The sequence below is a fragment of the Podarcis gaigeae genome (genome assembly GCF_964106915.1).
Source record: "Podarcis gaigeae genome assembly, chromosome: 5".
Lineage (NCBI taxonomy): Eukaryota > Metazoa > Chordata > Lepidosauria > Squamata > Lacertidae > Podarcis > Podarcis gaigeae.
The window spans coordinates 16,923,880-17,066,323 of NC_139681.1; the positions used below are offsets into that span (position 1 = coordinate 16,923,880).

The 142,444-nt window shown below is 43.8% G+C and overlaps 4 protein-coding genes and 1 pseudogene across 12 annotated transcripts; 1 reads left to right on the forward strand and 4 right to left on the reverse strand.

Annotated features, from left to right (window-relative positions):
- Positions 1 to 229: 229 nt before the first annotated feature.
- On the reverse strand, positions 230 to 12,645 carry LOC310844370 (dual specificity protein phosphatase 13B-like). 4 transcript variants are annotated; one of them, XM_083738555.1, is made up of 6 exons: positions 12,198 to 12,645; positions 10,378 to 10,638; positions 8,955 to 9,112; positions 8,637 to 8,842; positions 5,412 to 5,632; positions 230 to 2,787 (listed from the first exon to the last, which is right to left on the reverse strand). In XM_083738555.1, the coding sequence occupies exons 4-6, from the start codon at positions 8,795 to 8,797 to the stop codon at positions 2,576 to 2,578; spliced, it is 594 nt and encodes a 197-aa protein (XP_083594681.1). In that variant the 5' UTR covers positions 8,798 to 8,842; positions 8,955 to 9,112; positions 10,378 to 10,638; positions 12,198 to 12,645; the 3' UTR covers positions 230 to 2,575. The 4 variants fall into 4 exon arrangements, with proteins under 4 accessions (XP_083594681.1, XP_083594682.1, XP_083594679.1 ...); XM_083738556.1 differs by lacking the exons at positions 8,955 to 9,112; positions 10,378 to 10,638 and adding an exon at positions 10,671 to 10,826; XM_083738553.1 differs by lacking the exon at positions 8,955 to 9,112 and having other exon boundaries at positions 12,198 to 12,631.
- A 4,575-nt stretch (positions 12,646 to 17,220) lies between these two features.
- Positions 17,221 to 26,155, reverse strand: LOC310844385 (dual specificity protein phosphatase 13A-like; annotated as a pseudogene). The gene is made up of 3 exons (XR_014568695.1): positions 25,971 to 26,155; positions 18,987 to 19,206; positions 17,221 to 18,222 (listed from the first exon to the last, which is right to left on the reverse strand). The product of XR_014568695.1 is annotated as a dual specificity protein phosphatase 13A-like (transcript).
- Positions 26,124 to 65,766, forward strand: SAMD8 (sterile alpha motif domain containing 8). Of its 5 annotated transcripts, none has more exons than XM_083738440.1 (7): positions 26,124 to 26,209; positions 27,541 to 27,787; positions 52,563 to 53,149; positions 57,040 to 57,135; positions 57,888 to 58,005; positions 59,947 to 60,097; positions 61,136 to 65,766. In XM_083738440.1, the coding sequence occupies exons 3-7, from the start codon at positions 52,572 to 52,574 to the stop codon at positions 61,438 to 61,440; spliced, it is 1,248 nt and encodes a 415-aa protein (XP_083594566.1). In that variant the 5' UTR covers positions 26,124 to 26,209; positions 27,541 to 27,787; positions 52,563 to 52,571; the 3' UTR covers positions 61,441 to 65,766. The 5 variants fall into 5 exon arrangements, with proteins under 5 accessions (XP_083594566.1, XP_083594565.1, XP_083594564.1 ...); XM_083738439.1 differs by lacking the exon at positions 26,124 to 26,209 and adding an exon at positions 31,062 to 31,210 and having other exon boundaries at positions 27,645 to 27,787; XM_083738438.1 differs by lacking the exons at positions 26,124 to 26,209; positions 27,541 to 27,787 and adding an exon at positions 42,606 to 42,724.
- Positions 27,469 to 32,651, reverse strand: LOC310844376 (dual specificity protein phosphatase 13A-like). The gene is made up of 4 exons (XM_083738563.1): positions 32,242 to 32,651; positions 30,133 to 30,230; positions 29,694 to 29,911; positions 27,469 to 27,695 (listed from the first exon to the last, which is right to left on the reverse strand). The coding sequence occupies exons 2-4, from the start codon at positions 30,186 to 30,188 to the stop codon at positions 27,508 to 27,510; spliced, it is 462 nt and encodes a 153-aa protein (XP_083594689.1). The 5' UTR covers positions 30,189 to 30,230; positions 32,242 to 32,651; the 3' UTR covers positions 27,469 to 27,507.
- LOC310844372 (dual specificity protein phosphatase 13A-like) lies at positions 36,339 to 41,810 on the reverse strand. The gene is made up of 3 exons (XM_083738558.1): positions 41,381 to 41,810; positions 39,460 to 39,677; positions 36,339 to 37,327 (listed from the first exon to the last, which is right to left on the reverse strand). The coding sequence occupies exons 1-3, from the start codon at positions 41,539 to 41,541 to the stop codon at positions 37,140 to 37,142; spliced, it is 567 nt and encodes a 188-aa protein (XP_083594684.1). The 5' UTR covers positions 41,542 to 41,810; the 3' UTR covers positions 36,339 to 37,139.
- Positions 65,767 to 142,444: the final 76,678 nt, after the last annotated feature.

Below are 142,444 nucleotides of genomic sequence, written 5' to 3' on the forward strand. Positions count from 1 at the left end.
GTTTTATACAAAAGCATGTACAAAAACCCTTTAAAAGCAAATTCCATTCTCATCTCATCCATAATATGCCTTCACTTGCCTGGCTTTGGCTCATTTGATTTTGTTTTAATGTTTAAATGGTGTGTTTTCTTAATGGCCACTTCTCCATTACAGGAAACTTCTTTAGAGGATAGAATAGTTTGTGATCCCTTTATAAACTGCATATTGGCAATCAAAAACAAACAGAAAATTTCCTATCTGTCCAGCTTTCTATTTTTATTGAAATAAAAGTACCCACCCCCCTACTTGAACATTTTTCAAACAAAATGAGCATGGATGAAAACCAGATATCTAGCATGTGAATCTGTTGAATGAGTTGGATCTGGACCTTTGCTTGACCAGTGCAGTTTGCAAAACACAATCTGAGCCCCTTCAGAGAGCAGGTAAACAAGCAGTAAACAGTGAGGAGGAGGAAAGCAGAGCCGGGGAGCTCCAGGGCTTGTCATGCTGGAGTTTGGGCCTTGGGAGATGCTCCTTGTGTGCTTCTGTCGAAAAAGTTTCTTCTCCCTCTCTGATAATCTTCTTTGACGATCACACGTAGCCAAGTAAGTTTGTCTTCCATGAACACGGTTTTACCAGTGAGTCCGTAAGTTACCGTCGAGGCCTGTTCTGGATCCACACGTCCTTCCACAGTGGGGACACAGGTTTCCGGGTGGGAGTTGATCACGGTGAGGGTGTGCCAAGCATGCCTTCCTCTTAGCACATTTCTCCCTTTTGTGCTGAGTTCAAGCTTCTTCAAAGTCCATGACACCTTTGGTAAAGGCTGTTCTCCCATTGGAGCGCTCACAGGCCAGTGTTTCCCAGTTGTCAGTGTTTATACTAATTTTTAAAGATTTCCCTTGAGAGTCTGTAAACCTCCTTTGTTGACCACCAGCATTACGCTTTCCATTTTTAAGTTTGGAATAGAGCAGTTGCTTTGGAAGACAATCAGGCATCCGCACAACATGATTGGTCCAACGAAGTTGATGTTGAAGAATCACTGCTTCAACACTGGTGATCTTTGCTTGTTCCAGTACACTGGCATTAGTTCGCCTGTCTTCCTAAGTGATGTGTAAAATTTTTCAGAGACACCATTGATGGAATCTTTCGAGGAGATGGCATTTATAAGTGGTCCACATTTCACAAGCATACAGTAAGGTTGGTAGTACAATAGCTTTGTAAACAAACATTTTGGTTTCCCTGCGAATGTCCTCTGCACTTCGGTCAGGAGAAAGCTGCACTCACAGAGCCCAGGCGACGCTAGATTTATCTGTGATAATACTGGGGTCGGTGCTTATCCAATGATGCCGAATGCCAGGAGAGTCAGGACAGATGTGCAGGAGTGCTTCACACAGCACATAGCTGAGATCCTTAGCTGCGGGTCATGCAGAATATTGGCACCAAGTTGGACATGGGTAGATGCCAGGGCAATGAAGCCACAGCACAGGTGACCACAATTGTGGGCAAAGTTGTATCATGCTTGCAGGATGCAGCATCAACTTGCAAATTTGGTGGGAGACAAAATGTGGGCAGGACCTGCAGCACATCGATGCCTGTGCATATTTGACCACATGTTTGGATGGAGGCTAAGGAATTAGCCTCATTCAGGGAGCAAATATGCTGGAAACAGTCTGGGTAGACCTAGGTTAAAATTCCTTTTTCAGCCACAAGGCTCGGTGGGTCATCACCAACCCCCCAGAGTAGTTGCAAAAACAGAACAGCAAAATCACCTTGTGCTCCCCTGAAGAAGGCTAAGATATTTATGTAATAAATCCTGGAGTTCTCCATTCTGCAGCCTATATTTAACTGCAACACATGACCTGTTTTTATTGCCTTTCTCCCTCTTTTTCTGCTTCTACCTCTATCAAAAAGACAATGATGATGGCATAACCATTCTATGGCCTTTTAAAGGTGTGTGGGACGGGGACAGTTATTGGTTTGCTTTTGCTTGGATTATGTATCTTATGATCTCATTTTGTATTTTTCTGTTGTGAACCACCCAGTGATCTTCGGATGAAGGGTGGTATACAAATTAGGGTTGCCGCATGTCCTTTTTCCCCAGGACGTCTTCTTTTTCAGAGGTAAAATTTCTGTCCGGATGGATTTTTTGAGTTTACCAAAATGTCCAGGGGTGGGGTGGGAACAGACTACTTTTTGTGTTGCATATGCAGTAATAGACAGCCAAATGCAAAACATAGACATACTGTGTGAATTTTGCGTGATGCAGGAAAGGACCATGCCCTTGTTTTTGTATTTTTTGAAGGGACATTGTAGAATGCACCTGTTCCCTCACTCCCTCACTCCTTGCCCCTTGCCCCAGGTGCCGGCAAATGTGTCCTCTTTTTCGCTCTTCAGATTATGGCATCCCTAAATAACCAGTGTGATCCCACTCAAGTCCAGCAAACCAATGTTGTACTCTATCATTTATCATGCAAAGCTAGAAGTGGAGGACACTGGCCATCTAGCGTGTTGTGTGGGATTGAAGTAAAAGCTTCCAAATTATTCCAAATTGAGCACTGGTGCTGCAGCATTGCCTGTCTTTATCACTATGTTTTCCTCAGAGTGCCAAGGCACCTCTCTTCTCATTATTTAATCTGATGTCCAGGGCTCGTAGCTGGATGAGGAACCCTGTGTTTGGGCAGATCCCTCGGTTTGAATCCACCGATTTTAAGGCCTCCACGAGTGTCATGTTTTCATGGATCATCAAATAAGCCAGCACTAAAGTGGCTGAGCGGCTTAACCCCATGGCACAATGGACAAATACCTTGCCTGCAGAGAAATAACAAAAGAACAGCATTTAACTGATGTGGAACATAGAAGGTTAAGACCAGCGCTTCCCTCCCCACCCCACCCCAGCCGGAACTCATTGCAACTCAGTTCCGGCTCCTCTCAGGTGAGTGCCATTGCCATTATAAGAGAACAAGGAAGGTGTTCATTTTGAGTTCTAGCACCTCTTTTTCTAGAAAAACAGCACTGTTTAAGACATTCAAGCTTCAGGGCTCCCAAAATTTGGTCCAATACTGCGGACAGGCCACGTGGCCTCCACACACAGCAGAGGTTGGGCTAGGCCCCTGTCTCATCAGGAAGGCCCTGGCCGCATCACGACCCCCGGCCGGCCAATCCGGTCAGCTGGGGGGCGTGGCTTACCCCTTTTTAAGCAGCTGCGCAGCCAGGGTGTAGGAATAATGGAGGATGACAGGAGGTTGGCTGCAGGTGAGCGGTGCAGGAGCAAGCTGGCAAGCATGCTCCAAGCAAGCTGCCGCCTAGCTGTGCAGAGGCTCCTTTTATTAACAGAAGTCAACAATTGGAAACAGCAGTGAAACCACTCTGAACATGACGTAGTTCCATCTAAGCACATTTCCAGCGTTATCAAATAGACGTGTTAGCAGGTGTTTCCCTAAAATGTTCCCCAGTACTTGATTTCATCTGTGTCCCTGGTCATGCTCCAGCTAAGCGTTATGTCTAGTAACCAAATCTGTGAGAGGACAAATGGTCAGGGGGAAAACCCTGTTTGCTAGCCAAGAGGCCACAAGTTTGTGGAGCATGGGTGCAAGGCTCCTTGGCACGCTGTGGCATGCCGGGTGCGAGGTGTGCCTCAGCACAAGCAGAACCTTACTCCCACAAAGGGGATCTCCCTTCTGGTTCGCCCTCTTTTCATGTGTTCATCACATTGGCCTTGCTATGGATTTCAGTTGGTCGCCATTAAGGGGCCTGGTAGGAATTTTTCCACTTGGCAAATTGGCACGGGCCATTTGGTTTTCGCCTACCTTGTAGCAATCGTCACAACTTTTGTAAGGTTTGTCGGTTAGGCATTGGTAAAGCCTGGTTTGGGGGAAGGGAGCTGTGCCCATCACCTGCCCCTCCATTTTAAAGAGTATTCTGTTAAAGGAATCTGGGGGTCGTGGTTCCTGTCCAAAGCTCGGGTGGAAGCTAGGGCCATGGCACGACCTTCCAGTGACCCTGGGGGAGCTCCGAGTTGGTGTGCATCAGCAGGGCTCCCCCTACTGGTGGTTTAACCCTTGTGAGACTTCCTGTATGGTGGGCGGGAGTCAGATATAGTCGGTTCAATTCCGATGCCTAAGCCAATACCACTCACATTCTGTAACCAATAAAGTTGTGGTCTAAATTTTGCCCATTAACCTCATACAGTATACGGTGTCCATATGCAATTATTCAACATAAAGGGGGAGGCCTCGGGGCCTTGACATGCAGTAGTAACTGTGGGGAGGATTTCTCTCCCTGAAGGTACACCCGTCTGAAGATACCCTGGAAAACCATTGAAGAGTCCATGACGGAGGCAGAACGAGACTCTATACAACACCCAGGGCCAATGATGAGATGCAGCTCCTTCTGCTAATTCTATGTACTGGTGGTGAGCTTAAAAGCCCTGTATTGGGCTATCATAAAAAGACATCTACAATGAGACACGAGTTACACATGTTTATGTAAAGTCAGCATTGGCCAATGAGAAGGTAAAGATCAAGGTAAAGGATGCCTGGACGGTTAAGTCCAGTCAAAGTCCAGTCAAAGGTGACTATGGGTTGCGGTGCTCATCTTGCTTCAGGCCGAGGGAGCTGGCATTTGTCAACAGTTAGTTTTCTCGGTCATGTGGCCAGCATGACTAAACTGCTTCTGGTGCAACGGAACACTGTGATGGAAACCAGAGCGCACAGAAACGCTGTTTACCTTCTCGCCACAGCGGTACGTATTTATCTACTTGCACTGGCGTGCTTTCGAACTGCTGGGACAGAGCAATGGGAGCTCACCCCATCCTGTGGATTTGAACTGCCAACCTTCTGATCGGCAAGCCCAAGAGGCTCAGTGGTTTAGACCACAGCGCCACCCGCATCCCTACAACGAGATGCTTGAGTTATGCATGTTTATGTACAACTTTGGCCAATGAGAAGATAGGTGGTTAATCAACTTTAAAAGTTATCAGACTGATTGATATAGCCCAATAACTTTTTATATAGGATTTGGGAGATGGGAATAACTTCCTGCTTTTTTCCAAACTAGCCCTGCTTCTGCACCTTCAACTTCGGCCAGACACGGAGAAATTAATCAAGCAACGCTTTCCATGCCGCTATCACTACCCTAGGAAAAGTTTCACCTGCTCCAGTGCTAAGCTGCCATCAAACACATAGGAAGAGGTTCCTCAAAGAGTGACAACCCCACATGTGCCACTCCTCCTCCTTTCCTGGAGATCTAGTATGGGGAAGCCCATCCCTGAGCAAGAAAGACCAATTAAGCAAAGCATCCTTAAGTAGCTTTAAGCCCTTTGCTAAATGCGGCAAGATTAAAGGGAACAGCAGCAGCTTTGGGCCCACGCAGCTGGCAACCGAGTGCCTCTCGCATCTCAAAGGCCGTTTCTCCTCCCTCTATCTCCCTCTTACCTCCTGTAGCCTTCAAGGCATTGTGGATGAAATTCGCAGCATCCTGGAAGAAGACGCTGATATCAAACGAGGTGTCGTCAAACGCCTGCACCCCGTAGTACTCGATTGGCAGGTCTCTGTAATATTGAGCGCCTGTGTTGATGTTGTATGGCCCGTCTGCTGCGTTGAGGATGTGGGTGATGCCGAGGCTCTGCAGAATGGCTTTGCTTCGAGCTGCCCATCTGTCAAAAGATGATAAAGGGTTGCTGCGGCTGTGGCTGCTCCTGTTCCGTGTTGACATGGGCTTATTTAAGAGGCCTCTTGAGCCTCAAGGAAGCAAGAAGCAATGAGCACCTGCGTCTCATCTCTAATTCATAGCACAGTCCCTGTTTACCGGACCATGGCTCCTCACAACCTGCTCCGTCAGGCAGAATCAGTTTTAGGGCTTCCCTCCCTTGCCAATAATTTCTGTTCTCCCTCTTTCTTTTGGACTACAGGTCTCTCTGTGTTATGTTCACAATTCAAAGTGTTGGTGATGACTTTTAAACCCCTAAACGGCCTCGGTCCAGTATACCTGAAGGAGCGTCTCCACCCCTATCGTTCAGCCCAGACACTGAGGTCCAGCTCTGAGGGCCTTCTGGCAGTTCCCTCACTGCAAGAAGTATAATTCCAGATTTGGGAGACCAAAGCCACCTTCCTTAGTTGGAAGTTGCATTTTAGGTAGTGATATTTTTGGTGGCCCATAGGCACGATCTAAATAGTTGATTTATTTTTTAGAAGTAAGATTTGGGAATATGTATTGGTAATCCTCTAAGAATGTATAAAAGCTTTGGAACAATATTCATTTTGAGGACATTAACCTTTCCCCAAAAGGGAAAGGTTTAGAGGTCCCCACCTTTCAATAGCAAAAGAAATCTCATTTATAATTTGATTCAAATTTAATTTTACAATTTGGTCTATATCTGATGAAATCATTATACCCAAGTATTTAATAGAGTCTTTGCACATCTGAAATTGATGGTTTCTATACAATGTAGCCCTTGGCCCAATTGGTAAAATTGGGCCAAATTGACTGGGGAAACTGAGTGGGGTATAAATATATTATTATTACTACTATTACTATTACTATTACTATTACTATTACTATTACTATTACTATTACTATTACATTGCCCTTACTCGTCTCCTACCCTCCAACATTTATCCATTGAAAATAGGGACGTCCTAAGGAAAAGTGAAACATTCCAGGGTCAAATCAGAAACCGGGGTGGCTTCTGTAAATCCGGGACTGTCCCTGGAAAATAGGGACACTTGGGAGGGCTACTTTCCCTTTTCACCCATGAGGCAAGGCATAGGCACCAACTCTGAGGCACCCAGGTCCCTACAGCCCCCCTAATACAGTAAAATATTTGAGGCCAACGGGGGCAGATTTAGGGGTGCACAAAGGGTGCTCAGGCACTGAGTTTGCTGGATTTGGGGAAGGAGGCATGAGGGTTCAGACAGGGTCCTAAAGTCCTCTCACCTGCTTCCCAAAGGACATGTATGTGTCTGCGACAGAGAGCAAAAGAGGTTTTCCTTGGCAGTGGAGGGACTATGTATGTGTGTGCAAACAAATTGGGATCTGAACATTTAAATTCCACAAAATGTAATAGTTTTATGTAAAGTAACTTTACAGTGGTACCTCGGGTTGCAAACACCTTGGGTTACAAACACTTTGGGTTACAGACTCCGCTAACCTGGAAGTAGGACTGAAGCCTTATTTACCTAGGGATCCATCAGCCTCGCCATCCCCGGACCTTGGAGGGAACAAAAGTACCAGGAAAGCAAAATCTTCTTTGGAGAAAAAGTTTATTAAAATCTATGCACAGAGACAATCTGTACATAGAGACAACCAGCAGGATACCTCCTGAAAGCTGGCTGTAAAGAAATACATTTCAGCAAGCCTTCTTATACCTTTTGAGCATTTCCCCCCTCCCATTCCTTCCTCAAATTTTCCCAATCAGCTGGCAAATGTTCAACTTATTCCCTTATATGGCACATCTATCTGCTGGCTAAGCACTTCCTCATACATGTCTTTCTGCTAGCTAAGCACTTCCCCATACGTGTCTTTCTGCTAGCTAAGCACTTCCCCATACATGTCTTTTCTTATCTTTGCATTACTTAAGACAGGAAGCGTATGGCAGGAAACATGGTGATGATTTGCCGTGGAAGAAACTAAAAAGTTTTAAAAATTAGTTTCTTCCATTAGATTCACAAAATGTTTAGGGGTATGCATCCCCCTAGAAACCACCTTTTTGCCAAGGCACCCAAACATGGTTTGTAGTTTTGAAATATGAAAACAAATGCATGTTATAAAAGACAGAGTGAGACCTCTTTGGCAGGCTGGTTAAATTTGCAAACAGCTGCAATTTTCTGGCTAGCTGGTAAGGCAGGAAGCTGGACTCTTGACCTGCCTGAGTTTAGCAAACACCCATTGTTTGGTAATGCCGCAACTGCAAAAACAGGATTAGTAGAGGAATTTACTGCAGGAAATATTTGAGAGCAACCCTTACAAGGTACAATGGTACAGAGAAGGTAGAGAGAAATCCTTCTCATGCCCTGCATGTATGTCTTGCATTTCTAAAAATATTTCTAAAAATATTTCTAAAAATATTTCTAAAACAGGTAGCACAAAAACAGGAAACAGCTCCCAGTCTGCAGAGCTGAAAACAGGAAGCAGCTTCTGGCCTACAGAGTTGACGCATTTGCGGTTTTCTGCCTAACCAGAGCTTTTAGCTTCTTTGCCTTATTAACCCTTCCTTCTCCCTTCAGGACCTTGAGTTAAGAACTTTACCTCAGGATGAGAACAGAAATCGTGCAGCGGCAGCGGGAGGCCCCATTAGCTAAAGTGGTACCTCAGGTTAAGAACCGTTTCAGGTTAAGAACGGACCTCCGGAACGGATTAAGTTCATAACCAGAGGTACCACTGTATATTTTAATTGTATTTGATTGTAATATTATATTTTAGTTGTACTTAGGTTGATCTGTGTTTTTCCCTTTTCAAATGAGCATTTAAAGGTTATATCGGTTTTAATTTGTCCGTATTTCTGATAGAAAGTTGGTTTATAGAACCAGTTTATACTAGTCTATTTTGTGGGATTTGGATGTTGAGATCCCAATTTGTTTGCTGCTATTTTATAGGATTTTTAATCTTCTGCTCTCCTTATGACTGGTAAGTAACAAGATGCAATCCTTCCGTTTCCTTACGCGTCTCCAAGGTAGAGGTTTGGCCACACTTGATCCACATGGTTGTCAGATCCTCCTCTGCTCCAAACTAGCCTCTGCAATTCAGAAAGTGCTGGTGTCTCATAACGGCTTCGACTTTCTGAGTTTTGATTCTTGGAGGAGCCGTTTCCAGCATGGCTCATACCTGCTTTTGTGTTTTCATGAGCTTCAGATGTAACTAAAATGGCCTTTGGGAAATGAGAGAGAGACGGGGGGTTAAAAACTTTGTTTAAAACCAAGGTTCCCACGGGGGGGGGTGCGTTTATTTTTAAGGGGGGCAATTTGGAAGCTTGTTTATACCAAGTTAATGGCCTTTTAGGCTTCCTCCACATGAATAGGAGCCTGTCTTCAAGGGCAGCCCCCGGTAGAGTGTATTCCAGTAGTCCAAGCAGGAAAAGAGCATGGACACCTGAGGTCAGGCAACCTGGTTCAGAAATGGCTGTGGTTGGTCAACTAGCCTATTTTTTAATAATAATAATACAGTGGTACCTCGGGTTAAGTACTTAATTTGTTCCGGAGGTCCGTTCTTAACCTGAAACTGTTCTTAACCTGAAGCACCACTTTAGCTAATGGAGCCTCCTGCTGCTGCCGCGCCGCCAAAGCCCAATTTCTGTTCTCATCCTGAAGCAAAGTTCTTAACCTGAGGTAATATTTCTGGGTTAGCGGAGTCTGTAACCTGAAGCCTATGTAACCTGAAGCGTATGTAACCCGAGGTACCACTGTAATAATAATAATAATAATAATAATAATATATTCAAAAGTTACAATACAGCTTTGTCCACTGCCATAATTATCACAGAATGATCACTCCAATCCTCAATCCCATTTCACTGCTGGCTTGCTGAATATCCTCAATAGGAACGCAACTGGCGTAAGTTGGCCATGAAGCACTCCTATTACAGAAAAGTGAAAAGTTTGAATCCAGGTGTGCTCCCAGATTATGAACTGGATTCTTTGAGGGGAGCATAACCTCTCTCAGAGTAGGATGTGCACCTAAATTCTCAGACACATGAACCACCCACTCACAGCACTTCTGCCCTATCTGGGTTCAGCCTCTGTTTATTGAGCCCTCCGGTCATCCCATCACTGCCCAAGGCACCTGTGCAACACCTTCACGGCCTCTTCTGTTTCCAGTGGAATGGAGAGATAGACCTGTGTATCGACAGCATGCTGATGACACCATGCTTCAAATCCCCAGATGGCAGCTCCCAACACTTTGATACAGACATTAAAGAGCATAGGAAACAGAGTGGACCTTTGTGGGACCCCACAGCCCAAAAGCCATGAGCCAAGCAATGACCCCCTGAGAGTGACGATGCAGGTAGGAGCAGAACCGTTTTAATAAGCGCCATTGATAATAAGCGCCGTTTTAATAAGCTACCAGTTCCTCCAGTCGCTCCAGTGGAACACCATGGTCAATGGTGTGTCTTCTTGAGAGGGCAAGAAGAATCAACAAGATCACACACACCCCTGTCTCTCTCCCTATAGAGATTATCAATCCGGGAGACCCAGGCCATTACTGGGCCTGATACCAGGGCTGGAAGAGACCTAGATTCTCTCCAAGCATACCTGCAGCTGATTTTCTACAACCATGAAAGCAATATTAGAGACTGGATGGTAGTTTCCCAAAACCTCTGGATCCAGAGAGGACCTCTTTGAGAGGGAGTATACCACTGCCTCTTTCAAGGTGGTGGGCATAATTCCCTTCTTGTTACCATTGTACCTCTTTGTGACGACTTATTCTGTCTTCTTTTTGCAAGTTCCTTGGACTCTCTTCTGGGCTTCCTTGTGTTCACTGTGAGTGATGTGTTCCCAGCCTTCCTCCTCCTCCTCGCTCTGTTTCTTTTTTTAGTTGCCTACATCCAACACGGGGATAAACAGCGCGCCTTCTCTGCGAGCTTGTGGATTAAGTTGCTGATACTCTGTTATTTTAAGTGCTTGCGGTTTTAAGCTTCGCTTCAAGCAGCGTGGGCCGCTTTGCATCCTGTAATTGGAGGAGAAAGAGGGAAAGAATACCTTCTGGGTAACTGCAGGAGTTTCAGGGTGAGATTACACCAGCTGCAGGAGACTGAAGATTATGAAAATTCAAGCCGGGATGAGGCTTGTGGCAGAGGTGCTCCCCAGGGCTTCCTATCCATAGACGGAGCAGGATTGGGCCAGCCTCTCAGCATCCTGTCGTTGAGTTAGCAAAATAATTTCAGCAAGTATTTCGTGGCATTGCAGAAGGTTAAAAGAGAGCTCCTTGCAAGATGGCCTTCTGCACTGCTACTAAAATACAAAGGCTATTAACAGAAAAAGTGGATCGCTGACGCCAGGTTACCTTTTGCAGTATGGTTTTTGTGCATGCATTTGTGCTTCTTGTCTCAAGCGCGCATACCTACCAAATGTTGTGATCCACCCATAACATGTAGGATGCTGGTGGCGCTGTGGTCTAAACCACTGAGCCTCTTGGGCTTGCCGATTGGAAGGTTGGCGGTTCGAATCCCCATGACGGGGTGAGCTCCCGTTGTTCTGTCCCAGCTCCTGCCAACCTAGCAGTTTAAAAGCACGCCAGTGCAAGTAGATAAATAGGTACTGCTGCGGCAGGAAGGTAAACAGCATTTCTGTGCACTCTGCTGTCCGTCACGGTGTCCCGTTGTGTCAGAAGCAGTTTAGTCAAGCTGGCCACATGACCCGGAAAGCTGTCTGTGGACAAACGCCGGCTCCCTTGGCCTGAAAGTGAGATGAACGCCGCACCCCATAGTCGCCTTGGACTGGACTTAACCATCCAGGGGTCCTTTACCTTTTTTTATAAAAAAAAACTTAACTAGTAAAAGTAAAGGTAAAGGGACTCCTGACCATTAGGTACAGTCGTGACTGACTCTGGGGTTGCAGCGCTCATCTCGCTTTATTGGCCGAGGGAGCCGGTGTACAGCTTCCGGTCATGTGGCCAGCATGACTAAGCTGCTTCCGAAATGCCGTTTACCTTCCCGCCCAAGGGGTACCTATTTATCTACTTGCACTTTGACGTGCTTTTGAACTGCTAGGTTGGCAGGAGCAGGGACCGAGCAACGGGAGCTCACCCCCTCGTGGGGATTTGATCTGCCAACCTTCTGATCACCAAGTCCTAGGCTCTGTGGTTTAACCCACAGCGCCACCCGCGTCCATTGAGGAAAGTTGTCACTCGAGTGAGCTTCAAGGAAGCAGCTTGCCAGTCTAGTCTTCCTAAGCATCACCCAATGTCTGAAGAGTGTGAATCCTTAACAAGCCAACCCCTGGTCTTCAGTGATGAATTTTTCCTCCTGCATGCGGCCATCTCGACCCGTGTTCTCCTAGCAAGTCACATATGGTCGAGCACAGTGAAGTCAAACTACTTGGCCTGGACTGATCGAAAGCATATGGTAAGAGTACTTATCAGAATGGTAAATTAGGCCAATACGAATATCCCCATGCTGCCGAAGAGGGGCTGAGGCAGGGAGAGAGTGGCTTGCCTAAATATTGCCTAATTGACTAGAGATTTAAACCAGGTCCCCCAGTCCACACTCTTAAAGGAGACAGACTTACTGCGTCATGCGCTGAGCTGTTCAAGACCATCTCAAATTTGATGGCCTCTTCTCTCTGCCCCCTCCCCCCATCCCATAAGTCTTTGCCAGTGCCTTGTCATTGCCTAAAAATATTTCATTTTACAAGGCAGCCGTGGAGAACAGATGCTAGAGATTGCATTTTGGCCACTAGATGTTGCTCTGCAACCGCATAAGAAATGAGAGGAAGCAATAACTGAAATGGCTGCTCTCGCATACATCAATAATTCCCCAATTTCAACACTGATAGCATGGCCTCCCTTGTTGAGTGTCCCTGTTCATTGTTAATATGTAGGTAAGATCAACAGAGCTCTGAAAATTAGAATTACAGTACCCGACGAAAGATAGAATTCTGTGGGTCCTGGTCATTCTTGAACTTTCATTTGCTGTGAAGCCCATTCTGTGGATTCGTAGATTTAATTGGACCACTATAAAACTTCTGCATTTACTGTTTAAACTAAAAGAAATATGACTTCAGTTTATTTTTCTGTATCTCTCTGTGTTTCCTATCCTTAACACTGTAATGTCATGAATTTAGATTAAGATGGGTGCCAGATCCACCCTAATCCCCCTGCTATTTCCTAGACTTTACTCTTTCTTTTGCTGCACCCTATGTGTGCTGAATGACTACATCCCCGCCCATGTCTATCTAAAGGTGACTAATGGCAGGCACTGCAAATGACTCAGATGGCCGAACTGGAAACTGGCGTATCGTGTTTGCTTGGAGGCCACCACAGAGCTGGCAAATACATGGGTGTGGTGGAGGGAGAGCATGGCTTGGGTGGTGTGGCAGGGAAATTGTGAACAGTTCATGGGCAGAGAAAGCATGACTCAGACACAGAATTGGCAGGCAGCTTTAAAAGCCATAGGTTCTCATCATACTCTTTGTTCATTCGCTTTTCTCTCTTTTTGGGTGCAATGCTATTTTGAGCAAATGGCTTGATTTTAAAACTTTTTAATCAGCGAGAAGGCTGTGGCGTTTGCCCGTTCATGTGAAAATGTTTGAACAGGGGAGAGAGAAAGGGTTAAAAACGTAGACCAATAGGAAAGCCGAAGGCGGAGCCTACTTGTTTATAAAAGGGCGTAGCCTGAGGTTTGTTAGTGTTGTTGGTTGGTTTTACTGGGTTGGTTGGTTGGGACAGGCAGTTGGAAATGCAGTTGGCAGGCAGTTGGAAATAGAGAGACAGGGCAGTGGGTTCTTGTGTGAGGGGAGGTAGAAGAGATAGAGAAAGGATAAACTAAGACTAAGAAGGTAAAGAGTAACAATGTTTGGAAAGCAGTTAAAGTTTGTTTGTGTCTGAAATAAACTACAGTGGTACCTCAGGTTAAGTAAGTAATTCGTTCCGGAGGTCCGTACTTAACCTGAAACTGTTCTTAACCTGAGGCACCACTTTAGCTAATGGGGCCTCTTGCTGCTGCTGCACCGCTGGAGCACGATTTTTGTTCTCATCCTGAAGCAAAGTTCTTAACCTGAAGCATATGCAACCCGAGGTACTCTTCTTTGTTAATGTGAGAACCTGACTGAGACTAAGTGATTTACCGGGGAAGACCTGGTTGGTGGTAGGGGATTAGTGGTCAATACAGTGGTACCTCGAGTTACATACGCTTCAGGTTACATACGCTTCAGGTTACAGACTCCGCTAACCCAGAAATAGTGCTTCAGGTTAAGAAGTTTGCTTCAGGATGAGAACAGAGATTGTGCTCTGGCAGCGCGGCAGCAGCAGGAGGCCCCATTAGCTAAAGTGGTGCTTCAGGTTAACAGTTTCAGGTTAAGTACTGACCTCTGGAACGAATTAAGTACTTAACCCGAGGTACCACTGTAGTCCGTGAGAGGACCGGGGCCTCCGTACAAACCTTATCAAGAAAGCAGGTCTTTAACATTGTGGGTTTTTTTAATACAAGTATTTTCAAAAGAACAGGCAAGAAATGTCACTGCAGCAAAGTCATTTGCCCTTATCTTCTTGCAAATCTTTTAAGAGTTCTCTAGTGCTTGTAAAAGAAAAATAAACAGGGTGTTGTCGTTGCTTTTTAAAGAGTTCTTCGAGTAGTGCCAGCTAGGTTGTAGGGCAGGGGTGATCTGGCAGACATTGTCAAAATCCTTTTGGGATTATAAAGTCTCCCAAAGCTGGAAAGGTCCAATTTATAAAAACAACAATAGACTCAAATATACCATATTTTTCAGTGTCTAAGACTAGGTTTTTTCCTAATAAATTATGTCAAATTAGGGGGCGTGTTATACACAGGTAGTGCCGAGGCCATTTCCTTAAATCTGAGTCCCCCAAAATAGGGGGTGTCTTATAGACGGAAAAATATGGTATATGTCTATTTGCTGTTTTGCTCATGATGGGACTTGTTTATTGCTTTTATTGTTCTGCGATTATTATTATACAATATCTTAATGTTTCATCGGTGTTAGCCAGCTGGAGAACACTGTTTCTGGGTGCCATATAAACGCTGCTTACTAAATATTAAAGTTGTTAATAAAGTTTCCCAGCCTGAAAAAATCCAGGCAGGGAAAAGTCTCTGACAGACAAGACGAAGCATCTCACAATAGCGTCTGGGGTTTTGATGAATGTTAAACGATCCTTTAGCCTTGAAAGTAAAGAGGATAACTTCTCCCTAGGCAATGGCTATTCGCGCCAGTAGTAAAAGGAGGATGCCGGGGTACTACTAATTCTGTAGTGGTTTTGAAATGTTCTAGCTGCTCTGGGCCACAGTGATACAGAGCAGAGATATTTACAATGCCAACCATCAGTTGTGGTGTGCATCTGACTGCACTGTGCAACGGGTGCAGGGCACCTATATGCCTACTGATATTTCAAAAAATCCAAAGACTTACGGCCAAATCCAGTGGGAAGTTCTCTAGAGCAAAGCCTACAGGAATGAATTGGAGCTGTGTTTGATCAATAGGGCGAAGAACTTTCTGCCACTGCGCTTTAGGCTCCTTTCTCCTGCAAACCAGAAGTCCCTATCCAAAATTTGCCATCACATATTCCCTGTCAGGCTTCAGGGAATCAGCTTCCTCCCTCCCGTGGCAGTAGATAAGCAGAACAAAGGAAAAGGAGTCTTCTTACCAGTTAGAAACTTTAATAATCACAGCGAGAGAACAAAGAACCCATCTCCTAGTGTGGCGGTGCTCCGAGTTAAGGATCACACCCCCTTAAGTCCCTATTAATCCACGTCACTTCTACATGTTGAAATCTGAGCTTGTACCCTCTGTGCTTTCTGTTCTGCCACTTTCTCAGCTCTTCTTGACCTTGGGGAGAGCGGAGGAATGCTGTTCAGAGACAGTGAATCTGTTAACCCTCTCTCTCCCAGTGTTTCTTCTCCTAGCTGTTTCCCATCCAGTATTTCCCAGCTTCTGCCTTCTGAACTATGCCCCTCTGCAAACCACTGTTCCAAAGCTATACTGTCCTTTTGCTCCTGGGAAGATCCAGGAGCAGGAGCAGGGGGAGGTTCCCACCATTCCTCCTCAGTGCAGCCCTCCTCAGCACGGTCCCCGACATTCCCTTATCTTGATCCAGAAGGAGTTCCCTTTTGATGCGCCAGAAAAGGAAGGCATCCAAAGCAGCCATTTCTTCCCAGGAGATATGTTCCTGGAGCAACTGGGACAGGGGACAGTGCCAGGCACAGCAAAACCAGGCAGGTAATGTGCCTTGGATGAAGACTTTCCTGTCCGCTCTTTTGTGTGTTTGCAGCAAGTGCAAATGCAACTTGATATGCACTAGGGGGAAATGAACTCGCTGCCTTTTAAGCCACGAATGTGTGCCTAGCCTTTGGTGGCACAACGCAGGCTGCCCAACACCCACAGCTCTGTCATCTTAGTGATGCCACCTGAGGTGTCCACCTCACTACCTCATGGAAAGACCAGCCCTGTATTTCCCCGGTATTTAACACCAGTCAGATTAAATCAAATAAACAAGGAATATTCAGTGTTATGATGGAGGGGATGCCAGGAAACCAGGAATTATGTTCACGTGTGGTGGGGGTGTAAATATGTACATTTTTTTATTTTATTTTTTGCAAAAAGTGTTTAAGGAGATAACAGAAATCACTGGGTGAAAGCTGGGCGAAAGTCCAGAGGTAGCATTATTATCAATTTACGATGGGGTGGAAGGTTCACAGGCTGTGAAGAACTTGCTCACAAATTTATTGACCGCTGCACGAATTGCTTTAGCTAGGAAGTGGAAGGGGCAAGGAAAATGTTGAATAGTGGGTAGACATGGCAGACGACACAGCGATTTCTCCAAAGCAGCTCTTTATTTTGTAAGCTGGAATAGAAACTGAACAGCAAACAGCTCAGCCGGCCTGCTTTTATAGGCAGCCAGCTGTCAACATTGTAGTAACAACAACCCAGGGTTTCCCCTAAAATAACTGACGTGGACCTGAGTGAAAACTACCTACAGTATCCCCCTGCTGGCCTAGGGTGAGAACTTCAGTACATAACAGAAAATATAAAATGGAAGAATGGTATAAAGAGGTGTGGGATATTGCTGTTAATGATAACATGTGCCATTAAGGTAAGATGGGGAATCCTCAAATGATTTTGAGGAGGTATGGAAGGTGTTTGTAGAATTTGTACTGTTAAAACGGAAAGGCGGTAAAACCACCGCAAGAGGTGTTGAATTTTTGGGAGGTTGGATAGTTACAATGGAATGGTCTCAGTGGTGGGGTGCACATTTTTACTGTTATTTATTTATGATTATAATTTTGTGCATTAAAAAAAAATCCATCCCCAGTAACACATTACAATTTGAGATCTAAATGCATTCCCATTTTTAAGATAACTATTAATTCAGCTCAAAGGGGTTTCCAGTAGTAATGGTTAGGGTTCAAAAAGCTCCTTACAATCTTATACATAAAAAAAATTGTCCAGTAGCAACATGAAAGCTTATACCAAGAACAAACTTAGTTGGTCTCTAAGGTGCTACTGGACAATATATATATATATATTTGTCCAGTAGCACCTTAGAGACCAACTAAGTTTGTCAAAACACACACACACATATATATATATATGTTTTGACTGCTTCAGACCAACACGACCACCACCTGAATCTTATACATTTCTATCTAAATATAATGACTTATCTTTGCAAAGTTGTAAGCCGGGATTAGGTAAAGGTAAAGGTACCCCTGCCCGTATGGGCCAGTCGTGTTCGACTCTAGGATTGTGTGCTCATTTCACTTAAGAGGCTGGGAGCCAGCGCTGTCCGGAGACACTTCCGGGTCACGTGGCCAGGCTGACGAAGCTGCTCTGGCGAACCGGCACCAGAGCAGCACACGGAAACACCGTTTACCTTCCCGCTAGAAAGCGGTACCTATTTATCTACTTGCACTTAAGGGTGCTTTCGAACTGCTAGGTGGGCAGGAGCTGGGACCGAAAGACGGGAGCTCACCCCGCCGCGGGGATTCGAATCGCCGACCATGTGATCGGCAAGTCCTAGGCGCTGAGGTTTTACCCACAGAGCCACCCGCGTCCCTTATAAGCCGGGATTAGTGAGATGCTATATGTGAGCACTCTGAAAAATCTGAAAGCTGCATGTGAGATGCTCTATGGGGGCACTGTGGGCCCTTCTCAATCTTATAAGCTTCAAATTCAATCTCCCTTAAAGAAAATTCAAGCGCCTAACCAGCATCTAAATGTTCTACATGTCAAGGTCCGCTCCAAACTAAGCATTCGAAATTCCTGTCAAGATAAATAACACGGCCTCAGGCTTAATTGCTGAGATTGGCAGCGGAAACCAAGTCCTCTGTCAGATGTTGTCACTTTGTCGTTTTGCTTTCTTCTTCACGTTACACAAGCTGACATAGCCTGATCTTGTACCGTAGCTCCAGATCTAAGTCTTGCAGCTGTTTCAGGAACCCTCGGTTCGGGGAGATGGCTCGATTCTGCAGGACCTTTCCAACGGCATCAGCCAGGGAGAAATTCTGACAGATCATGAGGTAAGCCAGAACCAGGGCTGCTGATCTGCTTCTGCCTAGAATGCAGTGGACCAAGATCTTTCCTGGAATGGAGATGAAATGATTTAAGAAGAGAGCAACTGGGAACTCCTTTGAGCTCCTCCAGTAGGGGATTTTTGGGGTTCCTAATTTGTATTAAAGCAATCCAAATTGTCAAGAGGCTCTGAAGCTCACTGGGTGACCTTGGGCCACTCATTCACTCTGTCTCTCAGTCTGACCTATCTCAAAATGGTTGCTTGTCTGCCCTGGACACCAGCATCCCATGCTATGTTGCTGCTAATACCTAAAACCTCAGTGCAGCAGTTCCACCAGGGCAGGCACTCACCGTTTGATAATAATTTTTTTATTAGTTTTCAATTACAGTCCAATAATAGCTTAATTATAACAATGCCAATTTATAATACAATTACGAATACCAATCGTTCAAATGCCAAATTATATAATTTAGGTGGCCCCCTGCATGCTAGAATTGATGGTTTGATGATTACTTCTGCGTTCCAAAGTCTTATTAATTTCAATTACATTCTGGTCAAAATAATAATCCCTTATACAACAACGGCAATATTAATAACTTCTATTTGTGTTGACACATTAAATGATTTATAAAACTACAAGGGAGGCGCTCAAACTATATCCTTGTTCTTCCTGTGTGTGGCAGTTATTCTGACCATGGTGTTTCTTCCTGTCCTTGTAAAATGTTTTGTCTATCTTTTCCTGGTTGTTGCTGTTCTCCATCATGCCTTGGGCGGAGCTAATATCCCATTGTTGTTTCAGAAACTTCTCCATTGCTCCATCCCAAGGCACTCACCGTTTGGTACACTTAGGGCTTTGGTGATGAATTCGGAGGCAGGGCGGAAATGTACGCTGAGGTCAAAGTCTGGGGAGTCTTCTGCTGCTATTCCATAGTAATGGAACTCTGGTCCGTAGAACGTTTGGTTTCCTTTGCTTCCCCAGGCAGCGTGTGCCGCATTCAGTATGTGAGTGATACCCCGTTTCCTTAGCTCTTCCTTGTTGTGTGCCACTGTGTGCTGCCGGGAAACAGATATGAAAGTGGGCAGGTGAGCAGAAATGAATCCCATGTCCTTATTTATTTATTACATTTATATACCATCTTTGGGACGCGGGTGGTGCTGTGGGTTAAACCACAGAGCCTGGGACCTGCTGATCAGAAGGTCGGTGGTTTGAATCCCTGTGACGGGATGAGCTCCCGTTGTTCGGTCCCTGCTCCTGCCAGCCTAGTAGTTCGGAAGCATGTCAAAGTGCAAGTAGATAAATAGGTACCAGTCCAGCGGGAAGGTAAATGGCGTTTCCGTGCGCTGCTGTGGTTCGCCAGAAGCAGCTCAGTCATGCTGGCCACATGACCCGGAAGCGGTACGCCGGCTCCCTCAGCCAATAAAGCGAGATGAGCGCCGCAACCCCCGAGTCGGTCACAACTGGACCGAATGGTCAGGGGTCCCTTTACCTTTATACCATCTTTATCGTCCAAGCATCTCAAGGTGACTTACAGGGTTCTCCTACTCCCCAATTCACCCTCACAACAACCCTGTGAGGTTAAGCTAAGAGATGGTGACTGGCCCAAGGTCGCCCAGTGGGCTACATAGCTGAGTGGGGATTTGAACCCTGATCTCCCAGGTCCAACACTCTCACCATTACAAGAAGAAGGCAACTTAAACTGATGGAATTTGCACAGCTTGCAGATCTAACATATAGAATAAGAAAGCAAGAAGAACATACGTTTAGAGAAGATTGGGAAATGTTTATTGAATATATGGGGGAAAATTGTGTCTATTTGAAAACGCTAGCAGCATTAAGATAAATTCAACAGTGTAAATAAGTTTTGGTGGATGCAATAATGGAATACTGAATGGTTTATGTAAAATATGCAAGGATTTATGTTGTGCAAAATGAACCACGGAAAGAGAGGAAGGGAAGTCATTGATATTTTAAGGTTGTTTAAGTGAATATTCTAAAATGTAAAACAGAAATTTAACAAAAATTATAAAAACAAAACCAAAAACACTCTATCCATTATGCCATGCTGGCTCATCTTATCATAGTGCAAACAGTAATACAGGGCTTAGTTTCCGACGAATGAGAAAGTGTTGGATATTGATTATTGATTTATTTATTTAAACAAAATGTAAGAAGAGCATAGTGAGTGCATATGCATTTCTTTCAGCAGGCAACGCAGCTGCTAATCCCACTTCAAATTCCTAGAAAAATATCATTATCATTATCATTATTGCCACAGCTCCCAGACCCAAAGCTACATCTTCATTTTTTCTGAGGTCTGGTGGGCTAAGTCTTTCCTGTGGCAGGCCCTGTCCCGTGGAACTGCCTGCCAGCAGAGGCTTGGTAAGAATCATCCCTGCCTACTTTCAGATACCTGTTTAGAAAACTGCTATTTAGATACGCCTCTGAAACATGAATTCCTTGCCCCCAACCAATATTTTTTCTAAGTGCTTCTCCTGATGTTTTGGTCCCACATTCTAAGTGTGGCGTATGTGGTTCTTCCATACATGTTATCCTCACATGGGACGTGGGTGGTGCTGTGGTCTAAGCCACTGAGCCTCTTGGGCTTGCCGATCAGGAAGGTCAGCGGTTTGAATCCCTGCGATGGGGTGAGCTCCCGTTGCTCTCTCCCAGCTCCTGCCAACCTAGCAGTTAGAAAGCACACTAGTGTGAGTAGATAAATAGGTACCACTGTGGCAGGAAGGTAAACAGCATTTCCGTGCGCTCTGGTTTCCATCATAGTGTCCCGTTGCACCAGAAGTGGTTTAGTCATTCTGGCCACATGAGCCGGAAAGCTGTCTTTGGACAAACACCGGCTCCCTCAGCCTGAAGCGAGATGAGCGCCGCACCCCATAGTCGCCTTTGACTCCTCACAACAACCCTGTGAGGTAGGTTAGGCTGAGAAACTGTGACTGGACTTTCCCCCTCTGAAATCATAAAGGGCAAGAAAACCATGTTAAGATATCTGGGCTTCAACTTCTTCGGAAGCCTGTGACTGATCTTTTGTATATAGCACAATGGTCTCTTAATCGAGATTTGCAGGATTTTCCTGTAAAGGCTGATGCAATAGAGGGCACACTTTGAACCGCTTATCTGGATAAACCTCCTCCAGTATGGACAATCACATTCGAAGGGCACAGATATCACCATGTGGCATCATTTGCACAGGGCATTCTCTGTGTCCTGCCGTGAACTGCTGCTGAGCTGCACTTGGCACAGATGAACGGTTTTCTGAGCCGAGGGCTGTGGATAATGTTTTCATATAGATGTAATCATAATTTCATCTGGACAGGAAGGGCACACACACAGAAAGTCGCCATCCTTCCTTTTGAAACAGATGTTGCATGTGAAATGTGCCGATTTTATACTAGGTTTACGTCTTCAGAATGAAGACAGGCTGCACTAACAGAATCGCTGTTTGGATTTGTTATTTTATTTCCATAACAGGGAAGGCTTCCTTTCATTTGTGGCTCCTTGAACATATGGACAGGGTACGGTCCTGATGTTATGACAATCCAGTGGATTGCGTAAGCTTCCCCTGGCAGGATCTCATCCGATACTTATTTCAAAATGATTGCCACTGATCCGAAAGGGTTGTGCTTTCAGCATCTCTTTCCGTCCTATTGATAATGTCAGGGAAAGTTTAAATAGAGTGTAGGGTAGGATCAAATTCCAATAAGGCAGATCTGCCTAGAGTAGTATGAATCACTGAATCAGAAATCTACATTTCATAAATTAATACTGACGTATTCCAGTGAGGCAGTTTTGCTGCAACTTATGAGAGTCCTGCAGCTTCGTAAACACTAATAAGATTTATTGAGACAGAAGCATTTGTAGTTAGAGGTTCTTTTTTCAGATGCTGAAAACGGTTGGTCTTAGATAGCAGTTTCCCCTTTGTCCCATCCTTTCTAGACGTGGGCTGAGCAGTTTTGCAATTGTTCTGCTGATTTCCCCTGGAAAACACACTTTTTACCGCTGAATTGGAATGAACAGAAATTCATGGAAAACACAATTGCTGTTTACATACCCTCCAGCATTTCTCTGATGAAAATAGGGAGGTCCTAAGGAAAAGCAGGACATTCCGGGATCAAATCAACTGATGATTTCCTTCTATTGGTCCACAATAGAAAGTGTTCTCTCATACTGTATTATGGTGTGGTACGCTCGTTTGACAGAAGGTCCCTACAGAGGGTGGTGAAGACAGCACACGATATCATGGGCTGTCCCCTGAGTCCGCTAGTTGTTATCACAGGAGAGCGAGGAACATTCTCAGGGATGATTCACGCCCTGGCCAGCACCTTTTTAATCTCCTGCCCTCGGGCAGGAGATATAGACGCATGATAAGCCATACCAACAGGTTAAAGAACAGTTTCTTTCTGTGGGCCGTGAGGCTGCTGAATGGAAGACAGCAACATTGCAGCTGATGTTTGGAGTTGGTGGTCATATGACAGCACACAGAGTGTAACAAGGACTGAGAGATTGGGGGGTGGGCTCATTTAATCTCACTGTAAACAAGTGGTACAGTGACAATAAAGTATTTCTATATTCTATATTTCTATAAATCAGAAACTGGGACAGATTTTGTAAATCTGCGACTGTCCCTGGAAAATAGGGACACTTGGAGGGTCTGTGTTTGGTCCAAGTCAGTTGTAAACTACAGGGAAGCAGCGAGGCAAACGGAAGTTACACAAATTAGATTAAGATATACAAGTAGAAAATGCAGCAAGAAAAACCCTTTACAATGACAAAAGGCCAAGGAAAGATACAGATAGTAGCAGATGCAAAATACATATGAATACGAGATCCAAAGAGAATGGGTGTGATTCTTCTGCAACTGGCCGCACCTGATTGTAAATGAGTATAGGAAAAATAATACACACTCCCTAAAATGGGACAATTACTCCAGATCTCTACCAAGTCTGAGTTCCTTTAGTTGCTAAACTAATGGAGTCTAGCTCAGTAGCTTCTTGCTGGAAACTTCTCCCCCCCCCCCCTTTCTTAAAGTAATATTTTCTATTCCATAGGGTAGACTTCAGTGTGGTCAGATCTACTTAATTCTATTAACAGTGGATTTGTCTGAATGCTGGCCAACACTAGCTTTTAAATGGTCAGATGAATTAAATAGTCTAGGAGCTTGCAGAGGGAAAGGTTCGGTGACAGGGTATAACTCTTCTTTCCGATAAGAGGCTGAGGCGGCAAAAATCGGAGGAACCTGGATGATTTATTTAGCAAGCTTGGAACATGTGGTCCTAATGAATTATTGCTGCTCACTCATGAGACGTTTTGAACAATAGCAGGCGCTGCATTGACATCTTAAATAGCACAGCTTTATACAAAATAAGCTGTTAGCACCTAGTTACAGGAAGTGACTGACAATTGAGCCAAATGATGTGGGCAGGATTCCTGCGGGTTGGACTAGATGACCCTCGGGTGCCTTCCAACTTCCAACGTTTGTGAATCTATGGGACTGGGGCATAGGGAACTAATGCGCCATGGCCATGTGTGTTTGTTGCTGCGGTTGAGTGATAAGGGAGCTCCTCTGTGGAGTCTGCAGCAGAGGTTTGAGTGCCAGGTGCTCCACCTTTTGAGGCCCTAACAGTTCTCCCTTCCACTGTTGGAGCTTGAAATATTGTCTCCAGCTTCCCAGCTCCATGTCCTGTCGAGTACTATAATAGCTGATGGAGTGGGGGCCTGGTAGTATCATTGAGTACCGTATTTTTTGCTCTATAGGACGCACATATCCCCCTCCAAAAATTAAGGGGAAATGTGTGTGCATCCTATGGAGTGAATGCAGGCTCCTTGGCTTCAGCGATAGCAACACGAAGTCTCCGAAGCGCAGAGGGAGCACTCCCTCCACGCTCCGGAGGCTTCGCGTTGCTTTCGCTGAAGCCTGGAGAGCGAGAGGGGTCGGTGCGCACCAACCCCTCTCGCTCTCCAGGCTTCAAAGATAGCCGCCTGAAGCCTCTGGAGCGCAGCGCGAGTTCCCGCTGTGCTCTGGAGGCTTCAGGTTCCTTTTGCTGAAGCCGAGAGAGCAAGACTCTCCTGACTTAGGCAGAGAGGGAAAGCTGTGCAGCGCCCCTTTAGCCAAGCGGGAGGAGAAATGGAAGGGGCTCTGTTTCTCCTGCCGCTTTGCTGAAGGGGCGCTGAGCAGATAAGGGGAGATTTTTTTCCCTTGTTCTCCCCTTCTAAAACAAGGTGCGTCCTATGGTCGGGTGCGTCCTATAGAGCAAAAAATCCGGTATGTTTTGCAGTGTTGGACGGGGCTGTTGGGGAAGTGCTCTGATCATCCCAAAGTCATTTGCTGCTTGCATTTTGGCTTACCATGTGGCTGCCTCTGCCCCTGATTGGTGACTCTGCTTCCCATCCTGGGTTGAGTGGGCGTCAGAGAAGACGGGCATGCAGCAGTGGCATTTCTGTGATAACGGCGTGTATAGGATTGCTCAACCCAGACAATTTGATAGGGGATAATGTAACTTGGAGAACTTACGGTCACATGACACCGTATCCAATTTGCAAGAACATGGAATGTTATTTTTTTAGTTACCCTTTAGTTTCTGTAGGCTTCAGGTCAACTGAAATATTAGTGCGAAATCCATCTGCACCGGAATTTAGAATGATACATTATGACATGTGTCAGTTGCCACGACGGGACTGGACTCTAGTGTGTTTGCTTCTCAGAACGTCTGCGTTCAGCCATGTGACTTCTTGCAGATATCTAAATCATTTAACTCTCTATCATCTTTCCTTGAAAACAGAGGCTCAGTCTAGTGGTTGCGTATCCCTTTCAAGAGCAGAGGTTGGGATCAGTTGAGCACAGTATACTCTATGCCATTTTCTACCTCAGGGTTCAGATCTGATTTTTTTATGCATCAGAGGTTGACAAGCGCATGCTAACTGTATAATTAATCCACCGTATATTTGCCAATATAAAATGCAGATAATCACTCCAGAGGATTATACTTTCTAAATACAGAGGAGGATAAAACAATATGGGTTGTATTTGTAAATTGCATATGGATAGAGCAGCGAATTCTCGGTGCGTAAACACATAACTAATCAATAGAATATTCAGACATATAATCTGTAACCAGGCCCACAGCTAGGGTTCCTGAGAAACTCAACCTTCAATTTAGAAAGTCCATCACCGCTCATGTTTCTTGAAGCCGTGCATTTTAAATTCGCCAGTATAAGGTTTCAGTAGCCACTGGAATTTCTGTACTCTGCTAGGCTACCTCACTCGTTCGCAGATTTCTCAGTTTGAATACCTTGTCTACATTCCTTGCATCTTTCTCCACCTGTCTAGATATCACACCTTGTTCTCATCCAACTGTAAATTCTTTTTTTAAAAAAATTGTATCTAACATAGGACATACTGGGCACCCCAAATGCAGAGGGTGGTTTGCATCACTTGGGTGTAGATAGGACAGGTATTCTGGGCAAAGAAAGTGGGTTCCTTTGCTAGAATTTAGATTTTTAGTTTTAGCACATAATAAAATATATTATCTTGTGTCTCTGTGAGAGGACTATCTGTGCTGTTCCTGCCCCAGTAATATACAGATTTTTGTAATGTGCTTTCTGTTAGGAAGGTTGTCCAGGAATCCCCACCCCTGTTGAACGACAGAGAAAAACAAGGGAAACTCTTTTCAGACTTTAACTTCAGCCTGCACAGATCTGTCCTCCGTTAGCAATGTGAATTAATTGGTTATAACATTACACTGCTGTACAGTACCTTCCTTTTACCCCATGCTCAAGCCGCGGCTTCGTTCCGGGTCACACTTACATGTTGCCTATATAAAGATTGGGCCACACTTCATCTATCTCATTTAATTCCATCCTGCAGCTGTCCATCACATGCTCCAACTCTTGGACGGAGGGTGAGGCGGATCTGCGGCTGTTCATTTTGCAGAAGGAGGCGGTCGTCTTTGGAAATGGATCATCCGCTGTCATGCAATGATACATGGTCATTGCAGAGCCCCAATTAGCTCCAGTTACCTCTTGACGTTTGACAGGGAGAAGCAGGTGCGCCTCTTGAGAGATGTCCCCTTTTCGTCCCCTGCCCACCCCCATGCCCAATGTGGGAACAGCCTTTGCTGACACGGCAGCCCAAAATGCAATAAGCACGAGTGGAGATCAACATCCTATTTTTCCTCTAAAAGGGAAAAAATAGTTGTTTTGAGTTGAATTATATTATTATGTACTCCTCTGAAGATCGTTATGGAAGATCGTAGAAGTCTGAAGGGTCCTGGAAAGTGATTGAAAGTGGTACCTTGGTTCTTAAACTTACTCAGTTACAGAAGTCCGTTCCAAAACCAAAGCGTTCCAAAACCAAGGCATGTTTTCCCATAGAAAGTAATGCAAAACGGATTAATCTGTTCCAGACTTTTAAAAACTCCCAAAACAGCAATTTAACATGGATTTCACTACCTAGCGAGACCATTGATCCATACATAAAATGAAAGTAATAATCAATGTACTGTACTATAAAATAAATAACAGTATTGTAGATGATGAAAATTAAAATTACATTTTCCCCCTTACCTGCACTGATGATAGTCATTGTTTGGATGGGGGGTTATTATTCATTTCTGCAGTCACACAATCAGTCAGTAGCTGAACTGGGTTTTCCACATAGTCACAAAAACAAATCAACCAAAAAAAGCCACAAAAACGCAAAATAAATAGCAAAAACAAAAGCCCAAACTTAATCTGTTCCAGAACTCCGTTTGACTTCCAAAATGTTCGAAAACCATGGGGCAGCTTCTGATTGGTGCAGGTGCCCCGGAAACAATAGATGACAGCTGCATCGGACGTTTGGCTTCCGAAAAACATTTGAAAACCGGAACTCTTGCTTCCAGATTTTCAGCATTTGAGAACCAAGGCGTTTGAGCACCAAGGCGTTTGAGAACCAAGGTATCACTGTAGTTCAATCCCATGCTAACGTAGGAAACCCATTGCTGCAGCATTTCTGATAAGTGGCAATCCAGCCTCTGCTTAAAAACCTCTAAAGAAGGGGCGTCCATTTCTTTCCAAGACAAGATTCCCCACTATTGAACTGCTTATTTGTAAGAAAGTCCTTCCTAATGGAGGAGAGGGGTTCATTGGTTTGCTGAGAGGTCGCTGTAGAAGTTGCTTTTGGTGGGTGTTGGGGGCTCGCCTTGCCTCTTGGGTGGACCCTGCTAACACCCCTTGAAATAGCCATTATTTCTAGTAGCGTGGCTACTATTAGAAAAATACTACAATGAACACATTTTAATGAAAACATTCCAGGACAGGGAGGCTTGAAAATAACTTGCGTTCCAGGGTGCTTGCTTAGTGCTTTATTTGCTGAGCTGAAGGTCCAAATTTCTCAGTTGCTTCAGGAACCCTCGGTTGGGGAAAATCCACCGACGTTCTTTCACTGCCTGAATGGCTTTAACCAAAGAGAAGCGATGGTAGATCATGAGATATGCCAGCACCAACGAAGACGACCGGCTTATCCCCACTGCGCAGTGCACTAAGATTTTGCCTGAAAATGAAGTAAACCACATTTTTTTATCATCTTAAAAGATGGCATTTTTAAACTACAGAGAAGACAGAATTTAACCATTTCTGAAACAGGTACGTTTAACTTTCTGCAGTTACATTAATACTGGATAAATTTAGTCCCCAATTCTGATATTATCTTCATTTATGCCTAAATATGGGGCCCTATAGTACATCGTTTGTGTCAAGTTAATGAAAATCTTCTTGGGCTTACTTCACAGTTTAGCTAAAATCAATGTTTGGCAGAAATTAATAATTGTTCAGATTTTCAGTATATATGTGTGTGTCTGGTGATCTTTTTCTTTTGACTCAAGAAGATCACCATTTTATAGTTCAAATTGGGAAAAATAAATATACAGTAAATGGACAAAAGTACAAAGAACATGCATTACTCATGTTGAAATACAGCCCCTCAATGAGGCCAAACTTTCATCAGTAAAACACCACACATCCACATTTCACACATTAAATGCTTGCTTCCATCTGAGACTCAGGAAACACCGGGAAAGCAAATTTAGCCGCCATCAGGGGTAGCAACAGAACTGACGATTCACCATGCTAGAGAAGCAACCCATTTTTTAAAATTTTTTAGTTTCTTCTCCCGTTAGATTCATAAAATATTTAGGGGTATGTTTACCCCTGCATCCCCCCCCCCCCGAAAAAAGCAATGTATGTATGTATTTGTGTGCGCGCACATTTAACAGTTTTCTTTGTTGGATTCTGATGAATTTTCAGTGCTGGGATAAACTGCAGTTTCAAAATGTACTTAGGACAAGATTGAAAGAACAGTGAATCTAGTTGTTTTTGGCAACAGGGATTCTTATATTGTTTTTTTCTCAAGCAGTGATAAAAACTCGCAGCTCTTTTGCCACCTGGGCATAAAAGAACAGTAAATGGTAAAGGTAAAGGACCCCTGGATGGTTAAGTCCAGTCAAAGGCAACTATGGGGTTGCGGCACTCATCTTGCTTTCAGGCCGAGGGAGCTAGCGTTTGTCCACAGACAGATTTCCAGGTTGTGTGGCCAGCATGGCTAAACCACTTCTGGCACAACAGGACACCATGATGGAAACCAGAGCACACAGAAACACCATTTACCTTCCTGCTGCAGCAGTACCTATTTATCTACTTGCACTGGTGTGTTTTCGAACTGCTAGATTGGCAGGAGCTGGGACAGAGCAATGGGAGCTCACCCTGTCGCGCAGATTAGAACTGCCAACCTTCTGATTGGTGAGTCCAGGAGGCTCTGCGGTTTAGACCACAATGCCACCCATGTCCAGAAAAAGAAATGTGACAAAGGACAGAAGATTTAAACATGGTTTCCAATGTGTCATGGCAAAGTGACATCAAGGTGATCAGGAACTCCAGTGTTGATATATAATGTGAGAGGAGGGTAGATAATGAAACACGGGCATTGGAGACACCTGGAACCTCAATATGTTATAGCTATGTACAAATAATAAGGAAATGGGAACCAGATGAGCATACTGTGGTACCTTGGGTTAATTACTTAATTCATTCCAGAGGTCCGTACTTAACCTGAAACTGTTCTTAACCTGAAGCACCACTTTAGCTAATGGGGCCTCCTGCTGCTGCCGCGCTGCCGGAGCACAATTTCTGTTCTTAACCTGAAGCACTATTTCTGGGTTAACGGAGTCTGTAACCTGAAGCGTATGTAACCTGAAGCGTATGTAACCCGAGGTACCACTGTACATATGAGTAGAGAAATGGAAGCAGGAGGTAGGCAGAGAATTTAAGAAGCCAAGAATCTCTGCCTGGAAACAAAGAGAAGGTCGGGGAAGAGGCAAAGGGCAAAAGCTGCTCAGCAATCCCCACAGGGCGGCCATCAAGTAAACCCAAAAGCAATGAGAGCTGAAAATCTTCCCCCATTCTCCAGCTCTCCAAAAGAAATGGCAGTGAAGTGCCAAATTGCCAGCACAGCACAACATAATATGAACATTTGTGACGCACGTTGCTTCCCTACCTCCTGGTGTGTTCAAGGCTTTGTGTATGAATTCTGCCGCGGGGTAAAAATATGGAGTCATATCAAAATCAGGAAGGTCAAAGGCTGGTACACCATAGTATTCGATCGTTGTGCCATAAAACTCGTGGGATCCTTGGCAAAATATTTTGCCGTGTGCAGCATTTAAAACATGGCTGATGCCCATTTTCCACAAACCAAATCTGTTGTGGGCCATAACACTGGAGAGAGAAAAATGAAACAGAAAGTGAGAGACAGACTTAACAGGTAGGAGAAGAATCCTGTTTTGCTTTCAGGCTTCTCCCTCTCATTTGTGGCTCAGATCCACTTATGGTATGGAGAAAATCTCCCATGTTAAGGAACAGAAAATTCAGTTATGATGTAATGAATGAACATTCTGGAATAAGCCAATGGTCCATCTGGTCCAACATGCTGTTCTCACACTGGCCACTTAGATGTCTCTGGGAAGCACGAAGCAGGATCTGAGCTCAACTTCATTCTCCCTTCTGTGGTTTCCAGCAACTGGTATTCAGAATTATACTGCCTCAGACAGGGATGGCAGAACATAGCCATTAGGGTTAGCAGCCATTGATAGCCTTGTCTTCCATGAATTTGCCCAATTCCCTTTTAAAGCCATCCAAGGGTGTGCCTATCACTGCTATTTGTGGGAGCAGATCACATAATTTAATGTCTTATTATGTGAAGAAGTACTTTGTTAATACTGAATCTTCCATCATCTGGCATCCTTGGATGTCCCTGAATTTTAGGGTTAGGCACTAAATCTGTTAAGCACATCAATGGACTTGGGAGCCAGTGTGGTCTAGTGGTTAGGGGGTCAGGCTAGGACCTGAGAGACCATAGTTCAAATCCCCACTTAGCCACGTAGCCCACTGGGTGACTTTGGCCATTCACCAATTCTCAACCTTAACCTGCCCCACTGGGTTATTGGGAGGATAAAATGGGGAGTGGGAAGAATCTTGTAGGCCATCTTGAGCCCCTTGGAAGAGAAGCAGGGTATAAATGTGATATTTAAATAAGACCCTAGTACAGAATCCCCTGAGCCACTTTCCCTTGAGATGGTAGCCCAAATAACCCTCAGGGCACCACTGCCACCACCACCAAGGGCCTCCTACTCTCCAATACCCGATCACAACAACGGACAATGCACCGAGCCAGAAAATAGAAGCGAGATGGCAGCATGCTAGATTCCAAGCTGTAGGACAGTCCCTTTAAACTGCTATGGTCCTTGGGAAGCGGGCGGAGCCAGGGGGATGTAGGCAGGTCCATGGACTAAAAAAGGACCAAGGAATCCATTGGAATACCTGGTTTGCTCCCAGTGATCTCTCCATGTCTTTTGCCCTTGTTTGCCAGTTCATGGTTCCTGACCTTTGACAGAAACACTGTCATCCCTGCCTGGATACCATCAGCATGAGAATGTTCGCTGGCCAAAACATCTGTGGGCTCAGCCTCATCAGAACTGGACAGATCTATAAAGACATGGCTTTACGCTGGAGTTAAAGGTAAAGGTAAAGGGACCCCTGACCATTAGGTCCAGTTGTGACCGACTCTGGGGTTGTGGCGCTCATCTCGCTTTACTGGCCGAGGGAGCCAGCGTACAGCTTCCGGGTCATGTGGCCAGCATGACTAAGCCGCTTCTGGCGAACCAGAGCAGCGCACAGAAACGCCATTTACCTTCCCGCCAGAGCGGTACCTATTTATCTACTTGCACTTGACGTGCTTTCAAACTGCTAGGTTGGCAGGAGCAGGGACTGAGCAACGGGAGCTCACCCCGTTGCAGGGATTCGAACTGCCGACCTTCTGATCAGCAAGTCCTAGGCTCTGTGTTTAACCCACAGCGCCACCAGAGCGAGGCAATTGAAATGACCCAAAGAGCCAGAGAAAGGCAATGAGAAGCTACAAGGGAGGACTAGGTCTCTCTGAAGCAGTGCTTTATTTTTTTCTAAAAAAAATATATTTAGGGGTACTCTCATTTTCCTACTCATATTGAAATACTGCCCCTCAATGAGGCCAAACTTAGATTCACAAAATATTTAGGGGTTTACGTCCCCCTGCATCCCCCCAGAAAAAAGCGCTGCTCTAAAGGGTATGGTAACCACTCTGATGGAACTCTTTAGCCTCTTTAGCCTTCAGCCATGTGTCTTCGCAACTTGTGGGGGCTAGAAATGGCTTTTTGGGATAAAAAATAAGATGATATATCCAAGAATCCAACATTTTGTTCCAGATTCTGTGTGGCATTCTGAATGCACAAAATAAAAAATAAAAACTGCTTCAGGCTCCTTAACAATTAATTGCAAGACAGTATTGCAAAAATCAGATAACGTGTTAAGGTGCAATTTCCTCCAGTCATGTGTCAGAAAGCCCCATTGCTTTAAATGAGGTACAGTCATGCATAGCAAGGTGCTGGACCCAACCAGATCACAGAATGATGCATTCCTTGGAAGGAGCATTGACTTGGCTGCAGTAGTTACGTTGGGGGAGCTCTTGAGGGCTGCCCAAAAAATGCTGAGCCGTTCCACGGACATATACTTACAGATCTCCTAAGAAAAGGTTAGGCCATACTTCATCGACATGGTTGCAGGAAGGCCTCCCAGTATTCAGGAGCTGTTCTAGATCTTTAAGAGTGGGGGTCTCAGCTGTGGATGTTCCAGAACACTCAGGGTCTTTGGGCAGTGAGACACGCTCTTCAGCCATCCTTATTAAAGTAGCAACTGTTCCCTCTGAAACCTGAGAAAGTGGTCCAGGCTTGCTTGTTTAATGCGCTCTCTCAGGCTGTGTGCTTGTCATTTTGAATTTATTGGACAGGTGCTGGGCAGTAGCAAAGCATGCAACGTGTTAAATCAAAGCTTGGATAGGAGGTGCCATTTTTGCACACCCTGAAAGCAAACAGTCATTCAGCAATGGCCACTGTCGCACACACAGGAGCATGATTTCAGCCAGAGATGATATAGCCTCTCCTCATCCAAGAGGGGAGGTGTTGTGGGCGGGACGCGATTTCTGCATCACGCAGGGGGTGTTACGCCCCCTGCCCCACTCACCTGGCTGGCGCACCACGCCCACAGGTAAGCACCCAACCAGGCAGCTTGGAGGGGGCGTGGTTTGCAGTTTAACTTACTGCTGTGCCAGCCATTCCGCCTCATTTTCTGTCTTCTCGTCGGGCTCGGGTGGCGGTTAGGCATTGGAATGTGTTGATGGTGTGTGGAAGGGCTAGGTGTGGCCATCGCTTGCCCCTTCAAATTTGGGTATTCCGTTAAAGGAATCCGGCAGTCGTGGATCCTGTCTGATGCCTGTGTGGCGGGGGGCCATGGCACGACCCTCGGTGACATCAGGGGGGAGCTTATAGTTGTATTAGCATCAACAGGTTCCACCTTCTGGTGAATAAACCCCCTTTGGGCTCACCCCTCTCTGAGTGGGTGGAGTCAATCTGTCGTGGTCTAATGCCTAAGCCAATACCTTCTCACTTGCTGTAATCAATAAAGTTGTGGCCTTTTCTTGCCCATTAACCTTATACTCTGGGTCTGTGTGTCTTCTTTCCACAAAGCGGGGATCGGGTCCTCGAACCACAACTCCAGTCTTGGGAAACAAAAGATGAGTTTGTTGAAGCCTTAATGACACAATGGGCAATAGATACAGGGCACAATATAGATTTTAACTTCTGGGCAAAATTCTGGAAAAGCGACTTTTAAGTTTACAGCATGTTATTCTTCGGAGGAGAACTACTTGAAAATGATTTACAGCTAGTCCTTGCCTCTGAGTAGGTTTGCTTAGATGTATAAGACTGAATCAGATAAGTGCTGGAGATGCAAAGAAGGGGAGGGAACGTTCTTTCATATGTGGTGGACTTAAAAAAGGGTAAAAGAATATTTGGAAATGATCCATAATGAATTGGGGGGAAATGTTCAGATGTACTTTCCCAAAAAAGCAGAGTCCATTTTGTTGGGGATAATTCAGACTGAAATTCCCAGGTGTCAAAAAAGGTTATTTATGTATGCTGCTACTACGGCCCGTGTTTTGTTAGCCCCAAAATGGAAAACGAGTGAGGTCCCAACCAAAGAAGAATGGCAACTTAAGTTGACAGAAGATGCGCAACTTGCAAACTTAACATATAGAATAAGAGAACAAGAGGAACATACATTTAAAGAAGATTGGAAAACGTTTATTGAATATATGGGGAATAATTGCATTAAGCTGAAAACGCTGGCAGCGTTTGAGATAAATTCAACAGTGTAAGAAAGTTTTGATGGATGCAATAATGGAATACTGACTGGTATATTTTTTGTAAAATACAGTGGTACCTCGGGTTAAGAACTTAATTCGTTCTGGAGGTCCGTTCTTAACCTGAAACTGTTCTTAACCTGAGGTACCACTTTAGTTAACGGGCCTCCCGCTGCCACCACGTGATTTCTGTTCTCAGCCTGAAGCAAAGTTCTTAACCCAAGGTAGTATTTCTGGGTTAGTGGAGTCTGTAACCTGAAGGGTCTGTAACCTGAAGCGTCTGTAACCCAAGGTACCACTGTATGCAGGGATTTATGATATGTAAAATGAACCGTGGAAAGAGAAGAAGGGAAGTCATTGATATCTTAAGGATGTAAAATGAGTATTTTAAATTGTAAAACAGACTACACACACACACACACACACACACACACACACACACACACACGGTGGTATCTCCAGTCTCATGCATTCTCTTGCACAGGAACTCTTAACTGCCTCTCAATCAAGCACTCGTCATTCAGACATTATTGCCATAGACTGGTAAAAGGTAAAGGTAAAGGTACCCCTGCCCATACGGGCCAGTCTTGACAGACTCTGGGGTTGTGCGCCCATCTCACTCAAGAGGCCAGGGGCCAGCGCTGTCCGGAGACATTTCCGGGTCACGTGGCCAGCGTGACATCGCTGCTCTGGCGAGCCAGAGCCGCACACGGAAACGCCGTTTACCTTCCCGCTGGTAAGCGGTCCCTATTTATCTACTTGCACCCGGAGGTGCTTTCGAACTGCTAGGTTGGCAGGCGCTGGGACCGAGCAGCGGGAGCGCACCCCGCCGCAGGGATTCGAACCGCCGACCTTTCGATCGGCAAGTCCTAGGTGCTGAGGCTTTAACCCACAGCGCCACCTGTGTCCCTTGCCATAGACTGGACAGGCATTTTTTTGAGGGGGTTTTTCTCTGGCCCCTTGGCTGCCAAGCTGAGCAACACAAGGATCGTGGATTAGGAAGAACGCCCAGGGTGCAATGAGTTTTATATGTCTTATGCATAAAGACAAACCTGTTAATCACAAAAAGTAAATCTGATTCCAGATTGGAGAGCTAAGTCTTGACATATGGACCAGGAGATTCTGAAAGACATGGCAAGGCAGAAAAGTAAGAAAATTATGATGCTTCCGAAGATCACTTCTTCTCCTAGCCGGCTTATGGATTTTGAGCAACACAAGCAGCAAAACTGTTATTTATTAAGGGTTCTACACTCCTGCTGTGCTTGCCGATATTATATTGCTCATCAGTGAATCCACCTGAGCCGACAATTTAAAACGCTGATGCACTATTTCATATTTTAGAGCAGGTTGGGGGAATTTGATTTCAGAAGAGAGCAAGATTTCAACAAGGTCCAAATGTGTGGTTGACACTTGGAAACATTCAAGGTTAAGTTGCAGAAAAGCAAAATGTTTTAAGAGCATTTGCTGCTGTTGTTTTTTAAAAAACCCCAAATAGCTCAGTACAGCAACACTTTCAATACAATTGTCTCCCTCAGATACTGTATATTTCTTTGCGTGGACAGGCGGAGTCCCCAGATCCCGAGCGGTCCCCCCCGTCATGTGGAATAATGACTCAAGACAATGTGCTATGGGATTAAATTGGCCACAACTTTATTAAATTTCAAATGTGGGTAGACCTTGGCTCAGGCATTGGGCGTTCTCCCTCCCCAGTCCCCAGCCGGGGACCTAGGGAGCATCAGGGTTATCCAGTGTTTGTGTGGGGGATGGGCCGGCTCTGGAGAACATATGTCCAAGCAGAGATAGCCGCCCCCGTTACGCTGCCACCGCAGGGGAAAGCAATGACGATCTTTCGGCGTACGGCCAAAGCCTCCCTTCAGAAACCCCTTTAACGGGGAACCCTGGTATCGCCGCTGCGAAGAGGAAGATGGAGAAAAGGATTCCGCCCAAGGCCTGATACCGCCAAAGTTGTGACGTTTTGCTACGGGAAAGGCGAAACCTGCCAATGCAGGGAAATTCTTTTCCGGCCCTTTGACAGCGACCTTAACGTTGCAGCGCCTGCATACCTGTGAAGAAAAGTTAACCTGCAAAACCTAAGAAGAAAAGTTAAACTGCAAAATAATGCATTAACTGAGGGTGGGTAGGGTGGGAGAAGCTCTGGAGCCAAGTGAGGATTCCCCAGGTAAGATCCTCCCTCTATTGTGTGGGCAGGTAATCCCTCCCCTACCTGGCCTGATCTCCTTGGCAACGCTTCCCCCAGGTGGGATTGGACAGCTGACTGGGGTAGGCGGAGACCTCCAGGTATCCCACCTGAGGGAAGGTGAAGCCAAGCCTATGCTGATGGAGCCGCTCCAGATCCAGGGGCTGCGCGCGTCCACGCAAAGGTCGCCCCCCGTTTTATGTGGGGAGCGGTCATTATTTTTAAACTGATGAACTTGTGGCTTCAGCACGATGGCTGATCAAGTTGAAGAACCAAGGATGTAATGTCACATTCTCTGAGATAAAAGGGGTAATAACCCATTCCCATGCTGCCTAAATATGCGACAGCTCGCACAGGTCTATCAATACCTCTAAGCCGTGATAGCTTAGTGGAATCCCCACAGATAAAGTTTACTTCTGAAGACTAGTTGTTGGATACCGCAAGTGGGAGAAGGCTGTTCCCTTCAGGGCCCAGTTCTGTACTTCCCAGAAGCATTAGGCCGACCACTGTTCAAAACAGGATGCTGACTTAGAACCACTGATAAGGTGCATTTGAAGGTAAGCTCCCAGCGCTAGTCAGCTGATTGGACTACTGCAATGCGCTCTACGTGGGGCTACCTTTGAAGGTGACCCAGAAACGACAATTAATCCAGAATGCGGCAGGTAGACGGGTAACTGGGAGTGGATGCTGAGACCATTTAATACCAGTCCTGAAAGACCTACATTGTCTCCCAGCAACCCCATAGTCGCCTTTGACTGGACATAACTGTCCAGAGATCCTTTACCCATCCTTCTCTATGCGCATATTTTTATTTCATCATACCATAGAAAATCTGATTTATTTATTTTTTTAAAAAGAACGAAGCCGAAAGGAGAGAGCACAGACTGATATTTTGATGATGATAGAAAAAGACAACGAAGAACACACTTTAATGAAAACATTCCTTGACACTGAGGCTTGAAAATAACCTGCTTTCCTGATCAACAGGCATTTGTTTCCTTGCTTTCTTGCTTAGTGCTTTATTTGTTTAGCTGAAGGTCCAAATTTCTCAGTTGCTTCAGAAACCCTTGATTGGGGAAAATCCACCGATGTTCTTTCACTGCCTGAATGGCTTTAACCAAAGAGAAGCGATGGTAGATCATGAGGTATGCCAACACCAACGAAGACGACCTGCTTATCCCCACAGCGCAGTGCACGAAGATTTTAGCTGCAAATGAAGAAAGCGTGTTGTTGTTTTTTAAAGCACCTTTAAAGGTGGCATTTTAAACTACAAAAAGAAGAGAATTCAAATGTTTCCTAAATACAGTGGTACCTCAGGTTAAGTAATTAATTCGTTCTGGAGGTCCGTTCTTAACCTGAAACTGTTCTTAACCTGAAGCACCACTTTAGCTAATGGGGCCTCCCGCTGCCGCCGCGCCACCAAAGCCCGATTTCTGTTCTCATCTTGAAGCAAAGTTCTTAACCTGAAGCACTATTTCTGGGTTAGCAGAGTCTGTAACCTGAAGCATATGTAACCTGAAGTGTATGTAACCTGAGGTACCACTGTAAGTACTTTTAACAATTGTTGCCTCTAATCCCAACAGCTATGGTAATACTGAATAAGTTTAGTCTCCAATTGGGGAGCTTATTCTCATTTATACCTAAATTGTGGGGCTCTACTCTACACAGCTTGTGTGAAGTTTTGGTTAATTGAGATCTGCTTGGGCTTAATCTACACTTGCAAAACAAACACACAAGGTAAAACACGGGTGAATTCCTTCAAAATATGGTTTTGTTTGGTGGTGTCTATAAATAGGCAAAACCTCCTTCTTTTCTCTCTCTTTTATTGCACAATCAAACTGTGTTTTATACCCCATTTATAATTTTATCATTGTACCCATTTCATTCACTCCCTGATTTGTTATGTTTCTTTTGACTTTATTATCCAAAGCTCCTTGTGTCAAACTTTTATTAGCCTGTTACTGTTTGTTTGTTTTCTCTGTGTGTATTGTTTGTTTTTCTTGTTCAATATTTTTTTATTAAAAAAAACCAAAACTGGCATGGGGTAAAGGTTCCAATCATTACCCCACTTACCTGGGCATAACCAGAATTGAATTCACTTAGTTACTACTGGGTAAAATCGGTTAGGATTGGAGCCCAGGCTGCCTCCTCCCAGCACTGTAGCCATAATCTCATTTGGGAGTCCTAGTTGGATAGTACTGTTGCTATTGATGAAATGAAGAAACAGGAGAGGGGTGCTATCTGTTGCAGCTTAGTAAGAACTGCCAAAGTCAGGCACAAATACATTGAGTTTGAATCCTGTCAAGACAGAAGTACTGTTTTGGGGAGACGGGGCGGGTGGGTATGGGGGACTCCTTGGTCTTGAATGGGGTAACTGTGCCCCTGAAGGACCAGGTGCACAGCTTGGGAGTCATTTTGGACTCACAGCTGTCCATGGAGGTGCAGGTCAATTCTGTGACCAGGGCAGCTGTCTACCAGCTCCATCTGGTACGCAAACTGAGACCCTACCTGCCTGTGGACTGTCTCGCCAGAGTGGTGCATGCTCTGGTTATCTCCCGCTTGGACTACTGCAATGTGCTCTACGTGGGACTACCTTTGAAGGTGACTCAGAAACTACATCTAATCCAGAACGTGGCAGCTAGACTGGTGACTGGGAGTGGCCGTCGAGACCACATAACACTGGTGCTGAAAGACCTACATTGGCTCCCAGTATGTTTCTGAGCACAATTCAAAGTGTTGCTGCTGACCTTTAAAGCCCTAAATGGCCTTGGTCCAGTTTACCTGAAGGAGTATCTCCACCCCCATTGTTCAGCCCAGACACTGAGGTCCAGCTCCGAGGGCCTTCTGGCAGTTCCCTCACTGCGAGAAGCGAAGTTATGGGGAACCAGGCAGAGGGCCTTCTCAGTAGTGGTGACTGCCCTGTGGAATGCCCTCCCATCAGATGTCAAGGAAATAAACAACTATCTGACTTTTGGAAGACATCTGAAGGCAGCCCTCTTTAGGGAAGTTTTTAATGTCTGATGTTTTATTGTATTTTTAATATTTTGTTGGAAGTCACCCAGAGTGGCTGGGGAAACCCAACCAGATGGGCAGGATATAAATATTATTATTGTTATTATTATTATTGTATTCTATTTATTGCTCCGGGAGAGTTAAACATGACCTTATATATCTGCTATTTAAGTCCATGAGACTATAAAGTACAAACCCAACAGCAACACCAGAGCTGCCAATCCTCCCCTAACTTCCAGCTCTCCAGAAAGAAATATCAGAGAAGTACCAAATTGCCAACACAACACAACATAATATTAACATTTGTGATGAATGTTGCTTCCCTACCTCCTGGTGTGGTCAAGGCTTTGTGTATAAATTCTGCCGCGGGATAAAAATATGGAGTCATATCAAAATCAGGAAGGTCATCGGCCGGTACACCATAGTATTCAATCGTTGTGCCGTAAAAATCATGGGGTTCGTGGCAAAATATTTTGCCATGTGCAGCATTTAAAACATGGCTAATGCCCATTTTCCATAAACCAAATCTGCTGTGCGCTGTAACACTGAAGAAAAGACAAAACAGAAAGTGAGAGGCAGACAGATACAAGAAGAGTCCTGTTTTCTTTTCAGAGAGCCAGTGTGGTGTAGTGGTTAAGAGTGGTAGACTCGTAATCTGGTGAACCGGGTTTGATTCCCCGCTCCTCCACATGCAGCTGCTGGGTGACCTTGGGCTAGTCACACTTCTCTGAAGTCTCTCAGCCCCACTCACCTCACAGAGTGTTTATTATGGGGGAGGAAGGGAAAGGAGAATGTTAGCCGCTTTGAGACTCCTTCAGGTAGTGATAAAGCGGGATATCAAATCCAAACTCCTCCTCCTTTCCCCTCTAACTTGTGGTCTGGGTCCTCTCACATTCTATGAAGAAAATAGCCCACGTTAAGGAACAAAGATTTCAGTAAGATTTAATGAATGAATATTCAGAACATAAGAAGAGCCTGCTGGAATAAGCCTTTGGCCCATCTAGTCCAACATGCTGTTCTCACAATGGCCTCTTAGATGTCTATAGAAAGCATGAAGCAGGATCTGAGCTCAACTTCATTCTCCCCTCCTGTGGCTTTCCAGCAATTAGTATTCAGAATCATGCTTTCTCAGACTGATGGCACAACACAGTAGCCATTGATAGCCTTCTCCTCCATGAATTTGTCTGATCATCTTCTAAAGCCATTCGAGTTGGATGCCGTCACTGCCTCTATTAGCGCAGATTCCAAAATTTAACTTTGTACTGTGTGGCAAAGGGCTTTATTTTGCCTGTCCTCGATATTTGAACATTCAGCTTTGTTGGAAACCCCCATGTTGTGGTGTTAGGAACTGCATCTTTTTTTTTCCAGATTAAAATTGTGCAGTCCAACATACAACATAAAAACAAGATTCCAAGGAATCTCTTGGACATCCGCCCTCTGCTTTGTGGGCCCTGTTATTAATCATTTCCTCCAGCATCTTTTATGATAGTCCAAATTTGTTTGCCTCTCCATTGTGTCCAAAATTCACCATTAAACTACAAGTGATATTCCAATCCTACGTTAGGCACTGAATGATGGCACATCCATGAACTTGGAAGCAACTGTGGTGTCAGGTTTAGGGTTCCGGTAGCCTCACCGGAAATGTGACAGAAAATTGGTTACTGGGAATGAATAAACAAGTCTAGATGTGTGTTTACACTGGAATCAGAGCTAGACAATTGAAGCAACCGAAACAGTCAGGCAAAGGTAATGAGAAGTCACAAGGGAGGACTAGGTCACTCTGAAGGGGACGGAAGCCACACTGACTGAACTCTTTCACCTTTTTCATATACCAACTGCATGGCCTTCAGCCATGTGTCACTGCAACTGTGAGGGCTAGAAATTGCTTTTTTTTAAAAAAAAGGAATAGGTGGTGGGAAGAAAGGTGATGCACTGAAGAATCCAACGTTTTGTTCCAGATTCTGTGTGGCATTCTGAATGCACATGAAATAAAATACATAAATTGCTTACGGCTACGTAACAATTAATTGCAAGACTGTCTTCTTGCAATCCTACCACCGCTTATGTGTCAGAATGCCCCATTGGTTTAAATGAGGTACAGTCATGCATAACAAGGTTCCGGACCCAACCAGATCACAGAACGATGCATTCCTTGGAAGGAGCATTGACGTGGCTGCAGTAGTTGCATTGGAGGAGCTCTTAAGCACTGCCAAAAAAATGCTGAGGTGTTCCACAGAGATATACTTACTGGTCTCCTAAGAAAAGGTTAGGCCATACTTCATCGACATGGTTGCAGGAAGACCTCCCAGTATTCAGGAGCTGTTCTAGATCTTTAAGAGTGGGGGTCTCAGCTGTGGATGTTCCAGAACACTCAGGGTCTTTGGGCAGTGAGACACACTCTTCAGCCATCCTTATTAAAGTAGCAACTGTTCCCTCTGAAACCTGAGAAAGTGGTCCAGGCTTGCTTGTTTAATGCGCTCTCTCAGGCTGTGTGCTTGTCATTTTGAATTTATTGGACAGGTGCTGGGCAGTAGCAAAGCATGCAACGTGTTAAATCAAAGCTTGGATAGGAGGTGCCATTTTTGCACACCCTGAAGGCAAACAGGCATTCAGCAATGGTCATTGTAACTGAAAGGCAAAGTCTGCTGAACAGAAGAGGAAATACACAGGAGCATGATTTCTGCCAGAGATGATCTCTCCAGTCTCATGCGTTCTCTTGCACAGGAGCTATTAATTCCCTCTCAAGCAAGCACTCTACATTCAGACATTATTGCCATGTACTCGACAGGCATTTTTATTTTTAGGGTTTTTTTCTGGACCCCTGGCTGCCAAGTTGAGCAGCAGCGTGAGAAAAGATGTTGCAAATCTTAGGTGGGCTTTACAGAGGATAAGATGGAGCTTTTTTTTTTTTGCAAAGGGCGATATCCAGAAGAAGAGGAGGAGGAGGAGGAGGAGGAGGTGGAGGAGGAGGAAGGAATATTCAGAACCTAAGAAGAGCTTGCTGGAATAAGCCAGGGGCCCATCTAATCCAATACCCTGTCCTGAGATTGTTATTTTTTTGATACTAATTTTTATTAGTTTTCAATTATATTCCACTAATAGCCTCATTATAACAATACCAACTTATAATAAAATTACTAAAACCAATCATTCAAATACTAAATTATATCATTTAGGTGGCCACCCACATGCGAGAATTGATGGTTGATTTTATTTTCTGCATTCCAAAATCTTACTAATTTCCATTACATTCTGGTCATCATCATAATACCCTTAAACAACTGCAATAGTAATAACTTCCGTTTATCTTGACACATTAAATGATTTATAGAACTACAAGCGAGGCATTCAAACTATATCCTCGGTCTTCCTGGGTGGGGCAATTAATTCTGTCCAAGGTGTTTTTTCCTGTCCTTGTAAAATGCCATCTCTACCTTTCCCTGGTTGTTGCTGTTCTCCATCATGCCTTGGGTATCCCCTGCTGAGATTTAATGCTAAGATCTTCAGAAATATGCATTGCATCACACAAATTATGACAGCTGGGGAGTGGAAGGAGCAAGCAGAATATAAAATGGAAGAATGGGATAAAGAGGTGCAGGATATACAGTAGCTATTAATGATAAATTAACACGTGCTGTTAAGGTAAGCTGGGGAATATGCAGGAGAAATGATTTTGAGGCAATCTGGAAGGTGTTTATAGAATTTGTACTGTTAAAACAGAAAGGGGGTAAAACCACCACAAGAGGTGTTGAAATTTTGGGAGGCTGGATAGTTACAACGGAATGGTCTCGGGGGCGGGGTGCACATTTTTATTCTCAATTATTTATGATTATTACTTTGTCAAAATAAAATAATAATAAAAAGAAAACAAATAAAAAGGGGCAAGCAGAATATAAAATGGAAAAATTCTATAAAGAGGTGTGGGATATAGCTATTAATGATAAATTGACATGCAGCGCTGGAAAAGGTACTATGATACATATATGGTGGAATTGTTTAAACACCCAGCAATTTTGGGAAACAATATATAATGAAATGAAAAAAATGTTTAGATATTCTTTTAGGAAAACACCAGAAGGTTTTCTATTGGGAATAGTACCAGAAAGTCTGAAGGAAGAAGACAAGACATTATATTTGTATGCAACAGTAGCCGCAAGGCTATTGATTGCGAAAAATTGGAAAAGTGGTAGTATACCGACAAAAATAGAGTGGCTTGCCAAATTATTGGAGTACCACAATATATCCAAAACAACGGGAGAAACTGGAAGGATCTTGAAAGAAAAGATAGACAGGGACTGGAAGGTGTTTAAAGGATACTTGCAAAACAATATTGAAAAATCAGAACTTCTATTAGAATAAACAAGTTCCGTTTAAAATACTGAAATACTAAATAAGATGGATAACAATTTGTAATAGAAAAAGAAGCATGAAATTAGGTTAAAGGTGTGTGAGAGAAAGTAATAGAAGTGGAAAGAAATTGCAATTGAGTAGATTGGAAGTCTAACACAAAGGTGGGGTGAGGGGTGGTGGATGGTGATGGGAAAAGGAATTAAAAATAATAATAATACATGTGCCCTTAAGGTAAGACGGGGAATATGCAGGAGAAATGATATGGAGGAGATATGGAGGGTGTTTGTCGAATTTGTACTGTTAAAACGGAAAGCAGGTAAAACCATCCCGAGGTGTTGAAATTTTGGGAGGTTGGATAGTTACAATGGAATGGTCACATTTTTATTCTTATGTATTTATAATTATTACTTTGTCAATAAGTAAAACAAATACCAAAATAGATGTACTGCACCAGACTGCTGTTTATTTGCTTTAAGCCAAGCATATTTATTACTGTATTATTACAGGCTGCACGCGAATGCTCCGCGGGTGGGTGACGTGGGCGTGGCTCCCGCCGGCCCCGCCCACTTCCTCTTGCCGTCTCGTCCCCTTGTTTGTTTGTTTTTTCTTGCGGAAGCTGCGTCAGTGCCTGGCCCCGCCTTTTCCGCTACGTGGCCGCGCCCGGTTGGTGAGTGGGTGGGCCGGTTGCCTGGCAGGGTTGAGCTGCTCCGCCGTCGCTGCTGCCGCAGCCTCCAAGCCGCCTCAGTCCCAGCGGCGACCCCTCCGTGCGATGGCGAAGGCGCACCGGCGGCGGCAGAAGAAGCAGCAGCGAAGCCCTCGGCCTCTGCCTGCCGACACGTAGCGGGGCCGCGTCGCCCGGCGAAGAGGGAGTTGGTAGGTTCCGGCTGGTTCGGCCTCGCCGCCGCCAAGGCGCTTGCGAGGGGAGTTTCGGCTTCTGAGGGGTGTGTGAAGGGGAGGCGGCGGAGGCGGGTTTCGTTCGCTGGCCGGCTCTGCCTTTAGCCACGGCTGCTGTGTGGAGCCGAAGGGAGCTTCCACAGCCGGGAGCAGTCTACCCTTCGCAGGCTCAGCTGCCTCTTCTCTAGAGGGAGCCGAAGAAAAGGGGTGGCGGGTTCTAGCTATCGGGGCGCGGGCTTTCCCGTTTCGAAGGATTTTATATTTTGAAGGTTGCTGTCGTTCCTGCAAGATATCTGATTTTGAAAAATGAAGTTAGAAATTTATTTATTGGGGGGGGGTACAAATAGGTAGCCTTGCCTAAGGGTGCAAAGTAGCCTGCTAGCTTATTTTTTTAGTTGTTTTGTTAATATTGTTAACATAGATGGTAATTGTTTTCTTTGGGGTTTGGGGTTGTTTTACCAATGATTTGTCAAGTATTCTGTACCATTTATGCTGTACAGTATTTGTGAAATTCCATTGTTATTTTTATCTTTTGTTTGTAAGCTGCTCTGGGGTTGATTTGAATAAAAAGTGGCATGGAAGTAGAATCAATCAAAATAACATTGTCTAAGGGTGCAAAATAGGCTAGTCTAGGGGTGCAAAACAGCCCTGCTCCAGCACTTGGTGGGGGTGGCATCTCTGCCTTGCTTCTGAGCTTCCTGGGTTATTCCGGACTCAAGACGGGTAGGCTGGATGACACTTTGTTTATTATTTTTATTTATTTATTTTCATTTGTTGAATTTATATACCACCCTATACTCTGAGGTCTCGGGGCGGCTCACACAATAAAATCAGAATATAAAACCACAAAATGCATAATCAGAAGAATATGCATAACACCCCCCCCAAAAAAAACCCCCACCATCCCAAGCTTTAAAAGTCTAATCCAGCAGGGTTGTTTTTCATATATATATATATATATTTTTTACAGAATGCGTAGCTTTAAATTGCTCGCTGAAGAGCACCGTCCTCTCTGGGAAGCAGCCTTTCCAGGGCTGCAAGGATGATGTGATCTTCTACCCAAACTTAAATGTTCAACATGCTGTTTCACAACATGTGCTCTGGCTGTTGCATTTTGTACTCTACAACAGCCTGTACTGTATTGGCATTGGAAGTTCAGTAGGTTTGGGACAAACTTCATGTTGCATGAAGCTGTTAAACAAGTGTTGCAGGAATCGTTTAAACTGCTGTTTGCGGTTGCAGAGGCAATCAGAATTGGGGTGGCAGAGAATATGAAGGAGTTTTACCCTTTTGCTTTAAACCAGGCTCTAAAGGAAAATTGCCTTCCAGCTACTATTTGGCATGGGAGGAGAGCTGCTAGTAGTGCCAGCAATCAATATTGTATCTTATTGGAGTATTTTCATAAGCTGTAAAAGCTTTTGTTCTGTGTTCTCAGGCTGCTGTAAAGGGAGGTGGTGAAAGGGCTTTAAAATAATTAGAATAACAGGGCTGCAGCCTGCAGGTGAGTCCAGCCATCTTCTCTGTAAGGAAGTCTTGCTGTGTCCTGGGACAACTCCTAACTAATGTGAGGGTTTATGGAACAATATGTGCATTATACTTCACTGCACAAGTTGATCTTGCAAGTATTCCACTTTTCATTAAGAGAGATACAGTATTGTGTAAAAGTGTTTCCACTTTTCCTCAATGTAATTTTTCCCCATTGAAAAAAATAGGGAGAAACCATTTCCCCCTCATTCTTCATATCTTATTCCTGCAGGAGAGATCAAATTGCAAGATCATATCCATACTGCTTTAGTTGTTGTCACATCTGTTTTTTTGTTTTTATTGATGCCTAGTAATTTTTTTAGTAGCAATACTAGTAAATGCCTTTCCAATAACTTTGTTAGCTTTCTGTGTTTGTATACTTTTATGTGCTGGGGAACACTCTAGAATTACTTGAAAAGTAAGCATGTATTTTCCCAAGTAACGTTGTTGTGTGTCTACCAAACAGGTGACAGAAGCTTTAAAGGTAAAGGGACCCCTGACCATTAGGTCCAGTCGTGGCCGACTCTGGGGTTGCAGCACTCATCTCACTTTATTAGCCGAGGGACCCGGCGTACAGCTTCCGGGTCATGTGGCCAGCATGACTAAGCCGCTTCTGGTGAACCAGAGCAGCGCACGGAAACGCCGTTTACCTTCCTGCCAGAGCGGTACCTGTTTATCTACTTGCACTTTGACGTGCTTTCAAACTGCTAGGTTGGCAGGAGCAGGGACCGAGCAACAGGAGCTCACCCCGTCACAGGATTCGAACTGCTGACCTTCTGATCGGCAAGTCCTAGGCTCTGTGGTTTAACCCACAGCGCCACCTGCGTCCCTGACAGAAGCTTTGGGTTACTATAAATTTCCTTTAGATGCCTTTTGCATTACTTGGAACTGTTGTCGGTGTTTGTTCTTCAGGTTTGCTGAGTTAAGCTTTATTCCTCTCTTCAGATTTCCTGCAACCGTGGTGCCAATGTAAGGAAAACGTCTGGCAGCTTTCTTAGCAGAGAATCGAGGAGGCATTCCCAGCTTTTTCCTGTTGTGTGAAATGAGGAAAGACCATGCAGTTCTGCTTGCTCTAGTCTAGTGTATATCTGCCTTGCTGTTGAGCTGATTCAGCCTGCGAATCATTGCCATATATTATTCAGTAGACCTATAGGACGCTGATGATTAAAGCACAGGTATTACATAAAAGTTGGGTTTTTGTTTTTTTCCCTTTGTAGAGTAGGGGAATGTATTGAGGATGTTGCTGCTTATCAATATCAAATTCTTTGGTAATGTATTGATTGCATTATGCCACTCATTCACACTCGTAAAGCATTTAACATTTAGAATGTAAACTTAGATTGTCATTACAACAGTCTGCGCTAGTGTTTCTTCCTGGAGTAAGTAAACACATTGGCACTTGTCATGAGGGCCAGGAAGGCAAAGAAGTGTGGAAGCTTCCACATACTTAGGCCTTGGAGTAGCATTGGTTAGTGAGCTACATAAAAATGACATACTCTATGAAAAGCACAAACATTTATGTAGATTTGGACAAGTGGCTTTTCATATACTGTATACCCAAGTAGACATTTATTGTGGACATTAACTTGTCGTGTCTTTTGTTTGACCTGTCCCTTAATGTTTCTTAATCCTTCAACTTGCTTGCAGTTATTTTGCTTGTTAAATGGTGGTCCTCTGTTAATATAAGGTCATGGGAGTAATTCAGCTATCTAGAGTTGGCATATTATTGCTTCAAACAGGTGTGAGAAATCAAATAGTATCATTAACTTTGAGAAATTGGAGGGATCGAGCTTTGTTTCCCTGCCAAGGATTTCTGTGTATTGTGCAGCATTCCCCCTTTTTTATCAGCTGGATGCGAAAAGTTTCGAAACGTTCGGGTGTGAACGTGCTCTCTTTCTACAGTATATTGGCAAGCTCTCCCTCTGCAGGAGGCTCAATATCTTCTTTCTCTTGAAAGCCATGTCGGATTGGATATCTTGGTAACTAAATATAAAAGAATGATCAGTGTAACCAACCAGTGAAGACACACAATCCAGTTTTATAGCACAGAATGTACCTTTTAACTGACCTGAAAATTCAGGTAGAACTTGTGTTATTTATATCTATTTTATTAGCTTGCCTTGTAACATCACTGTTAATAAAAGCAATTTAAATATTAGACAAGCAAAACACCCAAAGCAGCAGTCATGTACCCATTGCAAATGGCCTGGACCCTGCTGAATAAGGTTAAAAGCCATAGGTTGCTACCGACATATATCAGTGCAGTTATTACAGCATTCTGGAAGGAAATATCCATGCAGGTCTCTAATTTTTTATTGGAGGGAGGTGAGGTGGATTTGATGGCTTTAATATTTTAATATTGCTAATATCTTGAATTCTTACTATTGCTCTGCTCAGAATGGCAGCCTAGAAATAGTTTTAAAATGAAATAGTTGGGCATATGGAATCTCCATCAAAGAAAATCCCTAAATAGAGGATGTTTAGCCTAAACCCTCCACAGATCTCATAGGAATTCAGATAAATTCAAAATCTGGATGTTTTGGCTGCCATAAAATAAAATTCGGAACCTTTCCCAGGTTGTAGCTGTTACATGTCTACTGTATATTTGAAATGATTATAATTGGTAGCCTTACTGCTAGATGTGACTAGTCCCAAATGATGACTAAGCTTGATAGATACTGTCTCTGATACTGTAATCCAGTTTTAATTATTAGAAACCAAAACTAGATAGAAATTCTTTGGAACTGTTTGCAGTTTCTTCTATCTGAGAGCTGGGGGATCACAAATCTTTATGGGAGCTAAAACTCACAATACATGATAAGTAGAAAACGTTTGTGCCTGTCCTCCTTTGGCTTTTTTTCTTTTGATTTGTCTCTTTGCTCCTGTGCCTTTGTTTCAAGTGTAGTTATGAAGATCATCTTGGGAAAGGTGGGCCATGTATTGCTTGAAATAGCAGGGCAGGATGCCTGCTCCCCATAAAATTTATTTGAAAGAGCAAGCCGTGGTATTTACCTAAGTAGCCAACATGAATACCACAGTGTATCTTCTGATGTCTGTCTAGATGTAGTTGGTTCTACTTTGAGGTACTGACTTAACCCTTTGTAGAACCCAGCAGGTAAAACTTGTTTGCAGGTGTCACCAACATGGTTTCACCAGGTCCACACCTACTTCCAGAGTGCTTCCCTGGCATCCACAGAGTCCTTTTCCCTCACTGAAATTAGGCTTAGAAGAAGCATTCTGTTGCAGTCAGTAGAGCAGGCTATGGTGTAGGCTTGGTCACATGTATTTCCCACGTTTCTCTGGTTTGCAACCTGTGTTCAAAGCTCCCCTTGTTTTGGCACATTTTGTGACGGGGAATTTCACTAGCGTGAGCAGTTTCTGAGCTCTGGGTTCAGTACTGTACTGCACCTATGATTTCTAATTAAAACTGCAGAGTGAAAGGAAAGGAGGACCTTTTTTCCTGCCTCCCCACTTCCAGCTACACTCTGAAGACTGGAGAAGAGACCCTCTTAAGAATATTAGGGGGGTGGGCAGGGGAAGGACTAGACCATGTGAAAAATGAACATAATATTTTAGCTGCTGTTCATTCATTTTCAGCTTTGTATTCTTATTTAAAAAGCGTGCCTAGACATTCTATTTCTGCGCCCATAACCTAGATTTAAGGTGCCATTTAGCTCCTAGCTTTCATATCTCAGTTTCTAACACTGTTTGCAACTGCTCATGGGCCTAAGTGCAGGAGTTTCCCTTGTTTATTGTAATGTCTCTGGTTTACAGTACAGATTGACATCAACTATTTTTCTACTGTTGTGTTTGTTTCCTCTGGAACAGTAGGAAATATTTGTTAACCGTTCCTTAAACAAGATTTGTAATATGCTTTGAGTGCATGTTCTTGTAGAAATGTAGGGTAAAAATTAAACAGCAAAGCCCTGGTATAGAGCTACTGACAAAAAATTATCTGGGAAGTCCATTGAGAGAGCATGATTTCTTCAGTCATTTGACCCTCCCACCTTTCCAATGTTTGGAATTCACTGTGGACTTACTCCCAAGTACAAGACTTATCACATGTGACCTTTGATGTATGAGCATATGTATGCTTGATCAGCATTGTGAGTGACTCTTACTGTGTGAAAATTGAAGGATGGTGCTCCTTTTCCTGCTTTGCCAAGCAAAGAATCTGTTGTCTGACATCTCTTCTAAAGGAGTCCTAATTGAAGCATTTGTGCATCGAGAGCATTTGTTTGGTCAACCCTTTAGGTATCTGTCTTCTGATTTTTTCTGAAAAATCTTGAGAATAATCTTCTGGTGAGTCTGTATTTTATTTTTCTCCAAATGTTTGTCTGCTTTGGTTGACTTAAGGATTAGGATACAGTGGTACCTCAGGTTACAAACGTAATTGGTTCTGGAGGTGTGTTCTTAACCTGAAACCATTCTTAACCTGAAGTGTGCTTTCACTAACAGGGCCTCCCGCTGCCGCCACCATGCAATTTCTGTTCTCATCCCGGGGAAAAGTTCGTAACCCAAGGTACTACTTCTGGGTTAGCCGAGTTTGTAACCCAAAGTGTTTGTAACCTGAGGTACCACTGTATTTTTATAATCAGTTTTCTCTGTGTTCAGGCAAGAAAATGTTGAAACTCAGTTTGCAATGTCAGTAGAAAATGACAAATTGGTTAAGTGAAACATGAATGTATCGAATCCGCTGGATGGAGTGAGCTCCTGTTGCTGTGTCCCAGCTCCTGCCAACCTAGTATTTAGAAAGCATACCAGCGTGAGTAGATAAATAGTTACAGCTGCGGTGGGAATGTGAACAGTGTTTCCGTGAGCTCTGGCACTCGTCACGGTGTCCTGTTGCGCCAGAAGCAGTTTAGTCATGCTGGCCGCATGACCCGGAAAGCTGTCTGCGGACAAACGCCAGCTACCTCGGCCTGAAGCAAGATGAGTGCCGCAAACCCATAGTCACATTTGACTGGACTTAACTGTCCAGGGGTCCTTTGGCTTTTTTTTTTTTTTTTTTTTTTTTTTTTTTTTTTTTTTTACCTTTACATGAATGTGCAAGTGATCTTCTGAAGGCTTGAGATTGTGGAGTTTTTGTTTTGTTGTAATTGTTATTTTAAGTAAGTAAGTAAGTTTCTTAAGTAAGAATCTACAGATTTCTGTCCTGCCCTTAGCACCATCTAAGTTTTCATGGCAGTTTCATGGCGGTTTATTGTCACCGCAGGGACAAGTTTCCACATGCAGATCATCCACACTAAAAAAGAAACAGACCTTACTCTGGTGCTACCCATGAAAGTTCATTCTCTTGAACTTAGAGCAGTGTTCAAAACTCCCATTGTTCTAGGCGCATTTTGCAACAGTGAATTTCATTAGAGTGAGCAGTTTCTAAGCTCTGGGCACAGTACTGCGCCTATGATTTCAGATTAAAACTGCAGAGTGGAAGGAAAGGAGGACCCTTTTTTCTGCCTCCCCACTTCCAGCTACTTTCTGAAGACTGGAGAAGAGACCCTCTTAAGAATATTAGGGGGGTGGGCAGGGGTAGGACTAGACCTTGTGAAAAATGAACATAATATTTTTGATGCAGTTCATTCATTTTCAGCTTTTTCATTTTATTCTTGTTATTAAAAAAAAGTGCGCCTGCACATTCCGTTGTTGCTCCCATAACCTAGGTTCAAGGTGCCATTTAGCTCCTAGCTTTCATATCTAAATTTCTAACACTGACTTGGAGACATTATTGTAAAAATGGCATGTATTTTTCTAAAAGTTAACAGACACTGAAACCAGAATCGGGGTATACACATTCTTACGCTATCTCAGAAATGCGCTTAGTTTTCTGTCCTACCACCATGGCTTTCCAATTCTTTTGACGCTTTTTCTTGATTTTGCTTTTTTCTTATGTATTTTGTGTTCTCATTTTCTATTTTTCTGTTGTGACCCATCCTGTGACCTTCAGATGAAGCGTGGTATACAAATTTTCTAATTACTAATAATAGCAATAGTAATACTACAGAACTATTAGAGATGGGGTGGGTAGAAAAGAAAGAAGGAGATGCTGTCTGGAAAGGCAAAACACGGCACAGCAGAGGACGTCCTAGTTGGAGATGTGCCGTTCCTCCATACTGAGGAAAGGGCACATCTCTTTTTAATGGCCTGCATTGCCTCACATGGTCAACTTCCTCAGTGAAGTCAGGGATCAGAATGAGTTGGGTTTGACACTTTTGCGTAATATATCTGGTTCAGAAATAACTACTTGCTCAAGATGAGTAACAATTGCCCTGTGACTAATTGGCCGGGAAAGTTCCTTTCAAGTGGGGGTCAGGGGAGTACAGTTCTTCCACGTCATCAGTATGCCACCCATTGTTTAAGAAAGGTGTGGGTGGCTGGACAGGCCAGAAAAAATGCTTTTGTAGGCGAGTAAATTGATTTGGAATACAGCTTGTCCTTCCCAAGCAGACAGTCTGGTCACCAGTTGGGAAGCACTAGGACTCTGGGCTGTAAAAATTAAATCTGAAAAGGGTATTCAGGCGCAGCTGAATACAATGCAATTGTTACTTCATAGGAAAGTCTGTCGGAAGTACATTTTAAAGCTATATCCCAGAACATTGAGAACTTGGTGCTATAATGATGTGGGCACTGTCTTTTCGGTCTTTAAAACATCTGATTTTTGGCAGGTAGAGAAGATGGAAGACAACAGCCAGCTTTGCATTCAGCGTTGGTCTACCAGGCATGTAGCCAAATGGCTGAAGGAAGAAGGCTTCTGTGAGTATGTGGACATTTTGTGTGACAAGCACAGATTAGATGGAATTACATTACTGACGCTGACTGAATACGACTTGAGGTCTCCTCCTCTGGAAATCAAGGTTCTAGGTGATATCAAACGGCTCATGTTGTCAATTCGCAAGTTACAGAAGCACCACATTGAAGTTTTGGAAGAGCTTGGTTATAACAGTGATAGCCCCATTGGTTCCCTGTCGCCTGTGATTGGCTCCCTTCAAGGAACAGACTGGTTTTGCAATGGCGAGGTTCAACGGGATTGTGATGACTGTGAGCCTGTTGCCGATTTGAACGCTGATCAGTATGCAAATGGAAAAAACAAACATCCTACGCGAAGACTGAACCCAGAGTATTGGAAGACAGCTTTGAGTTGTATATATGTTTTTATTGTGTTTGGCTTCACATCATTTGTCATGGTTATTGTGCACGAGAGAGTTCCTGACATGCAGACGTACCCACCACTACCAGACATATTCCTAGACAGGTAAGTGCTTTAACCTGCTTAGGAAAAAGTGCTAAAAATCATAATTGCTAAACTGTTGAGGCCAAACTAGGTGTTTTGCAGAATTTTGCGTTGCTTCTCCCATTCATATTTTTTTAAAAAATATATTTTTATTTCACAAAATAAGAATTTATAAAATTATTCCCCTAGTCCCCCCCTTTTCATGAAAGTATGTGCTGTAAGCACCTTTACCGACAACCCCCACTACCTTTGGGGAATTCATTGACCAGCTCTTACCCACTTTTTTGTGAAAATACCTCAAGGTCTACGCAAATCCATGAAATATGGGAAATGGCTAGATCGCAACATCTGCACTGCTTTTCCTCTCCCTGGATTCAGAGGCTCATAGTGCACTTGTCCCCAGTTCTTTGGCTAGCCATGATGCATGACATAACTGTCTGTGGCCTGATTTGCACGTCATGATAAGCCACAGTTCGTCTTAAAAGAATGGTTTAATTAAATGAGAACTTGCACCCACAACACCCTCCAGACTCAGACCCAGTCACTGAAGCTGTACTATGGTTTATTGTTTCACCTGAACCCATAGCATGGTTTGTTGGCTTGTTTCAGAGAAGCCATGAAAGGTAAGCAACAAATAAACCAAAGTTTGCCCTTGCTTTATTTCTGTCTTATCATGCGTGGCGTGGCTTGTCTGAAACAAATAAACCACCGTCCATTTTAAGATTACACCGCAAGAAGAAGAAAGTGGAGTTTTCCAAAACAATTTTATAAATGCCTCCAAAACACTGAGCTGCCCTACAGCAGTGATCTCAAGAGCTGCTGGGAAATCTTATGCATTTTCCTGCTGGGAGGGAAGAATGCAATCTGTCAGCAACAGCCCTTGATCCTCTTAACTGGTGGCTGGGGTGAAATTGTCCTTTCTGTAGACACGGCACATTATTATTAACTTTCGGTCAAGAAATGTAACATTTACAAAATTTGATACTAAATGCAGGCATTATTTGTTTTAAGAACTGCTTTTAAAAAAATCCCTGCAGGGAGCAAAAAGAGAAACTATTGAATGCTAGATATTGTTTTAGAATAGAATTACTGTCATCAAGGCACTAAGGAAGGATTCAGAGTAGAGACAGTAATCAGGAAAACAAGGTCAGAAGATTACAATAGTCGTCTCAGTGACTGGCCTTTGTTATTACCCTTTTAGCAGCAAAGGCATGTGACTGCAGAATAGCTTCGACTGGAGCAATTGCATATTGTTGTGGTGTTAGAGTGCACATATTCTGCCTCCAAGAAGTATGGGTTGTGGGCAGTGATTGCAAAAGCACTTGAAAACAAGGCTAGAAGGTTAATACATAGACTTCATGGGCCAGCAAAAAAGCCTAAACTTTCCCATGATTACCATTTGCTGAATAGTAGATGAGATAACAAGAGGGCAAGTGGCTGAATAGAAGAGGAGCTATTATTGCAGATTAGGTCATCAATAGCTCAGATTTTAGCTGTTAAACTTATCTCTTGGCTCTCATTCCTTTGCAATGTTCCTTTTTGTGATTAGAGGATGTTTTGAGTGATATATTGGTATCTGTTCCATTCTGTGCTTTTTAAAAACAATCTTTACGGAAAGAGCATTTTGAAATGTTTACGGCTGTTTACCGGCAGTGTTTGAAAAATTAAGTGTTATTTTACAGCCCACAGTCACCACATTGCTTGGGTTTTATCTTAAAGCTTTTCTAGAATGCACAGTCCCTATCTGGGTGTTGTCTTAAAAAAACCTTTTCGTTGTCAATTTACCAGTATTGAAAGGCTGTAGATTTTATCTAGGTAAGTAGTTGTACCTGCTCTCCCTAAGTCCTATGTGGCTGAAGCACAATAAGCTTCACTTTTTATTTGATTTCATCCTGCTAGCAGAAGCCAGAAAGCTTGAGAGGAAGGAACTGGGAGAAGTGGGGGGAGCACCCCACTGCCGAAAGTGATAAGTGAGCCCACTTTGTGTCACACACACTTCTCCAGAGCCTGGCCAAAGTTATCCATGCTCTGGTGACCTCCAGAGTAAGCTGCCATAACACATTACATGCAGGGCTGCCTTTGAAGGCTGATTGGAAACTGCTAATTGGAATTGGCTGCTTAAAGTGGAACAGTGGTGCTTCACTGGCTCCTGTTCTGTTTCTGCACACAATTCAGAGTGCTCGTGCTTATCTTTGACATGGCTTGGGATCCGGATATTTGAAGGGTTACTTGTTTCTGTGTGTGTCTGCCCATGCAGATGTCAAGTTTGGCTGCTCTTGTCTGGATGCCCAAGCCGTGGGTGGTGAGGTGGTATCTGAGGGCAGAGCCTCCTCAGTTTTGGCATCCCGCTTGTGGAGTGTTCTCCCCGGGTGCTATTTACCTCCTTCTGATACCAGGCAAAGACTTCCTTGTCTTCTCAGAGTTCAGAACTTGATTCTAGTTTTGTGCTGCCGGTGACTTTCTGTTCTTAGTGGTCCTGTTAGTTGGTCCTAGTGATGTTCCGTTTAGTAATTATATTCATAAAAATGAATGAATGTCAATGACAAAGACAATATTGAACAAGCTTAGCTGTTTCAAAGCTTAGCTTTTTTCTGAATGGAAGTAAAATACTGTATGTTGGATTGGATCACTTTCTAGGGCATCAAAAGATTTCTGGTGTGAATGGAACATTTTCCAATGTAAATTACCTTGTTCACATCAGCATAATATTCATCTTCCTTGGAAAATCCACATTACTATTCAGCTCTTTTTAGGTACTTGTCCTCTTGATTTTCTTATTTGTTGTATGCATTCTTAGCCTCCCTGCAAGTATGTGCATTGAAAGGGAAGGTTATCAATTTGTAAAATAAGAGGATGATTGAGTGATAGAATGAGCTGGTGATGGTACAGCGTTGAACTGCTGTTAAATGAAGTAACAGGCATGAAATACATTCATTAAATGGTGGACAAAATGTGAAGGACAAGAAGGGAGCGTGTAGAGAAGTAAATGTGCAGACGAAATGGGCCATAATAGTAAAAGGAAAATGTATACTCAGCTTAGAGAAGAAAAGATCTTGCAGGAAAGCACTGAAGTTCAGAAAAGACAGCTGATTTGATTGTGTGATAAAGCATCTTTAGCCCTAGTAAACAGTGTTCAGATATAACTGTGGAAAACATAGCTTTGAGGAGCAGGCAAGCTTAGGTAGCTGCTCCATTAAAATGTATGGAAATTTTGATTTTGTAATTTGGCAAAAGAGCATTGAATCGAATTACCTGGCATTTACTGTTACTCTCCTGTTGAAGAGAGTGATTATGCTTAGGATGCAGACATGGAAATTGGAACTGTCAGATATTACTTGCAGACTTTCTCTTTTTGTAGATACGTGGTGTGAATCTATGGTGTCAGGCGAGGTTTCTCCCTCCCTTTCTTCCCCTTCCCCAGCGCTGCGGAGGCCGGCTGTCTCCCAAGGCGGGGGCCCCTCTTGGGTAGGACAGAACAAGGGTGCCTTTGCACTTTTAAGATTACTAGAACAAGCCTCTGCTTTGTCTTGTGATCAAATTCCAAAAAATTGTTTGTTTCAACAGAGCCAATTTAACCCATTGATTTTAAGGCTGCAGAAATTTCAGTAAATGGTTCTGCTGTTTTACTTCTTGCTGCTTCACTTTCCCCAGTTTTAGAGCAGTAAAGCAAAGCAAAGTAAGATACTAAACTGCAGAAAAACGTGAGCTTTCCGGCAAATGCCAAGTTGGTTTGAAACCAATCAGCTAGAAATTATGCTGAGTGTTTAGGTACATAAACAATAGTTTCAGTTTTAAATCAAATGGGTTTGGTGTTTTTTTTTTTGGTAAGGTCATCTGCATTTATTTTGCCCAGAAATTGCACATGTCAAAGTGGCACATAGCATCTTGATTTTTCTTTCCTCCATTTTTAGTGTTCCTAGGATACCGTGGGCTTTTGCCATGACTGAAGTATGTGGTGTGGTTCTCTGCTACATCTGGCTGCTCGTTCTTCTACTTCACAGACACAGGTATAGTTCAGTTGCCTTTATTTTGGAAATTGCAGACAACCTTGTTTGAAGATCATGTGTGTATCTGTCGTGTGCTACAGTTCCGGAGAAAAATAGAAAGAGACTTGATTTGATTCCTCATTAAGAGGGAATACTAAATTCCACACCATGCAAACAAGTAGCAGGTTGAATCCATGGCTGCTACTCCACATGTTAAGAGGTTGATGTTCAACAATTGGGACGGTGGTTCCATCACTTGAGCAAGTGGTTTGGTGGTATGAGGAAATGTTCCCACTATTTTGGTAGTGCTTAGCATTGCTGTGCAGAGAGATGGCAGAGCGAGACCTCCCCCCCCCCCCAACCTGTGTTTGCTAGCACCCTGCTCATTCAAGTTAAATCACAGCTTGTTTTTAAGTGGACTGAGAACTTTTCAGTAGCATGAACCAGCACATTTCAATTAAATTTTATGTTTTAAAGCCATGTTTTAATGTAACGTGAGCCATGTCAATACAAAAGCTTGAATCCTAAGAAAAGCTAAGGAAGCTTCCCAAAGTAAAGGTTACTGTTTTATCCTCCTCATTGCAGCCATTTGTATCTCTGAAAAATCTCTCTAGAGGGTCATTGCAGGGGAGGGGATTCCTGAGCATGTTTTGGGTGGGCTGCTGAGACAGAGGAAGGACCTGAAAACTTTCCATCCCAGAACTTCCTTAAGTTAGCATCTTTGCATCCAAGCCCTCCATTAAACAACTCAGACTTTTTCTGCTTTTTTCTAGGTCGATCCTTCTGCGACGGTTATGCAGTCTTATGGGGACAGTGTTCTTGTTGCGTTGCATTACAATGTTTGTGACCTCATTATCTGTGCCAGGCCAACATCTGCAGTGTTCTGGGAAGGTAAGCAACCACTTGCCCATCCCAAATTCTGAGGTTTACTTCTGCATTGGCCACAGCATTGAGACAGAAGTAAACTTAGGACAAACAAATTAGAAATGCTAAATGGTAGCTACTTGTCCATCTAACCTGATACTGTCCACTCTGACAGGCAGAGGGTCTTGAGCAAAGGTCTTTCACATTGCCTGCTATGTGACACCTTTAACTGGAGTTGGCATGGATTGAATGTGGGGTCTCGTGCAGGCAAGACATGTGCTCTACCACTAAACTAGGGTCCTTCCCCAAAATTCAGCCCTGCTATGTTGAAATAGAAGGGGAAGAAATGGAGGCAGTGAGAGATTTTACTTACTTGGGCTCCATGATCACTGTAGATGGTGACAGCAGCTACGAAATTAAAAGACGCCTGCTTCTTGGGAGAAAAGCAATGACAAACCTAGACAGCACCTTAAAAAGTAGAGACATCACCTTGGCAACAAAGGTCCGTATAGTTAAAGCTATGGTTTTCCCAGTAGTGATGTATGGAAGTGAGAGCTGGACCATAAAGAAGGCTGATCGCCGAAGAATTGATGCTTTTGAATTATGGTGCTGGAGGAGACTCTTGGGAGTCCCATGGACTGCAAGAAGATCAAACCTGTCCATTCTTAAGGAAATCAGCCCTGAGTGCTCACTGGAAGGACAGATCCTGAAGCTGAGACTCCAATACTTTGGCCACCTCATGAGAAGAGAAGACTCCCTGGAAAAGACCCTGATGTTGGGAAAGATGGAGGGCACAAGGAGAAGGGGACGACAGAGGACGAGATGGTTGGATAGTGTTCTCGAAGCTACCAGCATGAGTTTGACCAAACTGCGGGAGACAGTGGAAGACAGAAGTGCCTGGCGTGCTCTGGTCTATGGGGTCACGAAGAGTTGTACACGACTAAACAACATGTTGAAAGCAGGTTGTTGAACTTGCTGCAGTAGCCTGATAAAGTTCCAGAATGTGCCTTTCTCTTTAGCCAATTTAGACAACACGAGTTCTCTGGAATACTCTCAATATTTACATGTTAAGGTAACAAATTCTAGTGCAGCCTCGGCCTTGTACCATCTACATAGTGTTGGACTGCAACTCCTGTCATTCTTGTCAATGGGCCATCCTAGCAGGGGTTTATGGGAGTTGCAGTCTTGAAGACACCAGGTTTGGGAAGTCTGAAATACTGTGTAGCATAAGTTGAGTGGGATGACTACATCATAAAGACACAGAGTAAGCTAGATAGCTCATCCTGCCTCCTGGACTAAAGGAAGTAGAGAAATGAACTGATCCCACGCTATCTACTCCAGCCTTGAATCAATTCTGTTTTGTGGTATTCTGCAAAGGTCTCACACAATCATAAATCTCTTCTCAGCCACAAACTCACTCAGTGCTCTTAGCAAGCTAAGGAGAGGGTGAGAGATAATACTGACCTACCCTACAGAGTGTTGCACAGAATACTGAGAGAATGTATATGGAGCACTTTGAACATTTTAAAATGCTAGGTAAATGCTAAGTTGTTCAATATTGATAAAGCTGTATGCATTTTGAAAATAGTTTGAAAGAGCAAGGTCTTTGAAAGTACATCCTTGAAGATACATTATATATGTGTGTGTTTAGAGCATGATGCATTCAGGGGCAAAATGTGAACATGTATTTTTAGGCTGACTATCTCTAAGGAGGTCAAAGCTTGGTGCTTTCCTTGTGGGAAGTAGGGAAAATCCTGGAGACTTGATCCTTGGTGTGTATTTTTAAGTGTAGATGTAAATAGACCAAATGTACAAACAAACAAAATGAACTGTGTTTCAGTTACCTATGGAAACCATGCTATGTGAACTAGGGGCAAATTCAGTGCTGTTCTAAAGTTGGTAGACCGTTTCAAGTATTCTTGATGTGTTCCTTATTCATTTATTTGTTTTGCACGCTTCTGTTTCTAGTTGTATGGCAACGTGTGGGCAAAACTTCAGCGAGCCTTTGCAATCTGGAGTGGCTTTGGCATGACGCTAACAGGAGTACATACCTGTGGAGACTACATGTTCAGCGGCCATACGGTTGTCCTAACCATGCTCAACTTCTTTGTCACTGAATGTAAGTACAGCGTTGAAATGGCATCATGAATCTGGTATGTCACTCCTTTTTTTGCATCTTGATGTTGTGAAATATTTTCCAACATAGCAGGTGAAGGCTTCAGTGAAGGGAAGACAGGCATTTGTGGGGGACAAAAGCTGCCTAACTGGCAGTGGGCTTTGTGATTGACTGGGTTATTGTGGCTATGAATGCTCAGAGATCTGTCATTCCTGTTTAGAAAGTGAAAGCAAAGCAAATTTCAGTTTCACCAAATTTTATGATTCGTGTACTGATTTTACATTAAAATAATGTTTTATCATTACAAAGGATGATGGAGATTTTTTACTTACTGCGTTCAGTGCTTAGTTGGCGTCTAGCAAATAAGTACGCTAGTCAAAGAAAAGACACAAAGCCATATTAGAATCTAAAAGACACCAGGAAAGAGGAGTGGAGGAAGAAAGTGTTGCGGGGCAGATGTCTTAAAGAATGCAAAGTAACAAGAAGGCAAGTTATTAAATGGCCTTTTCAGCTCAGTGAAGGCTAGGGCTGGGCAATAAATTGTCCAAAACCGGTTTGAAATCCATATTGTGATATTGGTTTCATAATTTTTGACCTGTCTATATATTGTGAATTGTGTGTGTTTGTGTTTGCTATGCAAAAATCCCAATGTGGGGGAAACCAGGAAGCCAGCCAATGCCTCTGCATAGCTCCATCCTTATTTCAGACGTTGTGATACATCAGTATATCGTGATGTTTCACTGGGGATGTATCACAATGTTGAAAACCAGATAATGCCCATCCCTAGCGAGTGCCATGCTGTCGTTCCCTTTATGGAAGGAAATAGGAAGAACCTCGAAGCAGTCCTTGGTCCTCTGGCTGGTGACTGGCATTTCTCTTCCCTTACCCTCTGCAGCCATGTGGAAGCTGACAGTTGCAGAAGACGATAGTTAACCTTCCTGATTGCTCCTAGTTGGTGGTCAATCCAGGGCACCTCTTTGTCATTTGATAACAAAACCTGATAAATTGTGATTGGCTGAATGCGCTTCTCTCTTTCCCTAGATACGCCAAGAAGCTGGAATTTCTTGCACACACTGTCCTGGGTGCTGAATCTCTTTGGGATTTTCTTCATTTTGGCAGCCCATGAACATTACTCCATAGATGTCTTCATTGCCTTCTACATCACCACGAGACTATTTTTGTACTACCACACGCTGGCGAATACAAGAGCCTATCAACAGAGTAGGAGGGCCAGGATCTGGTTTCCTATGTTCTCTTTTTTTGAATGCAACGTAAATGGCACCGTTCCAAATGAGTATTGCTGGCCCTTCGCAAAGCCATCAATATTGAAAAGGTTAATTGGCTAAAGAGGACTGGTTTGAATTCACATCTGTGTGAAGTCTTTTCGATTAACTTTCTACAGGAACAGCTGCACAAAAAGGGTATGTTATTCACGTGCAGCAAGGCTACAAGGCACCGGTCGAAATGCAGCAAAGTTAAGTCACTACTTGTTCTTCGGCATTCTTTAACGTCTGGAGAACTTCGAGCTGTCTTTGGATGAAGGAAAGACATTGGATCTATATAACATCAAGTGCAACCTATTTAGCTGTCTCAAACAAAACTAACACGTGTCATACCTTTAAAATAATTGTTTGCCTAATGAGAATAGGATGCATTTTGGGAGGGAAAATCATGAGAGGGGAAACACACCCTGACGAAAAAGGGCCCCAAGGCCTTTAGTAAAAGAAATTGTGCCGTGTGACGCAAAGTTTCTGTCTTGGTACCCAAACGACAACCGTGAACAGAGCTTCATTGACTTGGAGCACATGACTTCATGCTATTGTACCATCCCGAGGTTTTCCTTGTTTACATTTCAGTAAATCGGTGAGAAATAAACACCTTATCTTTTTTGAAATGAGGTTGACTTAGCTTTAGTGCCACAACTCTTCCTTCTGAACACAGTATTAAACACTAACAAAAATTTCTGCATGCTTTTAAAACACTGCTTTTAGAAGAATACCATAAAATTGGGCAAGTAGCAGGCGGTGTCCCATGAGACAATTGAAAAGTGTGGTGTTCTTTTTATTTTGTTTGGGCAAATGACAAGGTTTTGAACAGTGGCTCTGAGAAAGTACACACAAATCATTTTTCTTTGCCCATTACCACAGTGATCATAAGGCTCCATGTAGCGTTGGCAGATGTTGAAATTTCATTGGTTAGCTGAGAAATGTTGGATAGTGTATTCATTGAATGTTTTCTTCGTATTCTTAGTTCTTGCAAGTTAAACTACCTTAATCAGCTTAACCTTTGTGGTAGATATCACTTTCTTCAGAGAGTGTTCTTATGGTCGTGAAGAGAGCTGGAGCTTAAAGTATTAGAAGTCCTGAAAGTGTTGTACTTGGCAGTTATGAACACACAACATTTTCCTGTGAAATATAACTTGGATAAGTTGCTCAGGTTTGCATTTAACCACCTAAGCCATATTTTGTAAATGCTCAAAAAAGGCCACCTTAGTTTAAAACGGTTTAAAACGGTAATTGTGATTTAGCACATGGATTCAAGAATGAGTTTGAAATACATAATTTCAGAGTAGGTAGTTTGTGTTGATGCTGACATTGCTTTTTCAAATGGCCATGTAAGCTTTTCCAGACTATCGCAGGAATTCATTGGAACATTTCCATTCAATACACTTAAGTGTCTACAACACAGAAGATCAGCAGCTATCTTGTATGCTGAAAATCTTTTGAATAATTACACTGAATTTTCAGGTAGAAGTTATATGATGCAGTGTTGTCACTGGCAGCCAGTTATGTCCTTTCCCCAGTGCCTCTTCCTGGTAACTCAAGTGAGCCAGACCTACAAAGTATATATTGCTCTTATAGCCGAGAGCTGCTACTACTAGGTTAGCTCTAAAGAGAGAAGTAAAAGCTGTCAGGTTTATTGCCTTTGTTTAAGACTGCGATAATTGATGGTGTAAACATTCCTTTCTGGTTCTGTGTAAAACACTGCTGCACATGGATTAATACTTATATGCAGAAATGCATGGGCCAATGTGATGAATTAGAAATAAGTGTAGTTAAATTTGCAAATCTGCAAATTAGAAGTAGCTGCAATTATAGAACTGCTGTTGTACAGCTTCTGGCTTTACTTGATCTCGTCATAGTATTACAATATTTATACACTTAAATGACCACTCCAGTATCTTTATGTGCCACTTGAAAAGGGGAAAAAAACCATTGTTATCTCGGAGCATGCCTTATTATTCACAAACTGCACATTATTGCAGAGTCAGTGATCCAGCTGAATGCATTTTGCAGAAACGTTCCTTTTTGCTTTGGCTTTTATAAGGTGCACAGGATATGTTCAGAATTGCTAGTATGCACTGACTGGTGTCTGAAGATCTGGGCAGCAGGTAGTCCAGAAGTATACATAATAAGTGCACTATGGTCATCTTTTTGTCACCAAAATAGAGGCAGACTCTGAGGTGCTTCTACCAACTGCAGTGGCAAACCGTCCCGTTCTTCCCACCACGCCCCCAGTCTTTGCCGCATGGGGAAAGGCGAATTGTAGCATCCTTTGAAAGCACGTACGGTCGGTTGCTTAAAGCAGCTCTCAAAATGCAACTGGGAACTCACGACAGAGACAGCCTCTCCCTAGGTTTACAGGTTCCTTTTGGAAAGGAAAAGGGCACATCCGCAACAGTGTGTTTGAAAAGTTTACAGTTCAGGTCTACATTACATTGCAGGTTGTACAATATTAAACTGTCTAAGGGAAAACAATGGTTTCCATCCGGTTATTGTTAAGAGCCGCTGCTTTCTGTAGGACTTGACACGCAGCGTCATTCTACGCCTGTTTACTTGGATCAGTGTTCTTCATTCTAACAGAGGTGCGCTTGGGCCATGCCACCTAAGGCATTTATTCTTTTTAAACCCATACAGACAACCAGAACGTCAGGAAGGGGAGGCTATTAGAACCCTTTTCCCTGACCTGCTAGTTTACAACCTCCCTTAGAGCAAGGCCTGGGTTCAGTGGGACTTACTTGGAAATATGCGTAGAATTGCAGTCAGTTGTGACCCAGATTAGATAGATGTACTTCACACGATGATTCAGATAAGAGGTGAGCAGAATACTAACCAGAACACCTTGGCTCTTGATGTAGTAAGTAACCCAATTACTTGAATAGTATTTAGTATGAAATACATTCCTTCCCCTCAAAATAAATCTTCCTAGAAGTCGTTTTGTGGACTACATTTGCACTTCCAAACTATCCATCCTAGGGGTTATTGTACTTAAAATAGTGATATAATACCTGGTATACCTTCCTTGGTTTAATTCCACATGTATTTTCCATGGGGAGATGCGTCACATCAACCCTCCCAAAATGTTCCCATTATGGAGAGTTATAAGGTATGGAATTCTTATCATTTCTGTTTTGAATGTGCTTTTTTTTTTAAAAAAAAAAAAAACCCCTCTAGAAAAGCATTTTGCACTTGTCATTTATGTCAGACTACCAAGTGGCACTGGGGTAGGGTTTTTTTTGTTTTTGTTTAGTGTATTAGTATATGGAACGGTCGTGGTAAAGGAGACAAAATTCAGAGCAAGGCATCTGAAAGATTCCAAGCAATAACTTGCTTTGCCCACTCTTTGGTTTGTAGTTTTGTGGTCTATACCAAGTGAGATACGTCTACCTGCCTTTGGTACCAAATGATGCCCATCTTGAAATGCTGTGACTTGATACAGGCGGTTGATAAGAGGTATCCTTAACACTATAAATTGTAAGTTGATGAAGGGTCCCCCCCTCAAATAAATTTTGGTTTATTTCCCTGATACTTAACTGTGAAATGGATAAACCAGTACTATACTCAAACTTTCCCACCCCCAGTATAGAATTCATTACTCAATCTGTAGTGTGCTAATTTTAAATTTTTATTAGCAGAAATCAGTATATTTATATACCCAGCTATCCTCGCAACTACTTACTGGGAATAACTCAGTGTACAGGAAAGGAAAGCACAAAGTATTAATGAAAAGGAATCCTCTAAGTCTTGACTTATATAACAGTGCCGTGCCTAAAGACACTGTGTTGAAATTGGGATGTGTAAAATAATAATAATAATAATAATGCATTTTTTTGTTTAGGGACTGGGGACATCTTTGCATAGTTTTGTTTTGTTGGTGAAGTCCTAAACTGGCAAATCTGAACTTCAGAGTAGATTGCAGAGCCAAGCACAGTCTGGAGATGTCCCTAAACATCTTTAAGCCTTTCTGGGTATACCAAAATGACCTAATATCAAGGAATTCATTTCCATTGTAGTGGAGGCCTCTGCTTGTCTTCCAAGAGACCCGACATGGCTTGAGATTCCATTTAAAAAGTGTTTAGTTCTACAGTCCTATTTCTGTCATACAGTAAATGCACAGTGTAACCAGGGAACGAGGAGAACAAAGGCTGGTTGAACGTTCTTGACTTGGTGCTTGGCACAGACTCATTCCTTTGGATCTCTTTCTTGCCCCAAGAAAACATAGTGTTATTTGAAGGCTTGAATATTCCTACTGCAGAAATGTTTGAAGCACAGATGTGTAAATAAAGGTGGATTTTGCTCAAATTTGAAACCTGATTTAATTTATATTTTGTATTTGTTGTATTAAGCTATTGAAACATTAAATAAAATCTAAGATGAGTTAAAACGTTTAAATGACTGGGTCCTGTGTGTTACACGTATTTTAATTCCCCCCCCCTTTATATGTAGGTTTAATAGGACAATTTAAGCATTAAATATAAAAGTTATTTTTAAACACAATATGCCAGAGACAGCTTTTAACTGAAGAGTCATTTACTGCAGACCAAGCTTGCTACAGACCAGTACCCTGGAGTCCAGCTTTTACATTGTAAAATTTTCAGGATCTAGACTGGTCATTCATAAACTACATGCCACAAAGGAGTGACTTGAGTGATCAGAATTACATTTCTCAAGGCTCCTGTGAGCCAACAGTACTCATATACAGAGCAGGCTGCCCCTCCTTTTTCACTGGGGGGTTGGGTTAATTCTGCATGTCTACAGCGGTCATTTGGTGATTTCTAATGAAGAGACAAAGGAGGTACACGCAGGAATGTCCAAAAATTTGTGTTGCTACTAATGACTGGATCTTACAGTAAGATGATGAACTAGGACTGCCGAGACTCCCTGAATTTGCATTTCACGGTTTGTAACATTAAAAACAGGTCTCTGCTGAAAAGAAGCCCTCTGTTTTAAAAGTTGTCTTTAGCTTGCACTGCCACTTGAACCCTGGTAGAATCTCAAATTTCAGAACTGCCTATGGCTGGCAGTTTTGAGCTTTTTTCTTTTTTTGCTGTTTGAATTTATTTATTTATACTTTTTAATTTTTTTTATTAAAGATTTTCTTGTTTTACAGAAGTAAGTGTAAAGCCTCATATTTTTTCCATGTATCATTTTTACAAATCCGTTTCATTTGTTGAGACATTAGGGGGAGAAAAAAAAGAAAAGAAAAAAAGGGGGTAGAGGGAAGGAAGATGGGTGGGGGTGAGGTCGGGTGACGATGTTTCTATTATCCTTAATGTATGTAGGGTTTGGTGTCAGCGTTGCTTGTGCTGTTCACTTGTGTTCCTTTGGTGCTGAGAGAGGTTGGGGTTGGCCTAGGGTGTGGTTCTTTGTTTGTGATTGGCTGTGGTGATCTTTGTTTTCATATGTGAGTGGGGTGTATCAGGTTAGCCATATTGTTTTGTATGCTGTTGGTGGATTATTGTCATTGTCTTGTTGGGCTGTGTATGTGATAAAGGGGAGCCATACTGTGGTAAAGGCGTCTTCTTCTGTTTGTCCCTGTGTCAGTTTCAGTTTAACCTCACCAAAATGCTGGAGAGGGTGCACCTCCACAGGCACATACCTCCACATGTGGTGGGAGTGTCCCCAAATCCAACTATTCTGAACAACAGCCATACGAGAAATATGTAAAATAACTAAGCAAGTATTAGACATCACCCCAGAATTGGCCCTACTAAACATCTTCCGAGACAACAATGCCCATTTACACCACAAAGAACTCATAACCCACCTACTTTCAGCAGCCAGAAACACCATAACCAGACACTGGAGAGACCTGTTAGGAGTAAGCATGGACCAATGGTACCAAATAGTATGGGAAACAGCCCTACTAGAAAAAATTATTTATACATACATTTCACTAATTTTACAATCATTTTCACATTTCAGAACTTCCTCTTTCCTTAAATTAGTTAATATCTTCTGCATACCCAAATTAACTTAATTTGTTCATTTACTCCTCATCTTTAAATATAAAACCACAGGTTATTACAATAATCCTGCCAATGTTTTCATCTGTTTATAATTCATCTGTAAATATTCAACAAACCGTTTCCATTCTTTTATAACAAAAATTGACATCTTGATTTCTTATTCTCCCGCTAAGTTTCGCCATTTCTGCATGTTCCTTTAGTGGCAGTTTTGAACTTGTTAACTGGCTAATATACTTGCCAAGCTATATAGATCTTAACGGATATGTCACTCTTTATAAATTGCCAATCTTATAAGTGCACAATAATAATTAGAAAAACCCCTACTAAGAGCATTTTGTCTAAGCCTAATTACAATATTGGCTTAAGGAGTAGAAATCAATACTACTCATTAGATTGATATTCTCAACGGACTGCAGATGGACATTTGGGTGAAGCATGTGAAGTGCAACTATTTGATTATTTTAAAGCTCAGTTGTGCTGAAATTTGAAAGCCGATTTGTATTTTTGCAGCGAATGTAAACCTCAACACATGTTCCAGGGTTTTTACATGAAGCATGCCAGAATTCATTTCCTCGTCATGGAAATTCAAATCGGGTTATTATAACCCTGACTTGGTTTCCCATTGTCTGCTCATGCGCTTATCAATGCTAAATTGTTGTTTCCTCAAACACAGCGTTAACATACATGTATGGTCTGGGCTCTGGATTCGACTCCTGATTCTCCACTATTACAGTAAGGGCTGCTGCTTAGTCTAAAGTCCCATACATAACCGTTCCTGGAAGCAAGTCTCATTGAACTGTTGGACTTGCTGCTGATCCCTTTTTATGCAATTACCGTACTTTTCTGTGTATAAAACTAGTTTTTTCTTCTTTAAAAATTATGCTAAAAAGTGGGAGGGGTCATCTTATACATGGGTAGTGCATAGGGTGCATTGGTTGCTTCCGCAGCTGTCGGCAGCTATTCGGCGTCTTATTGGTTGCCGCGTCAAGGGCTGCTGTGGATTGGCTAAGGTTGAGGCCGGCGATTGGCAGCTTCTGTCGGCGAGGGGACAGACGGGAGGTGGGTTTTGTGCCGCGTGCTGGTGAGCGATTTTCGGCGATACCCCCTAAAAAAGGCTCAACAACCCTGTGCAGCCCCCTCATAAAGCTCAGCAACTCTGATCCATCTCCCCCCATTTTCTTAAATTTGAGGCCCCCAAAATAGGGGGCGTCTTATACACGGGAAAGTACGGTGTTTACAATCTAAGGCTGCAGTTGTGTCTCCTTGCTACACATCCCCTCTCACTTTTCCTAGGCTCATTGCTCTATATTGCTCTCTCCTCCCCTTGTGTCTATGGTGAATATTCCTTATTGTTATTATTTATAATTTTAGATTATAAGAAAAAGAAAAAGAAACATTTCTTCTTTTTTATAATATTTTTTATTAATTTAACATATAAAATTATAAAACTTATCACTTATACAATCTTCTTCAACTTCCATCAGCACCTCTGATGATCCACCGTTTTAACCACAGGGGGGGACGAAAAGGGGACACCCCTCAAGAGGCGCACCTGCTTTTCCCTGTCCAATGTCGAAAGGTAACTGGAGCTCACTGGGGCTCTGCAACGACCATGTATCAAAACGGACCATGTATCAAAACAGATTAATCGATTTTTCAGAGGCTGAACCTGAGGAATCCCAGCCTGCACAGGAGTCCCCGCCTCCAGGGCCGGCTGAGCCGGGGCTGGGGCTCGAACATCCTGTGCCGGATCCTCAGGAGCAGACACCAGCTGAATCCGCTCTGGCTCCAGGGGTGATTGAGGACCCATTGCCTGCAGGTGCTCCTCTCCCAGCCCTGTCAGGGAAAGGTGAGGTTACCCCTGGGTCCAGTAACCCTCTAGCCTCTCCTGAGCTTCAGAGGCTCAGGGCAGAGAGGTGGAGGGAACTATAAATCTACCAAGTGCTCATTGATTCTTGTCGGTGAGGTAAAAGAAGGGAGAGGGGAACTCCCGAATGTGACACACAGGGGCAAGATGGGGATGGGAAAAGAGGGGTTGGGGTAGGTAATACGGGGTGACAGAGGTTGATGAAGGGACAGGTGTCAGTGCAGAGGAAGTCGAGCACGGTGACCCCTTGCCAGAGCCAGAGAGGCCCCGTCCCCACAAACACGGAGGGTCCTGAGATGTAGGGAACAGCAGGCTGGGCACACCAGGAAGTAGAGTCAGGCCAGCGCCTGCAGCCCAATTCACTAGCTGACCAGGTGGGGAAGGAGGCAAGTGATTCTTCAGCAGGGGAAGCTGAAAGCAGGTGAGGGTCACCTGCCTCATCAAGCCCAGATGCTGCAATCAGCAGGCACAGTATCAGAAGGCAGCAGAGCGGAGGTGTTGTGTCTGCTCTTGCTTTTGTCCTTCGAGATTGACTGCTCCACAACTATCTTGACAAAGGCTGCGTTTCTAGGCAGGCCAAAAAGCGATTCAGAAGAAAATGGCGCCAAACACCTGCAAAATGTCCGCTGCTACATTTCGCGGTGCAAACGCCGCATTTTGAGGTGGGCCCCAAAATGAAGCCTTGCTGCCCTAATCCCGCGGGTGACGGTTTTCGCCATAATTCCTAACTCATCTGATTCCCTCGGAAATACTGCCAAACACATGAAAATTGCCCCCTGCAAGGTTTTTTGGCGCAAACGGCATGTTTCCAGGTAGGCTGAAAAATGTAGGGATTTTCCCAAAAAAATGTTTTGCCACAGGTTAAGGCGCTGAGGGATGGTTTTTTTCATCTATGATAAAATGTGCTTTTCCACTGCCAAACCTTGCAGGGGAGAATTTGAAACAGTTTGGCACCAGTTTTGAGTGAATTGGATAACGTCAGATTTTGGGTGAAATTGTGGGTTAGGGACTTTTTCAGAAAACTGTTTTTCCGCAGGTTAAGATGTCGAGAGCTGATTTTTTGGCCGATGATAAAACCCTTCTATTTCCACCACAAAACCTTTCAGGGCAGCATTTGCAACAGTATGGCACCATTCTGGAGGGAATTGGATAACATCAGATTTTTGCTGCAATTATGGATTTTTTTCAAAAAAATGTTTTTCCGCAGCTTAAGTCTTTGAGGGCTGATTTCTAGGCCTATGATAAAAACCCACCTTTTTCATTGTCAAATATTTCAGAGGAGCATTTGCAACAGTTTGGAGTGAATTGGATAACGTCAGAATTTTGCTGAAATTGTAACCCTCGCGGCTGAAGTCTCTGGAAGTCTTCGGGGGCTGATTTCTGACTTTCTGACTCAAAAATGGTGCCAAACTGTTGCAAATGCTCCCCTGAAAGGTATTCCTGTGGAAACAGAAGGCTGTTTATCACAGGACAAGAAATCAGTCCATGACAACTTCACCGGCAGAAAAAGATTTTTTTGAAAAAATCCCTAAGCCCCGGGGTCACAATTTCATCAAAAATATGACATTCTCCAATTCACTCAGAAATTGTGCCAAACGGTTGCAAATGCTCCCCTGAGAGGTTTGGCGGTTGAAACAGAAGGCTTTTTATCACAGGACAAGAAATCAGCCCTCGACAACTTCACCGGCAGAAAAAGATTTTTTTGAAAAAATCCCGAAGCCCCGGGGTCGCAATTTCATCAAAAATTGGACTTTTGGGAATCCACCCAAAAATGGTGCCAGACGGTTGCAAATGCTCCCCTGAGAGGTTTGGCGGTCGAAAGAGAAAGCTTTTTATCACAGGACAAGAAATCAGCCCTCGACAACTTCACCGGCAGAAAATGATTTTTTTGAAAAAATCCCTAAGCCCGGGGGTCACAATTTCATCAAAAATATGACATTCTCCAATTCACTCAGAAATTTTGCCAAACGGTTGCAAATGCTTCCCTGAGAGGTTTGGCGGTCGAAACAGAAGCCTTTTTATCACAGGACAAGAAATCAGTCCTCGACAACTTCACCGGAAGAAAAAGATATTTTTTAAAAAAATCCCTAAGCCCCGGGGTCACAATTTCATCAAAAATCAGACTTTCGGCAATCCACTCAAAAATGGTGCCAGGCGGTTGCAAATGCTCCCCTGAGAGGTTTGGCGGTCAAAACAGAAGGCTTTTTATCACAGGACAAGAAATCAGCCCTCGACAAATTCACCGGCAGAAAAAGATTAATTGAAAAAATCCCTAAGCCCCGGGGTCACAATTTCATCAAAAATATGACATTCTCCAATTCACTCAGAAATTGTGCCAAACGGTTGCAAATGCTCCCCTGAGAGGTGTGGCGGTCGAAACAGAAGGCTTTTTATCACAGGACAAGAAATCAGCTCTCAACAACTTCACCGGCAGAAAAAGATTTTTTTGAAAAAATCCCTAAGCCTCGGGGTCACAATTTCAGCAAAAATCGGACGTTCGGCAATGCACTCAAAAATGGTGCCAGACGGTTGCAAATGCTCCCCTGAGAGGTTTGGCGGTCGAAACAGAAGGCTTTTTATCACAGGACTAGAAATCAGTCCTCGACAACTTCACCCTCAGAAAAAGATTTTTTTGAAAAAATCCCTAAGCCCCAGGGTCACAATTTCAGCAAAAATTGGACGTTCAGCAATCCACTCAAAAATGGTGCCAGACGGTTGCAAATGCTCCCCTGAGAGGTTTGGCGGTCGAAACAGAAGGCTTTTTATCACAGGACAAGAATTCAGTCCTCGACAACTTCACCGGCAGAAAAAGATTTTTTTGAAAAAATCCCTAAGCCCCGGGGTCACAATTTCATCAAAAATATGACATTCTCCAATTCACTCAGAAATTGTGCCAAACGGTTGCAAATGCTTCCCTGAGAGGTGTGGCGGTCGAAACAGAAGGCTTTTTATCACAGGACAAGAAATCAGCCCTCAACAACTTCACCGGCAGAAAAAGATTTTTTTGAAAAAATCCCTAAGCCTCGGGGTCACAATTTCAGCAAAAATCGGACGTTCGGCAATGCACTCAAAAATGGTGCCAGACGGTTGCAAATGCTCCCCTGAGAGGTTTGGCGGTCGAAACAGAAGGCTTTTTATCACAGGACTAGAAATCAGTCCTCGACAACTTCACCCTCAGAAAAAGATTTTTTTGAAAAAATCCCTAAGCCCCGGGGTCACAATTTCAGCAAAAATTGGACGTTCGGCAATCCACTCAAAAATGGTGCCAGACGGTTGCAAATGCTCCCCTGAGAGGTTTGGCGGTCGAAACAGAAGGCTTTTTATCACAGGACAAGGAATCAGTCCTCGACAACTTCACCGGCAGAAAAAGATTTTTTGAAAAAATCCCTAAGCCCCGGGGTCACAATTTCATCAAAAATCAGACTTTTGGCAGTCCACTCAAAAATTGTGCCAAACGGTTGCAAATGCTCCCCTGGGAGGTTGGCGGTCGAAACAGAAGGCTTTTTATCACAGGACAAGAAATCAGTCCTCGACAACTTCAACGGCAGAAATTTTTTTTTTTGAAAAAATCCCTAAGCCCCGGGGTCACAATTTCATCAAAAATATGACGTTAGGCAATCCACTCAAAAATTGTGCCAAACGGTTGCAAATGCTCCCCTGGGAGGTTTGGCGGTCGAAACAGAAGGCTGTTTATCACAGGACAAGAAATCAGTCCTCGACAACTTCAACGGCAGAAAAAGATTTTTTTGAAAAAATCCCTAAGCCCCGGGGTCACAATTTCATCAAAAATATGACATTCTCCAATTCACTCAGAAATTGTGCCAAACGGTTGCAAATGCTCCCCTGAGAGGTTTGGCGGTTGAAACAGAAGGCTTTTTATCACAGGACAAGAAATCAGCCCTCGACAACTTCACCGGCAGAAAAAGATTTTTTTGAAAAAATCCCGAAGCCCCGGGGTCGCAATTTCATCAAAAATTGGACTTTTGGGAATCCACCCAAAAATGGTGCCAGACGGTTGCAAATGCTCCCCTGAGAGGTTTGGCGGTCGAAAGAGAAAGCTTTTTATCACAGGACAAGAAATCAGCCCTCGACAACTTCACCGGCAGAAAATGATTTTTTTGAAAAAATCCCTAAGCCCGGGGGTCACAATTTCATCAAAAATATGACATTCTCCAATTCACTCAGAAATTTTGCCAAACGGTTGCAAATGCTTCCCTGAGAGGTTTGGCGGTCGAAACAGAAGCCTTTTTATCACAGGACAAGAAATCAGTCCTCGACAACTTCACCGGAAGAAAAAGATATTTTTTAAAAAAATCCCTAAGCCCCGGGGTCACAATTTCATCAAAAATCAGACTTTCGGCAATCCACTCAAAAATGGTGCCAGGCGGTTGCAAATGCTCCCCTGAGAGGTTTGGCGGTCAAAACAGAAGGCTTTTTATCACAGGACAAGAAATCAGCCCTCGACAAATTCACCGGCAGAAAAAGATTAATTGAAAAAATCCCTAAGCCCCGGGGTCACAATTTCATCAAAAATATGACATTCTCCAATTCACTCAGAAATTGTGCCAAACGGTTGCAAATGCTCCCCTGAGAGGTGTGGCGGTCGAAACAGAAGGCTTTTTATCACAGGACAAGAAATCAGCTCTCAACAACTTCACCGGCAGAAAAAGATTTTTTTGAAAAAATCCCTAAGCCTCGGGGTCACAATTTCAGCAAAAATCGGACGTTCGGCAATGCACTCAAAAATGGTGCCAGACGGTTGCAAATGCTCCCCTGAGAGGTTTGGCGGTCGAAACAGAAGGCTTTTTATCACAGGACTAGAAATCAGTCCTCGACAACTTCACCCTCAGAAAAAGATTTTTTTGAAAAAATCCCTAAGCCCCAGGGTCACAATTTCAGCAAAAATTGGACGTTCAGCAATCCACTCAAAAATGGTGCCAGACGGTTGCAAATGCTCCCCTGAGAGGTTTGGCGGTCGAAACAGAAGGCTTTTTATCACAGGACAAGAATTCAGTCCTCGACAACTTCACCGGCAGAAAAAGATTTTTTTGAAAAAATCCCTAAGCCCCGGGGTCACAATTTCATCAAAAATATGACATTCTCCAATTCACTCAGAAATTGTGCCAAACGGTTGCAAATGCTTCCCTGAGAGGTGTGGCGGTCGAAACAGAAGGCTTTTTATCACAGGACAAGAAATCAGCCCTCAACAACTTCACCGGCAGAAAAAGATTTTTTTGAAAAAATCCCTAAGCCTCGGGGTCACAATTTCAGCAAAAATCGGACGTTCGGCAATGCACTCAAAAATGGTGCCAGACGGTTGCAAATGCTCCCCTGAGAGGTTTGGCGGTCGAAACAGAAGGCTTTTTATCACAGGACTAGAAATCAGTCCTCGACAACTTCACCCTCAGAAAAAGATTTTTTTGAAAAAATCCCTAAGCCCCGGGGTCACAATTTCAGCAAAAATTGGACGTTCGGCAATCCACTCAAAAATGGTGCCAGACGGTTGCAAATGCTCCCCTGAGAGGTTTGGCGGTCGAAACAGAAGGCTTTTTATCACAGGACAAGGAATCAGTCCTCGACAACTTCACCGGCAGAAAAAGATTTTTTGAAAAAATCCCTAAGCCCCGGGGTCACAATTTCATCAAAAATCAGACTTTTGGCAGTCCACTCAAAAATTGTGCCAAACGGTTGCAAATGCTCCCCTGGGAGGTTGGCGGTCGAAACAGAAGGCTTTTTATCACAGGACAAGAAATCAGTCCTCGACAACTTCAACGGCAGAAATTTTTTTTTTTGAAAAAATCCCTAAGCCCCGGGGTCACAATTTCATCAAAAATATGACGTTAGGCAATCCACTCAAAAATTGTGCCAAACGGTTGCAAATGCTCCCCTGGGAGGTTTGGCGGTCGAAACAGAAGGCTGTTTATCACAGGACAAGAAATCAGTCCTCGACAACTTCAACGGCAGAAAAAGATTTTTTTGAAAAAATCCCTAAGCCCCGGGGTCACAATTTCATCAAAAATCGGACGTTCGGCAATCCCCTCAAAAATAGTGCCAGACGGTTGCAAATGCTCCCCTGAGAGGTTTGGTGGTCGAAACAGAAGGCTTTTTATCACAGGACAAGAAATCAGTCCTCGACAACTTCACCGGCAGAAAAAGATTTTTTTGAAAAAATCCCTAAGCCCCGGGGTCACAATTTCATCAAAAATCGGACTTTTGGGAATCCACTCAAAAATGGTGCCAGACGGTTGCAAATGCTCCCCTGAGAGGTTTGGCGGTCGAAACAGAAGGCTTTTTATCACAGGACAAGAAATCAGTCCTCGACAACTTCACCGGCAGAAAAAGATTAATTGAAAAAATCCCTAAGCCCCGGGGTCACAATTTCATCAAAAATATGACATTCTCCAATTCACTCAGAAATTGTGCCAAACGGTTGCAAATGCTCCCCTGAGAGGTGTGGCGGTCGAAACAGAAGGCTTTTTATCACAGGACAAGAAATCAGCCCTCAACAACTTCACCGGCAGAAAAAGATTTTTTTGAAAAAATCCCTAAGTCTCGGGGTCACAATTTCAGCAATAATCGGACGTTCGGCAATGCACTCAAAAATGGTGCCAGACGGTTGCAAATGCTCCCCTGAGAGGTTTGGCGGTCGAAACAGAAGGCTTTTTATGACAGGACTAGAAATCAGTCCTCGACAACTTCACCCTCAGAAAAAGATTTTTTTGAAAAAATCCCTAAGCCCCGGGGTCACAATTTCAGCAAAAATTGGACGTTCGGCAATCCACTCAAAAATGGTGCCAGACGGTTGCAAATGCTCCCCTGAGAGGTTTGGCAGTCGAAACAGAAGGCTTTTTATCACAGGACAAGGAATCAGTCCTCGACAACTTCACCGGCAGAAAAAGATTTTTTGAAAAAATCCCTAAGCCCCGGGGTCACAATTTCATCAAAAATCAGACTTTTGGCAGTCCACTCAAAAATTGTGCCAAACGGTTGCAAATGCTCCCCTGGGAGGTTGGCGGTCGAAACAGAAGGCTTTTTATCACAGGACAAGAAATCAGTCCTCGACAACTTCAACGGCAGAAATTTTTTTTTTTGAAAAAATCCCTAAGCCCCGGGGTCACAATTTCATCAAAAATATGACGTTAGGCAATCCCCTCAAAAATGGTGCCAGACGGTTGCAAATGCTCCCCTGAGAGGTTTGGTGGTCGAAACAGAAGGCTTTTTATCACAGGACAAGAAATCAGTCCTCGACAACTTCACCGGCAGAAAAAGATTTTTTGAAAAAATCCCTAAGCCCCGGGGTCACAATTTCATCAAAAATCAGACTTTTGGGAATCCACTCAAAAATGGTGCCAGACGGTTGCAAATGCTCCCCTGAGAGGTTTGGCGGTCGAAACAGAAGGCTTTTTATCACAGGACAAGAAATCAGTCCTCGACAACTTCACCGGCAGAAAAAGATTAATTGAAAAAATCCCTAAGCCCCGGGGTCACAATTTCATCAAAAATATGACATTCTCCAATTCACTCAGAAATTGTGCCAAACGGTTGCAAATGCTCCCCTGAGAGGTGTGGCGGTCGAAACAGAAGGCTTTTTATCACAGGACAAGAAATCAGCCCTCAACAACTTCACCGGCAGAAAAAGATTTTTTTGAAAAAATCCCTAAGCCCCGGGGTCACAATTTCAGCAAAAATCGGACGTTCGGCAATGCACTCAAAATGGTGCCAGACGGTTGCAAATGCTCCCATGAGAGGTTTGGCGGTCGAAACAGAAGGCTTTTTATCACAGGACTAGAAATCAGTCCTCGACAACTTCACCCTCAGAAAAAGATTTTTTTGAAAAAATCCCTAAGCCCCAGGGTCACAATTTCAGCAAAAATTGGACGTTCAGCAATCCACTCAAAAATGGTGCCAGACGGTTGCAAATGCTCCCCTGAGAGGTTTGGCGGTCGAAACAGAAGGCTTTTTATCACAGGACAAGAATTCAGTCCTCGACAACTTCACCGGCAGAAAAAGATTTTTTTGAAAAAATCCCTAAGCCCCGGGGTCACAATTTCATCAAAAATATGACATTCTCCAATTCACTCAGAAATTGTGCCAAACGGTTGCAAATGCTTCCCTGAGAGGTGTGGCGGTCGAAACAGAAGGCTTTTTATCACAGGACAAGAAATCAGCCCTCAACAACTTCACCGGCAGAAAAAGATTTTTTTGAAAAAATCCCTAAGCCTCGGGGTCACAATTTCAGCAAAAATCGGACGTTCGGCAATGCACTCAAAAATGGTGCCAGACGGTTGCAAATGCTCCCCTGAGAGGTTTGGCGGTCGAAACAGAAGGCTTTTTATCACAGGACTAGAAATCAGTCCTCGACAACTTCACCCTCAGAAAAAGATTTTTTTGAAAAAATCCCTAAGCCCCGGGGTCACAATTTCAGCAAAAATTGGACGTTCGGCAATCCACTCAAAAATGGTGCCAGACGGTTGCAAATGCTCCCCTGAGAGGTTTGGCGGTCGAAACAGAAGGCTTTTTATCACAGGACAAGGAATCAGTCCTCGACAACTTCACCGGCAGAAAAAGATTTTTTTGAAAAAATCCCTAAGCCTCGGGGTCACAATTTCAGCAAAAATCGGACGTTCGGCAATGCACTCAAAAATGGTGCCAGACGGTTGCAAATGCTCCCCTGAGAGGTTTGGCGGTCGAAACAGAAGGCTTTTTATCACAGGACTAGAAATCAGTCCTCGACAACTTCACCCTCAGAAAAAGATTTTTTTGAAAAAATCCCTAAGCCCCGGGGTCACAATTTCAGCAAAAATTGGACGTTCGGCAATCCACTCAAAAATGGTGCCAGACGGTTGCAAATGCTCCCCTGAGAGGTTTGGCGGTCGAAACAGAAGGCTTTTTATCACAGGACAAGGAATCAGTCCTCGACAACTTCACCGGCAGAAAAAGATTTTTTGAAAAAATCCCTAAGCCCCGGGGTCACAATTTCATCAAAAATCAGACTTTTGGCAGTCCACTCAAAAATTGTGCCAAACGGTTGCAAATGCTCCCCTGGGAGGTTGGCGGTCGAAACAGAAGGCTTTTTATCACAGGACAAGAAATCAGTCCTCGACAACTTCAACGGCAGAAATTTTTTTTTTTGAAAAAATCCCTAAGCCCCGGGGTCACAATTTCATCAAAAATATGACGTTAGGCAATGCACTCAAAAATTGTGCCAAACGGTTGCAAATGCTCCCCTGGGAGGTTTGGCGGTCGAAACAGAAGGCTGTTTATCACAGGACAAGAAATCAGTCCTCGACAACTTCAACGGCAGAAAAAGATTTTTTTGAAAAAATCCCTAAGCCCCGGGGTCACAATTTCATCAAAAATCGGACGTTCGGCAATCCCCTCAAAAATAGTGCCAGACGGTTGCAAATGCTCCCCTGAGAGGTTTGGTGGTCGAAACAGAAGGCTTTTTATCACAGGACAAGAAATCAGTCCTCGACAACTTCACCGGCAGAAAAAGATTTTTTTGAAAAAATCCCTAAGCCCCGGGGTCACAATTTCATCAAAAATCGGACTTTTGGGAATCCACTCAAAAATGGTGCCAGACGGTTGCAAATGCTCCCCTGAGAGGTTTGGCGGTCGAAACAGAAGGCTTTTTATCACAGGACAAGAAATCAGTCCTCGACAACTTCACCGGCAGAAAAAGATTAATTGAAAAAATCCCTAAGCCCCGGGGTCACAATTTCATCAAAAATATGACATTCTCCAATTCACTCAGAAATTGTGCCAAACGGTTGCAAATGCTCCCCTGAGAGGTGTGGCGGTCGAAACAGAAGGCTTTTTATCACAGGACAAGAAATCAGCCCTCAACAACTTCACCGGCAGAAAAAGATTTTTTTGAAAAAATCCCTAAGTCTCGGGGTCACAATTTCAGCAATAATCGGACGTTCGGCAATGCACTCAAAAATGGTGCCAGACGGTTGCAAATGCTCCCCTGAGAGGTTTGGCGGTCGAAACAGAAGGCTTTTTATCACAGGACTAGAAATCAGTCCTCGACAACTTCACCCTCAGAAAAAGATTTTTTTGAAAAAATCCCTAAGCCCCGGGGTCACAATTTCAGCAAAAATTGGACGTTCGGCAATCCACTCAAAAATGGTGCCAGACGGTTGCAAATGCTCCCCTGAGAGGTTTGGCAGTCGAAACAGAAGGCTTTTTATCACAGGACAAGGAATCAGTCCTCGACAACTTCACCGGCAGAAAAAGATTTTTTGAAAAAATCCCTAAGCCCCGGGGTCACAATTTCATCAAAAATCAGACTTTTGGCAGTCCACTCAAAAATTGTGCCAAACGGTTGCAAATGCTCCCCTGGGAGGTTGGCGGTCGAAACAGAAGGCTTTTTATCACAGGACAAGGAATCAGTCCTCGACAACTTCAACGGCAGAATTTTTTTTTTTTGAAAAAATCCCTAAGCCCCGGGGTCACAATTTCATCAAAAATATGACGTTAGGCAATCCCCTCAAAAATGGTGCCAGACGGTTGCAAATGCTCCCCTGAGAGGTTTGGTGGTCGAAACAGAAGGCTTTTTATCACAGGACAAGAAATCAGTCCTCGACAACTTCACCGGCAGAAAAAGATTTTTTGAAAAAATCCCTAAGCCCCGGGGTCACAATTTCATCAAAAATCAGACTTTTGGGAATCCACTCAAAAATGGTGCCAGACGGTTGCAAATGCTCCCCTGAGAGGTTTGGCGGTCGAAACAGAAGGCTTTTTATCACAGGACAAGAAATCAGTCCTCGACAACTTCACCGGCAGAAAAAGATTAATTGAAAAAATCCCTAAGCCCCGGGGTCACAATTTCATCAAAAATATGACATTCTCCAATTCACTCAGAAATTGTGCCAAACGGTTGCAAATGCTCCCCTGAGAGGTGTGGCGGTCGAAACAGAAGGCTTTTTATCACAGGACAAGAAATCAGCCCTCAACAACTTCACCGGCAGAAAAAGATTTTTTTGAAAAAATCCCTAAGCCCCGGGGTCACAATTTCAGCAAAAATCGGACGTTCGGCAATGCACTCAAAATGGTGCCAGACGGTTGCAAATGCTCCCATGAGAGGTTTGGCGGTCGAAACAGAAGGCTTTTTATCACAGGACTAGAAATCAGTCCTCGACAACTTCACCCTCAGAAAATGATTTTTTTGAAAAAATCCCTAAGCCCCGGGGTCACAATTTCATCAAAAATATGATCTTAGGCAATCCACTCAAAAATGGTGCCAGACGGTTGCAAATGCTCCCCTGAGAGGTTTGGCGGTCGAAACAGAAGGCTTTTTATCACAGGACAAGAAATCAGTCCTCGACAACTTCACCGGCAGAAAAAGATTTTTTGAAAAAATCCCTAAGCCTCGGGGTCACAATTTCAGCAATAATCGGACGTTCGGCAATGCACTCAAAAATGGTGCCAGACGGTTGCAAATGCTCCCCTGAGAGGTTTGGCGGTCGAAACAGAAGGCTTTTTATCACAGGACAAGAAATCAGTCCTCGACAACTTCACCGGCAGAAAAAGATTTTTTGAAAAAATCCCTAAGCCCCGGGGTCACAATTTCAACAAAAATCGGATTTTCGGCAATCCACTCAAAGATGGTGCCAAACGGTTGCAAATGCTCCCCTGAGAGGTGTGGCGGTCGAAACAGAAGGCTTTTTATCACAGGAAAAGAAATCAGCCCTCAACAACTTCACCGGCAGAAAAAGATTTTTTTGAAAAAATCCCTAAGCCTCGGGGTCACAATTTCAGCAATAATCGGACGTTCGGCAATGCACTCAAAAATGGTGCCAGACGGTTGCAAATGCTCCCCTGAGAGGTTTGGCGGTCGAAACAGAAGGCTTTTTATCACAGGACTAGAAATCAGTCCTCGACAACTTCACCCTCAGAAAAAGATTTTTTTGAAAAAATCCCTAACCCCCGGGGTCACAATTTCAGCAAAAATTGGACGTTCGGCAATCCACTCAAAAATGGTGCCAGACGGTTGCAAATGCTCCCCTGAGAGGTTTGGCGGTCGAAACAGAAGGCTTTTTATCACAGGACAAGGAATCAGTCCTCGACAACTTCACCGGCAGAAAAAGATTTTTTGAAAAAATCCCTAAGCCCCGGGGTCACAATTTCATCAAAAATCAGACTTTTGGCAGTCCACTCAAAAATTGTGCCAAACGGTTGCAAATGCTCCCCTGGGAGGTTGGCGGTCGAAACAGAAGGCTTTTTATCACAGGACAAGAAATCAGTCCTCGACAACTTCAACGGCAGAAATTTTTTTTTTTGAAAAAATCCCTAAGCCCCGGGGTCACAATTTCATCAAAAATATGACGTTAGGCAATCCACTCAAAAATTGTGCCAAACGGTTGCAAATGCTCCCCTGGGAGGTTTGGCGGTCGAAACAGAAGGCTGTTTATCACAGGACAAGAAATCAGTCCTCGACAACTTCACCGGCAGAAAAAGATTAATTGAAAAAATCCCTAAGCCCCGGGGTCACAATTTCATCAAAAATATGACATTCTCCAATTCACTCAGAAATTGTGCCAAACGGTTGCAAATGCTCCCCTGGGAGGTTGGCAGTCGAAACAGAAGGCTTTTTATCACAGGACAAGAAATCAGTCCTCGACAACTTCACCGGCAGAAAAAGATTTTTTTGAAAAAATCCCTAAGCCCCGGGGTCACAATTTCAGCAAAAATCGGACGTTCGGCAATGCACTCAAAATGGTGCCAGACGGTTGCAAATGCTCCCCTGAGAGGTTTGGCGGTCGAAACAGAAGGCTTTTTATCACAGGACTAGAAATCAGTCCTCGACAACTTCACCCTCAGAAAATGATTTTTTTGAAAAAATCCCTAAGCCCCGGGGTCACAATTTCAACAAAAATCGGATTTTCGGCAATCCACTCAAAGATGGTGCCAAACGGTTGCAAATGCTCCCCTGAGAGGTGTGGCGGTCGAAACAGAAGGCTTTTTATCACAGGACAAGAAATCAGCCCTCAACAACTTCACCGGCAGAAAAAGATTTTTTTGAAAAAATCCCTAAGCCTCGGGGTCACAATTTCAGCAATAATCGGACGTTCGGCAATGCACTCAAAAATGGTGCCAGACGGTTGCAAATGCTCCCCTGAGAGGTTTGGCGGTCGAAACAGAAGGCTTTTTATCACAGGACTAGAAATCAGTCCTCGACAACTTCACCCTCAGAAAAAGATTTTTTTGAAAAAATCCCTAAGCCCCGGGGTCACAATTTCAGCAAAAATTGGACGTTCGGCAATCCACTCAAAAATGGTGCCAGACGGTTGCAAATGCTCCCCTGAGAGGTTTGGCGGTCGAAACAGAAGGCTTTTTATCACAGGACAAGGAATCAGTCCTCGACAACTTCACCGGCAGAAAAAGATTTTTTGAAAAAATCCCTAAGCCCCGGGGTCACAATTTCATCAAAAATCAGACTTTTGGCAGTCCACTCAAAAATTGTGCCAAACGGTTGCAAATGCTCCCCTGGGAGGTTGGCGGTCGAAACAGAAGGCTTTTTATCACAGGACAAGAAATCAGTCCTCGACAACTTCAACGGCAGAAATTTTTTTTTTTGAAAAAATCCCTAAGCCCCGGGGTCACAATTTCATCAAAAATATGACGTTAGGCAATCCACTCAAAAATTGTGCCAAACGGTTGCAAATGCTCCCCTGAGAGGTTTGGTGGTCGAAACAGAAGGCTTTTTATCACAGGACAAGAAATCAGTCCTCGACAACTTCACCGGCAGAAAAAGATTTTTTTGAAAAAATCCCTAAGCCCCGGGGTCACAATTTCATCAAAAATCGGACTTTTGGGAATCCACTCAAAAATGGTGCCAGACGGTTGCAAATGCTCCCCTGAGAGGTTTGGCGGTCGAAACAGAAGGCTTTTTATCACAGGACAAGAAATCAGTCCTCGACAACTTCACCGGCAGAAAAAGATTAATTGAAAAAATCCCTAAGCCCCGGGGTCACAATTTCATCAAAAATATGACATTCTCCAATTCACTCAGAAATTGTGCCAAACGGTTGCAAATGCTCCCCTGAGAGGTGTGGCGGTCGAAACAGAAGGCTTTTTATCACAGGACAAGAAATCAGCCCTCAACAACTTCACCGGCAGAAAAAGATTTTTTTGAAAAAATCCCTAAGCCCCCGGGTCACAATTTCAGCAAAAATCGGACGTTCGGCAATGCACTCAAAATGGTGCCAGACGGTTGCAAATGCTCCCATGAGAGGTTTGGCGGTCGAAACAGAAGGCTTTTTATCACAGGACTAGAAATCAGTCCTCGACAACTTCACCCTCAGAAAATGATTTTTTTGAAAAAATCCCTAAGCCCCGGGGTCACAATTTCATCAAAAATATGATCTTAGGCAATCCACTCAAAAATGGTGCCAGACGGTTGCAAATGCTCCCCTGAGAGGTTTGGCGGTCGAAACAGAAGGCTTTTTATCACAGGACAAGAAATCAGTCCTCGACAACTTCACCGGCAGAAAAAGATTTTTTGAAAAAATCCCTAAGCCCCGGGGTCACAATTTCATCAAAAATCAGACTTTTGGCAGTCCACTCAAAAATTGTGCCAAACGGTTGCAAATGCTCCCCTGGGAGGTTGGCGGTCGAAACAGAAGGCTTTTTATCACAGGACAAGAAATCAGTCCTCGACAACTTCACCGGCAGAAAAAGATTTTTTGAAAAAATCCCTAAGCCCCGGGGTCACAATTTCATCAAAAATCAGACTTTTGGCAGTCCACTCAAAAATTGTGTCAAACGGTTGCAAATGCTCCCCTGGGAGGTTTGGCGGTCGAAACAGAAGGCTTTTTATCACAGGACAAGAAATCAGTCCTCGACAACTTCACCGGCAGAAAAAGATTTTTTGAAAAAATCCCTAAGCCCCGGGGTCACAATTTCATCAAAAATATGACATTCTCCAATTCACTTAGTAATTGTGCCAAACGGTTGCAAATGCTCCCCTGAAAGTTTTGGCGGTCGAAAGAGAAGGCTTTTTATCACAGAACAAGAAATCAGTCCTCGACAACTTTACCGGCAGAAAAGGATTTTTTGAAAAAATCCCTAAGCCCCGGGGTCACAATTTCAACAAAAATCGGATTTTCGGCAATCCACTCAAAGATGGTGCCACACGGTTGCAAATGCGCCCCTGGGAGGTTTGGCGGTCGAAACAGAAGGCTTTTTATCACAGGACAAGAAATCAGTCCTCGACAACTTCACCGGCAGAAAAAGATTTTTTGAAAAAATCCCTAAGCCCCGGGGTCACAATTTCAACAAAAATCGGATTTTCGGCAATCCACTCAAAGATGGTGCCAAACGGTTGCAAATGCTCCCCTGGGAGGTTTGGCGGTCGAAACAGAAGGCTTTTTATCACAGGACAAGAAATCAGTCCTCGACAACTTCACCGGCAGAAAAAGATTTTTTGAAAAAATACCTAAGCCCCGGGGTCACAATTTCATCAAAAATATGATCTTAGGCAATCCACTCAAAAATGGTGCCAGACGGTTGCAAATGCTCCCCTGAGAGGTTTGGCGGTCGAAACAGAAGGCTGTTTATCAGAGGACAAGAAATCAGTCCTCGACAACTTCAACGGCAGAAATTTTTTTTTGTGAACAAATCCCTAAGCCCCGGGGTCACAATTTCATCAAAAATATGACGTTAGGCAATCCACTCAAAAATGGTGCCAAACGGTTGCAAATGCTCCCCTGGGAGGTTTGGCGGTCGAAACAGAAGGCTTTTTATCACAGGACAAGAAATCAGCCCTTGACAACTTCACCGGCAGAAAAGGATTTTTTGAAAAAATCCCTAAGCCCCGGGGTCACAATTTCATCAAAAATATGACATTCTCCAATTCACTCAGAAATTGTGCCAAACGGCTGCAAATGCTCCCCTGAGAGGCTTGGCGGTCGAAACAGAAGGCTGTTTATCACAGGACAAGAAATCAGTCCTCAACAACTTCACCGGCAGAAAAAGATTTTTTGAAAAAATCCCTAAGCCCCGGGGTCACAATTTCATCAAAAATCGGACTTTTGGGAATCCACTCAAAAATGGTGCCAGACGGTTGCAAATGCTCCCCTGAGAGGTTTGGTGGTCGAAACAGAAGGCTTTTTATCACAGGACAAGAAATCAGTCCTCGACAACTTCACCGGCAGAAAAAGATTTTTTTGAAAAAATCCCTAAGCCCCGGGGTCACAATTTCATCAAAAATCGGACTTTTGGGAATCCACTCAAAAATGGTGCCAGACCGTTGCAAATGCTCCCCTGAGAGGTTTGGGGGTCGAAACAGAAGGCTTTTTATCACAGGACAAGAAATCAGTCCTCGACAACTTCACCGGCAGAAAAAGATTAATTGAAAAAATCCCTAAGCCCCGGGGTCACAATTTCAACAAAAATCGGATTTTCGGCAATCCACTCAAAGATGGTGCCAAACGGTTGCAAATGCTCCCCTGGGAGGTTTGGCGGTCGAAACAGAAGGCTTTTTATCACAGGACAAGAAATCAGTCCTCGACAACTTCACCGGCAGAAAAGGATTTTTTGAAAAAATCCCTAAGCCCCGGGGTCACAATTTCAACAAAAATCGGACTTTCGGGAATCCACTCAAAAATGGTGCGAGACGGTTGCAAATGCTCCCCTGAGAGGTTTGGCATTCGAAACAGAAGGCTTTTATCACAGGACAAGAAATCAGCCCTCGACAACTTCACCGGCAGAAAAAGATTTTTTGAAAAAATCCCTAAGCCCCGGGGTCACAATTTCATCAAAAATACGACATTCTCCAATTCACTTAGAAATTGTGCCAAACGGTTGCAAATGCTCCCCTGAAAGGTTTGGCGGTCGAAATAGAAGGCTTTTTATCACAGAACAAGAAATCAGTCCTCGACAACTTTACCGGCAGAAAAGGATTTTTTGAAAAAATCCCTAAGCCCCGGGGTCACAATTTCAACAAAAATATGATCTTAGGCAATCCACTCAAAAATGGTGCCAGACGGTTGCAAATGCTCCCCTGAGAGGTTTGGCGGTCAAAACAGAAGGCTTTTTATCACAGGACAAGAAATCAGTCCTCGACAACTTCACCGGCAGAAAATGATTTTTTTGAAAAAAATCCCTAAGCCCCGGGGTCACAATTTCAACAAAAATCAGACTTTTGGCAGTCCACTGAAAAATTGTGCCAAACGGTTGCAAATGCTCCCCTGGGAGGTTTGGCGGTCGAAACAGAAGGCTTTTTATCACAGGACAAGAAATCAGTCCTCGACAACTTCAACGGCAGAAATTTTTTTTTGTGAAAAAATCCCTAAGCCCCGGGGTCACAATTTCATCAAAAATATGACGTTAGGCAATCCACTCAAAAATTGTGCCAAACGGTTGCAAATGCTCCCCTGAAAGTTTTGGCGGTCGAAAGAGAAGGCTTTTTATCACAGAACAAGAAATCAGTCCTCGACAACTTTACCGGCAGAAATTTTTTTGTGAAAAAATCCCTAAGCCCCGGGGTCACAATTTCATCAAAAATATGACGTTAGGCAATCCACTCAAAAATGGTGCCAAACGGTTGCAAATGCTCCCCTGGGAGGTTTGGCGGTCGAAACAGAAGGCTTTTTATCACAGGACAAGAAATCAGTCCTCGATAACTTCACCGGCAGAAAAAGATTTTTTGAAAAAATCCCTAAGCCCCGGGGTCACAATTACATCAAAAATATGACATTCTCCAATTCACTCAGAAATTGTGCCAAACGGCTGCAAATGCTCCCCTGAGAGGTTTGGCGGTCGAAACAGAAGGCTGTTTATCAGAGGACAAGAAATCAGTCCTCGACAACTTCAACGGCAGAAATTTTTTTTTGTGAAAAAATCCCTAAGCCCCGGGGTCACAATTTCATCAAAAATATGACGTTAGGCAATCCACTCAAAAATTGTGCCAAACGGTTGCAAATGCTCCCCTGGGAGGTTTGGCGGTCGAAACAGAAGGCTTTTTATCACAGGACAAGAAATCAGTCCTCAACAACTTCACCGGCAGAAATTTTTTTGTGAAAAAATCCCTAAGCCCCGGGGTCACAATTTCATCAAAAATATGACGTTAGGCAATCCACTCAAAAATGGTGCCAAACGGTTGCAAATGCTCCCCTGAGAGGTTTGGCGGTCGAAACAGAAGGCTTTTTATCACAGGACAAGAAATCAGCCCTTGACAACTTCACCGGCAGAAAAGGATTTTTTTGAAAAAATCCCTAAGCCCCGGGGTCACAATTTCAGCAAAAATCGGACTTTTGGCAGTCCACTCAAAAATTGTGCCAAACGGTTGAAATGCTCCCCTGGGAGGTTTGGCGGTCGAAACAGAAGGCTTTTTATCACAGGACAAGAAATCAGTCCTCGACAACTTCACCGGCAGAAAAGGATTTTTTGAAAAAATCCCTAAGCCCCGGGGTCACAATTTCAACAAAAATCGGACTTTCGGGAATCCACTCAAAAATGGTGCGAGACGGTTGCAAATGCTCCCCTGAGAGGTTTGGCATTCGAAACAGAAGGCTTTTATCACAGGACAAGAAATCAGTCCTCGACAACTTCACCGGCAGAAAAAGATTTTTTTTGAAAAAATCCCTAAGCCCCGGGGTCACAATTTCAGCAAAAATCGGACGTTCGGCAATCCACTCAAAAATGGTGCCAGACGGTTGCAAATGCTCCCCTGAGAGGTTTGGCGGTCGAAACAGAAGGCTTTTTATCACAGGACTAGAAATCAGTCCTCGACAACTTCACCGGCAGAAAATGATTTTTTTGAAAAAATCCCTAAGCCCCGGGGTCACAATTTCATCAAAAATATGATCTTAGGCAATCCACTCAAAAATGGTGCCAGACGGTTGCAAATGCTCCCCTGAGAGGTTTGGCGTTCAAAACAGAAGGCTTTTTATCACAGGACAAGAAATCAGTCCTCGACAACTTCACCGGCAGAAAAAGATTTTTTGAAAAAATCCCTAAGCCCCGGGGTCACAATTTCAACAAAAATCAGACTTTTGGCAGTCCACTGAAAAATTGTGCCAAACGGTTGCAAATGCTCCCCTGGGAGGTTTGGTGGTCGAAACAGAAGGCTTTTTATCACAGGACAAGAAATCAGTCCTCGACAACTTCAACGGCAGAAATTTCTTTTTTTTTGAAAAAATCCCTAAGCCCCGGGGTCACAATTTCATCAAAAATATGACGTTAGGCAATCCACTCAAAAATTGTGCCAAACGGTTGCAAATGCTCCCCTGGGAGGTTTGGCGGACGAAACAGAAGGCTTTTTATCACAGGACAAGAAATCAGTCCTCAACAACTTCACCGGCAGAAATTTTTTTGTGAAAAAATCCCTAAGCCCCGGGGTCACAATTTCATCAAAAATATGACGTTAGGCAATCCACTCAAAAATGGTGCCAAACGGTTGCAAATGCTCCCCTGAGAGGTTTGGCGGTCGAAACAGAAGGCTTTTTATCACAGGACAAGAAATCAGCCCTTGACAACTTCACCGGCAGAAAAGGATTTTTTGAAAAAATCCCTAAGCCCCGGGGTCACAATTTCAACAAAAATCGGATTTTCGGCAATCCACTCAAAGATGGTGCCAAACGGTTGCAAATGCTCCCCTGAGAGGTTTGGCGGTCGTAACAGAAGGCTTTTTATCACAGGACAATAAATCAGCCCTCGACAACTTCACCGGCAGAAAATGATTTTTTTGAAAAAATCCCTAAGCCCCGGGGTCACAATTTCATCAAAAATATGACATTCTCCAATTCACTCAGAAATTGTGCCAAACGGCTGCAAATGCTCCCCTGAGAGGCTTGGCGGTCGAAACAGAAGGCTGTTTATCACAGGACAAGAAATCAGTCCTCGACAACTTCACCGGCAGAAAAAGATTTTTTTGAAAAAATCCCTAAGCCCCGGGGTCACAATTTCATCAAAAATCGGACGTTCGGCAATCCACTCAAAAATGGTGCCAGACGGTTGCAAATGCTCCCCTGAGAGGTTTGGTGGTCGAAACAGAAGGCTTTTTATCACAGGACAAGAAATCAGTCCTCGACAACTTCACCGGCAGAAAAAGATTTTTTTGAAAAAATCCCTAAGCCCCGGGGTCACAATTTCATCAAAAATCGGACTTTTGGGAATTCACTCAAAAATGGTGCCAGACCGTTGCAAATGCTCCCCTGAGAGGTTTGGCGGTCGAAACAGAAGGCTTTTTATCACAGGACAAGAAATCAGTCCTCGACAACTTCACCGGCAGAAAAAGATTAATTGAAAAAATCCCTAAGCCCCGGGGTCACAATTACATCAAAAATATGACATTCTCCAATTCACTCAGAAATTGTGCCAAACGGCTGCAAATGCTCCCCTGAGAGGTTTGGCGGTCGAAACAGAAGGCTGTTTATCACAGGACAAGAAATCAGTCCTCGACAACTTCACCGGCAGAAAAAGATTTTTTTGAAAAAATCCCTAAGCCCCGGGGTCACAATTTCATCAAAAATATGATCTTAGGCAATCCACTCAAAAATGGTGCCAGACGGTTGCAAATGCTCCCCTGAGAGGTTTGGCGGTCGAAACAGAAGGCTTTTTATCACAGGACAAGAAATCAGTCCTCGACAACTTCACCGGCAGAAAAAGATTTTTTGAAAAAATCCCTAAGCCCCGGGGTCACAATTTCATCAAAAATCAGACTTTTGGCAGTCCACTCAAAAATTGTGCCAAACGGTTGCAAATGCTCCCCTGGGAGGTTTGGCGGTCGAAACAGAAGGCTTTTTATCACAGGACAAGAAATCAGTCCTCGACAACTTCACCGGCAGAAAAGGATTTTTTGAAAAAATCCCTAAGCCCCGGGGTCACAATTTCAACAAAAATCGGACTTTCGGGAATCCACTCAAAAATGGTGCGAGACGGTTGCAAATGCTCCCCTGAGAGGTTTGGCATTCGAAACAGAAGGCTTTTATCACAGGACAAGAAATCAGCCCTCGACAACTTCACCGGCAGAAAAAGATTTTTTGAAAAAATCCCTAAACCCCGGGGTCACAATTTCATCAAAAATATGACATTCTCCAATTCACTTAGAAATTGTGCCAAACGGTTGCAAATGCTCCCCTGAAAGGTTTGGCGGTCGAAAGAGAAGGCTTTTTATCACAGAACAAGAAATCAGTCCTCGACAACTTTACCGGCAGAAAAGGATTTTTTGAAAAAATCCCTAAGCCCCGGGGTCACAATTTCAACAAAAATCGGATTTTCGGCAATCCACTCAAAGATGGTGCCAAACGGTTGCAAATGCTCCCCTGAGAGGTTTGGCGGTCGAAACAGAAGGCTTTTTATCACAGGACAGTAAATCAGCCCTCGACAACTTCACCGGCAGAAAAAGATTTTTTTGAAAAAATCCCTAAGCCCCGGGGTCACAATTACATCAAAAATATGACATTCTCCAATTCACTCAGAAATTGTGCCAAACGGCTGCAAATGCTCCCCTGAGAGGTTTGGCGGTCGAAACAGAAGGCTGTTTATCACAGGACAAGAAATCAGTCCTCGACAACTTCACCGGCAGAAAAAGATTTTTTTTGAAAAAATCCCTAAGCCCCGGGGTCACAATTTCAGCAAAAATCGGACGTTCGGCAATCCACTCAAAAATGGTGCCAGACGGTTGCAAATGCTCCCCTGAGAGGTTTGGCGGTCGAAACAGAAGGCTTTTTATCACAGGACTAGAAATCAGTCCTCGACAACTTCACCGGCAGAAAATGATTTTTTTGAAAAAATCCCTAAGCCCCGGGGTCACAATTTCATCAAAAATATGATCTTAGGCAATCCACTCAAAAATGGTGCCAGACGGTTGCAAATGCTCCCCTGAGAGGTTTGGCGGTCAAAACAGAAGGCTTTTTATCACAGGACAAGAAATCAGTCCTCGACAACTTCACCGGCAGAAAAAGATTTTTTGAAAAAATCCCTAAGCCCCGGGGTCACAATTTCAACAAAAATCAGACTTTTGGCAATCCACTCAAAAATGGTGCCAGACGGTTGCAAATGCTCCCCTGAGAGGTTTGGCGGTCGAAACAGAAGGCTTTTTATCACAGGACAAGAAATCAGTCCTCGACAACTTCAACGGCAGAAATTTTTTTTTTGAAAAAATCCCTAAGCCCCGGGGTCACAATTTCATCAAAAATATGACGTTAGGCAATCCACTCAAAAATTGTGCCAAACGGTTGCAAATGCTCCCCTGGGAGGTTTGGCGGTCGAAACAGAAGGCTTTTTATCACAGGACAAGAAATCAGTCCTCAACAACTTCACCGGCAGAAAATGATTTTTTTGAAAAAATCCCTAAGCCCCGGGGTCACAATTTCAGCAAAAATCGGACGTTCGGCAATGCACTCAAAATGGTGCCAGACGGTTGCAAATGCTCCCCTGAGAGGTTTGGCGGTCGAAACAGAAGGCTTTTTATCACAGGACAGTAAATCAGCCCTCGACAACTTCACCGGCAGAAAAAGATTTTTTTGAAAAAATCCCTAAGCCCCGGGGTCACAATTACATCAAAAATATGATCTTAGGCAATCCACTCAAAAATGGTGCCAGACGGTTGCAAATGCTCCCCTGAGAGGTTTGGCGGTCGAAACAGAAGGCTGTTTATCACAGGACAAGAAATCAGTCCTCGACAACTTCACCGGCAGAAAAAGATTTTTTTTGAAAAAATCCCTAAGCCCCGGGGTCACAATTTCATCAAAAATATGACGTTAGGCAATCCACTCAAAAATTGTGCCAAACGGTTGCAAATGCTCCCCTGGGAGGTTTGGCGGTCGAAACAGAAGGCTTTTTATCACAGGACAAGAAATCAGTCCTCAACAACTTCACCGGCAGAAATTTTTTTGTGAAAAAATCCCTAAGCCCCGGGGTCACAATTTCATCAAAAATATGACGTTAGGCAATCCACTCAAAAATGGTGCCAAACGGTTGCAAATGCTCCCCTGAGAGGTTTGGCGGTCGAAACAGAAGGCTTTTTATCACAGGACAAGAAATCAGTCCTCGACAACTTCACCGGCAGAAAAAGATTAATTGAAAAAATCCCTAAGCCCCGGGGTCACAGTTTCATCAAAAATATGACATTCTCCAATTCACTCAGAAATTGTGCCAAACGGTTGCAAATGCTCCCCTGAGAGGTGTGGCGGTCGAAACAGAAGGCTTTTTATCACAGGACAAGAAATCAGCCCTCAACAACTTCACCGGCAGAAAATGATTTTTTTGAAAAAATCCCTAAGCCCCGGGGTCACAATTTCAGCAAAAATCGGACGTTCGGCAATGCACTCAAAATGGTGCCAGACGGTTGCAAATGCTCCCCTGAGAGGTTTGGCGGTCGAAACAGAAGGCTTTTTATCACAGGACTAGAAATCAGTCCTCGACAACTTCACCCTCAGAAAATGATTTTTTTGAAAAAATCCCTAAGCCCCGGGGTCACAATTTCATCAAAAATATGATCTTAGGCAATCCACTCAAAAATGGTGCCAGACGGTTGCAAATGCTCCCCTGAGAGGTTTGGCGGTCGAAACAGAAGGCTTTTTATCACAGGACAAAAAATCAGTCCTCGACAACTTCACCGGCAGAAAAAGATTTTTTGAAAAAATCCCTAAGCCCCGGGGTCACAATTTCATCAAAAATCAGACTTTTGGCAGTCCACTCAAAAATTGTGCCAAACGGTTGCAAATGCTCCCCTGGGAGGTTTGGCGGTCGAAACAGAAGGCTTTTTATCACAGGACAAGAAATCAGTCCTCGACAACTTCACCGGCAGAAAAAGATTTTTTGAAAAAATCCCTAAGCCCCGGGGTCACAATTTCAACAAAAATCAGACTTTTGGCAGTCCACTGAAAAATTGTGCCAAACGGTTGCAAATGCTCCCCTGGGAGGTTTGGCGGTCGAAACAGAAGGCTTTTTATCACAGGACAAGAAATCAGTCCTCGACAACTTCAACGGCAGAAATTTTTTTTTTTGAAAAAATCCCTAAGCCCCGGGGTCACAATTTCATCAAAAATATGACGTTAGGCAGTCCACTGAAAAATTGTGCCAAACGGTTGCAAATGCTCCCCTGAGAGGCTTGGCGGTCGAAACAGAAGGCTGTTTATCACAGGACAAGAAATCAGTCCTCGACAACTTCACCGGCAGAAAATGATTTTTTTGAAAAAATCCCTAAGCCCCGGGGTCACAATTTCATCAAAAATCGGACGTTCGGCAATCCACTCAAAAATGGTGCCAGACGGTTGCAAATGCTCCCCTGAGAGGTTTGGCGGTCGAAACAGAAGGCTTTTTATCACAGGACAAGAAATCAGCCCTCGACAACTTCACCGGCAGAAAAAGATTTTTTTGAAAAAATCCCTAAGCCCCGGGGTCACAATTTCATCAAAAATTGGACTTTTGGGAATCCACTCAAAAATGGTGCCAGACCGTTGCAAATGCTCCCCTGAGAGGTTTGGCGGTCGAAACAGAAGGCTTTTTATCACAGGACAAGAAATCAGTCCTCGACAACTTCACCGGCAGAAAAAGATTAATTGAAAAAAACCCTAAGCCCCGGGGTCACAATTTCAGCAAAAATCGGACGTTCGGCAATGCACTCAAAATGGTGCCAGACGGTTGCAAATGCTCCCCTGAGAGGTTTGGCGGTCGAAACAGAAGGCTTTTTATCACAGGACTAGAAATCAGTCCTCGACAACTTCACCCTCAGAAAATGATTTTTTTGAAAAAATCCCTAAGCCCCGGGGTCACAATTTCATCAAAAATATGATCTTAGGCAATCCACTCAAAAATGGTGCCAGACGGTTGCAAATGCTCCCCTGAGAGGTTTGGCGGTCGAAACAGAAGGCTTTTTATCACAGGACAAGAAATCAGTCCTCGACAACTTCAACGGCAGAAATTTTTTTTTTTGAAAAAATCCCTAAGCCCCGGGGTCACAATTTCATCAAAAATATGACGTTAGGCAATCCACTCAAAAATTGTGCCAAACGGTTGCAAATGCTCCCCTGGGAGGTTTGGCGGTCGAAACAGAAGGCTTTTTATCACAGGACAAGAAATCAGTCCTCAACAACTTCACCGGCAGAAATTTTTTTGTGAAAAAATCCCTAAGCCCCGGGGTCACAATTTCATCAAAAATATGACGTTAGGCAATCCACTCAAAAATGGTGCCAAACGGTTGCAAATGCTCCCCTGAGAGGTTTGGCGGTCGAAACAGAAGGCTTTTTATCACAGGACAAGAAATCAGCCCTTGACAACTTCACCGGCAGAAAAGGATTTTTTGAAAAAATCCCTAAGCCCCGGGGTCACAATTTCAACAAAAATCGGATTTTCGGCAATCCACTCAAAGATGGTGCCAAACGGTTGCAAATGCTCCCCTGAGAGGTTTGGCGGTCGTAACAGAAGGCTTTTTATCACAGGACAATAAATCAGCCCTCGACAACTTCACCGGCAGAAAATGATTTTTTTGAAAAAATCCCTAAGCCCCGGGGTCACAATTTCATCAAAAATATGACATTCTCCAATTCACTCAGAAATTGTGCCAAACGGCTGCAAATGCTCCCCTGAGAGGCTTGGCGGTCGAAACAGAAGGCTGTTTATCACAGGACAAGAAATCAGTCCTCGACAACTTCACCGGCAGAAAAAGATTTTTTTGAAAAAATCCCTAAGCCCCGGGGTCACAATTTCATCAAAAATCGGACTTTTGGGAATCCACTCAAAAATGGTGCCAGACGGTTGCAAATGCTCCCCTGAGAGGTTTGGTGGTCGAAACAGAAGGCTTTTTATCACAGGACAGGAAATCAGTCCTCGACAACTTCACCGGCAGAAAAAGATTTTTTTGAAAAAATCCCTAAGCCCCGGGGTCACAATTTCATCAAAAATCGGACTTTTGGGAATCCACTCAAAAATGGTGCCAGACCGTTGCAAATGCTCCCCTGAGAGGTTTGGCGGTCGAAACAGAAGGCTTTTTATCACAGGACAAGAAATCAGTCCTCAACAACTTCACCGGCAGAAAATGATTTTTTTGAAAAAATCCCTAAGCCCCGGGGTCACAATTTCAGCAAAAATCGGACGTTCGGCAATGCACTCAAAATGGTGCCAGACGGTTGCAAATGCTCCCCTGAGAGGTTTGGCGGTCGAAACAGAAGGCTTTTTATCACAGGACAGTAAATCAGCCCTCGACAACTTCACCGGCAGAAAAAGATTTTTTTGAAAAAATCCCTAAGCCCCGGGGTCACAATTACATCAAAAATATGATCTTAGGCAATCCACTCAAAAATGGTGCCAGACGGTTGCAAATGCTCCCCTGAGAGGTTTGGCGGTCGAAACAGAAGGCTGTTTATCACAGGACAAGAAATCAGTCCTCGACAACTTCACCGGCAGAAAAAGATTTTTTTTGAAAAAATCCCTAAGCCCCGGGGTCACAATTTCAGCAAAAATCGGACGTTCGGCAATCCACTCAAAAATGGTGCCAGACGGTTGCAAATGCTCCCCTGAGAGGTTTGGTGGTCGAAACAGAAGGCTTTTTATCACAGGACTAGAAATCAGTCCTCGACAACTTCACCGGCAGAAAATGATTTTTTTGAAAAAATCCCTAAGCCCCGGGGTCACAATTTCATCAAAAATATGATCTTAGGCAATCCACTCAAAAATGGTGCCAGACGGTTGCAAATGCTCCCCTGAGAGGTTTGGCGGTCAAAACAGAAGGCTTTTTATCACAGGACAAGAAATCAGTCCTCGACAACTTCACCGGCAGAAAAAGATTTTTTGAAAAAATCCCTAAGCCCCGGGGTCACAATTTCAACAAAAATCAGACTTTTGGCAGTCCACTGAAAAATTGTGCCAAACGGTTGCAAATGCTCCCCTGGGAGGTTTGGCGGTCGAAACAGAAGGCTTTTTATCACAGGACAAGAAATCAGTCCTCGACAACTTCAACGGCAGAAATTTTTTTTTTTGAAAAAATCCCTAAGCCCCGGGGTCACAATTTCATCAAAAATATGACGTTAGGCAGTCCACTGAAAAATTGTGCCAAACGGTTGCAAATGCTCCCCTGAGAGGCTTGGCGGTCGAAACAGAAGGCTGTTTATCACAGGACTAGAAATCAGTCCTCGACAACTTCACCGGCAGAAAATGATTTTTTTGAAAAAATCCCTAAGCCCCGGGGTCACAATTTCATCAAAAATATGATCTTAGGCAATCCACTCAAAAATGGTGCCAGACGGTTGCAAATGCTCCCCTGAGAGGTTTGGCGGTCAAAACAGAAGGCTTTTTATCACAGGACAAGAAATCAGTCCTCGACAACTTCACCGGCAGAAAAAGATTTTTTGAAAAAATCCCTAAGCCCCGGGGTCACAATTTCAACAAAAATCAGACTTTTGGCAGTCCACTGAAAAATTGTGCCAAACGGTTGCAAATGCTCCCCTGGGAGGTTTGGCGGTCGAAACAGAAGGCTTTTTATCACAGGACAAGAAATCAGTCCTCGACAACTTCAACGGCAGAAATTTTTTTTTTTGAAAAAATCCCTAAGCCCCGGGGTCACAATTTCATCAAAAATATGACGTTAGGCAGTCCACTGAAAAATTGTGCCAAACGGTTGCAAATGCTCCCCTGAGAGGCTTGGCGGTCGAAACAGAAGGCTGTTTATCACAGGACAAGAAATCAGTCCTCGACAACTTCACCGGCAGAAAATGATTTTTTTGAAAAAATCCCTAAGCCCCGGGGTCACAATTTCATCAAAAATCGGACGTTCGGCAATCCACTCAAAAATGGTGCCAGACGGTTGCAAATGCTCCCCTGAGAGGTTTGGCGGTCGAAACAGAAGGCTTTTTATCACAGGACAAGAAATCAGCCCTCGACAACTTCACCGGCAGAAAAAGATTTTTTTGAAAAAATCCCTAAGCCCCGGGGTCACAATTTCATCAAAAATCGGACTTTTGGGAATCCACTCAAAAATGGTGCCAGACCGTTGCAAATGCTCCCCTGAGAGGTTTGGCGGTCGAAACAGAAGGCTTTTTATCACAGGACAAGAAATCAGTCCTCGACAACTTCACCGGCAGAAAAAGATTAATTGAAAAAAACCCTAAGCCCCGGGGTCACAATTTCAGCAAAAATCGGACGTTCGGCAATGCACTCAAAATGGTGCCAGACGGTTGCAAATGCTCCCCTGAGAGGTTTGGCGGTCGAAACAGAAGGCTTTTTATCACAGGACTAGAAATCAGTCCTCGACAACTTCACCCTCAGAAAATGATTTTTTTGAAAAAATCCCTAAGCCCCGGGGTCACAATTTCATCAAAAATATGATCTTAGGCAATCCACTCAAAAATGGTGCCAGACGGTTGCAAATGCTCCCCTGAGAGGTTTGGCGGTCGAAACAGAAGGCTTTTTATCACAGGACAAGAAATCAGTCCTCGACAACTTCACCGGCAGATAAAGATTTTTTGAAAAAATCCCTAAGCCCCGGGGTCACAATTTCATCAAAAATCAGACTTTTGGCAGTCCACTCAAAAATTGTGCCAAACGGTTGCAAATGCTCCCCTGGGAGGTTTGGCGGTCGAAACAGAAGGCTTTTTATCACAGGACAAGAAATCAGTCCTCGACAACTTCACCGGCAGAAAAGGATTTTTTGAAAAAATCCCTAAGCCCCGGGGTCACAATTTCAACAAAAATCGGACTTTCGGGAATCCACTCAAAAATGGTGCGAGACGGTTGCAAATGCTCCCCTGAGAGGTTTGGCATTCGAAACAGAAGGCTTTTATCACAGGACAAGAAATCAGCCCTCGACAACTTCACCGGCAGAAAAAGATTTTTTGAAAAAATCCCTAAGCCCCGGGGTCACAATTTCATCAAAAATATGACATTCTCCAATTCACTTAGAAATTGTGCCAAACGGTTGCAAATGCTCCCCTGAATGGTTTGGCGGTCGAAAGAGAAGGCTTTTTATCACAGAACAAGAAATCAGTCCTCGACAACTTTACCGGCAGAAAAGGATTTTTTGAAAAAATCCCTAAGCCCCGGGGTCACAATTTCAACAAAAATCGGATTTTCGGCAATCCACTCAAAGATGGTGCCAAACGGTTGCAAATGCTCCCCTGAGAGGTTTGGCGGTCGAAACAGAAGGCTTTTTATCACAGGACAGTAAATCAGCCCTCGACAACTTCACCGGCAGAAAAAGATTTTTTTGAAAAAATCCCTAAGCCCCGGGGTCACAATTTCAGCAAAAATCGGACGTTCGGGAATCCACTCAAAAATGGTGCCAGACGGTTGCAAATGCTCCCCTGAGAGGTTTGGCGGTCGAAACAGAAGGCTGTTTATCACAGGACAAGAAATCAGTCCTCGACAACTTCACCGGCAGAAAAAGATTTTTTTTGAAAAGATCCCTAAGCCCCGGGGTCACAATTTCAGCAAAAATCGGACGTTCGGCAATCCACTCAAAAATGGTGCCAGACGGTTGCAAATGCTCCCATGAGAGGTTTGGCGGTCGAAACAGAAGGCTTTTTATCACAGGACTAGAAATCAGTCCTCGACAACTTCACCGGCAGAAAATGATTTTTTTGAAAAAATCCCTAAGCCCCGGGGTCACAATTTCATCAAAAATATGATCTTAGGCAATCCACTCAAAAATGGTGCCAGACGGTTGCAAATGCTCCCCTGAGAGGTTTGGCGGTCAAAACAGAAGGCTTTTTATCACAGGACAAGAAATCAGTCCTCGACAACTTCACCGGCAGAAAAAGATTTTTTGAAAAAATCCCTAAGCCCCGGGGTCACAATTTCATCAAAAATCAGACTTTTGGCAGTCCACTGAAAAATTGTGCCAAACGGTTGCAAATGCTCCCCTGGGAGGTTTGGCGGTCGAAACAGAAGGCTTTTTATCACAGGACAAGAAATCAGTCCTCGAAAACTTCAACGGCAGAAATTTTTTTTTTTGAAAAAATCCCTAAGCCCCGGGGTCACAATTTCATCAAAAATATGACGTTAGGCAGTCCACTGAAAAATTGTGCCAAACGGTTGCAAATGCTCCCCTGAGAGGCTTGGCGGTCGAAACAGAAGGCTGTTTATCACAGGACAAGAAATCAGTCCTCGACAACTTCACCGGCAGAAAATGATTTTTTTGAAAAAATCCCTAAGCCCCGGGGTCACAATTTCATCAAAAATCGGACGTTCGGCAATCCACTCAAAAATGGTGCCAGACGGTTGCAAATGCTCCCCTGAGAGGTTTGGCGGTCGAAACAGAAGGCTTTTTATCACAGGACAAGAAATCAGCCCTCGACAACTTCACCGGCAGAAAAAGATTTTTTTGAAAAAATCCCTAAGCCCCGGGGTCACAATTTCATCAAAAATCGGACTTTTGGGAATCCACTCAAAAATGGTGCCAGACCGTTGCAAATGCTCCCCTGAGAGGTTTGGCGGTCGAAACAGAAGGCTTTTTATCACAGGACAAGAAATCAGTCCTCGACAACTTCACCGGCAGAAAAAGATTAATTGAAAAAAACCCTAAGCCCCGGGGTCACAATTTCAACAAAAATATGACATTCTCCAATTCACTCAGAAATTGTGCCAAACGGTTGCAAATGCTCCCCTGAGAGGTGTGGCGGTCGAAACAGAAGGCTTTTTATCACAGGACAAGAAATCAGCCCTCAACAACTTCACCGGCAGAAAATGATTTTTTTGAAAAAATCCCTAAGCCCCGGGGTTACAATTTCAGCAAAAATCGGACGTTCGGCAATGCACTCAAAATGGTGCCAGACGGTTGCAAATGCTCCCCTGAGAGGTTTGGCGGTCGAAACAGAAGGCTTTTTATCACAGGACTAGAAATCAGTCCTCGACAACTTCACCCTCAGAAAATGATTTTTTTGAAAAAATCCCTAAGCCCCGGGGTCACAATTTCATCAAAAATATGATCTTAGGCAATCCACTCAAAAATGGTGCCAGACGGTTGCAAATGCTCCCCTGAGAGGTTTGGCGGTCGAAACAGAAGGCTTTTTATCACAGGACAAGAAATCAGTCCTCGACAACTTCACCGGCAGAAAAAGATTTTTTGAAAAAATCCCTAAGCCCCGGGGTCACAATTTCATCAAAAATCAGACTTTTGGCAGTCCACTCAAAAATTGTGCCAAACGGTTGCAAATGCTCCCCTGGGAGGTTTGGCGGTCGAAACAGAAGGCTTTTTATCACAGGACAAGAAATCAGTCCTCGACAACTTCACCGGCAGAAAAGGATTTTTTGAAAAAATCCCTAAGCCCCGGGGTCACAATTTCAACAAAAATCGGACTTTCGGGAATCCACTCAAAAATGGTGCGAGACGGTTGCAAATGCTCCCCTGAGAGGTTTGGCATTCGAAACAGAAGGCTTTTATCACAGGACAAGAAATCAGCCCTCGACAACTTCACCGGCAGAAAAAGATTTTTTGAAAAAATCCCTAAGCCCCGGGGTCACAATTTCATCAAAAATATGACATTCTCCAATTCACTTAGAAATTGTGCCAAACGGTTGCAAATGCTCCCCTGAAAGGTTTGGCGGTCGAAAGAGAAGGCTTTTTATCACAGAACAAGAAATCAGTCCTCGACAACTTTACCGGCAGAAAAGGATTTTTTGAAAAAATCCCTAAGCCCCGGGGTCACAATTTCAACAAAAATCGGATTTTCGGCAATCCACTCAAAGATGGTGCCAAACGGTTGCAAATGCTCCCCTGAGAGGTTTGGCGGTCGAAACAGAAGGCTTTTTATCACAGGACAGTAAATCAGCCCTCGACAACTTCACCGGCAGAAAAAGATTTTTTTGAAAAAATCCCTAAGCCCCGGGGTCACAATTACATCAAAAATATGACATTCTCCAATTCACTCAGAAATTGTGCCAAACGGCTGCAAATGCTCCCCTGAGAGGTTTGGCGGTCGAAACAGAAGGCTGTTTATCACAGGGCAAGAAATCAGTCCTCGACAACTTCACCGGCAGAAAAAGATTTTTTTTGAAAAAATCCCTAAGCCCCGGGGTCACAATTTCAGCAAAAATCGGACGTTCGGCAATCCACTCAAAAATGGTGCCAGACGGTTGCAAATGCTCCCCTGAGAGGTTTGGCGGTCGAAACAGAAGGCTTTTTATCACAGGACTAGAAATCAGTCCTCGACAACTTCACCGGCAGAAAATGATTTTTTTGAAAAAATCCCTAAGCCCCGGGGTCACAATTTCATCAAAAATATGATCTTAGGCAATCCACTCAAAAATGGTGCCAGACGGTTGCAAATGCTCCCCTGAGAGGTTTGGCGGTCAAAACAGAAGGCTTTTTATCACAGGACAAGAAATCAGTCCTCGACAACTTCACCGGCAGAAAAAGATTTTTTGAAAAAATCCCTAAGCCCCGGGGTCACAATTTCAACAAAAATCAGACTTTTGGCAGTCCACTGAAAAATTGTGCCAAACGGTTGCAAATGCTCCCCTGGGAGGTTTGGCGGTCGAAACAGAAGGCTTTTTATCACAGGACAAGAAATCAGTCCTCGACAACTTCAACGGCAGAAATTTTTTTTTTTTGAAAAAATCCCTAAGCCCCGGGGTCACAATTTCATCAAAAATATGACGTTAGGCAATCCACTCAAAAATTGTGCCAAACGGTTGCAAATGCTCCCCTGGGAGGTTTGGCGGTCGAAACAGAAGGCTTTTTATCACAGGACAAGAAATCAGTCCTCGACAACTTCACCGGCAGAAAATGATTTTTTTGAAAAAATCCCTAAGCCCCGGGGTCACAATTTCAACAAAAATCGGATTTTCGGCAATCCACTCAAAGATGGTGCCAAACGGTTGCAAATGCTCCCCTGAGAGGTTTGGCGGTCGTAACAGAAGGCTTTTTATCACAGGACAATAAATCAGCCCTCGACAACTTCACCGGCAGAAAAAGATTTTTTTGAAAAAATCCCTAAGCCCCGGGGTCACAATTTCATCAAAAATCAGACTTTTGGCAGTCCACTCAAAAATTGTGTCAAACGGTTGCAAATGCTCCCCTGGGAGGTTTGGCGGTCGAAACAGAAGGCTTTTTATCACAGGACAAGAAATCAGTCCTCGACAACTTCACCGGCAGAAAAAGATTAATTGAAAAAATCCCTAAGCCCCGGGGTCCCAATTTCATCAAAAATATGACATTCTCCAATTCACTCAGAAATTGTGCCAAACGGTTGCAAATGCTCCCCTGAGAGGTGTGGCGGTCGAAACAGAAGGCTTTTTATCACAGGACAAGAAATCAGCCCTCAACAACTTCACCGGCAGAAAAAGATTTTTTTGAAAAAATCCCTAAGCCCCGGGGTCACAATTTCAGCAAAAATCGGACGTTCGGCAATGCACTCAAAATGGTGCCAGACGGTTGCAAATGCTCCCCTGAGAGGTTTGGCGGTCGGAACAGAAGGCTTTTTATCACAGGACTAGAAATCAGTCCTCGACAACTTCACCCTCAGAAAAAGATTTTTTTGAAAAAATCCCTAAGCCCCGGGGTCACAATTTCATCAAAAATATGATCTTAGGCAATCCACTCAAAAATGGTGCCAGACGGTTGCAAATGCTCCCCTGAGAGGTTTGGCGGTCGAAACAGAAGGCTTTTTATCACAGGACAAGAAATCAGACCTCAACAACTTCACCGGCAGAAAAAGATTTTTTGAAAAAATCCCTAAGCCCTGGGGTCACAATTTCATCAAAAATCGGACTTTTTGGAATCCACTCAAAAATGGTGCCAGACGGTTGCAAATGCTCCCCTGAGAGGTTTGGCGGTCGAAACAGAAGGCTTTTTATCACAGGACAAGAAATCAGTCCTCGACAACTTCACCGGCAGAAAAAGATTAATTGAAAAAATCCCTAAGCCCCGGGGTCACAATTTCATCAAAAATATGACATTCTCCAATTCACTCAGAAATTGTGCCAAACGGTTGCAAATGCTCCCCTGAGAGGTGTGGCGGTCGAAACAGAAGGCTTTTTATCACAGGACAAGAAATCAGCCCTCAACAACTTCACCGGCAGAAAAAGATTTTTTTGAAAAAATCCCTAAGCCCCGGGGTCACAATTTCAGCAAAAATCGGACGTTCGGCAATGCACTCAAAATGGTGCCAGACGGTTGCAAATGCTCCCCTGAGAGGTTTGGCGGTCGAAACAGAAGGCTTTTTATCACAGGACTAGAAATCAGTCCTCGACTTCACCCTCAGAAAATGATTTTTTTGAAAAAATCCCTAAGCCCCGGGGTCACAATTTCATCAAAAATCAGACTTTTGGCAGTCCACTCAAAAATTGTACCAAACGGTTGCAAATGCTCCCCTGGGAAGTTTGGCGGTCGAAACAGAAGGCTTTTTATCACAGGACAAGAAATCAGTCCTCGACAACTTCACCGGCAGAAAAATTTTTTTTTGAAAAAATCCCTAACCCCCGGGGTCACAATTTCATCAAAAATCAGACTTTTGGCAGTCCATTCAAAAATTGTGCCAAACGGTTGCACATGCTCCCCTGGGAGGTTTGGGGGTCTAAACAGAAGGCTTTTTATCACAGGACTAGAAATCAGTCCTCGACAACTTCACCCTCAGAAAAAGATTTTTTTGAAAAAATCCCTAAGCCCAGGGGTCACAATTTCATCAAAAATATGATCTTAGGCAATCCACTCAAAAATGGTGCCAGACGGTTGCAAATGCTCCCCTGAGAGGTTTGGCGGTCAAAACAGAAGGCTTTTTATCACAGGACAAGAAATCAGACCTCAACAACTTCACCGGCAGAAAAAGATTTTTTGAAAAAATCCCTAAGCCCCGGGGTCACAATTTCATCAAAAATCGGACGTTCGGCAATCCACTCAGAAATTGTGCCAAACGGTTGCAAATGCTCCCCTGAACGGTTTGGCGGTCGAAAGAGAAGGCTTTTTATCAGAGAACAAGAAATCAGTCCTCGACAACTTTACCGGCAGAAAAGGATTTTTTGAAAAAATCCCTAAGCCCCGGGGTCACAATTTCAACAAAAATCGGATTTTCGGCAATCCACTCAAAGATGGTGCCAAACGGTTGCAAATGCTCCCCTGAGAGGTTTGGCGGTCGAAACAGAAGGCTTTTTATCACAGGACAGTAAATCAGCCCTCGACAACTTCACCAGCAGAAAAAGATTTTTTTGAAAAAATCCCTAAGCCCCGGGGTCACAATTACATCAAAAATATGACATTCTCCAATTCACTCAGAAATTGGGCCAAACGGCTGCAAATGCTCCCCTGAGAGGTTTGGCGGTCGAAACAGAAGGCTTTTTATCACAGGACAAGAAATCAGTCCTCGACAACTTCACCGGCAGAAAAAGATTTTTTGAAAAAATCCCTAAGCCCCGGGGTCACAATTTCATCAAAAATCAGAGTTTTGGCAGTCCACTCAAAAATTGTGCCAAACGGTTGCAAATGCTCCCCTGGGAGGTTTGGCGGTCGAAACAGAAGGCTTTTTATCACAGGACAAGAAATCAGTCCTCGACAACTTCAACGGCAGAATTTTTTTTTTTTGAAAAAATCCCTAAGCCCCGGGGTCACAATTTCATCTAAAATATGATCTTAGGCAATCCACTCAAAAATGGTGCCAGACGGTTGCAAATGCTCCCCTGAGAGGTTTGGCGGTCGAAACAGAAGGCTTTTTATCACAGGACAAGAAATCAGTCCTCGACAACTTCACCGGAAGAAATTTTTTTGTGAAAAAATCCCTAAGCCCCGGGGTCACAATTTCATCAAAAATATGACGTTAGGCAATCCACTCAAAAATGGTGCCAAACGGTTGCAAATGCTCCCCTGAGAGGTTTGGCGGTCGAAACAGAAGGCTTTTTATCACAGGACAAGAAATCAGTCCTCGACAACTTCACCGGCAGAAAAGGATTTTTTGAAAAAATCCCTAAGCCCCGGGGTCACAATTTCAACAAAAATCGGATTCTCGGCAATCCACTCAAAGATGGTGCCAAACGGTTGCAAATGCTCCCCTGAGAGGTTTGGCGGTCGAAACAGAAGGCTTTTTATCACAGGACTAGAAATCAGTCCTCGACAACTTCACCGGCAGAAAATGATTTTTTTGAAAAAATCCCTAAGCCCCGGGGTCACAATTTCATCAAAAATATGACATTCTCCAATTCACTCAGAAATTGTGCCAAACGGCTGCAAATGCTCCCCTGAGAGGTTTGGCGGTCGAAACAGAAGGCTGTTTATCACAGGACAAGAAATCAGTCCTCGACAACTTCACCGGCAGAAAAAGATTTTTTTGAAAAAATCCCTAAGCCCCGGGGTCACAATTTCATCAAAAATCGGACTTTTGGGAATCCACTCAAAAATGGTGCCAGACGGTTGCAAATGCTCCCCTGAGAGGTGTGGCGGTCGAAACAGAAGGCTTTTTATCAGAGGACAAGAAATCAGCCCTCAACAACTTCACCGGCAGAAAAAGATTTTTTTGAAAAAATCCCTAAGCCCCGGGGTCACAATTTCAGCAAAAATCGGACGTTCGGCAATGCACTCAAAATGGTGCCAGACGGTTGCAAATGCTCCCCTGAGAGGTTTGGCGGTCGAAACAGAAGGCTTTTTATCACAGGACTAGAAATCAGTCCTCGACTTCACCCTCAGAAAATGATTTTTTTGAAAAAATCCCTAAGCCCCGGGGTCACAATTTCATCAAAAATCAGACTTTTGGCAGTCCACTCAAAAATTGTGCCAAACGGTTGCAAATGCTCCCCTGGGAAGTTTGGCGGTCGAAACAGAAGGCTTTTTATCACAGGACAATAAATCAGCCCTCGACAACTTCACCGGCAGAAAAAGATTTTTTTGAAAAAAATCCCTAAGCCCCGGGGTCACAATTTCATCAAAAATATGATGTTAGGCAATGCACTCAAAAATGGTGCCAGACGGTTGCAAATGCTCCCCTGAGAGGTTTGGCGGTCGAAACAGAAGGCTTTTTATCACAGGACAAGAAATCAGTCCTCGACAACTTTACCGGCAGAAAATGATTTTTTTGAAAAAATCCCTAAGCCCCGGGGTCACAATTTCATCAAAAATATGACATTCTCCAATTCACTCAGAAATTGTGCCTAACGGTTCCAAATGCTCCCCTGGGAGGTTTGGCGGTCGAAACAGAAGGCTTTTTATCACAGGACAAGAAATCAGTCCTCGACAACTTCACCGGCAGAAATTTTTTTGTGAAAATATCCCTAAGCCCCGGGGACACAATTTCATCAAAAATTCGGACTTTCGGGAATCCACTCAAAAATGGTGCGAGACGGTTGCAAATGCTCCCCTGGGAGGTTTGGCGGTCAAAACAGAAGGCTTTTTATCACAGGACAAGAAATCATCCCTCGACAACTTCACCGGCAGAAAATGATTTTTTTGAAAAAATCCCTAAGCCCCGGGGTCACAATTTCAGCAAAAATCGGACGTTCGGGAATCCACTCAAAAATGGTGCCAGACGGTTGCAAATGCTCCCCTGAGAGGTTTGGCGGTCGAAACAGAAGGCTTTTTATCACAGGACAAGAAATCAGCCCTCGACAACTTCACCGGCAGAAAAAGATTTTTTTGAAAAAATCCCTAAGCCCCGGGGTCACAATTTCATCAAAAATATGATGATAGGCAATCCACTCAAAAATCGTGCCAGACGGTTGCAAATGCTCCCCTGAGAGGTTTGGCGGTCGAAACAGAAGGCTTTTTATCACAGGACAAGAAATCAGTCCTCGACAACTTCACCGGCAAAAAAAGATTTTTTTGAAAAAATCCCTAAGCCCCGGGGTCACAATTTCATCAAAAATCGTATTTTCGGCAAACCACTCAAAAATGGTGCCAGACGGTTGCAAATGCTCCCCTGAGAGGTTTGGTGGTCGAAACAGAAGGCTTTTTATCACAGGACAGTAAATCAGCCCTCGACAACTTCACCGGCAGAAAAAGATTTTTTTGAAAAAATCCCTAAGCCCCGGGGTCACAATTTCATAAAAAATCGGACTTTTGGGAATCCACTCAAAAATGGTGCCAGACGGTTGCAAATGCTCCCCTGAGAGGTTTGGCGGTCGAAACAGAAAGCTTTTTATCACAGGACAAGAAATCAGTCCTCGACAACTTCACCGGCAGAAAAAGATTAATTGAAAAAATCCCTAAGCCCCGGGGTCACAATTTCATCAAAAATATGACATTCTCCAATTCACTCAGAAATTGAGCCAAACGGTTGCAAATGCTCCCCTGAGAGGTGTGGCGGTCGAAACAGAAGGCTTTTTATCAGAGGACAAGAAATCAGCCCTCGACAACTTCACCGGCAGAAAAAGATTTTTTTGAAAAAATCCCTAAGCCCCGGGGTCACAATTTCATCAAAAATATGATGTTAGGCAATCCACTCAAAAATCGTGCCAGACGGTTGCAAATGCTCCCCTGAGAGGTTTGGCGGTTGAAACAGAAGGCTTTTTATCACAGGACAAGAAATCAGTCCTCGACAACTTCACCGGCAAAAAAAGATTTTTTTGAAAAAATCCCTAAGCCCCGGGGTCACAATTTCATCAAAAATCAGACTTTTGGCAGTCCACTCAAAAATTGTGCCAAACGGTTGCATATGCTCCCCTGGGAAGTTTGGCGGTCGAAACAGAAGGCTTTTTATCACAGGACAAGAAATCAGTCCTCGACAACTTCACCGGCAGAAAAAGATTTTTTGAAAAAATCCCTAAGCCCCGGGGTCACAATTTCATCAAAAATCAGACTTTTGGCAGTCCATTCAAAAATGGTGCCAGACGGTTGCAAATGCTCCCCTGAGAGGTTTGGCGGTCGAAACAGAAGGCTTTTTATCACAGGACAAGAAATCAGCCCTCAACAACTTCACCGGCAGAAAAAGATTTTTTTGAAAAAATCCCTAAGCCCCGGGGTCACAATTTCATCAAAAATATGACATTCTCCAATTCACTCAGAAATTGTGCCAAACGGTTGCAAATGCTCCCCTGAGAGGTGTGGCGGTCGAAACAGAAGGCTTTTTATCACAGGACAAGAAATCAGCCCTCAACAACTTCACCGGCAGAAAAAGATTTTTTTGAAAAAATCCCTAAGCCCCGGGGTCACAATTTCAGCAAAAATCGGACGTTCGGCAATGCACTCAAAATGGTGCCAGACGGTTGCAAATGCTCCCCTGAGAGGTTTGGCGGTCGAAACAGAAGGCTTTTTATCACAGGACTAGAAATCAGTCCTCGACTTCACCCTCAGAAAATGATTTTTTTGAAAAAATCCCTAAGCCCCGGGGTCACAATTTCATCAAAAATCAGACTTTTGGCAGTCCACTCAAAAATTGTACCAAACGGTTGCAAATGCTCCCCTGGGAAGTTTGGCGGTCGAAACAGAAGGCTTTTTATCACAGGACAAGAAATCAGTCCTCGACAACTTCACCGGCAGAAAAATTTTTTTTTGAAAAAATCCCTAACCCCCGGGGTCACAATTTCATCAAAAATCAGACTTTTGGCAGTCCATTCAAAAATTGTGCCAAACGGTTGCACATGCTCCCCTGGGAGGTTTGGGGGTCTAAACAGAAGGCTTTTTATCACAGGACTAGAAATCAGTCCTCGACAACTTCACCCTCAGAAAAAGATTTTTTTGAAAAAATCCCTAAGCCCAGGGGTCACAATTTCATCAAAAATATGATCTTAGGCAATCCACTCAAAAATGGTGCCAGACGGTTGCAAATGCTCCCCTGAGAGGTTTGGCGGTCAAAACAGAAGGCTTTTTATCACAGGACAAGAAATCAGACCTCAACAACTTCACCGGCAGAAAAAGATTTTTTGAAAAAATCCCTAAGCCCCGGGGTCACAATTTCATCAAAAATCGGACGTTCGGCAATCCACTCAGAAATTGTGCCAAACGGTTGCAAATGCTCCCCTGAAAGGTTTGGCGGTCGAAAGAGAAGGCTTTTTATCAGAGAACAAGAAATCAGTCCTCGACAACTTTACCGGCAGAAAAGGATTTTTTGAAAAAATCCCTAAGCCCCGGGGTCACAATTTCAACAAAAATCGGATTTTCGGCAATCCACTCAAAGATGGTGCCAAACGGTTGCAAATGCTCCCCTGAGAGGTTTGGCGGTCGAAACAGAAGGCTTTTTATCACAGGACAGTAAATCAGCCCTCGACAACTTCACCAGCAGAAAAAGATTTTTTTGAAAAAATCCCTAAGCCCCGGGGTCACAATTACATCAAAAATATGACATTCTCCAATTCACTCAGAAATTGGGCCAAACGGCTGCAAATGCTCCCCTGAGAGGTTTGGCGGTCGAAACAGAAGGCTTTTTATCACAGGACAAGAAATCAGTCCTCGACAACTTCACCGGCAGAAAAAGATTTTTTGAAAAAATCCCTAAGCCCCGGGGTCACAATTTCATCAAAAATCAGAGTTTTGGCAGTCCACTCAAAAATTGTGCCAAACGGTTGCAAATGCTCCCCTGGGAGGTTTGGCGGTCGAAACAGAAGGCTTTTTATCACAGGACAAGAAATCAGTCCTCGACAACTTCAACGGCAGAATTTTTTTTTTTTGAAAAAATCCCTAAGCCCCGGGGTCACAATTTCATCTAAAATATGATCTTAGGCAATCCACTCAAAAATGGTGCCAGACGGTTGCAAATGCTCCCCTGAGAGGTTTGGCGGTCGAAACAGAAGGCTTTTTATCACAGGACAAGAAATCAGTCCTCGACAACTTCTCCGGAAGAAATTTTTTTGTGAAAAAATCCCTAAGCCCCGGGGTCACAATTTCATCAAAAATATGACGTTAGGCAATCCACTCAAAAATGGTGCCAAACGGTTGCAAATGCTCCCCTGAGAGGTTTGGCGGTCGAAACAGAAGGCTTTTTATCACAGGACAAGAAATCAGTCCTCGACAACTTCACCGGCAGAAAAGGATTTTTTGAAAAAATCCCTAAGCCCCGGGGTCACAATTTCAACAAAAATCGGATTCTCGGCAATCCACTCAAAGATGGTGCCAAACGGTTGCAAATGCTCCCCTGAGAGGTTTGGCGGTCGTAACAGAAGGCTTTTTATCACAGGACAATAAATCAGCCCTCGACAACTTCACCGGCAGAAAAATTTTTTTTTGAAAAAATCCCTAAGCCCCGGGGTCACAATTTCATCAAAAATATGACATTCTCCAATTCACTCAGAAATTGTGCCAAACGGCTGCAAATGCTCCCCTGAGAGGTTTGGCGGTCGAAACAGAAGGCTGTTTATCACAGGACAAGAAATCAGTCCTCGACAACTTCACCGGCAGAAAAAGATTTTTTTGAAAAAATCCCTAAGCCCCGGGGTCACAATTTCATCAAAAATCGGACTTTTGGGAATCCACTCAAAAATGGTGCCAGACGGTTGCAAATGCTCCCCTGAGAGGTGTGGCGGTCGAAACAGAAGGCTTTTTATCAGAGGACAAGAAATCAGCCCTCAACAACTTCACCGGCAGAAAAAGATTTTTTTGAAAAAATCCCTAAGCCCCGGGGTCACAATTTCAGCAAAAATCGGACGTTCGGCAATGCACTCAAAATGGTGCCAGACGGTTGCAAATGCTCCCCTGAGAGGTTTGGCGGTCGAAACAGAAGGCTTTTTATCACAGGACTAGAAATCAGTCCTCGACTTCACCCTCAGAAAATGATTTTTTTGAAAAAATCCCTAAGCCCCGGGGTCACAATTTCATCAAAAATCAGACTTTTGGCAGTCCACTCAAAAATTGTGCCAAACGGTTGCAAATGCTCCCCTGGGAAGTTTGGCGGTCGAAACAGAAGGCTTTTTATCACAGGACAATAAATCAGCCCTCGACAACTTCACCGGCAGAAAAAGATTTTTTTGAAAAAAATCCCTAAGCCCCGGGGTCACAATTTCATCAAAAATATGATGTTAGGCAATGCACTCAAAAATGGTGCCAGACGGTTGCAAATGCTCCCCTGAGAGGTTTGGCGGTCGAAACAGAAGGCTTTTTATCACAGGACAAGAAATCAGTCCTCGACAACTTTACCGGCAGAAAATGATTTTTTTGAAAAAATCCCTAAGCCCCGGGGTCACAATTTCATCAAAAATATGACATTCTCCAATTCACTCAGAAATTGTGCCTAACGGTTCCAAATGCTCCCCTGGGAGGTTTGGCGGTCGAAACAGAAGGCTTTTTATCACAGGACAAGAAATCAGTCCTCGACAACTTCACCGGCAGAAATTTTTTTGTGAAAATATCCCTAAGCCCCGGGGACACAATTTCATCAAAAATTCGGACTTTCGGGAATCCACTCAAAAATGGTGCGAGACGGTTGCAAATGCTCCCCTGGGAGGTTTGGCGGTCAAAACAGAAGGCTTTTTATCACAGGACAAGAAATCATCCCTCGACAACTTCACCGGCAGAAAATGATTTTTTTGAAAAAATCCCTAAGCCCCGGGGTCACAATTTCAGCAAAAATCGGACGTTCGGGAATCCACTCAAAAATGGTGCCAGACGGTTGCAAATGCTCCCCTGAGAGGTTTGGCGGTCGAAACAGAAGGCTTTTTATCACAGGACAAGAAATCAGCCCTCGACAACTTCACCGGCAGAAAAAGATTTTTTTGAAAAAATCCCTAAGCCCCGGGGTCACAATTTCATCAAAAATATGATGATAGGCAATCCACTCAAAAATCGTGCCAGACGGTTGCAAATGCTCCCCTGAGAGGTTTGGCGGTCGAAACAGAAGGCTTTTTATCACAGGACAAGAAATCAGTCCTCGACAACTTCACCGGCAAAAAAAGATTTTTTTGAAAAAATCCCTAAGCCCCGGGGTCACAATTTCATCAAAAATCGTATTTTCGGCAAACCACTCAAAAATGGTGCCAGACGGTTGCAAATGCTCCCCTGAGAGGTTTGGTGGTCGAAACAGAAGGCTTTTTATCACAGGACAGTAAATCAGCCCTCGACAACTTCACCGGCAGAAAAAGATTTTTTTGAAAAAATCCCTAAGCCCCGGGGTCACAATTTCATAAAAAATCGGACTTTTGGGAATCCACTCAAAAATGGTGCCAGACGGTTGCAAATGCTCCCCTGAGAGGTTTGGCGGTCGAAACAGAAAGCTTTTTATCACAGGACAAGAAATCAGTCCTCGACAACTTCACCGGCAGAAAAAGATTAATTGAAAAAATCCCTAAGCCCCGGGGTCACAATTTCATCAAAAATATGACATTCTCCAATTCACTCAGAAATTGAGCCAAACGGTTGCAAATGCTCCCCTGAGAGGTGTGGCGGTCGAAACAGAAGGCTTTTTATCAGAGGACAAGAAATCAGCCCTCGACAACTTCACCGGCAGAAAAAGATTTTTTTGAAAAAATCCCTAAGCCCCGGGGTCACAATTTCATCAAAAATATGATGTTAGGCAATCCACTCAAAAATCGTGCCAGACGGTTGCAAATGCTCCCCTGAGAGGTTTGGCGGTCGAAACAGAAGGCTTTTTATCACAGGACAAGAAATCAGTCCTCGACAACTTCACCGGCAAAAAAAGATTTTTTTGAAAAAATCCCTAAGCCCCGGGGTCACAATTTCATCAAAAATCAGACTTTTGGCAGTCCACTCAAAAATTGTGCCAAACGGTTGCATATGCTCCCCTGGGAAGTTTGGCGGTCGAAACAGAAGGCTTTTTATCACAGGACAAGAAATCAGTCCTCGACAACTTCACCGGCAGAAAAAGATTTTTTGAAAAAATCCCTAAGCCCCGGGGTCACAATTTCATCAAAAATCAGACTTTTGGCAGTCCATTCAAAAATTGTGCCAAACGGTTGCAAATGCTCCCCTGAGAGGTGTGGCGGTCGAAACAGAAGGCTTTTTATCACAGGACAATAAATCAGCGCTCAACAACTTCACCGGCAGAAAAAGATTTTTTTGAAAAAATCCCTAAGCCCCGGGGTCACAATTACATCAAAAATATGACATTCTCCAATTCACTCAGAAATTGTGCCAAACGGCTGCAAATGCTCCCCTGAGAGGTTTGGCGGTCGAAACAGAAGGCTGTTTATCACAGGACAAGAAATCAGTCCTCGACAACTTCACCGGCAGAAAAAGATTTTTTTGAAAAAATCCCTAAGCCCCGGGGTCACAATTTCAGCAAAAATCGGACGTTCGGCAATCCACTCAAAAATGGTGCCAGACGGTTGCAAATGCTCCCCTGAGAGGTTTGGCGGTCGAAACAGAAGGCTTTTTATCACAGGACTAGAAATCAGTCCTCGACAACTTTACCGCCAGAAAATGATTTTTTTGAAAAAATCAATAAGCCCCGGGGTCACAATTTCATCAAAATTCGGACTTTCGGGAATTCACTCAAAAATGGTGCCAGACGGTTGCAAATACTCCCCTGAGAGGTTTGGCGGTCCAAACAGAAGGCTTTTTATCACAGGACAATAAATCAGCCCTCGACAACTTCACCGGCAGAAAAAGATTTTTTTGAAAAAAATCCCTAAGCCCCGGGGTCACAATTTCATCAAAAATATGATGTTAGGCAATGCACTCAAAAATGGTGCCAGACGGTTGCAAATGCTCCCCTGAGAGGTTTGGCGGTCGAAACAGAAGGCTTTTTATCACAGGACAAGAAATCAGTCCTCAACAACTTCACCGGCAAAAAAAGATTTTTTTGAAAAAATCCCTAAGCCCCGGGGTCACAATTTCATCAAAAATCAGACTTTTGGCAGTCCACTCAAAAATTGTGCCAAACGGTTGCAAATGCTCCCCTGGGAAGTTTGGTGGTCGAAACAGAAGGCTTTTTATCACAGGACAAGAAATCAGTCCTCGACAACTTCACCGGCAGAAAAAGATTTTTTGAAAAAATCCCTAAGCCCCGGGGTCACAATTTCATCAAAAATCAGACTTTTGGCAGTCCATTCAAAAATTGTGCCAAACGGTTGCAAATGCTCCCCTGGGAGGTTTCGCGGTCGAAACAGAAGGCTTTTTATCACAGGACTAGAAATCAGTCCTCGACAACTTCACCGGCAGAAAATGATTTTTTTGAAAAAATCCCTAAGCCCCGGGGTCACAATTTCATCAAAAATATGACATTCTCCAATTCACTCAGAAATTGTGCCTAACGGTTGCAAATGCTCCCCTGAAAGGTTTGGCGTTCGAAAGAGAAGGCTTTTTATCACAGAAGAAGAAATCAGTCCTCGACAATTTTACCGGCAGAAAAGTATTTTTTGAAAAAATCCCTAAGCCCCGGGGTCACAATTTCAACAAAAATCGGATTTTCGGCAATCCACTCAAAGATGGTGCCAAACGGTTGCAAATGCTCCCCTGAGAGGTTTGGCGGTCGAAACAGAAGGCTTTTTATCACAGGACAATAAATCAGCGCTCAACAACTTCACCGGCAGAAAAAGATTTTTTTGAAAAAATCCCTAAGCCCCGGGGTCACAATTACATCAAAAATATGACATTCTCCAATTCACTCAGAAATTGTGCCAAACGGCTGCAAATGCTCCCCTGAGAGGTTTGGCGGTCGAAACAGAAGGCTGTTTATCACAGGACAAGAAATCAGTCCTCGACAACTTCACCGGCAGAAAAAGATTTTTTTGAAAAAATCCCTAAGCCCCGGGGTCACAATTTCAGCAAAAATCGGACGTTCGGCAATCCACTCAAAAATGGTTCCAGACGGTTGCAAATGCTCCCCTGAGAGGTTTGGCGGTCGAAACAGAAGGCTTTTTATCACAGGACTAGAAATCAGTCCTCGACAACTTTACCGCCAGAAAATGATTTTTTTGAAAAAATCAATAAGCCCCGGGGTCACAATTTCATCAAAATTCGGACTTTCGGGAATTCACTCAAAAATGGTGCCAGACGGTTGCAAATACTCCCCTGAGAGGTTTGGCGGTCCAAACAGAAGGCTTTTTATCACAGGACAAGAAATCAGCCCTCGACAACTTCACCGGCAGAAAAAGATTTTTTTGAAAAAAATCCCTAAGCCCCGGGGTCACAATTTCATCAAAAATCGGATTTTCGGCAATCCACTCAAAGATGGTGCCAAACGGTTGCAAATGCTCCCCTGAGAGGTTTGGCGGTCGAAACAGAAGGCTGTTTATCACAGGACAAGAAATCAGCCCTCCACAACTTCACCGGCAGAAATAGATTTTTTGAAAAAATCCCTAAGCCCCGGGGTCACAATTTCATCAAAATTCGGACTTTCGGCAATCCACTCAAAAATGGTGCCAGACGGTTCCAAATGCTCCCCTGAGAGGTTTGGCGGTCGAAACAGAAGGCTTTTTATCACAGGACAAGAAATCAGTCCTCGACAACTTCACCGGCAGAAAAAGATTTTTTGAAAAAATCCCTAAGCCCCGGGGTCACAATTTCATCAAAAATCAGACTTTTGGCAGTCCACTCAAAAATTGTGCCAAACGGTTGCAAATGCTCCCCTGGGAGGTTTGGCGGTCGAAACAGAAGGCTTTTTATCACAGGACAAGAAATCAGTCCTCGACAACTTCAACGGCAGAAATTTTTTTTTGGAAAAAATACCTAAGCCCCGGGGTCACAATTTCATCAAAAATATGACGTTAGGCAATCCACTCAAAAATTGTGCCAAACGGTTGCAAATGCTCCCCTGGGAGGTTTGGCGGTCGAAACAGAAGGCTTTTTATCACAGGACAAGAAATCAGTCCTCGACAACTTCAACGGCAGAAATTTTTTTTTTTGAAAAAATCCCTAAGCCCCGGGGTCACAATTTCATCAAAAATATGATCTTAGGCAATCCACTCAAAAATGGTGCCAGACGGTTGCAAATGCTCCCCTGAGAGGTTTGGCGGTCGAAACAGAAGGCTGTTTATCACAGGACAAGAAATCAGTCCTCGACAACTTCACCGGCAGAAATTTTTTTGTGAAAAAATCCCTAAGCCCCGGGGACACAATTTCATCAAAAATTCGGACTTTCGGGAATCCACTCAAAAATGGTGCGAGACGGTTGCAAATGCTCCCCTGGGAGGTTTGGCGGTCAAAACAGAAGGCTTTTTATCACAGGACAAGAAATCAGCCCTCGACAACTTCACCGGCAGAAAAAGATTTTTTTGAAAAAATCCCTAAGCCCCGGGGTCACAATTTCAGCAAAAATCGGACGTTCGGGAATCCACTCAAAAATGGTGCCAGACGGTTGCAAATGCTCCCCTGAGAGGTTTGGCGGTCGAAACAGAAGGCTTTTTATCACAGGACAAGAAATCAGCCCTCGACAACTTCACCGGCAGAAAAAGATTTTTTTGAAAAAATCCCTAAGCCCCGGGGTCACAATTTCATCAAAAATATGATGATAGGCAATCCACTCAAAAATCGTGCCAGACGGTTGCAAATGCTCCCCTGAGAGGTTTGGCGGTCGAAACAGAAGGCTTTTTATCACAGGACAAGAAATCAGTCCTCGACAACTTCACCGGCAAAAAAAGATTTTTTTGAAAAAATCCCTAAGCCCCGGGGTCACAATTTCATCAAAAATCGTATTTTCGGCAAACCACTCAAAAATGGTGCCAGACGGTTGCAAATGCTCCCCTGAGAGGTTTGGTGGTCGAAACAGAAGGCTTTTTATCACAGGACAGTAAATCAGCCCTCGACAACTTCACCGGCAGAAAAAGATTTTTTTGAAAAAATCCCTAAGCCCCGGGGTCACAATTTCATAAAAAATCGGACTTTTGGGAATCCACTCAAAAATGGTGCCAGACGGTTGCAAATGCTCCCCTGAGAGGTTTGGCGGTCGAAACAGAAAGCTTTTTATCACAGGACAAGAAATCAGTCCTCGACAACTTCACCGGCAGAAAAAGATTAATTGAAAAAATCCCTAAGCCCCGGGGTCACAATTTCATCAAAAATATGACATTCTCCAATTCACTCAGAAATTGAGCCAAACGGTTGCAAATGCTCCCCTGAGAGGTGTGGCGGTCGAAACAGAAGGCTTTTTATCAGAGGACAAGAAATCAGCCCTCGACAACTTCACCGGCAGAAAAAGATTTTTTTGAAAAAATCCCTAAGCCCCGGGGTCACAATTTCATCAAAAATATGATGTTAGGCAATCCACTCAAAAATCGTGCCAGACGGTTGCAAATGCTCCCCTGAGAGGTTTGGCGGTCGAAACAGAAGGCTTTTTATCACAGGACAAGAAATCAGTCCTCGACAACTTCACCGGCAAAAAAAGATTTTTTTGAAAAAATCCCTAAGCCCCGGGGTCACAATTTCATCAAAAATCAGACTTTTGGCAGTCCACTCAAAAATTGTGCCAAACGGTTGCAAATGCTCCCCTGGGAAGTTTGGCGGTCGAAACAGAAGGCTTTTTATCACAGGACAAGAAATCAGTCCTCGACAACTTCACCGGCAGAAAAAGATTTTTTGAAAAAATCCCTAAGCCCCGGGGTCACAATTTCATCAAAAATCAGACTTTTGGCAGTCCATTCAAAAATTGTGCCAAACGGTTGCAAATGCTCCCCTGAGAGGTGTGGCGGTCGAAACAGAAGGCTTTTTATCAGAGGACAAGAAATCAGCCCTCGACAACTTCACCGGCAGAAAAAGATTTTTTTGAAAAAATCCCTAAGCCCCGGGGTCACAATTTCATCAAAAATATGATGTTAGGCAATCCACTCAAAAATCGTGCCAGACGGTTGCAAATGCTCCCCTGAGAGGTTTGGCGGTCGAAACAGAAGGCTTTTTATCACAGGACAAGAAATCAGTCCTCGACAACTTCACCGGCAAAAAAAGATTTTTTTGAAAAAATCCCTAAGCCCCGGGGTCACAATTTCATCAAAAATCAGACTTTTGGCAGTCCACTCAAAAATTGTGCCAAACGGTTGCAAATGCTCCCCTGGGAAGTTTGGCGGTCGAAACAGAAGGCTTTTTATCACAGGACAAGAAATCAGTCCTCGACAACTTCACCGGCAGAAAAAGATTTTTTGAAAAAATCCCTAAGCCCCGGGGTCACAATTTCATCAAAAATCAGACTTTTGGCAGTCCATTCAAAAATTGTGCCAAACGGTTGCAAATGCTCCCCTGGGAGGTTTGGCGGTCGAAACAGAAGGCTTTTTATCACAGGACTAGAAATCAGTCCTCGACAACTTCACCGGCAGAAAATGATTTTTTTGAAAAAATCCCTAAGCCCCGGGGTCACAATTTCATCAAAAATATGACATTCTCCAATTCACTCAGAAATTGTGCCTAACGGTTGCAAATGCTCCCCTGAGAGGTGTGGCGTTCGAAAGAGAAGGCTTTTTATCACAGAAGAAGAAATCAGTCCTCAACAATTTTACCGGCAGAAAAGTATTTTTTGAAAAAATCCCTAAGCCCCGGGGTCACAATTTCAACAAAAATCGGATTTTCGGCAATCCACTCAAAGATGGTGCCAAACGGTTGCAAATGCTCCCCTGAGAGGTTTGGCGGTCGAAACAGAAGGCTTTTTATCACAGGACAATAAATCAGCGCTCAACAACTTCACCGGCAGAAAAAGATTTTTTTGAAAAAATCCCTAAGCCCCGGGGTCACAATTACATCAAAAATATGACATTCTCCAATTCACTCAGAAATTGTGCCAAACGGCTGCAAATGCTCCCCTGAGAGGTTTGGCGGTCGAAACAGAAGGCTGTTTATCACAGGACAAGAAATCAGTCCTCGACAACTTCACCGGCAGAAAAAGATTTTTTTGAAAAAATCCCTAAGCCCCGGGGTCACAATTTCAGCAAAAATCGGACGTTCGGCAATCCACTCAAAAATGGTGCCAGACGATTGCAAATGCTCCCCTGAGAGGTTTGGCGGTCGAAACAGAAGGCTTTTTATCACAGGACTAGAAATCAGTCCTCGACAACTTTACCGCCAGAAAATGATTTTTTTGAAAAAATCAATAAGCCCCGGGGTCACAATTTCATCAAAATTCGGACTTTCGGGAATTCACTCAAAAATGGTGCCAGACGGTTGCAAATACTCCCCTGAGAGGTTTGGCGGTCCAAACAGAAGGCTTTTTATCACAGGACAATAAATCAGCCCTCGACAACTTCACCGGCAGAAAAAGATTTTTTTGAAAAAAATCCCTAAGCCCCGGGGTCACAATTTCATCAAAAATATGATGTTAGGCAATGCACTCAAAAATGGTGCCAGACGGTTGCAAATGCTCCCCTGAGAGGTTTGGCGGTCGAAACAGAAGGCTTTTTATCACAGGACAAGAAATCAGTCCTCGACAACTTCACCGGCAAAAAAAGATTTTTTTGAAAAAATCCCTAAGCCCCGGGGTCACAATTTCATCAAAAATCGGATTTTCGGCAATCCACTCAAAGATGGTGCCAAACGGTTGCAAATGCTCCCCTGAGAGGTTTGGCGGTCGAAACAGAAGGCTGTTTATCACAGGACAAGAAATCAGCCCTCCACAACTTCACCGGCAGAAATAGATTTTTTGAAAAAATCCCTAAGCCCCGGGGTCACAATTTCATCAAAATTCGGACTTTCGGCAATCCACTCAAAAATGGTGCCAGACGGTTCCAAATGCTCCCCTGAGAGGTTTGGCGGTCGAAACAGAAGGCTTTTTATCACAGGACAAGAAATCAGTCCTCGACAACTTCACCGGCAGAAAAAGATTTTTTGAAAAAATCCCTAAGCCCCGGGGTCACAATTTCATCAAAAATCAGACTTTTGGCAGTCCACTCAAAAATTGTGCCAAACGGTTGCAAATGCTCCCCTGGGAGGTTTGGCGGTCGAAACAGAAGGCTTTTTATCACAGGACAAGAAATCAGTCCTCGACAACTTCAACGGCAGAAATTTTTTTTTGGAAAAAATACCTAAGCCCCGGGGTCACAATTTCATCAAAAATATGACGTTAGGCAATCCACTCAAAAATTGTGCCAAACGGTTGCAAATGCTCCCCTGGGAGGTTTGGCGGTCGAAACAGAAGGCTTTTTATCACAGGACAAGAAATCAGTCCTCGACAACTTCAACGGCAGAAATTTTTTTTTTTGAAAAAATCCCTAAGCCCCGGGGTCACAATTTCATCAAAAATATGATCTTAGGCAATCCACTCAAAAATGGTGCCAGACGGTTGCAAATGCTCCCCTGAGAGGTTTGGCGGTCGAAACAGAAGGCTGTTTATCACAGGACAAGAAATCAGTCCTCGACAACTTCACCGGCAGAAATTTTTTTGTGAAAAAATCCCTAAGCCCCGGGGACACAATTTCATCAAAAATTCGGACTTTCGGGAATCCACTCAAAAATGGTGCGAGACGGTTGCAAATGCTCCCCTGGGAGGTTTGGCGGTCAAAACAGAAGGCTTTTTATCACAGGACAAGAAATCAGCCCTCGACAACTTCACCGGCAGAAAAAGATTTTTTTGAAAAAATCCCTAAGCCCCGGGGTCACAATTTCAGCAAAAATCGGACGTTCGGGAATCCACTCAAAAATGGTGCCAGACGGTTGCAAATGCTCCCCTGAGAGGTTTGGCGGTCGAAACAGAAGGCTTTTTATCACAGGACAAGAAATCAGCCCTCGACAACTTCACCGGCAGAAAAAGATTTTTTTGAAAAAATCCCTAAGCCCCGGGGTCACAATTTCATCAAAAATATGATGTTTGGCAATCCACTCAAAAATCGTGCCAGACGGTTGCAAATGCTCCCCTGAGAGGTTTGGCGGTCGAAACAGAAGGCTTTTTATCACAGGACAAGAAATCAGTCCTCGACAACTTCACCGGCAAAAAAAGATTTTTTTGAAAAAATCCCTAAGCCCCGGGGTCACAATTTCATCAAAAATCGGATTTTCGGCAATCCACTCAAAGATGGTGCCAAACGGTTGCAAATGCTCCCCTGAGAGGTTTGGCGGTCGAAACAGAAGGCTGTTTATCACAGGACAAGAAATCAGCCCTCCACAACTTCACCGGCAGAAATAGATTTTTTGAAAAAATCCCTAAGCCCCGGGGTCACAATTTCATCAAAATTCGGACTTTCGGCAATCCACTCAAAAATGGTGCCAGACGGTTCCAAATGCTCCCCTGAGAGGTTTGGCGGTCGAAACAGAAGGCTTTTTATCACAGGACAAGAAATCAGTCCTCGACAACTTCACCGGCAGAAAAAGATTTTTTGAAAAAATCCCTAAGCCCCGGGGTCACAATTTCATCAAAAATCAGACTTTTGGCAGTCCACTCAAAAATTGTGCCAAACGGTTGCAAATGCTCCCCTGGGAGGTTTGGCGGTCGAAACAGAAGGCTTTTTATCACAGGACAAGAAATCAGTCCTCGACAACTTCAACGGCAGAAATTTTTTTTTGGAAAAAATACCTAAGCCCCGGGGTCACAATTTCATCAAAAATATGACGTTAGGCAATCCACTCAAAAATTGTGCCAAACGGTTGCAAATGCTCCCCTGGGAGGTTTGGCGGTCGAAACAGAAGGCTTTTTATCACAGGACAAGAAATCAGTCCTCGACAACTTCAACGGCAGAAATTTTTTTTTTTGAAAAAATCCCTAAGCCCCGGGGTCACAATTTCATCAAAAATATGATCTTAGGCAATCCACTCAAAAATGGTGCCAGACGGTTGCAAATGCTCCCCTGAGAGGTTTGGCGGTCGAAACAGAAGGCTGTTTATCACAGGACAAGAAATCAGTCCTCGACAACTTCACCGGCAGAAATTTTTTTGTGAAAAAATCCCTAAGCCCCGGGGACACAATTTCATCAAAAATTCGGACTTTCGGGAATCCACACAAAAATGGTGCGAGACGGTTGCAAATGCTCCCCTGGGAGGTTTGGCGGTCAAAACAGAAGGCTTTTTATCACAGGACAAGAAATCAGCCCTCGACAACTTCACCGGCAGAAAAAGATTTTTTTGAAAAAATCCCTAAGCCCCGGGGTCACAATTTCAGCAAAAATCGGACGTTCGGGAATCCACTCAAAAATGGTGCCAGACGGTTGCAAATGCTCCCCTGAGAGGTTTGGCGGTCGAAACAGAAGGCTTTTTATCACAGGACAAGAAATCAGCCCTCGACAACTTCACCGGCAGAAAAAGATTTTTTTGAAAAAATCCCTAAGCCCCGGGGTCACAATTTCATCAAAAATATGATGTTTGGCAATCCACTCAAAAATCGTGCCAGACGGTTGCAAATGCTCCCCTGAGAGGTTTGGCGGTCGAAACAGAAGGCTTTTTATCACAGGACAAGAAATCAGTCCTCGACAACTTCACCGGCAAAAAAAGATTTTTTTGAAAAAATCCCTAAGCCCCGGGGTCACAATTTCATCAAAAATCGTATTTTCGGCAAACCACTCAAAAATGGTGCCAGACGGTTGCAAATGCTCCCCTGAGAGGTTTGGCGGTCGAAACAGAAGGCTTTTTATCACAGGACAAGAAATCAGTCCTCGACAACTTCACCGGCAAAAAAAGATTTTTTTGAAAAAATCCCTAAGCCCCGGGGTCACAATTTCATCAAAAATATGACATTCTCCAATTCACTCAGAAATTGTGCCAAACGGTTGCAAATGCTCCCCTGAGAGGTGTGGCGGTCGAAACAGAAGGCTTTTTATCACAGGACAAGAAATTAGCCCTCAACAACTTCACCGGCAGAAAAAGATTTTTTTGAAAAAATCCCTAAGCCCCGGGGTCACAATTTCAGCAAAAATCGGACGTTCGGCAATGCACTCAAAAATGGTGGAAGACGGTTGCAAATGCTCCCCTGAGAGGTTTGGCGGTCGAAACAGAAGGCTTTTTATCACAGGAATATAAATCAGTCCTCGACAACTTCACCCTCAGAAAATGATTTTTTTGAAAAAATCCCTAAGCCCCGGGGTCACAATTTCATCAAAAATATGACATTCTCCAATTCACTCAGAAATTGTGCCAAACGGTTGCAAATGCTCCCCGAGAGGTTTAGCGGTCGAAACAGAAGGTTTTTATCTCAGGACAAGAAATCAGTCCTCGACAACTTTACCGGCAGAAAAGGATTTTTTGAAAAAATCCCTAAGCCCTGGGGTCACAATTTCATCAAAAATCAGACTTTTGGCAGTCCACTCAAAAATTGTGCCAAACTGTTGCAAATGCTCCCCTGGGAGGTTTGGCGGTCGAAACAGAAGGCTTTTTATCACAGGACAAGAAATCAGTCCTCGACAACTTCAACGGCAGAAATTTTTTTTTTTGAAAAAATCCCTAAGCCCCGGGGTCACAATTTCATCAAAAATTGGACTTTCGGGAATCCACTCAAAAATGGTGCGAGACGGTTGCAAATGCTCCCCTGGGAGGTTTGGCGGTCGAAACAGAAGGCCTTTTATCACAGGACAAGAAATCAGCCCTCGACATCTTCACCGGCAGAAAAAGATTTTTTTGAAAAAATCCCTAAGCCCCGGGGTCACAATTTCAGCAAAAATCGGACGCTCGGGAATCCACTCAAAAATGGTGCCAGACGGTTGCAAATGCTCCCCTGAGAGGTTTGGCGGTCGAAACAGAAGCCTTTTTATCACAGGACAAGAAATCAGCCCTCTACAACTTCACCGGCAGAAAAAGATTTTTTTGAAAAAATCCCTAACCCCCGGGGTCACAATTTCATCAAAAATCGTATTTTCGGCAAACCACTCAAAAATGGTGCCAGACGGTTGCAAATGCTCCCCTGAGAGGTTTGGCGGTCGAAACAGAAGGCTTTTTATCACAGGACAAGAAATCAGTCCTCGACAACTTCACCGACAAAAAAAGATTTTTTTGAAAAAATCCCTAAGCCCCGGGGTCACAATTTCATCAAAAATATGACATTCTCCAATTCACTCAGAAATTGTGCAAACGGTTGCAAATGCTCCCCTGAGAGGTTTGGCGGTCGAAACAGAAGGCTTTTTATCACAGGACAAGAAATCAGCCCTCAACAACTTCACCGGCAGAAAAAGATTTTTTTGAAAAAATCCCTAAGCCCCTGGGTCACAATTTCATCAAAAATCGGACGTTCGGCAATCCACTCAGAAATTGTGCCAAACGGTTGCAAATGCTCCCCGAGAGGTTTAGCGGTCGAAACAGAAGGTTTTTATCTCAGGACAAGAAATCAGTCCTCGACAACTTTACCGGCAGAAAAGGATTTTTTGAAAAAATCCCTAAGCCCTGGGGTCACAATTTCATCAAAAATCAGACTTTTGGCAGTCCACTCAAAAATTGTGCCAAACGGTTGCAAATGCTCCCCTGGGAGGTTTGGCGGTCGAAACAGAAGGCTTTTTATCACAGGACAAGAAATCAGTCCTCGACAACTTCACCGGCAGAAAAAGATTTTTTTGAAAAAATCCCTAAGCCCCGGGGTCACAATTTCAGCAAAAATCGGACGTTCGGGAATCCACTCAAAAATGGTGCCAGACGGTTGCAAATGCTCCCCTGAGAGGTTTGGCGGTCGAAACAGAAGGCTTTTTATCACAGGACAAGAAATCAGCCCTCGACAACTTCACCGGCAGAAAAAGATTTTTTTGAAAAAATCCCTAACCCCCGGGGTCACAATTTCATCAAAAATATGATGTTAGGCAATCAACTAAAAAATCGTGCCAGACGGTTGCAAATGCTCCCCTGAGAGGTTTGTCGGTCGAAACAGAAGGCTTTTTATCACAGGACAAGAAATCAGTCCTCGACAACTTCACCGGCAAAAAAAGATTTTTTTGAAAAAATCCCTAAGCCCCGGGGTCACAATTTCATCAAAAATCGTATTTTCGGCAAACCACTCAAAAATGGTGCCAGACGGTTGCAAATGCTCCCCTGAGAGGTTTGGCGGTCGAAACAGAAGGCTTTTTATCACAGGACAAGAAATCAGTCCTCGACAACTTCACCGACAAAAAAAGATTTTTTTGAAAAAATCCCTAAGCCCCAGGGTCACAATTTCATAAAAAATATGACATTCTCCAATTCACTCAGAAATTGTCCCAAACGGTTGCAAATGCTCCCCTGAGAGGTGTGGCGGTCGAAACAGAAGGCTTTTTATCACAGGACAAGAAATCAGTCCTCGACAACTTCACCCTCAGAAAAAGATTTTTTGAAAAAATCCCTAAGCCCCGGGGTCACAATTTCATCAAAAATATGACGTTAGGCAATCCACTCAAAAATTGTGCCAAACGGTTGCAAATGCTCCCCTGGGAGGTTTGGCGGTCGAAACAGAAGGCTTTTTATCACAGGACAAGAAATCAGTCCTCGACAACTTCACCGGCAGAAATTTTTTTGTGAAAAAATCCCTAAGCCCCGGGGACACAATTTCATCAAAAATTCGGACTTTCGGGAATCCACTCAAAAATGGTGCGAGACGGTTGCAAATGCTCCCCTGGGAGGTTTGGCGGTCAAAACAGAAGGCTTTTTATCACAGGACAAGAAATCAGCCCTCGACAACTTCACCGGCAGAAAAAGATTTTTTTGAAAAAATCCCTAAGCCCCGGGGTCACAATTTCAGCAAAAATCGGACGTTCGGGAATCCACTCAAAAATGGTGCCAGACGGTTGCAAATGCTCCCCTGAGAGGTTTGGCGGTCGAAACAGAAGGCTTTTTATCACAGGACAAGAAATCAGCCCTCGACAACTTCACCGGCAGAAAAAGATTTTTTTGAAAAAATCCCTAAGCCCCGGGGTCACAATTTCATCAAAAATATGATGTTTGGCAATCCACTCAAAAATCGTGCCAGACGGTTGCAAATGCTCCCCTGAGAGGTTTGGCGGTCGAAACAGAAGGCTTTTTATCACAGGACAAGAAATCAGTCCTCGACAACTTCACCGGCAAAAAAAGATTTTTTTGAAAAAATCCCTAAGCCCCGGGGTCACAATTTCATCAAAAATCGTATTTTCGGCAAACCACTCAAAAATGGTGCCAGACGGTTGCAAATGCTCCCCTGAGAGGTTTGGCGGTCAAAACAGAAGGCTTTTTATCACAGGACAAGAAATCAGTCCTCGACAACTTCACCGGCAAAAAAAGATTTTTTTGAAAAAATCCCTAAGCCCCGGGGTCACAATTTCATCAAAAATATGACATTCTCCAATTCACTCAGAAATTGTGCCAAACGGTTGCAAATGCTCCCCTGAGAGGTGTGGCGGTCGAAACAGAAGGCTTTTTATCACAGGACAAGAAATCAGCCCTCAACAACTTCACCGGCAGAAAAAGATTTTTTTGAAAAAATCCCTAAGCCCCGGGGTCACAATTTCAGCAAAAATCGGACGTTCGGCAATGCACTCAAAAATGGTGGAAGACGGTTGCAAATGCTCCCCTGAGAGGTTTGGCGGTCGAAACAGAAGGCTTTTTATCACAGGACTATAAATCAGTCCTCGACAACTTCACCCTCAGAAAATGATTTTTTTGAAAAAATCCCTAAGCCCCGGGGTCACAATTTCATCAAAAATATGACATTCTCCAATTCACTCAGAAATTGTGCCAAACGGTTGCAAATGCTCCCCGAGAGGTTTAGCGGTCGAAACAGAAGGTTTTTATCTCAGGACAAGAAATCAGTCCTCGACAACTTTACCGGCAGAAAAGGATTTTTTGAAAAAATCCCTAAGCCCTGGGGTCACAATTTCATCAAAAATCAGACTTTTGGCAGTCCACTCAAAAATTGTGCCAAACTGTTGCAAATGCTCCCCTGGGAGGTTTGGCGGTCGAAACAGAAGGCTTTTTATCACAGGACAAGAAATCAGTCCTCGACAACTTCAACGGCAGAAATTTTTTTTTTTGAAAAAATCCCTAAGCCCCGGGGTCACAATTTCATCAAAAATTGGACTTTCGGGAATACACTCAAAAATGGTGCGAGACGGTTGCAAATGCTCCCCTGGGAGGTTTGGCGGTCGAAACAGAAGGCCTTTTATCACAGGACAAGAAATCAGCCCTCGACATCTTCACCGGCAGAAAAAGATTTTTTTGAAAAAATCCCTAAGCCCCGGGGTCACAATTTCAGCAAAAATCGGACGTTCGGGAATCCACTCAAAAATGGTGCCAGACGGTTGCAAATGCTCCCCTGAGAGGTTTGGCGGTCGAAACAGAAGGCTTTTTATCACAGGACAAGAAATCAGCCCTCGACAACTTCACCGGCAGAAAAAGATTTTTTTGAAAAAATCCCTAACCCCCGGGGTCACAATTTCATCAAAAATCGTATTTTCGGCAAACCACTCAAAAATGGTGCCAGACGGTTGCAAATGCTCCCCTGAGAGGTTTGGCGGTCGAAACAGAAGGCTTTTTATCACAGGACAAGAAATCAGTCCTCGACAACTTCACCGACAAAAAAAGATTTTTTTGAAAAAATCCCTAAGCCCCGGGGTCACAATTTCATCAAAAATATGACATTCTCCAATTCACTCAGAAATTGTGCCAAACGGTTGCAAATGCTCCCCTGAGAGGTTTGGCGGTCGAAACAGAAGGCTTTTTATCACAGGACAAGAAATCAGCCCTCAACAACTTCACCGGCAGAAAAAGACTTTTTGGAAAAAATCCCTAAGCCCCTGGGTCACAATTTCATCAAAAATCGGACGTTCGGCAATCCACTCAGAAATTGTGCCAAACGGTTGCAAATGCTCCCCGAGAGGTTTAGCGGTCGAAACAGAAGGTTTTTATCTCAGGACAAGAAATCAGTCCTCGACAACTTTACCGGCAGAAAAGGATTTTTTGAAAAAATCCCTAAGCCCTGGGGTCACAATTTCATCAAAAATCAGACTTTTGGCAGTCCACTCAAAAATTGTGCCAAACGGTTGCAAATGCTCCCCTGGGAGGTTTGGCGGTCGAAACAGAAGGCTTTTTATCACAGGACAAGAAATCAGTCCTCGACAACTTCACCGGCAGAAAAAGATTTTTTTGAAAAAATCCGTAAGCCCCGGGGTCACAATTTCAGCAAAAATCGGACGTTCGGGAATCCACTCAAAAATGGTGCCAGACGGTTGCAAATGCTCCCCTGAGAGGTTTGGCGGTCGAAACAGAAGGCTTTTTATCACAGGACAAGAAATCAGCCCTCGACAACTTCACCGGCAGAAAAAGATTTTTTTGAAAAAATCCCTAACCCCCGGGGTCACAATTTCATCAAAAATATGATGTTAGGCAATCAACTAAAAAATCGTGCCAGACGGTTGCAAATGCTCCCCTGAGAGGTTTGGCGGTCGAAACAGAAGGCTTTTTATCACAGGACAAGAAATCAGTCTTCGACAACTTCACCGGCAAAAAAAGATTTTTTTGAAAAAATCCCTAAGCCCCGGGGTCACAATTTCATCAAAAATCGTATTTTCGGCAAACCACTCAAAAATGGTGCCAGACGGTTGCAAATGCTCCCCTGAGAGGTTTGGCGGTCGAAACAGAAGGCTTTTTATCACAGGACAAGAAATCAGTCCTCGACAACTTCACCGACAAAAAAAGATTTTTTTGAAAAAATCCCTAAGCCCCGGGGTCACAATTTCATAAAAAATATGACATTCTCCAATTCACTCAGAAATTGTGCCAAACGGTTGCAAATGCTCCCCTGAGAGGTGTGGCGGTCGAAACAGAAGGCTTTTTATCACAGGACAAGAAATCAGCCCTCAACAACTTCACCGGCAGAAAAAGATTTTTTTGAAAAAATCCCTAAGCCCCGGGGTCACAATTTCAGCAAAAATCGGACGTTCGGCAATGCACTCAAAAATGGTGCCAGACGGTTGCAAATGCTCCCCTGAGAGGTGTGGCGGTCGAAACAGAAGGCTTTTTATCACAGGACAAGAAATCAGCCCTCAACAACTTCACCGACAAAAAAAGATTTTTTTGAAAAAATCTCTAAGCCCCGGGGTCACAATTTCATCAAAAATCGGACTTTTGGGAATCCACTCAAAAATGGTGCCAGACGGTTGCAAATGCTCCCCTGAGAGGTTTGGCGGTCGAAACAGAAGGCTTTTTATCACAGGACAAGAAATCAGTCCTCGACAACTTCACCGGCAGAAAAAGATTTTTTGAAAAAATCCCTAAGCCCCGGGGTCACAATTTCATCAAAAATCGTATTTTCGGCAAACCACTCAAAAATGGTGCCAGACGGTTGCAAATGCTCCCCTGAGAGGTTTGGCGGTCGAAACAGAAGGCTTTTTATCACAGGACAAGAAATCAGTCCTCGACAACTTCACCAACAAAAAAAGATTTTTTTGAAAAAATCCCTAAGCCCCGGGGTCACAATTTCATAAAAAATATGACATTCTCCAATTCACTCAGAAATTGTGCCAAACGGTTGCAAATGCTCCCCTGAGAGGTGTGGCGGTCGAAACAGAAGGCTTTTTATCACAGGACAAGAAATCAGCCCTCAACAACTTCACCGGCAGAAAAAGATTTTTTTGAAAAAATCCCTAAGCCCCGGGGTCACAATTTCAGCAAAAATCGGACGTTCGGCAATGCACTCAAAAATGGTGCCAGACGGTTGCAAATGCTCCCCTGAGAGGTGTGGCGGTCGAAACAGAAGGCTTTTTATCACAGGACAAGAAATCAGCCCTCAACAACTTCACCGACAAAAAAAGATTTTTTTGAAAAAATCTCTAAGCCCCGGGGTCACAATTTCATCAAAAATCGGACTTTTGGGAATCCACTCAAAAATGGTGCCAGACCGTTGCAAATGCTCCCCTGAGAGGTTTGGCGGTCGAAACAGAAGGCTGTTTATCACAGGACAAGAAATCAGTCCTCGACAACTTCACCGGCAGAAAAAGATTAATTGAAAAAATCCCTAAGCCCCGGGGTCACAATTTCATCAAAAATATGACATTCTCCAATTCACTCAGAAATTGTGCCAAACGGTTGCAAATGCTCCCCTGAGAGGTGTGGCGGTCGAAACAGAAGGCTTTTTATCACAGGACAAGAAATCAGCCCTCAACAACTTCACCGGCAGAAAATGATTTTTTTGAAAAAATCCCTAAGCCCCGGGGTCACAATTTCAGCAAAAATCGGACGTTCGGCAATGCACTCAAAATGGTGCCAGACGGTTGCAAATGCTCCCCTGAGAGGTTAGGCGGTCGAAACAGAAGGCTTTTTATCACAGGACTAGAAATCAGTCCTCGACAACTTCACCCTCAGAAAATGATTTTTTTGAAAAAATCCCTAAGCCCCGGGGTCACAATTTCATCAAAAATATGATCTTAGGCAATCTACTCAAAAATGGTGCCAGACGGTTGCAAATGCTCCCCTGAGAGGTTTGGCGGTCGAAACAGAAGGCTTTTTATCACAGGACAAGAAATCAGTCCTCGACAACTTCACCGGCAGAAAAAGATTTTTTGAAAAAATCCCTTACCCCCGGGGTCACAATTTCATCAAAAATCAGACTTTTGGCAGTCCACTCAAAAATTGTGCCAAACGGTTGCAAATGCTCCCCTGGGAGGTTTGGCGGTCGAAACAGAAGGCTTTTTATCACAGGACAAGAAATCAGTCCTCGACAACTTCACCGGCAGAAAAGGATTTTTTGAAAAAATCCCTAAGCCCCGGGGTCACAATTTCAACAAAAATCGGACTTTCGGGAATCCACTCAAAAATGGTGCGAGACGGTTGCAAATGCTCCCCTGAGAGGTTTGGCATTCGAAACAGAAGGCTTTTATCACAGGACAAGAAATCAGCCCTCGACAACTTCACCGGCAGAAAAAGATTTTTTGAAAAAATCCCTAAGCCCCGGGGTCACAATTTCATCAAAAATATGACATTCTCCAATTCACTTAGAAATTGTGCCAAACGGTTGCAAATGCTCCCCTGAAAAGTTTGGCGGTCGAAAGAGAAGGCTTTTTATCACAGAACAAGAAATCAGTCCTCGACGACTTTACCGGCAGAAAAGGATTTTTTGAAAAAATCCCTAAGCCCCGGGGTCACAATTTCAACAAAAATCGGATTTTCGGCAATCCACTCAAAGATGGTGCCAAACGGTTGCAAATGCTCCCCTGAGAGGTTTGGCGGTCGAAACAGAAGGCTTTTTATCACAGGACAGTAAATCAGCCCTCGACAACTTCACCGGCAGAAAAAGACTTTTTTGAAAAAATCCCTAAGCCCCGGGGTCACAATTACATCAAAAATATGACATTCTCCAATTCACTCAGAAATTGTGCCAAACGGCTGCAAATGCTCCCCTGAGAGGTTTGGCGGTCGAAACAGAAGGCTGTTTATCACAGGACAAGAAATCAGTCCTCGACAACTTCACCGGCAGAAAAAGATTTTTTTTGAAAAAATCCCTAAGCCCCGGGGTCACAATTTCAGCAAAAATCGGACGTTCGGCAATCCACTCAAAAATGGTGCCAGACGGTTGCAAATGCTCCCCTGAGAGGTTTGGCGGTCAAAACAGAAGGCTTTTTATCACAGGACAAGAAATCATTCCTCGACAACTTCACCGGCAGAAAAAGATTTTTTGAAAAAATCCCTAAGCCCCAGGGTCACAATTTCAACAAAAATCAGACTTTTGGCAGTCCACTGAAAAATTGTGCCAAACGGTTGCAAATGCTCCCCTGGGAGGTTTGGCGGTCGAAACAGAAGGCTTTTTATCACAGGACAAGAAATCAGTCCTCGACAACTTCAACGGCAGAAATTTTTTTTTTTTGAAAAAATCCCTAAGCCCCGGGGTCACAATTTCATCAAAAATATGACGATAGGCAATCCACTCAAAAATTGTGCCAAACGGTTGCAAATGCTCCCCTGGGAGGTTTGGCGGTCGAAACAGAAGGCTTTTTATCACAGGACAAGAAATCAGTCCTCGACAACTTCACCGGCAGAAATTTTTTTGTGAAAAAATCTCTAAGCCCCGGGGTCACAATTTCATCAAAAATATGATCTTAGGCAATCCACTCAAAAATGGTGCCAGACGGTTGCAAATGCTCCCCTGAGAGGTTTGGCGGTCGAAACAGAAGGCTTTTTATCACAGGACAAGAAATCAGACCTCAACAACTTCACCGGCAGAACAAGATTTTTTGAAAAAATCCCTAAGCCCTGGGGTCACAATTTCATCAAAAATCGGACTTTTGGGAATCCACTCAAAAATGGTGCCAGACGGTTGCAAATGCTCCCCTGAGAGGTTTGGCGGTCGAAACAGAAGGCTTTTTATCACAGGACAAGAAATCAGTCCTCGACAACTTCACCGGCAGAAAAAGATTAATTGAAAAAATCCCTAAGCCCCGGGGTCACAATTTCATCAAAAATATGACATTCTCCAATTCACTCAGAAATTGTGCCAAACGGTTGCAAATGCTCCCCTGAGAGGTGTGGCGGTCGAAACAGAAGGCTTTTTATCACAGGACAAGAAATCAGCCCTCAACAACTTCACCGGCAGAAAAAGATTTTTTTGAAAAAATCCCTAAGCCCCGGGGTCACAATTTCAGCAAAAATCGGACGTTCGGCAATGCACTCAAAATGGTGCCAGACGGTTGCAAATGCTCCCCTGAGAGGTTTGGCGGTCGAAACAGAAGGCTTTTTATCACAGGACTAGAAATCAGTCCTCGACAACTTCACCCTCAGAAAAAGATTTTTTTGAAAAAATCCCTAAGCCCCGGGGTCACAATTTCAGCAAAAATCGGACGTTCGGGAATCCACTCAAAAATGGTGCCAGACGGTTGCAAATGCTCCCCTGAGAGGTTTGGCGGTCGAAACAGAAGGCTTTTTATCACAGGACAAGAAATCAGACCTCAAAAACTTCACCGGCAGAAAAAGATTTTTTGAAAAAATCCCTAAGCCCCGGGGTCACAATTTCTTCAAAAATCGGACGTTCGGCAATCCACTCAGAAATTGTGCCAAACAGTTGCACATGCTCCCCTGAAAGGTTTGGCGGTCGAAAGAGAAGGCTTTTTATCAGAGAACAAGAAATCAGTCCTCGACAACTTTACCGGCAGAAAAGGATTTTTTGAAAAAATCCCTAAACCCCGGGGTCACAATTTCAACAAAAATCGGATTTTCGGCAATCCACTCAAAGATGGTGCCAAACGGTTGCAAATGCTCCCCTGAGAGGTTTGGCGGTCGAAACAGAAGGCTTTTTATCACAGGACAGTAAATCAGCCCTCGACAACTTCACCGGCAGAAAAAGATTTTTTTGAAAAAATCCCTAAGCCCCGGGGTCACAATTACATCAAAAATATGACATTCTCCAATTCACTCAGAAATTGTGCCAAACGGCTGCAAATGCTCCCCTGAGAGGTTTGGCGGTCAAAACAGAAGGCTTTTTATCACAGGACAAGAAATCAGTCCTCGACAACTTCACCGGCAGAAAAAGATTTTTTAAAAAAATCCCTAAGCCCCGGGGTCACAATTTCATCAAAAATCAGACTTTTGGCAGTCCACTCAAAAATTGTTCCAAACGGTTGCAAATGCTCCCCTGGGAGGTTTGGCGGTCGAAACAGAAGGCTTTTTATCACAGGACAAGAAATCAGTCCTCGACAACTTCAACGGCAGAAAATTTTTTTTTTGAAAAAATCCCTAAGCCCCGGGGTCATAATTTCATCAAAAATTCGGACTTTCGGGAATCCACTCAAAAATGGTGCGAGACGGTTGCAAATGCTCCCCTGGGAGGTTTGGCGGTCGAAACAGAAGGCTTTTTATCACAGGACAAGAAATCAGTCCTCGACAACTTCACCGGCAGAAATTTTTTTGTGAAAAAATCCCTAAGCCCCGGGGTCACAATTTCATCAAAAATATGACGTTAGGCAATCCACTCAAAAATGGTGCCAAACGGTTGCAAATGCTCCCCTGAGAGGTTTGGCGGTCGAAAGAGAAGGCTTTTTATCACAGGACAAGAAATCAGCCCTTGACAACTTCACCGGCAGAAAAGGATTTTTTGAAAAAATCCCTAAGCCCCGGGGTCACAATTTCAACAAAAATCGGATTTTCGGCAATCCACTCAAAGATGGTGCCAAACGGTTGCAAATGCTCCCCTGAGAGGTTTGGTGGTCGTAACAGAAGGCTTTTTATCACAGGACAATAAATCAGCCCTCGACAACTTCACCGGCAGAAAAAAGATTTTTTTGTAAAAATCCCTAAGCCCCGGGGTCACAATTTCATCAAAAATATGACATTCTCCAATTCACTCAGAAATTGTGCCAAACGGCTGCAAATGCTCCCCTGAGAGGTTTGGCGGTCGAAACAGAAGGCTGTTTATCACAGGACAAGAAATCAGTCCTCGACAACTTCACCGGCAGAAAAAGATTTTTTTGAAAAAATCCCTAAGCCCCGGGGTCACAATTTCATCAAAAATCGGACGTTCGGCAATCCACTCAAAAATGGTGCCAGACGGTTGCAAATGCTCCCCTGAGAGGTTTGGTGGTCGAAACAGAAGGCTTTTTATCACAGGACAGTAAATCAGCCCTCGACAACTTCACCGGGAGAAAAAGATTTTTTTGAAAAAATCCCTAAGCCCCGGGGTCACAATTTCATCAAAAATTGGACTTTTGGGAATCCACTCAAAAATGGTGCCAGACGGTTGCAAATGCTCCCCTGAGAGGTTTGGCGGTCGAAACAGAGGGCTTTTTATCACAGGACAAGAAATCAGTCCTCGACAACTTCACCGGCAGAAAAAGATTAATTGAAAAAATCCCTAAGCCCCGGGGTCACAATTTCATCAAAAATATGACATTCTCCAATTCACTCAGAAATTGTGCCAAACGGTTGCAAATGCTCCCCTGAGAGGTGTGGCGGTCGAAACAGAAGGCTTTTTATCAGAGGACAAGAAATCAGCCCTCAACAACTTCACCGGCAGAAAAAGATTTTTTTGAAAAAATCCCTAAGCCCCGGGGTCACAATTTCAGCAAAAATCGGACGTTCGGCAATGCACTCAAAATGGTGCCAGACGGTTGCAAATGCTCTGCTGAGAGGTTTGGCGGTCGAAACAGAAGGCTTTTTATCACAGGACTAGAAATCAGTCCTCGACTTCACCCTCAGAAAATGATTTTTTTGAAAAAATCCCTAAGCCCCGGGGTCACAATTTCATAAAAAATCAGACTTTTGGCAGTCCACTCAAAAATTGTGCCAAACGGTTGCAAATGCTCCCCTGGGAAGTTTGGCGGTCGAAACAGAAGGCTTTTTATCACAGGACAAGAAATCAGTCCTCGACAACTTCACCGGCAGAAAAAGATTTTTTTAAAAAATCCCTAAGCCCCGGGGTCACAATTTCATCAAAAATCAGACTTTTGGCAGTCCACTCAAAAATTGTGCCAAACGGTTGCAAATGCTCTCCTGGGAGGTTTGGCGGTCGAAACAGAAGGCTTTTTATCACAGGACAAGAAATCAGTCCTCGACAACTTCAACGGCAGAAATTTTTTTTTTTTTGAAAAAATCCCTAAGCCCCGGGGTCACAATTTCATCAAAAATTGGACTTTCGGGAATCCACTCAAAAATGGTGCCAGACGGTTGCAAATGCTCCCCTGGGAGGTTTGGCGGTCGAAACAGAAGGCCTTTTATCACAGGACAAGAAATCAGCCCTCGACATCTTCACCGGCAGAAAAAGATTTTTTTGAAAAAATCCCTAAGCCCCGGTTTCACAATTTCAGCAAAAATCGGACGCTCGGGAATCCACTCAAAAATGGTGCCAGACGGTTGCAAATGCTCCCCTGAGAGGTTTGGCGGTCGAAACAGAAGGCTTTTTATCACAGGACAAGAAATCAGCCCTCGACAACTTCACCGGCAGAAAAAGATTTTTTTGAAAAAATCCCTAAGCCCCGGGGTCACAATTACATCAAAAATATGACATTCTCCAATTCACTCAGAAATTGTGCCAAACGGCTGCAAATGCTCCCCTGAGAGGTTTGGCGGTCGAAACAGAAGGCTGTTTATCACAGGACAAGAAATCAGTCCTCGACAACTTCACCGGCAGAAAAAGATTTTTTTGAAAAAATCCCTAAGCCCCGGGGTCACAATTTCAGCAAAAATCGGACGTTCGGCAATCCACTCAAAAATGGTGCCAGACGGTTGCAAATGCTCCCCTGAGAGGTTTGGCGGTCGAAACAGAAGGCTTTTTATCACAGGACTAGAAATCAGTCCTCGACAACTTTACCGCCAGAAAATGATTTTTTTGAAAAAATCAATAAGCCCCGGGGTCACAATTTCATCAAAATTCGGACTTTCGGGAATCCACTCAAAAATGGTGCCAGACGGTTGCAAATACTCCCCTGAGAGGTTTGGCGGTCCACACAGAAGGCTTTTTATCACAGGACAATAAATCAGCCCTCGACAACTTCACCGGCAGAAAAAGATTTTTTTGAAAAAAATCCCTAAGCCCCGGGGTCACAATTTCATCAAAAATATGATGTTAGGCAATGCACTCAAAAATGGTGCCAGACGGTTGCAAATGCTCCCCTGAGAGGTTTGGCGGTCGAAACAGAAGGCTTTTTATCACAGGACAAGAAATCAGTCCTCGACAACTTCACCGGCAAAAAAAGATTTTTTTGAAAAAATCCCTAAGCCCCGGGGTCACAATTTCATCAAAAATCGGATTTTCGGCAATCCACTCAAAGATGGTGCCAAACGGTTGCAAATGCTCCCCTCAGAGGTTTGGCGGTCGAAACAGAAGGCTGTTTATCACAGGACAAGAAATCAGCCCTCCACAACTTCACCGGCAGAAATAGATTTTTTGAAAAAATCCCTAAGCCCCGGGGTCACAATTTCATCAAAATTCGGACTTTCGGCAATCCACTCAAAAATGGTGCCAGACGGTTCCAAATGCTCCCCTGAGAGGTTTGGCGGTCGAAACAGAAGGCTTTTTATCACAGGACAAAAAATCAGTCCTCGACAACTTCACCGGCAGAAAAAGATTTTTTGAAAAAATCCCTAAGCCCCGGGGTCACAATTTCATCAAAAATCAGACTTTTGGCAGTCCACTCAAAAATTGTGCCAAACGGTTGCAAATGCTCTCCTGGGAGGTTTGGCGGTCGAAACAGAAGGCTTTTTATCACAGGACAAGAAATCAGTCCTCGACAACTTCAACGGCAGAAATTTTTTTTTTTTGAAAAAATCCCTAAGCCCCGGGGTCACAATTTCATCAAAAATTGGACTTTCGGGAATCCACTCAAAAATGGTGCCAGACGGTTGCAAATGCTCCCCTGGGAGGTTTGGCGGTCGAAACAGAAGGCCTTTTATCACAGGACAAGAAATCAGCCCTCAACATCTTCACCGGCAGAAAAAGATTTTTTTGAAAAAATCCCTAAGCCCCGGTTTCACAATTTCAGCAAAAATCGGACGCTCGGGAAACCACTCAAAAATGGTGCCAGACGGTTGCAAATGCTCCCCTGAGAGGTTTGGCGGTCGAAACAGAAGGCTTTTTATCACAGGACAAGAAATCAGCCCTCGACAACTTCACCGGCAGAAAAAGATTTTTTTGTAAAAATCCCTAACCCCCGGGGTCACAATTTCATCAAAAATCGTATTTTCGGCAAACCACTCAAAAATGGTGCCAGACGGTTGCAAATGCTCCCCTGAGAGGTTTGGCGGTCGAAACAGAAGGCTTTTTATCACAGGACAAGAAATCAGTCCTCGACAACTTCACCGACAAAAAAAGATTTTTTTGAAAAAATCCCTAAGCCCCGGGGTCACAATTTCATCAAAAATATGACATTCTCCAATTCACTCAGAAATTGTGCCAAACGGTTGCAAATGCTCCCCTGAGAGGTTTGGCGGTCGAAACAGAAGGCTTTTTATCACAGGACAAGAAATCAGCCCTCAACAACTTCACCGGCAGAAAAAGATTTTTTTGAAAAAATCCCTAAGCCCCGGGGTCACAATTTCAGCAAAAATCGGACGTTCGGCAATGCACTCAAAATGGTGCCAGACGGTTGCAAATGCTCCCCTGAGAGGTTTGGCGGTCGAAACAGAAGGCTTTTTATCACAGGACTAGAAATCAGTCCTCGACAACTTCACCCTCAGAAAAAGATTTTTTTGAAAAAATCCCTAAGCCCCGGGGTCACAATTTCAGCAAAAATCGGACGTTCGGGAATCCACTCAAAAATGGTGCCAGACGGTTGCAAATGCTCCCCTGAGAGGTTTGGCGGTCGAAACAGAAGGCTTTTTATCACAGGACAAGAAATCAGACCTCAAAAACTTCACCGGCAGAAAAAGATTTTTTGAAAAAATCCCTAAGCCCCGGGGTCACAATTTCTTCAAAAATCGGACGTTCGGCAATCCACTCAGAAATTGTGCCAAACAGTTGCACATGCTCCCCTGAAAGGTTTGGCGGTCGAAAGAGAAGGCTTTTTATCAGAGAACAAGAAATCAGTCCTCGACAACTTTACCGGCAGAAAAGGATTTTTTGAAAAAATCCCTAAACCCCGGGGTCACAATTTCAACAAAAATCGGATTTTCGGCAATCCACTCAAAGATGGTGCCAAACGGTTGCAAATGCTCCCCTGAGAGGTTTGGCGGTCGAAACAGAAGGCTTTTTATCACAGGACAGTAAATCAGCCCTCGACAACTTCACCGGCAGAAAAAGATTTTTTTGAAAAAATCCCTAAGCCCCGGGGTCACAATTACATCAAAAATATGACATTCTCCAATTCACTCAGAAATTGTGCCAAACGGCTGCAAATGCTCCCCTGAGAGGTTTGGCGGTCAAAACAGAAGGCTTTTTATCACAGGACAAGAAATCAGTCCTCGACAACTTCACCGGCAGAAAAAGATTTTTTGAAAAAATCCCTAAGCCCCGGGGTCACAATTTCATCAAAAATCAGACTTTTGGCAGTCCACTCAAAAATTGTTCCAAACGGTTGCAAATGCTCCCCTGGGAGGTTTGGCGGTCGAAACAGAAGGCTTTTTATCACAGGACAAGAAATCAGTCCTCGACAACTTCAACGGCAGAAAATTTTTTTTTTGAAAAAATCCCTAAGCCCCGGGGTCATAATTTCATCAAAAATATGACGTTAGGCAATCCACTCAAAAATTGTGCCAAACGGTTGCAAATGCTCCCCTGGGAGGTTTGGCGGTCGAAACAGAAGGCTTTTTATCACAGGACAAGAAATCAGTCCTCGACAACTTCACCGGCAGAAATTTTTTTGTGAAAAAATCCCTAAGCCCCGGGGTCACAATTTCATCAAAAATATGACGTTAGGCAATCCACTCAAAAATGGTGCCAAACGGTTGCAAATGCTCCCCTGAGAGGTTTGGCGGTCGAAAGAGAAGGCTTTTTATCACAGGACAAGAAATCAGCCCTTGACAACTTCACCGGCAGAAAAGGATTTTTTGAAAAAATCCCTAAGCCCCGGGGTCACAATTTCAACAAAAATCGGATTTTCGGCAATCCACTCAAAGATGGTGCCAAACGGTTGCAAATGCTCCCCTGAGAGGTTTGGCGGTCGTAACAGAAGGCTTTTTATCACAGGACAATAAATCAGCCCTCGACAACTTCACCGGCAGAAAAAAGATTTTTTTGAAAAAATCCCTAAGCCCCGGGGTCACAATTTCATCAAAAATATGACATTCTCCAATTCACTCAGAAATTGTGCCAAACGGCTGCAAATGCTCCCCTGAGAGGTTTGGCGGTCGAAACAGAAGGCTGTTTATCACAGGACAAGAAATCAGTCCTCGACAACTTCACCGGCAGAAAAAGATTTTTTTGAAAAAATCCCTAAGCCCCGGGGTCACAATTTCATCAAAAATATGATGTTAGGCAATGCACTCAAAAATGGTGCCAGACGGTTGCAAATGCTCCCCTGAGAGGTTTGGCGGTCGAAACAGAAGGCTTTTTATCACAGGACAAGAAATCAGTCCTCGACAACTTCACCGGCAGAAAAAGATTTTTTTGAAAAAATCCCTAAGCCCCGGGGTCACAATTTCATCAAAAATCGGATTTTCGGCAATCCACTCAAAGATGGTGCCAAACGGTTGCAAATGCTCCCCTCAGAGGTTTGGCGGTCGAAACAGAAGGCTGTTTATCACAGGACAAGAAATCAGCCCTCCACAACTTCACCGGCAGAAATAGATTTTTTGAAAAAATCCCTAAGCCCCGGGGTCACAATTTCATCAAAATTCGGACTTTCGGCAATCCACTCAAAAATGGTGCCAGACGGTTCCAAATGCTCCCCTGAGAGGTTTGGCGGTCGAAACAGAAGGCTTTTTATCACAGGACAAAAAATCAGTCCTCGACAACTTCACCGGCAGAAAAAGATTTTTTGAAAAAATCCCTAAGCCCCGGGGTCACAATTTCATCAAAAATCAGACTTTTGGCAGTCCACTCAAAAATTGTGCCAAACGGTTGCAAATGCTCTCCTGGGAGGTTTGGCGGTCGAAACAGAAGGCTTTTTATCACAGGACAAGAAATCAGTCCTCGACAACTTCAACGGCAGAAATTTTTTTTTTTTTGAAAAAATCCCTAAGCCCCGGGGTCACAATTTCATCAAAAATTGGACTTTCGGGAATCCACTCAAAAATGGTGCCAGACGGTTGCAAATGCTCCCCTGGGAGGTTTGGCGGTCGAAACAGAAGGCCTTTTATCACAGGACAAGAAATCAGCCCTCGACATCTTCACCGGCAGAAAAAGATTTTTTTGAAAAAATCCCTAAGCCCCGGTTTCACAATTTCAGCAAAAATCGGACGCTCGGGAATCCACTCAAAAATGGTGCCAGACGGTTGCAAATGCTCCCCTGAGAGGTTTGGCGGTCGAAACAGAAGGCTTTTTATCACAGGACAAGAAATCAGCCCTCGACAACTTCACCGGCAGAAAAAGATTTTTTTGAAAAAATCCCTAAGCCCCGGGGTCACAATTACATCAAAAATATGACATTCTCCAATTCACTCAGAAATTGTGCCAAACGGCTGCAAATGCTCCCCTGAGAGGTTTGGCGGTCGAAACAGAAGGCTGTTTATCACAGGACAAGAAATCAGTCCTCGACAACTTCACCGGCAGAAAAAGATTTTTTTGAAAAAATCCCTAAGCCCCGGGGTCACAATTTCAGCAAAAATCGGACGTTCGGCAATCCACTCAAAAATGGTGCCAGACGGTTGCAAATGCTCCCCTGAGAGGTTTGGCGGTCGAAACAGAAGGCTTTTTATCACAGGACTAGAAATCAGTCCTCGACAACTTTACCGCCAGAAAATGATTTTTTTGAAAAAATCAATAAGCCCCGGGGTCACAATTTCATCAAAATTCGGACTTTCGGGAATCCACTCAAAAATGGTGCCAGACGGTTGCAAATACTCCCCTGAGAGGTTTGGCGGTCCACACAGAAGGCTTTTTATCACAGGACAATAAATCAGCCCTCGACAACTTCACCGGCAGAAAAAGATTTTTTTGAAAAAAATCCCTAAGCCCCGGGGTCACAATTTCATCAAAAATATGATGTTAGGCAATGCACTCAAAAATGGTGCCAGACGGTTGCAAATGCTCCCCTGAGAGGTTTGGCGGTCGAAACAGAAGGCTTTTTATCACAGGACAAGAAATCAGTCCTCGACAACTTCACCGGCAAAAAAAGATTTTTTTGAAAAAATCCCTAAGCCCCGGGGTCACAATTTCATCAAAAATCGGATTTTCGGCAATCCACTCAAAGATGGTGCCAAACGGTTGCAAATGCTCCCCTCAGAGGTTTGGCGGTCGAAACAGAAGGCTGTTTATCACAGGACAAGAAATCAGCCCTCCACAACTTCACCGGCAGAAATAGATTTTTTGAAAAAATCCCTAAGCCCCGGGGTCACAATTTCATCAAAATTCGGACTTTCGGCAATCCACTCAAAAATGGTGCCAGACGGTTCCAAATGCTCCCCTGAGAGGTTTGGCGGTCGAAACAGAAGGCTTTTTATCACAGGACAAAAAATCAGTCCTCGACAACTTCACCGGCAGAAAAAGATTTTTTGAAAAAATCCCTAAGCCCCGGGGTCACAATTTCATCAAAAATCAGACTTTTGGCAGTCCACTCAAAAATTGTGCCAAACGGTTGCAAATGCTCTCCTGGGAGGTTTGGCGGTCGAAACAGAAGGCTTTTTATCACAGGACAAGAAATCAGTCCTCGACAACTTCAACGGCAGAAATTTTTTTTTTTTGAAAAAATCCCTAAGCCCCGGGGTCACAATTTCATCAAAAATTGGACTTTCGGGAATCCACTCAAAAATGGTGCCAGACGGTTGCAAATGCTCCCCTGGGAGGTTTGGCGGTCGAAACAGAAGGCCTTTTATCACAGGACAAGAAATCAGCCCTCGACATCTTCACCGGCAGAAAAAGATTTTTTTGAAAAAATCCCTAAGCCCCGGTTTCACAATTTCAGCAAAAATCGGACGCTCGGGAAACCACTCAAAAATGGTGCCAGACGGTTGCAAATGCTCCCCTGAGAGGTTTGGCGGTCGAAACAGAAGGCTTTTTATCACAGGACAAGAAATCAGCCCTCGACAACTTCACCGGCAGAAAAAGATTTTTTTGTAAAAATCCCTAACCCCCGGGGTCACAATTTCATCAAAAATCGTATTTTCGGCAAACCACTCAAAAATGGTGCCAGACGGTTGCAAATGCTCCCC

Coding starts and splice junctions, on each gene's coding strand:
- LOC310844372 (XM_083738558.1), bottom strand. CDS start 41,541: ATGGCTGAAGAGTGTGTCTCACTGCCCAAAGACCCTGAGTGTTCTGGA. Junction 39,678..41,380: donor AACCTTTTCTTAGGAGACCA/GTAAGTATATCT, acceptor TCTTTTCTTCAG/TGTTACAGCGCACAGCAGAT. Junction 37,328..39,459: donor AGCCTTGACCACACCAGGAG/GTAGGGAAGCAA, acceptor CTTCATTTGCAG/CTAAAATCTTCGTGCACTGC.
- LOC310844376 (XM_083738563.1), bottom strand. CDS start 30,188: ATGAAGTTGAGCTCAGATCCTGCTTCGTGCTTCCCAGAGACATCTAAG. Junction 29,912..30,132: donor GAGACATCTAAGTGGCCAGT/GTGAGAACAGCA, acceptor TTCTCTCTCCAG/TGTTATGGCCCACAACAGAT. Junction 27,696..29,693: donor AGCCTTGAACACACCAGGAG/GTAGGGAAGCAA, acceptor CTTCATTTTCAG/GCAAAATCTTAGTGCACTGC.
- SAMD8 (XM_083738438.1), top strand. CDS start 42,644: ATGCATTGCATCACACAAATTATGACAGCTGGGGAGTGGAAGGAGCAA. Junction 53,150..57,039: donor CCAGACATATTCCTAGACAG/GTAAGTGCTTTA, acceptor CTCCATTTTTAG/TGTTCCTAGGATACCGTGGG. Junction 57,136..57,887: donor CTTCTACTTCACAGACACAG/GTATAGTTCAGT, acceptor GCTTTTTTCTAG/GTCGATCCTTCTGCGACGGT.
- LOC310844370 (XM_083738555.1), bottom strand. CDS start 8,797: ATGAGCCATGCTGGAAACGGCTCCTCCAAGAATCAAAACTCAGAAAGT. Junction 5,633..8,636: donor AACCTCTACCTTGGAGACGC/GTAAGGAAACGG, acceptor ATCTTTTGACAG/ATGGGCAGCTCGAAGCAAAG. Junction 2,788..5,411: donor TGCCTTGAAGGCTACAGGAG/GTAAGAGGGAGA, acceptor ATTTCTCTGCAG/GCAAGGTATTTGTCCATTGT.